General features: G+C 42.8%; 5 protein-coding genes, 1 long non-coding RNA gene and 3 pseudogenes across 8 annotated transcripts in view; 7 read left to right on the top strand and 2 right to left on the bottom strand.

Annotated features, from left to right (window-relative positions):
- Positions 1–12,898, top strand: part of ZNF614 (zinc finger protein 614) — a 13,149-nt gene extending 251 nt beyond the window's left edge. The window contains exons 2-5 of the mRNA XM_047077485.1: positions 2,463–2,675; positions 10,154–10,280; positions 10,556–10,654; positions 11,199–12,898. Coding sequence (XP_046933441.1) covers positions 2,661–2,675; positions 10,154–10,280; positions 10,556–10,654; positions 11,199–12,715 — 1,758 coding nt within the window. The 5' untranslated portion in view covers positions 2,463–2,660 and the 3' untranslated portion in view covers positions 12,716–12,898. The remainder of the gene's footprint in view (positions 1–2,462; positions 2,676–10,153; positions 10,281–10,555; positions 10,655–11,198) is intronic.
- A 6,331-nt stretch (positions 12,899–19,229) lies between these two features.
- ZNF615 (zinc finger protein 615) lies at positions 19,230–33,542 on the top strand. Its single transcript, XM_047077476.1, has 5 exons — positions 19,230–19,417; positions 24,640–24,847; positions 26,770–26,896; positions 27,393–27,485; positions 30,925–33,542. Exons 2-5 carry the CDS (start codon positions 24,833–24,835, stop codon positions 32,883–32,885), a joined length of 2,196 nt encoding a protein of 731 aa, XP_046933432.1. The 5' UTR covers positions 19,230–19,417; positions 24,640–24,832; the 3' UTR covers positions 32,886–33,542.
- A 5,967-nt stretch (positions 33,543–39,509) lies between these two features.
- Positions 39,510–53,717, top strand: LOC124510828 (zinc finger protein 350-like). 2 transcript variants are annotated; one of them, XM_047077495.1, is made up of 5 exons: positions 39,510–39,575; positions 45,695–45,852; positions 46,231–46,357; positions 47,664–47,759; positions 51,309–53,717. In XM_047077495.1, the coding sequence occupies exons 2-5, from the start codon at positions 45,838–45,840 to the stop codon at positions 52,667–52,669; spliced, it is 1,599 nt and encodes a 532-aa protein (XP_046933451.1). In that variant the 5' UTR covers positions 39,510–39,575; positions 45,695–45,837; the 3' UTR covers positions 52,670–53,717. The 2 variants fall into 2 exon arrangements, with proteins under 2 accessions (XP_046933451.1, XP_046933452.1); XM_047077496.1 differs by lacking the exons at positions 39,510–39,575; positions 45,695–45,852; positions 46,231–46,357 and adding an exon at positions 46,373–46,492.
- Positions 53,718–57,246: 3,529 nt separating this feature from the next.
- On the top strand, positions 57,247–65,967 carry LOC124511690 (zinc finger protein 350-like; annotated as a pseudogene).
- A 502-nt stretch (positions 65,968–66,469) lies between these two features.
- Positions 66,470–75,960, top strand: LOC124510851 (uncharacterized). 2 transcript variants are annotated; one of them, XR_006961769.1, is made up of 3 exons: positions 66,470–66,840; positions 72,137–72,228; positions 75,842–75,960. It is a non-coding gene; the product is annotated as an uncharacterized LOC124510851 (long non-coding RNA). The 2 variants fall into 2 exon arrangements; XR_006961768.1 differs by lacking the exon at positions 66,470–66,840 and adding an exon at positions 69,305–69,910.
- Positions 75,961–83,275: 7,315 nt separating this feature from the next.
- On the bottom strand, positions 83,276–102,891 carry LOC124511689 (vomeronasal type-1 receptor 4-like; annotated as a pseudogene).
- A 6,490-nt stretch (positions 102,892–109,381) lies between these two features.
- Positions 109,382–110,404, top strand: LOC124511688 (vomeronasal type-1 receptor 4-like; annotated as a pseudogene).
- A 7,785-nt stretch (positions 110,405–118,189) lies between these two features.
- LOC124511687 (vomeronasal type-1 receptor 4-like) lies at positions 118,190–121,499 on the bottom strand. Its single transcript, XM_047079072.1, has 2 exons — positions 121,389–121,499; positions 118,190–119,290 (listed from the first exon to the last, which is right to left on the bottom strand). Exons 1-2 carry the CDS (start codon positions 121,497–121,499, stop codon positions 118,190–118,192), a joined length of 1,212 nt encoding a protein of 403 aa, XP_046935028.1.
- A 10,882-nt stretch (positions 121,500–132,381) lies between these two features.
- On the top strand, positions 132,382–133,407 carry LOC124510837 (vomeronasal type-1 receptor 4). Its single transcript, XM_047077516.1, has one exon. It carries the CDS (start codon positions 132,382–132,384, stop codon positions 133,405–133,407), a length of 1,026 nt encoding a protein of 341 aa, XP_046933472.1.
- Positions 133,408–143,227: the final 9,820 nt, after the last annotated feature.

Below are 143,227 nucleotides of genomic sequence, written 5' to 3'. Positions count from 1 at the left end.
CGTCCACCGAGAGGCCGACTGTGTTAGGGTTCGAGGTCCACGTGGATCACGCTGCTTACGGGACCCGGTGCGTGAGAAGTGGGGTGGAAGGTTTTTTTCCGTGAACGCGTGTCTCGTCCAGGTTCGCGAGTTAATGTGGGGCTCCGTGTTAGAGAAGCCTGGGTTGGTTCAGTATGGCGTTTAATAGACGACTCACTCTCAGAGACTCCCGGTGGGCGCTGTCAGTGTTTGAGGAGGACCAGGGTCCTCGGAGAATCGGAAGGTTCAGGCTCAAACCCTGAATGCCGTAAACAGACCTGAAACCTGCATTTCCCCAGTTAATCGAAACCCAGTTCACTCCTTCAAGGTCTTCACGGACCTAAGAAAAAACTTTGCCTCCCCACATCACCACTCTTCTCACTGTCTCCGCAAAATTCAGTGTGTTCGGGGTGAGCTAGTGATACATTTACTGCTAAAGATGTAGTTCTTGTTCTTGCCTTTAAGGGGGTGCCTGGGTGGCTCATTCCGTCAAGCGTAGGACTTCGGTTCAGGTCGTGATCTCATCGTTCGTGGGTTCGAGCCTTGCGTCGGGCTCTGTGTTGACAGCTTAGAGCCTGGAGCCTGCTTAGGATTCTGGGTCTCCCTCTCTCTCTGCCTCTCCCCTGCTTGCGCTTTCTCTCTGAAAAATAAACATTTAAGAAATTTAAGTTTACTATACTTTTGGAGATTTTAAGTTTCTTAAAGCTTTATTTATCTTTGAGGGAGGGAGCGCGCATGAGTGGGGGAGGGGCAGAGAGAAGGAGACACAGACCAGGCTCCGAGCGGTCAGCCCAGAGCCCGGCGCGGGGCTCGAACTCACGGACCGCGAAATCGTGACCTGAGCTGAAGCCGGACGCTTAACCGACTGAGCCACCCAGGCGCCCCGACCACAATCCCGTTTTAAAGCATTTTCATCACTCTGAAAAGTTTTCTTGGTCTTCTGTCCACTCCTTCACTCCTACCCCCAGCCATGCACAACCACTGATCATCTTCTTGGGTCTATTAGTTTGCAATTTCTAGACATTTCTTATAAACAGAATCATAAAGTATGTATAGTCTTCTGTTGCCACCTTTTTTGATTGGCATTAAATTTTGGTCTATATTATAATTCTCACCAGGTTTTTCCCCTTTTTCCCAAGTGATTTATTGAGGCAAAATTGACTTACAGTAAGCCACAGATATTTAAGTCATATTGATTGGGGGACACCTGAGTAGTCAGTCAGTTAAGCGACTGATTCTTGATTTTGGCTCAGGTCATGATCTCATGGTTTGTGCATTCGATCCCCACGTGGGGCTCCGTACTGAGAGTGGCTCTGGGATTCTCTCTCTTTCCCTCTCTCTCTGCTCCTTTCTGTCTGTCTCTCTCTCAAGATAAATAAACTTAAAAAATCATATTGATTGGTATTTTGACATATATACTCATGAAAGTATCACCACCATGAAGATCATAAACACACCCCTCAGCACCAAATTTTCTTTATGCTCCTTTTTAATCTACCCCTCTCATACTTCCCCATCTCTCCCCAAGCCACCACTCATCTAGTTTTCATTACTATAGGCTAGTTTATATATATATATTTTTTTTTAATTTTTTTTCAACGTTTATTTATTTTTGGGACAGAGAGAGACAGAGCATGAACGGGGGAGGGGCAGAGAGAGAGGGAGACACAGAATCGGAAACAGGCTCCAGGCTCTGAGCCATCAGCCCAGAGCCCGACGCGGGGCTCGAACTCACGGACCGCGAGATCGTGACCTGGCTGAGGTCGGACGCTTAACCGACTGCGCCACCCAGGCGCCCCTAGTTTATATATTTTTAAGTTTTATATAAATGGACTTATACAGGATGTGCTGGGGTTTTTTAAAATTATTTTTAATGCTTATTAAAAATTTATTTTTTTTATTTTTTTTTATTTTTGAGAGAGAGTGGGAGCAGGGGAGAGTCAGAGAGAGAAGGACACACACATTCTGAAGCAGGCTCCAGGCTCTGAGCTGTCAGTGCAGAGTCCCATGAGGGGCTTGAACCCACAAACTGTGAGATCATAACCTGAGCCAAAGTTGGATGCTTAACTGACTGAGCCACCCAGGCGCCCCGGCCACATTTGCTTTTTAAATGCACATTGTCCAGATCTTTGGAACCTTCCATATGTCCTGAATGGATGTGCCTGATAATCCACCTGCTTCTGAGGCATTGTGCTCTTCTGCTTTTGCTTTCCCAACTCCCCTTTAATAGCCATGCCACTTCCGCTCCACAGAGGAAAGGCATACCTTTCACACAGTTAGAACTCCCCTGCTTTATTGCCTTACGGTGTGAAAGCCTCGGGGGCACCAAATGAAGGAACAGTTGGAAATACTGGGGTCCTTTAAGGTAAGTGCATAGCAGCAGTAACAACACCCGGGCCCAGGGCGAATGTGTAGGCAAAGTCCGTTTGCTCTTTACCCCACAGGTCCTGGGTCTCCAGGAGCAAGAGAGGTCAAGTGAAGGAATGAGGGAAGAAAGAGGAAGTTCTTGGACTTGGCTATCATTGCTTCTGGGGAGAACTTCAAGGGGACACCAAGATTTCTGACTCTAAGAACTTCGTGGCAGATGCAGGAGACACCAAAGTCATAGAATCCACGTTACTGCTTCCTGAGCACAGAAGAAAATGATCAAGGCCCAGGTAATTTTCTTTTGCTACATCTTTCCTGTGTTTTCTGACATATTTGTGTGACCTGGAAAAAATCAATTCAACTAAAAGAAGTATCAATTGGGATACTTGGGTTCTAGGGAGAAATTAACTTAGACCCTAAATTCAAAAGCAGGGCAAAGTGAGATCAGGAATATATTACTCACAGGCGTCATCCTGAAGGATGACATCGGAACACTGTGGGTTACATTAGCTGTCACTTTGCCTCTCGTATCTCTAAGAGACATCACAACCAGACGGACATGAAAAGCTACGTGATGTCCACTGACTCTGTGGGGCAGGCAGACCAGTCTCGTGGGGGATTCAATAGTTTATGTCACTTAGGTCTTAGGAAATTTCGTCAGTGGATGTCTTGGGAGGGGATCATTGGGGTATATCCTCACCCACAGCCTTCTGTAAGTGGAAAAGCAGATTTTCTATAGCTGTCTCTTACTGAGGCACATTCCCTCCTCTGGGAATATGCCATATGCCAAGCAGAGCTCAGAGGATACAGTTCTTCAGAGCACCATAGTCTGGGGACCCAGGGACCCAACTTCATAGCAGTCTGGTTTTATTCAGGAATAAAACCACTGAAATGGCCTACGAAAGTGGAAAGGTTGCATGACTTTCAAATGGTCCTCCATAAATAGGTAATTGAAGTGGAGTTTGAGTAGAGATTTGGCAGTAGTAAGTGGAAAGTGTGTTTCCCTATTAAGGGTTTGGATTAGGGCACTTGGGTGGCTCAGTCAATTAAGCGTCCAGCTTCGGCTCAGGTCATGATCTCATGGTTCGTGGGTTCGAGCCCCGCCTTGGGCTCTGTGCTGACAGCTCAGAGCCTGGAGCCTGCTTTGGATTCTATGTCTTCCTCTCTCTCTGCCCCTCCCCTGCCCACACTCTGTTTCTCTCTCAAAAATAAATAAACACTAAAAATAAATAAATAAGGGACACCAGGGTGGCTCCATTGGTTAAGTGTCTGACTTTGACTTAGGTCATGATCTCGCAGTTTGTGGGTTTGAGCCCGTGTCGAGCTCTGCTAACAGCTCAGAGCCTGGAGCCTGCTTTGGATTCTGTGTCTCCCTCTCTCTCTGCCCCTTCCACACTTGTGCTCTGTCTCTCTCTCAAAAATAAATAAATTATAAAAATAAGTAAGTAAGTAAGTAGATAAATAAATAAACAAAATGAGTTAATCTAGGGGCTCAGTTGGTTACGCATCTGACTCTTTTTTTTTAAGTCTTTTTATTTTGAGAGATAGCTCTCATGCATGAGCCGGGGAGGGGGCAGAGAGAGAGAGAATCCCAAGCAGGCTCCGCACTGTCAGTGACAAACTGAACTGTGAAATCATGACCTGAGCCGAAATCAAGAGTCAGTTGCTTAACTGACTGAGCCACCCAGGCCCCCCAAGCATCTGACTCTTGGTTTAGGCTCAGGTCATCATCTCACAGTTGTGATATGGAGCCCCTCGTCAGGCTCATGCTGGGTGTGGAGCTTGCTCAGTATTCTCTTTCTCCCTCTCCCTTTGCCCCTCTCCCGTGAGCATGAGCACGAGCATGTGCTTGGTCTCTCTCAAAGATAGATAGATAGATAGATAGATAGATAGATAGATAGATAGATAGATGGGAAGGGAGGGAGGGAGGGAGGAAGGGTGAGTTAATCTAGACAAAGCATTTAGAACAGTGCCTGGTTGATAGAAAGTGGTATGTAATAGCATTCAGTGCCCCACAGCTTGCCAACACTTGTTGTTATGTTATCAAATTGTGTATTTTTCAGTTTGTATGATCTAATATTCTCTTGCCTTATTTCATTTTGCATTTTCCTCATCAGTTGTGAGGGTCAGATACATGTCTCTTTGTTGCTTTTTTGGATTATTTCTTCTTTGCTCATTTTAAAAATTAGGGGCGCCTGGGTCTCTCAGTTGGTTAAGCGTCAGACTTCAGCTCAGGTCATGATCTCACCATTTGTAGGTTCGAGCCCCACGTTGGGCTCTGTGTGGACAGCTCAGAGCCTAGAGCCTGCTTCAGATTCTGTGTCTCCCTCTCTCTCTGCCCCTGCCCCAGTCACACTCTGTGTCTCTCTCTCTCAAAAATAAGTAAACATTAAAAAAATTAAAAAAAATAAAAGTTAACTTTTTTATCTTACTGATTTATATTATTTGTCTTGTGGTATATTGATCCTTTTATATGTTGCAAATATTTTTCTAGAATTTTCCTTGTCTTTTAGCTTTTGTTCTTAATATTTTTCTCCATGCAAAAGTTTTATTTTTTTATTCAAATTAAAATGTGTTAGTCTTTTTCTTCATGGCTTCTTGTGCTATAAACATTCTGTATTTTCTTCTTTCATAAGTTCTTTCTTTGAAGTTTATCTCCCATATTCATTAAGTATTGATGCTCTGAAATAAGAACATATATATATGTAAATCTCTGCCCCTTATTAGAACCTTATTAGAGGTTATTATTAGACTCTTATTAGAGTCACCTTATTAGAACAAAAGATGGTCCTATCACCCAGAAGCTTGTGGGTTTGGGACTTTCCAGACCTTTCACTAGGTGCCTCTTCATCTCAGCTGTTCATTCATATCCTTTTTTTTTTTTTTTTTTTAATTTTTAAGTAAACTCTGTGCCACACGTGGGACTCAAACTCATGACCCCAAGGTCAAGAGTTGCGTGTTCTACCGACTGAGCCAGCCAGGCTCCCCTCATTTGTATCCTGTAAAATGTCGTTTACAATCTAGTAAACGTGTGGGGTCTATGCCGACTCCAGGTGGTTGGTGCCAGAATTTCTTGGTGTGGAAAACCCACACATCTGGTCACTGAGGTGTTCTGTGTGAGTGTGTAAAGAAAAACAGAAGTGAGTTTTTCTCAGCTGCCTGACAAATTACTCCAAAACTTAGCAACTTCAAACAACACCTTTTTTTAATCTCATACTTTCTGTGGTCAATCATTTTAACATGATTTAGCTAGACTGTGTTGTTTTTACTCATAACACCTTTGACACCGTATGAGGTTTTTTCCTCCTGACACCAGATATTGGATCTCTTCCAATGCCACTTCTCCAATTCTCTGACCCTGAGTACCTGCAGTTAGCAACTGGTTACATGGATTGAAGGCTGCAGACCAGCAAGAATGCCCCCACTTCAGATGCCAATCACAAGTCTTGGTCTCCTGCACTGACTGATGGGCTCTAAATTTTTTTTAAATGTGTATTTATTTTTTGAGAGAGAGAGAGACAGAGTGTGAGTGGAGGAGGGGCAGAGAGAGAGGGAGAAACAGAATCCAAAGGAGGCTTCAGGCTTTGAGCTGTCAGCCCAGAGTCTGATGTGGGGTTGGAACTCACGAACTGCGAGATCATGACCTGAGCGGAAGTTGGACGCTTAACTGACTGAGCCATCCAGGTGCCCCTGATGGGCTCTAAATTTATCACGGTTTCCATGGTCCCTTTCTCAGGACGGAGTGTGGGGGCCTGCAACCCTTCCAGGACCTCGATGTGCTAATGAGCTTGGAGGAAGCTTGCTGAGCCTGTAGTTTTGGGGGTTTTGTGAAGATTTCGTTATGTGGACATGATGGATTAAATCATTGGCCACGTAAACTCCATCTCCAGTCCTTCTCCCCTCTGTGGAGGTTGGGAGGTGTGGCCAGAAGCTCAGCCCTGTAATCATGGGTTTGTTCTTCTGGCATCCAGCCCCCATCCTGCGGTGGTGTGATAGCCTGGGCTACCGGTCATCTCATTAGCACACAAAAAACACTTAACACTGGAGATTCTAGGCATTTTTGGAGTTCTTTGTACTTGCAACCAGGGCCAAAAGCCAAATATTTTTTGTCATGTTGCTGCTGGGTACTCTGTTTCACACTCTTTCCTGAGCCTGTAATCAAGGTGTAAGCCAGGGTGGCGTCTGATCTGGAGGCTCAGGTGGGGAAGGATGCACTTCTAAGCTCACTGGGTTTTTGGCAGGATTCATTTCCAGAAGGGCTGATCAAATGAGATCCTCAGTTCCTACCTGTCTGCTCGTATAAGATTCTTACTTTTTAGTTCCTTGCCACATGGGCCTCCCCAACATGCCACTTGTTACATCAAAGTCATCAAAGGACAGGTTCTGTTAGCAAGATGGAATTCACACGCACAATTGTATGAGGTCACCTCTAAACCCGTGGAATTACCTGTGTGATTGGAGTATCTTTGTTATTCATCATGGGTCACGGGGACCACACTTTATAGTTTATGTCAATGAAGTGACTCATGTAGGCCCTAAATAATTTGTGCTAATGAGGTGACTCAAGACGGGACTGTCCATGCCAGAAGGACCAACCATGTGATTTGTGGCTTTGAACCAGGTGACCTCCAGGAAGGGGAAGGAACCTGGAGATTGAGTTCAGTGATGTAGTCTGTGTTTCAGTAAATCATGCGTAAATCATGAGGCCTCAGTGAAAACTCTGGACACTGAGGTTTAGGTGAGCTTCCTAGGTTGGCAACAGTCTTGAGTACAGTCACCGTGACTAGGAGTACACAATGCTGTCCACACTTCACAAGGAGAGCCCTGTGTTTCAATATCAAATGGCCTTCATGCCTGGCCATTTTGGCACAAAAAATCAGGACTTTGAAAAGAATATTGCATTCTTTTCTGAATTTGGTTGTTTCTGCTGTAGGTGATCTGGCTTTTGTCTCTGGACGCTTTTATAGTTTCCCTTTGCATTTGGTGTATCATAGTCTAATGCGTTGAGGTATAGACTTCCTGCTTGGAGTTTTTTGGGAGTTGTGAATCTGAGGTTTGGAGTATTTAATTAGTTGTGACTTTTTCAGCTTTTAGATCTTTGGATACTGCTTCTCCAGTATTCCCTTTTATTTTTGAGAAACTATAAGCTGGTATACATCAGATCTTTTGACACTGTATGCTTATTAATCTCTTTCTTACATTAACCTTCTTTTCTGTGGTCCATTTTTGGTAATTTCTTCAGTTATATTCCAGCTTACTACAGTGTATCTAATCTGCTGTTTTCTGTCCACTGATAGATGTATGTGTATGTATGTTTGTCTATTAGAAGTTTCTTTTTTCCCCCCCAAATATTCCTAATCAACTTTAGTGGTCTTTTTGCATTAGATATACCTTGTATGGTTTCTCTTATTCTTTTACATTTATTAAATATACTATCTTATAAACTGTGAATGTGGTCTGGTTGATGCTCATATTGGCTGTGAAGTTTTCTTGTAAAGTAAAAATATTTTATTTGTCCTGGTGTTATTTGCCTATTTTTAGTATTTGAAAATGGTGCTTATGTAGTCAACTAGTCTTTGACAAAGCAAGAAAAAATATCCAGCGTGGGGAAAAAAGCCTATTCAACAACTGGTGTTGGGAAAACTGGACAGCTACGTGCAGAAGAATGAAACTGGACCACTTTCTTATACCATACACAAAAATAAATTCAAAATGGATGAAAGATCTAGATGTGAGACAGGACACCATCAAAATCTTGGAAGAGAACACTGGCAGCAACTTCTTTGACCTTGGCCGTAGCAACTTCTTACTAGATACATCTCCAGAGGCAAGGGAAGTAAAAGCAAACATGAACTATTGGGACCTCATCCAGATAAAAATCTGCTGCACAGCAAAGGAAACAACCAGTGGAACTAAAAGGCAGTCTATGGAATGGGAGAAGATATTTGCAAGTGACATATCTGATAAAGGTTAGTATCCAAAGTCTATAAAGAACTTAGCAACTCAATACCCAAAAAACAAATAATCCAGTTAAGAAATGGGAAGAAGATATGAATAGACACTTCTTCAAAGAGGGCATCCAAATGACTAACGGACACATGAAAAGATACTCAACATCACTCATCATCAGGGAAATACAAATCAAAACCATGATGAGATACCACCTCACACCTGTCAGAATGAATGGCTAAAATTAACAACACAAGAAACAATAGGTGTTGGCAAAGATGCGGAGGAAGGGTAACCCTCTTACACTGTTGATGCAAATGCAAACTGGAGCAGCGACTCGAAAACAGTATGGAGATTCCTTAAAAAGTTAGAAATAGAACTACTCTATGACCCAGTAATTGCACTACTAGGTATTTACCCAAAGGATACAGAAATACAGATTCGAAGGGGCACATGCACCCCGATGTTTATGGGAGCATTATGAACAATAGCCAAAGTATGGAAAGAGCCCAAATGTCCATCAACTGATGAATGGATAGAGAAGTGGTGTATATATGCAATGGAATATTACTCAGCGATCAAAAAGAATGAAATCTTGCCATTTCCAACTATGTGGATAGAGCTAGAGTGTATTATACTAAGCGAAATAATCAGAGAAAGACAAATACCATATGATTTCACTCATGTGGAATTTAAGAAACAAAACAGATGAACATATGGTAACGGGGGGAAAAGAGAGCGAGAAGGAAACAAACCAAAAGAGACTCTTAATTTTTTTTTTAATGTTTATTTATTTTTGAGAGAGAGAGAGAGAGAGTGCGAGCAGGGCAGGGGCAGAGACAGGGAGACACAGAATCCGAAGCAGGTTCCAGGCTCTGAGCTATCAGCATACAGCCCAACATGTGTCTCAAATTCAAGGACTACACGATCATGACCTGATCCAAGGTCAGACACTCAACTGACTGAGCTATCCAGGTGGCCCAAACCATAAGAGACTTTTAAGGATAGAGAACAAACTGAGGGTTAATGGAGGGAGTGGGAAGGTGGTGGGCTAGTTGGGTGATGGAAAGTAAGGAGGGCACTTTTTATGATGAACACTGGGTGTTGTAGGTAAGTGATGAACCACTGAATTCTTTTTTTTTTTTTTTACATTTTTTTATTTTGATATACAGAGAGCAAGCAGGAGAAAGGCAGAGAGAGAGGAGAGAGAGATTCCAAGCAGGCTCTGGGCTATCGGCACAGAGCCCAACACAGGGCTCAAACTCTTGAACTATGAGATCATGACCTGAGCCGAAATCAAGAGTTGGACACTCAACCGACTGAGCCACCCAGGTGCCCTGTGATGAACCACTGAATTCTATTTTTGAGACCAATATCGCACTGTATGTTAACTATTTAAATAAAAAGTTGAAGGAAAAATAAATAAGTGAAAAAGAAAATGGTGCTAAAATATATAGAAAGATAGGATTTTGCTTCCACTAAAATGCATTTAAGAAAAGTATATAGGGGCACCTGGGCGGCTCAGTTAAGCCTCTGCCTTCGGCCCAGGTCATGAGCTAGCAGTTTGTGAGTTCAAGTCCCACATCAGGTGAGCTTGAGCCATGCATTGGGCTCTGGGTGAACTTGAGTCCTGCATTGGGCTTTGGGTAAACATGAGCTCTGCTTCAGGTGAGCCTGACAGCTCAGAGCCTGGAGTCTGTTTCAGATTCTGTGTCTCCCTCTCTTTCTGACCCACCCCCGTTCATGCTGTCTGTCTCTGTCTCAAAAATAAATAAGCGTTAAAAGTAATTCACATTAAACAGGACTGTTGTCGTTACAGGAATTACTGACGCTGGAGGACGTGGCTGTGGACTTCTCCCGGGAGGAATGGCAGCTCCTGGCCCCCGCCCAGAAGGACCTGTACCGGGACGTGATGCTGGAGAACTTCAGGAACCTGGTGTCAGTGGGTGAGGAGAACTCCCCTGTGTCACTTAGAGGTGCCTGGGCACTGGCCTTTCCTCTATCACTCAATGAAAGCTTTGCCATCGCTGTGGTCTTGAGAAGAGTCCAATGTTTGGTCCCCTTTCTTGACCCCAGACAAAGCAGTGTAATCTTTTCTATCCTGAAAGAGAATCTTTGCATGTGAGAGATTGGTCGTCTCTAAAATGTAGTATTTTCCCATCTTGACCTACTGTACCCAAGTCACTAAGCATCTAAGTCTTCTGTCATTTCTCATGAACAGGGTGTCAAGCTACCAAACGAGATGCACTCTCTGTGTTGGAACACAGAGACGAAGCATGGATGAAAGCAGAGGATGAAATCCAGGATAGAACCCATGCAGGTGAGTGAGTGAGAACCAGCAAGGGGAATGGTGGAGGAAGTTACATTCTAGTCATGAAGACAAGGTGTCAGGGTATCTGAAGATACCTAAACAGCCCCTCCTCATACTCCTTTCCCCAGATGAGAACTGTTTTTCTTTGTGGCTGTTTAGCTTTAAATATGCTCCTTTTCTCTCCTTGGATCTTCCATTTATTTCATCTTACATCTTTATAATTTTCTTTTAAATTGGGATCATGTAGGGGGCGCCTGGGGGGCTCAGTTGGTTAAATGATCTCATGGTTCATGGGTTCGAGCCCCACATCAGGCTCTGTGCTGACAGCTCAGAGCCTGGAGCCTTCTTTGGATTCTGTGTCTCCCTCTCTGTTCCTCCCCTGCTCACACTCTGTCTCTTTCTGTCTCTCTAAATAAACGTTGAAAAAAAATTTTTTTCAATAAATTGGGATCATATGATCAACAATAAAGAGTCAGCCCCGCTATGTCATCTTTAAAACACTTTTATTTCATACCGTTCTCATGAGAGAATTTGTTACTGTCTTTTTGCCTAGGAATTGGGAAGGTTGACAGTCATCTGCAAGAGCACTCTCAAAACCACAGATTTCTGAAGAGCCTTCAACAATATGGAGAACAGAGCGCATTTAGAAATGCTGTTCACCTGAGCAGAATACATTTTGCCTTAACGCAAAATCATGTGTTTGACTTATGTAGAAAAGCTTTGAAATCAAGTTTAAGTTTAGTTAACCAGAAGAGAAGATATGAAATAGAGAAAGCCGATGACTTTAATGGAGACAAGAAATCTTTTCTACGTGGTAATCATGAATGTTTGTATACTGGAATTGAATTCCCTGAATGTGCGAAACACATCAGCACTAAATTCCAAGTCTTTAAGCATCAGAGGACTCCTAACACGGAGAACTCCCAAGCATGCATCGAAGGTGAGAAAACGTGCATCAGGAAGTCCCGGCTCCTTTACCGTGAGGGCGGTCACAGAGGAGAGAAGCCCCACGGGTACGATCCGTGTGGGAGATCCTTCTCCAGAAATGTCATGTTCACTAAGCATCAGAAAACTCCTGCACCAGACAGAGTCTGTATAGCCAACGACTGCAGAAGAGGCGCTAGTGCGAAGAGCAGCCTCGCTGTGCCTCAGCAAACGCATACGGCAGAGAAGTCCTACACGTGTGGTGAGTGTGGAAAAGGCTTCACCATGAAGCGCTATCTGATCGCACATCAGCGGACTCACAGTGGAGAGAAACCTTATGTCTGTGACGAATGTGGAAAAGGCTTCACCGTGAAGAGCAACCTCATTGTGCATCAGCGAACTCACACAGGGGAGAAACCCTACATATGCACCGAATGTGGGAAAGGCTTCACCATGAAGCGTTATCTTGTTGTACATCAGCGAACTCATACCGGAGAGAAACCCTATATATGCGGCGAATGTGGAAAAGGCTTCACTGTGAAGAGTAATCTCATTGTGCATCAGCGATCTCATACTGGGGAAAAATCTTACATGTGCTCTGAATGTGGAAAAGGCTTCACCACAAAGCGCACCCTCGTTATACATCAGCGAACTCACACAGGAGAGAAATCTTACCTATGTAACGAATGTGGAAAAGGCTTCACCACAAAGCGCACCCTCATTATACATCAGCGAACTCATACAGGTGAGAAACCCTATGAATGCAGGGAGTGTGGTAAAGCCTTTAGCCAGAAGATCTGCCTCATACAACATGAGAGATGTCATACAGGAAAGACTCCCTTTGTGTGTACTGAGTGTGGCAAATCCTATTCTCACAAATACGGTCTCATTACGCATCAGAGAATTCACACGGGGGAGAAACCCTATGAGTGCAGTGAATGTGGGAAAGCATTCACCACAAAGTCAGTACTCAACGTCCATCAAAGAACTCACACAGGAGAGCGACCCTATGGATGCAGCGATTGTGAGAAAGCCTTCTCCCACTTGTCAAACCTTGTTAAACATAAGAAAATGCACACGAGAGAAACGGGTAGATTCAGTCAGGTTGGAAATTCCTTTAACACAGAGTCGAGGCTCATTACTTAACGAGTGAACTCGTGCAAAACAAAAGCCCTTTGAATGTGATGCCTTCTGTGGCAACCAAGACTTCGTTAAACATCACTGTTTCCGGCAGATTGGAATGTCATTGTGTCCCTGCCTGTTGTCATATGTGTGCCCTGAGGAGATTAAAGAACTTGTCCAGGAGGTAAACCTGGTGAATACAGTGAATGTGGTGCCTTCTGTGATCCTTACCCTGTATTTTCTGTCAATGAAAACATGTTGGAAAAACTCATGCATTGAGCATGGAGGTGCCTTGAGCAAAACTTGCTAGCTTCATTATATTCTGAGAAGTGGATACTGAGCCTAATTCTGTTGACTACAGAGACTAGGAAGGCCTTCAGTGGGAAGGTAGATTATTATCAGGGATCGTCGTAGATCATCAGTGAGCTTATTGTTCATAGAAATACCATTTTAAAGAAATTCATGTTGACCATGACCATGGGAAAGCCTTTACCCAGAAAGAAGACCTCAGTGAGTGTCAAGAGTCCACACTGGAGAAAAACTTTAGGAGGACAGTATGACAGGATGTCAGTGATACATCCTGCCTTGTTTGGTCAGGTATCATACAGAAATTAAAACTCTATGAACATGCTAAATGTAGAGCACCTTTAGTCAGATATCAGAGAACTCGTGAAGGAATGAAGTCCTGTGAAAGTGGAAAATATTTGAATGCCTTTTTAAAAAAAGTTTTTTTAATGTTTATTTTGAGAGAGAGGGTACAAGTGGGGGAGGGACCGGGGGGTGGGGGGAGCGGGGACAGTGGATCCAAAGCCACCTTTATGTGGACAGCAGAGAGCCTAATGCGGGGCTCGAACTCGCAAACTGTGAGATCATGACCAACTAGGCCAAAGTTGGACGCTTAACCAACTGAGCCACCCAGGTGCCCCTGTTTGAGTGCTTTTAAGTATTCCAAGTCTGACCTCATGTGCATTTTCAGATGATACTTGGGAACCCTTTTCTAGTTGCCTTGTCACTAATTCCATAGTTTTAAAAGTTAGTCTGCTTTCTTCATCATTGACTAATATTTATTGTTCTATGGAGTGTTCTAGGACTACCCTGTAATATATGATTTGTAAATTTAGTATTTTGAAGTATTTTATTTTATTAAAAAAAAATTTTTTTTTAACGTTTATTTATTTTTGAGACAGAGAGAGACAGATCATGAATGGGGGAGGGTCAGAGAGAGAGGGACACAGAATCCGAAACAGGCCCCAGGCTCTGAGCTGTCAGCACAGAGCCCAACGCGGGGCTCGAACTCACGGACCGTGAGATCATGACCTGAGCCGAAGTTGGACGCTTAACCGACCAAGCCACCCAGGTGCCCCGAGTATTTTGAAGTATTTTAAAAGGAAACTTTTAAATTTATGATACCAGATATTTGTACTTGCTTAACTCAGTTTTTAATTATGACCAGATATTTTATAAAACCACCTTCCAAGTTTTTTTTTTAATTTTGTTTTTTAATGTTTATTTACTTTTGAGAGAGAGAGAGAGAGAGAGAGACAGAGCACAAGCGGGGGAGGGGCAGAGAGAGAGGAGACACTGAATCTGTAGTAGGCTCCAGGCTCTGAGCTGTCAGCACAGAGCCCAATGTGGGGCTCAAACTCACCAATCAGGAGATCGTGACCTGAGCCAAAGTTGGATGCTCAACCAACTGAGCCACCCAGGCACCCCCCAAGTTATTTTTGAAAATGTTTAATTTGAAATCATTTTAACTTAGAAGAAATTGCAAGATAGTCCAGAGACTTCCCTAGTATCCTTTACCTAATGTCTCCCAGTATGTAAACCACATTTTGTTGTTGAATCTAGGAAAATGACATTGGTAGTGTACTGTTAGCTAAACCCTTAACCTTATTTGGATTTCATTAGATTTTCATAGTTTTTGTTTTGTTTTGTTTTGTTTTTTTAGGTTGTAATTCTAAGCAGCTTTATAACATTATGGAGAGTCATGTAAACCACTACCACAACCAGGATGTAAAACTGTAATCAACACAGAGTCTCTCCCTTTTTATGTTCATACCCTTTATCCAGACCTACCTCCTGCAACCACTTACATTTTCCATCAGTATAACCGTGTAATTCTATGAATGCTATAAAAATCATTTTTATAACTGGATTTTATATATTTTGTAGATATATTGTATTTATATAATTTTATAATTTTGATAAAGGTTATTACAATATTACTGACTATGTACAAATTTATAATTTTTTATTAATAGGGAGCATGTAAACTTTTCATGTTTTTGTCATTCGCAAATTGCTCTGAAGACTTACTTGAGTTGCTGGATGGTTTTATTATTGTGAGTAGTACACATACAAATGTGTCATTACTGCCACGTTTTATTAGTAATACACATGACCAGTTTATTTATCCCTTTATTTTTTTTAATTTTTTAAATTAAAAAAAATTTTTTGAGAGAAAGAACGCACGTGAGCAGGGGGCAGAAAGGTAGAGAGATGGAGAGAGAAGCGGGGCTCACCTGCAGCGCAGCACGAGTTCACCCAAAGTGGGTCTCGGGCTCACCGATTATGGGGCTTGAACTCATGAACCGTGAGATCATGACCTGAGCTGAAACCTGAAGCTTAACTGACTAAGCCACCCAGGTGCCCCTTTCCCTTCACTCGAGATTTCCTGGTTTCAACTGTTGTAAAGATGGTATGAAATCTGCATACGGGGCTTTGTGTGAACATAAATTTTAATTCCTCTACAATAAATATTCAAGTGTATGATTGTTGGGATGTATGGTAAGTTGTGTTTAGCCTTTTAAGAAACTAGTCTCTTCCAATGTACCTGTGCTCTTTTACATTCTCACCAGCAGTGTATGAAATACTGTTCCACATCCTCTCCAGCACTGGGCATTCAGTATACTTGGCCTTGAATAATGCAGGGGTTAGGGGCACTGACCCCCACGCAGTTGAAAATCCACATATAACTTAACTGCTAATAGCCAACTGTTGACCGGGAGCCTTACCAATAACATAAATAGTTGCTTAACACATATTTTGTATATTATATGTATTATATACTGTATTCTTAAAGTAAGCTATAGAAAAGAATGTTAAAATCAGACTTTTGGGGAAGAAAGAAAAATACCATATGATTTCACTCATACATGGAATTAAAGAAACAAATGAATAAAGCAAAAAAAAAGACCAAAAAACCAGACTGTTAAATATAGAGAACAATCTGAGGGTTACTAGGAGGGGAGGTGGTTAGGGGAATGGGTAAAAAAATGGGGATTAAGAGTACATTTATGGTGAGCACTGAGTAATTTATAGAATTGTTGAATCACTGTATTGTACACCTAAAATTAGTATAACACTATATGTTAATTATACTGGAATGTTAAAAAATTTACAAAGCCTAAGAAAAACAAAAATAAGGAAGAGAAAGTACATTTACAGTGCTTTACTGTAAAAAAAAAAAAAAACCTGCATGTAAGTGAACCCATGCAGTTCAACCCCACGTTACTGAAGGGTCAGCTGTAGATTTTATTTTAGCCATTCCACTAGCAGCGTAGGAGAGACTCAGTCGCTTTCCATCCTCACCAGCACTTGGTATTGTCGTTATATTTTACATTAACCATTTTATTAGGTATATAGTAGTAACCGATCTGGAGCTTAACTTGGGTCTCCCTAATGGCTAACGATATTCCACACATCATTACTACTATTATTGCAGACTTACTTATAACTGGAAGTTTGTACCTTTTGATCACCTTCACCCATTTCATCCACATCCCACCCCCACCCCTGCCTGTCACAACCAAATTTTTTTCTGTATCTAGGAGTTTGGTGTTTTTTTTTTTTTAGATTCCATATATAAATAAGATCATACAGTATTTGTCTTTCTCTGATTTATTTCACTCAGCATAATACCCTTAGGATCTATTCATGAGTCATATATGACAGGATTTTCTTCTTCTTTTTTTTTAATTTATTTTGAGAGGGCACAATTGGGGGCAGGTCAGAGAGAGGGAGAAAGAGAGAATCCCAAGCAGGCTCCACGCTGTCAGTGCAGAGCCCAACACGGGGCTCAGCCTCACAAACCGTGAGATCGTGACCTAAGCTGAAGCCAAGAGCTGGATGCTTAACCAACTGAGCCACCCAGGTGCCCCAAGGTTTTCTTTTTTATGGCTGAATATTCAATTGTGTGTGTCTGTTCCTGTACCACATTTTTTAAATCCATTCGTTTGTATAGGACACTTAGGTTTTGATGCATGGCTATTGTAAACAATACTGCAGTGAACGTGGGGGTACGGCTGTGTTTCTGAAACAGTGACTTCATTCCATTTGAGTGGATACAGGAGAATTGGTGGATCATATTGTAGTTTTGTTTTTAGTTTTTTGAGGAACCTCCGTACTGTTTCATAGTGGCTGCACCAGTTTACAGTATATCTGTAGGTTGTTCACGAAGAGACATCTCTGATTTAACAAATCACCTACTGGTGCACATTCATACTGGTATTCGTTTCTTTTGACTGCGTTACAAAATTACTTTCCTAAAAGTTAATGTCTAAAGACAAACATTTACCAATTCTGTTGTGTGGGTCTAGGGTTGGATTGTCTAGTGTGGGCTGTCTGGACTGGGGCTGCACAAGCTAGATGGCTTTTTTTTTTTTTTTTACACGTCTAAGTGTCACTGGAATGGATGGGGTCATTCACAATCTCATGCTGCAAGAGGCTAGCCTGGGCTCTAGTATAATGTGTTAGAGGAGCTCCAAGAGAACCATATACCATACCTCACTGAGCAAGTCTGGTTCTGTCCTGTTTGTTACTGTCTTATTGGACACATTAGTCAGAGTCCCTAGGAGGGGATGCTATCCAAAAGTGTGAATATAGAGATGGAAGGATAAATTTATTTTTTTTAATTAAAAAATGTTTATTTTTGAGAGAGAGAACAAGCAAGCGAGAGGCAGAGAGAGAGGGAGAAAGAAAATCCCAAGCAAGCTCTGAACTGTCAGTGCAGAGCTGGATGTGGGACTTGAACTCATGAACTGTGAGATTGTGACCTGAGCCAAAATCGAGAGTTGGACATTTAACGGACTGAGCCACTCAGGCGCCCTGCAAGAGTAAATTTAAGAATCACAAGAGTGATTTCCTTACACTTGTCAAAATTGATACCATAAATATCCTTGTACATGTTTGTTCTCAAAGAGATTAATTTCTACTGAATCAATTCTTAATATTAATCCCTGGCTCAAGGAGAATGAAAAGCTTAAATTGGATAATTGCAGATTGTACTCTAAAAACATTTTACTAATTTACATACTCTGGTCTGAAGCCTGTCGTCCTAAACATACCAAATACCTAAACCTTATTAAATGTGGTGTGCATTTTTTAAACTTAGAACTGTGATAAGCATGATAATAACCTCAGTTCATTCAAAGCTGTACATGGTGGACAATCGTTACCTACTATGCAGATGAGAAAAAATAAAACTTAGGCTTAGCATAAGAGTGCCTTTATCCACATGGCCTCGCCACTGTGAATGTTGCTCATCGTGAATGTTTTTGTTTCATGTTTATTTTGCATTTATTTGAATATTAGATGCATTTTAAAACTTGTTATGAGTACTTACGACTTTTAAAAGTAAATGGCCTGTTTATTATTTAGTTATATAAAAAATTAGGTTGGCCTTTCTCTTACTCCTTTTGTAATAGGGTGTGGAAGAGTGGATCTCATGTATTGATCATAGGAATGGAAACTGGCACACTGACTCTGGAAAAGTTTGGCGGTTTCTCTTACACACACACTCAGGCCTTTCCTGTCCTTTCCCTCCATTCTTCCAATATATATGACAGGTTCAGTTGGATCCAAATTTAGGATTTATATTGCTATGACTGTTGATGTTTTTCGCAAATGACACATGTAGTATAACATTTTTTTTTTTTTTTTACACAACTTTTATTCTTGTGGAAGCTGTCACAGTTGCCTATTCCTGGCCACTGGTCCTCAGAGCCCTGCCTTCCTCTCTGGACCCAGGAAAAGCTCTGTGTGCAGCCTAGGCTCCGCCCTTCCCTGGGCATTGATCTTCTCTCACTTTCGCTGGCCTTAGTGGCCTTTCCACCCCATTACTCTTGCCCACGCCCAACTGGCGCGTTCCAGCGGTTTTCTTTCCTAGTCAGTGACCGTCATCCCTGTGCCCTCAGCGCTTCTGCGAACGTTGTTCTCCGTCCAAAAGTCGCTTCAAACCCATTTCTGCTGGAAACTCCCCCGAGGAGGCTTCTGTGAGTTCTGTGCTGTACAAATACCTCCACTTCCTGTTAACAGGATCACGCCAACCGAGCCGTGTCCTAATTTTAATTTTCCAGTCCGCTCGCTGAAAGGGATTTTCCCCGCACCGTTTTTTGCCTGGCGTAAGCTCCAGCTTTGCTCCTCCTACCTGTGCGTTTCTGCCCAGACTGACGGGCCCTTTCACTTTCTCAGCCGCCCCTGCCGGCGGGCGCGGAATCGGGCTCTTGGCGCCCCGTAGGGCCGAGATCCAAGATGGCTGCCCCCACGGGGCAAGGCCAGGGTGCGGCCATGTTGCCGCAGCGGCAAAGCCGGGGTCCAGTTGTCTTTTCTCTAGAAATGCTTCAGACCCTTGTTGGCCGCAGCCCCGCGGTGCTGAGGGACGCGGACGAAGTTCAGCGAAGTAATTTCAGGTGCCGGTGGGTCGCAGTGGTGTGTGGCGAGAATCAGGTGCGTTCGCGGACTGTGGCCGGGGACGGTTCGTCGGCGTCTGCCTGGGGTGGTGTGGGTGGAATTCTTGCGGGAGGAGACCGTGGGTGGGTGTTCTTCCGTGTTAGGGTGTGCGCTTGCGGTGCCCGTGGTCTCGGTCAGGAGGTGCTCTCGTAGTTCTTGGGTAAAGATTTCTCGGGACCAGCGACCGGGTGCAGAGGGCACATTTGGGGGCCGTTTACTCGCTGGGGCTCAGAGATGGCGAGCGGGAGGGTGGTGGCGGTCCGCTGCAAGTGGAGCGGGTTTTGTTCGGGGCTCAAAAACGAGCTGTTTCGGGGCTCACGGGTCGGGGTCCGTGGAGCTCACGCGGGGGCCGCCGGGTGCGTCGGGGGTACGGGTGGGAGCGTGGGCTGCGCCTGGATGCGGGGGGCTTGGCCGCGGCGTGCGGAGCTCGGGCCTGGGCTGCCGCCAACGACAGCGGGTGTGCGTCCCCGCCTCTGCCCTTTAGCCCCGGGTCCTTTTTTCAGCTCTGGTTTTTTGGCAGCCGGCGCCACTTCGTACCCTCGGACTCTCAGGAATGAAGGTTTTTGCCGAGATGAACGAGCCAGCCTATCTAATAGCAGTTTTATGTTGAAGTTGCCGCCTTTTCTCTTTTGTCCTCCGAGATTCCTTGCACATTCCTCTTGGATATTTCTTTTCAGATTCTGACACAAGTAAAATCTCTTATCACACTGTACGTTCCGTTCACAAGGGATAATCCTTGTCAAGATTTTAGTAGATTTCAATTTGAGGCTTTTAGATTATGTGCTTAATATTTATAATTCAGATAAGTTGTGTAAATGGTACTATGATTTTCTCCTTGGCCTTATTTCATATAATAAACACTTACAAATTATTTTTAATGTGTGAACCGGTGATATTGTGAGTGGATTCGTATTAAGCATTTGCTTATGTATAATCTATATAGAGATGAAATGTTTGAGATGTTTAGGTATCATTCGGGGGACAGTTTATGATTATGCATTTATACCCTTGGATTTGTTCCCCAGCCTTTCGTTTCCAATATAAACTCTTTATTTTTATTGCAGTTGTAAGCGTGTTATTACTTTCTGACTCCCTTTTCCTTACCATTTTCTATAATGCAAAAGATCAATTAACTGTAAATATTTATTTGCTACTTGGCCACCCTACTAAATTCTTATTACAGTATCTTTCTCTCCACCCAACATTTTAGTGTAGAAAATTTTCACACATACAGACATACTGAAAGAATTTTAAAGTAACCATTCATATACCTACCTAGATTTTACCATTAACCTCAGACTAGACTAGCTCTACCGGTTAGTTACCTGAGCTTCTATCCATCTTCTTTTCATGAATCAGTCTTCTAGTTGGTTTTGGTGCATTTTATTTATTTATTTTTAATGTTTATCTATTTTTGAGAGAGAGAGACAGAGCACTAGTGGGGGAGGGGCAGAGAGAGAGGGAGACACAGACTCGGAAGCAGGCTCCAGGCTCCGAGCTGTCAGCACAGAGCCCGAGTCGGGGCTCGAACTCACAGACCGTGAGATCATGACCTAGCCCAAGTCGGACGCTTAGCCGACTGAGCCACCCAGGTGCCCCGGTTTTGGTGCATTTTAAAGACAGTTGCAGATCACTGCCAGTACTCTAAATGCCTCTGCAATTACATGATTAATAGCGTTCCAATAGCTTTTTACTTGTTTCCTTTGTTTACTTAATGAACAGAGATTTTATTTACAAATAGTCTTGGCCTGTTGTGTAGTGGAATGAAAGTGAATTTTGGAACGAAATTAATCTGATTTTTCAATTCCATTGTGTGACGGGTGTGACCTGTGTCTCTTTCCCCTTGGCAAAAAGAGAAGTTAAACTCTCTCCCTCAGGGTTGTTTTGAAGATAAGTATAGTAAAATACCTAAAATTGTGGTCTGTGATGGCAGGAGCCTAGTGTATTTGAGTAAAAAGGCTGATAATTTCCCCATATTTATGGTTTTGTGCTGTGTAAAATTTGTATTTGTAACTCATTTTCTCTCTCCCTACCTCCTTCCTTACTTCTCTGTCTCTTTTTTAAAGTAAACTTGTGAACATACATTAATGATCTAGCAACAGCAATTTAAATGTAGAATGCCAATAATTTTCTGACTTAAAACATAAGTGCTCTTATGAAAAAATATAATGAGGAACTAAAAATGACCTCTCAAATATTACACTGTTGTCAGTATTTCTTTTCAGAAGTTCTTAGAAGTGGATTTTTCAGTTACTGGTGATACTTTTATTGCCTGTTTTAAGTGAATGTTAGGTATGGTTGGGTGGCTAAGTCGGTTGAGCAGCCGAATCTGACTCTGTGTTAAGCCCGAGTCAGGCTTGTGCTGCGTGTGGAGCCTGCTTAAGATTCTCTGTCTCCCTTTTCCCCTCTTCTCTGCTCGGGCTTTCTCTCTAAGAATAAATAAATAAATAGGTAACTAAATAAATTTTAAAAATGTTAAATTATCCCCATGAAATGTCCTGCTCTTTAATACTGACCTTGACCTGTGTATGCTTTAAAATGGTCTAGATTTTTTTTTTTTTTTAATTTTTAGAGAGAGTGTGAGTGGGGGAACAGGGCAGAGGGTGAAAGAGAGAGAGAGAGAGAGAGAGAGAGAGAGAGAGAGAGACATTGAGAGAGAGAATCCTAAGCAGGCTCCATGCTCAGCACAGAGCCTGACACAGGGCGTGATCCTAAGACGCTGGGATCATGACGTGGGCCGAAATCAAGAGTCAAGACGCCCAACCGACTGAGCCACTGAGGCGCCCCTAGAATTAAAAAAAAATTTTTTTTTAAGTTTACTTATTTATTTTGAGAGAGGAGAGCAAGCAAGTGGGGTAGGGGCAGAAAGAGTAGGCAAGAGAATTCCAAGCAGGCTCTGCACTGTCAGCACAGAGCCCTACTCCGGGCTTGAACTCACCAACCTCAAGATCATGACCTGAGCTGAGATTGAGGGTCAGTCGCTTAACCAACTGAGCCACCTAGGCGCCCCTAGAATTTTTCTATTTAAATGTTGTAGCCAGCCACCTGACTAAAGATGTACACAGACGTGTTAGGTGAATACTGATGATTTGCCTCTTTATATATTCAAAAGTCATCTTTGATTATTTTTTCAAAGTGTGTTGTACTGGGTAATGTTTTCAGATGTAAATTCTCAACTCTACCTTTGTAGATAGAGTGTGAAAGCCTGAGAGAATGGTCAACAAGTGGATCTGACTGTATTCCCATAAAACTATTTACAAAAACAGGTGGTCTAGGCCCTGTGTTACTGACCCTTGATTTAGATGATTATGTGGCTTTTGTGTTCTCATTTGGAGTTGGCCAAGTAGAGCCCATGAACTGAATCTGGGCCAGTGCCTGTTTTTGTTAATAAAGTCTTATGGGAACTCAGCCACACCTATTTTTTTTTTTTTTAATATGACTGCTTTTGAGCTATAGTGGTATAGTTAAGTAGTTGCTACAGAAGCCATGTGCATTATATTTTTTTCTCTTTTAACATGTAGTTATGTATGTTTAAAAATATATATATTAGTTTTATTCACACTAGAGATTGCAAAATAACATACAGTTTGTATTTGTCGAAGTATTATGGTAATTAGTACTTTTATATTCTTCTCTGTCTATACAGAGATTTTAGAACAGTTTTTCACTCACCACTTCTATGTTATATGCTGCCATGGAATACTTTATTTTTTACTTTATTTTATTATTAATATTTTTTAATGTTTATTTTTGAAAGAGAGAGAGAGAGAGATACAGAGTGTGAACGGGGGAGGGGCATACAGAGAGAGAGGGAGACACAGAATCCTAAGCACTCCAGGCTCTGAGCTGTCAGCACAGAACCCGACGTGGGGCCCGAACCCATGAAACTCGAGATCATGACCTTAGCCAAAGTCTGACACTTAACTGACTGAGCCACCCAGGTGCCCCTGTCATGGAATATCTTAACTCTTCATGTTTTTAAAACCTTCTGAGAGATGATCATTGTTATATTTCCAGTTGGTACTGATTTAGACTTCAACTCTTATTTACCAGTTTTATTTCTCTTGACTCCTTGCTCCTCTGCTTACATTGGAAGATCCTTTCCTTTGGCTTGAAGAACCTTCTTATTTGCTGTAACACAGGTCTTCTGATGAAGAATACTGTGTGCTTTCGCCTGAAAATTCAGTTCTATTTCTAAAGAATGTTTTTGCCAACTATCCTATACAGGTTTATACTTCTAATACTCTACAGAGTATGAAGAACTGGAATGCAATGAGAAACTATGAAGACAATGTGTTATTATTTGCTTATTAGCATGATGTTCTCAAAATCAAAGTGTATGTCCCCTAGGATGTAAAAAGACTTTTGCAGAGGTAGATGGACATGCATGATTTAAGAGAAAAAATGTGTATCTCTTACTGTCTGTGTGTCCTCTTTCCTAAAAATGATGTGCCAGAGGAGGCCCCTGCCACTTGGCCCAGAGCACTTAATAAAAAGACCGATTTTTTTTTTAATTTTTAAATTTTAGTTAACACACTGTGCAATATTGGTTTCAAGGAGTAGAATTCAGTGATTCATCACTTGCATACCACAGCCAGTGGGGGGCGCCTGTGTGGCTCAGCTGGTTAAACGTACAACACCCAGTGCTCATCCCAAGTGCCCTCCTTAGCACCCAGCACCCATCTAGCCCATCCCCTCCCTCCCTCCATCACTCCTCCCACCTCCCTCCATCACTCCTCAGTTTCTTCTCTATCATGAAGAGTCTCTTTGTTATGCCCAGAGTTCGTGATCCCCAAAGACCACCAGGGAGCCGAGTCCGATGCAAAAGCAAAAGAGCCTTTATTCGAGCTAGCTCGAGCTCAGTCCCCTACCTGCACCAACACAGCGGTGAGATACCGGGGAGAGAGCCAGTTTCAAAAGCACAAAGGTTTTATTGGGGTCTAGGGGCAGTTGGTGAGGTAATGGCTGTGGCCTCAGCCCATTGGCTGGGGAAGGGTCGTCGCCTTGGCCGATTGGCTAGGGAAGGGTCGGAGTCCTGTTACTCAAGGGGAGGAGGCGTGGTCGGCCAGCGTAGGTCCGCCCCTTCATCTTGTGGTTTTTTTCCCTCTCTTTTCAAAAAGACAGATCTTTGGGGGCCTTGGTTTAAGGTGAATGCATAGCGACAGTGACAATATTTGGGCCTAAAGAGATTGTGCCGCTCAGAGTAATTTGCTTTTCAGCCTGTAGGTGCTGGCTCCCCAGGGACAAGAGGAATCCAGGGAAAAAGGAGAAGATTCCAAGACTTAGGCATCAGCATTTCTGGGGAAACCTTTGACTGGAGACTGAGATTTTTGAACAGAAATTTAGAGCTGATTCAGAAGAGCTAAAGACAGAGCATCCCTGTTAGCACCCATTTCCCAAAATCAGAAGAAGATGATCCAGGCCCAGGTGACTTTTGGTTTCTTTTATTCTTTCCTCCCCCTCCCCCAATGGATTTGTAGAGGCCTGTAGAAGAAAAAAATCAGTGCAATTAAACAAAAAAGTCTGAATTGAGAATAGCAGGATGTGGAGAAATCTGGGCCAAGTAGGATCAGGAACATATTTTTCATAGGATTCATGCTTTGTGGCTCTTGTTGGAATATATGTGATTGTGCAAGACCCTGTAGGTCACGATACCTGTCAATGTTGCATATATCTCTGACAGCCATCATAAGAGAATCTTGGTAAGTTACATGGTAGGCATTAGTTACTGTGATCTGTTTCTACTGGCAACACTTCTGATACCAAACATGTGAATTTTTTCATACCAACGACCAGTTCCTCAACTCTTTAGACACCACTGTGTACAATTTGATTCAATCTTGACGCTAACTACCTGGAGTTACTATCGTACTCCACAGGTTTATAGGGCTCAGTCCCACAAGACTGACCTCATTACAGATGCCAAGCATTAGGTGCCCAGGGTACCCATACTTCTGACTTGGCTACAAATGGGCAGTTCCCACAATCCCTTCCTTGGGTTCGAGAATTCACTCCAGTGGCTCAGGTAACTCAGGAAAACACTTTACTTCACATTTACCAGTTTATTATAAAGGCTACAAGATGGGAACAACCAAATGGAAGAGAAGCATAGGGCAAAGTATGGGAGAAAGGGCGAGGACCTTCCATGCCTTGTCCAAGCAAGCCACCCTCCCAGCACCTTGATGGGTTAACCAACATGGAAGCACCCCAGCCCTGTAGTTTAGTGTTTTTTATGGAAGTTTCATTATGTAGAGGCGATTGATGAAATCACTGGCCATTTAGTGATTATCTCAATCTCCAGTTCCTCTCCCCTCCCTACCCTGGGGTAGGGCTGACACTTCAGCCCTCTAATCAATAGCTTGGTTCTCATAGCAACCAGCCACATCCTTAGGGTATCTAGGGGCCCACCAGAGTTACCTCGTTAATATAAATTCGGGTATGGTTGAAAGGGGCTTGTTACAAATAACACAAGGTGCCCCTCCCACCGCAAGCCCTTCTAAAGGCTTTAGGAGCTTTGTGCTAGGAACTGGAGATGAATACCAAATACATACCTCTTATTATATCACAGTATCACAGGCATCGACTGTGAGGAGAAAACAGACTAGTTCCTTGAGGGAGTGTTAATGTTTCATGACACATAGGTTTGAAGTTCACATAGGTCTTTGATCGTTCCTCATAGATCTGTTGTGGTGAGTAAAGGCCTTAACTGCCCTTACTTCTCATAAATGTAAAAACGTGGTTCCTGCAGCTGTTTCTTCATTGTTTCCATTGTAGTGTTAACTCTGCCTAATGATATGCACACATACATATATATTTGTCTATGTACATCTGTGTGTCTATAAGTATATTTGTAGTTTTTTTTATAAATTTGCTTGATCATTAATCTCTTTGCTTTATACGTGTAGTATACGGTTCCTTTTTTTTGTTTAGTATATTAACCACTGAAATTAGTATGGGTTTTCTGGTGATTCTAGCATATCTGCAGTCTTCATCACTGATTTTGGTATTGGTTCACATGCTCGTGGTGAACTTAGAAATCTGTGTTATTCATCTACGTACTTCCACATTGGCAAATAGATGCTCAAATTTATACAGATGTTCTTACACCAGCAAGAGGATTTAATGGTACATATTACGGAAACTTTCTCTGATTTTCAACTTTGTTTGATGAAGAGAAGACTGCACAGTGACATAATATTTTACAAGATTTCTTATTGTATCACCATGTATTAAAGAACAAAAACCACCAATTTCCTTTATGGTGAAATGAACAGAATAGTTTCCCTTATCCATTTTTTACATATCACTGAAAGAATATCATTTCATTAAATGTAACTGTGTTATAACAGGAATCCCTGACATTTGAGGACGTGGCCGTGGGCTTCTCCCGGGAGGAATGGCGGCTCCTGGCCCCCGCCCAGAAGCACCTGTACCGGGATGTGATGCTGGAGAACTACAGGAACTTGGTGTCCGTGGGTGAGGACGACTCCCCTGTGTCTCTCACAGGGTGCTCTGCCAGTGGTTTTTTTCTTTCTCAGCTACTTAACTCTTTAGTACTCTGACATGATAGATTCTCGCATCCTTTTCTTCTCTCAGACAAGAGGATATAATGTCCCCTCTCTTGAGAGAAAAGCCTTGATGTTTACAGATGTGAAACATTGTTTATTCCCTAAAATGTAACATTATGCCCTCCTGATATACCCCAGGCCACGGAGTGGTCTTCTTCTTCTTCTTTCCTTTTTTAAGGTTATTTATTTATTTTGAGAGAGAGAGAAAGCGTGAGTCAGGGAGGGGCAGAGAGAAGGGAGAGAGAGAGAGTCCCAAGCAGGCTCCGCACTGCCGGCGCAGAGCCCAACATGGAGCTTGACCCCGCGAACCACGAGATCGTGACCTGAGCCACAGTCGGACGCTGAACCAACTGAGCCACCCCGGTGCCCCAACCACTGAGTCCTCTATCATTTCTCACGAACAGGGTATCTCGCCAGCAAACCAGATGCACTCTCCAAGTTGGAAGGAGGAGAACTTTGGACAGCAGAAGATGAGATCGACAGTCGAATCTGCCCAGGTGAGTGAGAAGTTGGCAGGGTGGGGGGTGGCTGCAGAAGCAGTACCCTGGTCAGACAGAGAAGGCGTCACAGCTGTGACAGCCCCTCCCCACATCTGTTTTCCCCTATGGGAACTCTTCTTTGTTGAAATTTCGAGGAAAATGTATCCCTTTTTTTCTTTTGAGATCTGATCCCTGTTCCCTGTTTGCTTTACATACTTCTTGTTTTTGTTTGTTTTGCATAGCCATCTTCTTCCTCGGACTTTCTAATCTTCATCCACTGTGACAGTGTCTCTCCTGCTGTGAAATTCCACTTTCCAGGCCTTTCTGGAAAAAAACAACTTTGACTTCCCCACTTTTTTCTCACTACTATACCTGCTTACCAGGAAATAATGATTTCCTTCCATAACTTCTGACTATACCTTTGATACTTGGTCTCCATGGTAACCTGGCTTTTGCTGTGCATTTATGTCGTTCTTTGCCCCCACCCCCACCCCGGGAACCCCTGAAGTTCTCCATACTTTTGTTCTCGTTTTCTTCTCAGTTCTCCTCACTCTTAAGTTTCCTCCATTCCCGGGAGTCAACCTCTTTCTCTTTTCTTAAGATGTCAATTGACCTCTCTCAATATTGTCTAATGCATGCTTTCATCCTATATATTTTACCCTTCTTCATGGCAGCCAGCCGTAACTTCCCATTCTGTGTGTGAGCACAGGAATCCTCTTCTCTTCATCCTTTTTTTAAAATGCAGGTTCTTGAGGTGCCTGGGTGGCTCAGTCGGTTGAGCATCCAACTCTTGGTTTCGGCTCAGGTCATGATCTCGCGGCTTCGTGGGCTCAAACCCACAGAGCATCGGGCTCTGTGCTAGCAGCACGGAGCCTGCTTGGGATTCTCTGTCTCCCTCTGTCTCTGCCTCTCCCTTGCTTGTGCTGTCTCTTTCTCAAAAAATAAATAAATAAACTTAAAAAAAATGAAATTCAGGTTCTCTTTGAGTTCAACACAACTACACATTGTAAATTGTCCCCATCCTGGCATTACCTTGAATGTTCTCTGCTTGCTGAGCTCTCAAAGGTTATTTAATTAACAAGAAAATATCCTTTTTAACATGCCACATGATTGCCAGCCCAAACTGGGTCATGTTTGGCTGCTTCAAATGATTTCCTTTTTTTTATGTTATGTTTGCTTCAAATGATTTCCTTCGGGGTTTTGTTAATTCAGATTTTCCTTTAATTATTAGATGTTATCACTGCATTTATTTTCCTAAAGCTTTTGTTTTCACATGATTTTTTAAAAATTTTTATTATTTATTTTTGAGAGAGAGAGAGACAGAGCACGAGCAGGGGAGGGTTAGAGAGAAAGATGCAGAATCCGAAGCAGGCTCCAGGCTCTGAAGCACTCCCTGACATTATTATTATTATTATTATTATTGTTGTTGTTGTTATTATTATTGTAATTCAGTCACACCCTGATACTGGATGTACCAATGTATTATTACTTTTCAATTTGTAAAGTGATGGCAAAATGGGGCACCTGGGTGGTTCTGTAGATTGAGCGTCCAACTTCGGCTCGGGTCATGATCTCACAGTTCGTGAGTTGGAGCCCCACATCGGGCTCTGTGCTGACAGTTCGGAGCCTGGAGCCTGCTTTGGATTCTGTGCCTCCCTCTCTCTCTGCCCCTCCGCCACTCACTGTCTCTGTCTCTCTGTCTCTCTGTCTCTCTCTCAAAAATGAATAAAGTTAAAATAAATAAATAAATAATAAAAAATAAATTTAAAGTGATAGCAAATGGAATTTCTACTAATTTTTCAAGAACTTGAGTCTGATTTTTTTTTTTATTCAAGTATAATTAACATACAGTGTTATATTAGTTTCAGGTGTACAATTCAACAATCTAGGGGTGCCTGTGTGGCTCACTCGGTTAAGCATCCGGCTCTTGATCTTGGCTCAGGTCATGATCTCACGGTTCATGAGTTTGAGCCCTCCAGTAACACAAAGCCTGCTTGGGATTCTGTCTCTCCCTCTCTCTATCCCTTCCCTGCTCTCATGTGCTCACTCTCTCTCTCAAAATAAATCAACTTTTAAAAAAATCTCACATTTTAAGATGCGATTTCACATTTTAAGATGACATCTTCACATTTAGCATGCATGTTTCACAATGCATGCTAGATTTTCCCCTCATTCTGGACTTCAGTAATATTCCCTATTTTAGTGAGAGACATTTTGTCCAGCAGCCCAAGCCACACAATTCCTGAAGTGATCCTTGAGTCCTCGCTTTCATTAACCTCTTCCCACTTCTCCCATTGAGCCCATCAGTGAACCTTATCTTTTCTTTAAATATATCTTGATTTCCTCTACCTCTTACTTCTCCACTGCTTCCTTAACTGTGTTTCACAAACTGCAATTGCCTTCTTTAATCCTTTGCTTCAGTTGTCTATATCTAGAATAAAATCAGGATGTTTTACAGATTTAACTCAATTCTGATACTATCTACCTGGAAAGAATGTCAGATCCTATAAGCTGAAGGTTCAGTCCCACAAGTCTGTCCCTACTTCAGATGTCATTGTTACCTATGCTTCTGTCCATCTGGCTATAAATTGTAGATTCCCATGTCCCCCTCTTTGGGTTCAATTAATTTGCTAGAGTAGCTCACAGAACTCAGAGAAACACTTGTGTTTGCCAGCTTAATAAAGGATCTATAAAGGATACAGATGAACAGCCAGATGAAGAGGTACATAGGGCAAAGTATGAAGGATTTCTGAATGCAGGAGCTTCTGTCTCCATGGAACTGGGGTGCACCACCCTCCTGGCACACGGATGTGTTTACCAACCCAGAAGCTGATCAGATCTTATTTAAGAGTATCTATAGAGCTTTTTTTTAAAAAAATGTTTATTTATTTTGAAAGAAAAAGAATGAGCAGGGGAGGGGGAGAGAGAAAGAGAGAATCCCAAGCAGGCTCCGTGCTGTCAGCACAGAGCCTGACATGGAGTTCAATATCACAAACCGTGAGATCATGATTTGAGCCAAAGTCGAGTCAAGAGCTTAACTGACTGAGCCACCCAGGTGCCCCGAGAGTTTCTGTACAGCTGTAATCTCTAGTTCCTCCTGCCGTTCCCTTTCTTGGTGGGTGGGGCTGAAAGTTCCAACCTTATAATCGCTTGGTCTTTCTGGGTACCAGCCCCATTTCGTGGTTGTGTAGGAACCCTATGCTAAATCGCCTCATTAGCATAAACTCAGTTGTGATTGAAAGGGCTTGTTATGAATAACAAAAGAAACTCCCGTTCGGACATTTGGAAGCTCTGTACCAAGAACTGTGGATAGAGACCAAATGTATTTCTTATTATACCACCTGTAGGATTGTCACTTAAAATAACTACTTCACATGAAGGCCTTTTTAAAACGGTTTTATTCCAAACTAAGATTATGAGAGATGACAGAGTGATTCATTGTTCTCTTCTCTTCTAGAAATCAGGAAAGTTGATGATCCCCTGCAGTGTCGGTTACAAAATCGAAGCATTCAGAAGAGTGTGGAACAACGCTGTGAACATAATACATTTGCAAGCATTTTTAACCAGAGTGAAAGTGATTTTCTGTTGAAACAAAATTATGATATGTTTGATTCACATGAAAAACCTTTAAAATCAAATTCAAGTTTGGAAAGCCAGAGCATAAGCTGTAATTTGGAGAACTCTGCTGAGTTTCATGAAGATGGGAAATCCCTTCTTTATGGTAACCACGAACAATTTTATAGCGTAAATAAATTTCCTGTAGGTGTAAAACCCATTAATAATAATTCCCAGGTCATGAAGCAACAGAGAACTCAAAATACGCAGAAAGCCCATGTATGCAGTGAATGTGGGAAAGCCTTTGTCAAGGTGTCTCAGCTCACTGATCATCAGAGAGTTCATACTAGAGAGAAACCTCATGGATGCGGTATGTGTAGGAAAGCATTCTCCAGAAAATCCAGGCTAATTGAACATCAGAGAATTCATACAGGACTGAAACATTATGAATGCACTGAATGTGACAAAACATTTCCTAAGAAATCACAATTCAACATACACCAGAAAACTCATATGGGACAGAAGCCTTATACGTGTAATGAATGCGGGAAGGCGTTCATCAAGAAATGTCGGCTCGTTTATCATCAGCGAACTCATACAGGAGAGAAGCCCCATGAATGCAGTCTATGTGAGAAAGCCTTCTCTACAAAGTTTAGTCTCACTACGCATCAGAAAACTCATACAGGAGAGAAACCATATATATGCAATGAATGTGGAAAAGGCTTCATTGAGAAGAGGCGTCTTGTTGCACATCATCGAACTCATACTGGCGAGAAACCTTTTATATGCGATGAATGTGGGAAAGGTTTCACCCTGAAGAACAGTCTTCTCACACATCAGCAAACTCATACAGAAGAGAAATTGTATACATGCAGTGAATGTGGAAAAGGCTTTTCAATGAAGCACTGTCTCATCGTACATCAGCGAACTCATACAGGAGAGAAACCCTACACATGCAGTGAGTGTGGAAAAGGCTTCACCTTGAAGAGTCCGCTCATCAGACATCAGCGAACACATACGGGAGAGAAACCCTATGTGTGTAGTGTATGTGGAAAAGGCTTCACCATGAAGAGTGATCTCATTGTACATCAGCGAACTCATACTGCAGAGAAACCATATATATGCAGTGATTGCGGGAAGGGCTTCACCGTGAAGAGCCGCCTGATTGTACACCAGCGAACTCATACGGGAGAGAAACCCTACACATGCAGTGAGTGTGGGAAAGGCTTTCCAGCAAAGATACGGCTGGTCGGACATCAACGAACTCACACGGGAGAGAAGCCCTATATATGCAGTGAGTGTGGAAAAGGCTTCACAGAGAAGAGTCATCTCAATGTGCACAGGCGCACTCATACAGGAGAGAAACCCTACATATGCAATGAGTGTGGCAAAGGCTTAACTGGGAAAAGCATGCTCGTTGCACATTTGCGAACTCATACCGGGGAAAAACCGTATATATGCAGTGAGTGTGGAAAGGGCTTCACCATGAAGAGTACTCTAGGTATACATCAGCAGACTCATACCGGGGAGAAGCCATACAAATGCAACGAATGTGATAAAGCCTTCCGGAAGAAGACCTGCCTCGTACAACATCAGAGATTTCACACGGGAAAAACCTCCTTTGCGTGTACCGAATGTGGAAAATTTTCTTTGCGCAAAAATGATCTCATTACCCATCAGAGGATTCACACAGGAGAGAAACCATATGAATGCAGGGAATGTGGGAAAGCCTTCACGACCAAGTCAGGGCTCAATGTTCATCAAAGAAAACATACCGGAGAGAGGCCCTATGGATGCAGTGATTGTGGGAAAACTTTTGCCCACTTGTCAATCCTTGTTAAACACAAGAGAATTCACAGATAGTCACTTTGGGAAAACCTGTTGCCAGTTGTAGGCCCTCAAGATAATATTTTGCAATGAAGAATGAATGCAAAGAATGGTATTATCTTTAGTGATCAGTTGTGTCACATTTTACGTTGACAAAAAATTTACAAAACTGCTCGCGCAGCCAGCCTTGATGAAAATATCTTAGGACATTATACATCTAAAAAGTGTTGACTAAGATAGATTCTATGAATGTGACAGACTAGGAAAGCCTTCGGTGGGAAGAAGACCTATCACGTGATCATCACAGATCATGAACGACTAGGAAAGCCCTTGCCCAGAAGTTAAGACCTCAATAGATGTTAATTCACACTAGAGAAGTACTTTCCTATGGTAATAAATATAGTCCGGTCTTGAAGTAACGTATTTGCCAGGAAATCGACACAGAAATAACTTAGGAACACGTTCAATGTGGTGGACTTTAGCAAAATACCAGACAACTTAAGGAAAGAGGCCTTGGGGAAATGATGAATGCGAGCGTTCTGTCATATGTCTAAACATAACAGATAATACACCTCTCAGACATTGAGAACAGGATACCTTCAGCCATATGTCTGACTGCCTTGTCATTGACGTTATCAATTTTAAATCGTGGCAGTTACTCTAATCATGTATTAAATTTTAATATGTACAGTGCAGGAGTGTTCTATGAGTATTCTCTGCCTGTTTTATTATATAATTAACCCTTGAATTTCTTTGTTCCAAGTTTAATTGTTATTACCAAATACTTGAAGTACTTCAGAATGAAACGATATATTCATATGTGTAACTCAATATATTTGGGTGTGTTTAACCAAGTTTATAAGCAGCATCAAGTGGTTTATAAAATTAATGTAAATGCAACGTTTATATAACTTCTAATTTTTTTTAAGTTTATTTATTTTGAAATAGAGACCAAGATGGGAGAGGGCAGAGAGAGAGGGAGAGAGAGAGAGAATCCCAAGCAGGCTCTGTACCATCAGTGCAGAGCCCAGTGCGGGGTTTGAGCTCACGAACCGTGAGGTCATGACCGTCAGATGCTTAACCGACTGAGCTACCTCGGCGTCGTATGTGACTTTTAATTTTGAAATAAGTTTAGAATCACAAAAACGAGTATTTCTGAGATTTCCTAAATGCCCTTCAGCCAGCTGTTTCCAAAGGTAAAACCTTACATAACCGTAGTCCAATATCAAATAGAGGAAAGTGAAATTATTATACTACTTTCAACCACAGGATTTACTTGGATCTCACCAGTTTTCACATGCACTCATTTTTGTTTTTTATATATAGTTTTAAGAAACTTTATCACATATGTAGGTTTCTGTAACCAACACCACAGTAAAAATTCAGAATGTGTTGTCGACACAAACTCCCCATGCCACCCCTTCATAGTGACACTTTTCCCTGACCCTAAACCCTGGCATCAGAGATTCTATAAATTTGTCATTTATAGAACATTAATTAGAAAAGTAGAGTCATTTAGCACTTAATTTTTGAAGTTGGCTATTTGACCTTATGAGATAATAGGAAATATATAGGTCTCTGCCCCTTGTGGCCAGCTGCCCCTGGTTGCCGGCACACGCTCCTGAAACCCTTGTAAATTCCTAAGTGATAAGTGCATTAGGAGCAATTTTTATTCTAATGAGGTGACTCTGGGTGGCCTCCTGTAAGGCTTCTGGATGCGACTGGATGAGGACCAAGCCATAATTAAAAAGCTTGCAACATTCTGCCCAACACCCATCCTCCAGGGAGGGGAGAGGGAAATTGAGTCAATAATTGGTCCGTCCTGAAGAAGCCTCCATAAAATCCCCAACGATGGGTGAGCTTCCAGGTAGGTGAACACAGCCAGGTTGGGGGAGGGCAACATAACACAACTCCACCAGGACAGAAGCTTGTGCTTGGGACCCTTCCAGGTCTCCTTCCATGTGTCTCTTCATCTGGCCGTTCACCTAGATGCTTTAACCTAGCTTTTAATTGGTGTCCGTGTTTCTCTGAGTTCTGTGAGCTGCTCTAGCAAATCAATGGAACTGGAGGAAGGAGTTGTGGGGAACTCCCACTTGTAAGCAAGCCCGAAGTTGTAGGTAACCTGGGGACCTACTACTGGTCCCTGGGGTATGAAATGAGGAGGGGGGTTCATTCGTGGGGCCGAGCCCTTCACCTGTGGGACCTGACACTCCAGGTAGCTCGGGTCGGGATGGAGTTACACTGCAGGGCCCAGCTGGTGTCCTGGAGAATTGCGGGGGTGTGCGGAAATCCCCACACGCATTTGGTGACCGGAAGTGTCCCAAGGGTCGCGTGGCAGCCAGTGTGAGTAAAGGAGAAGCACGGGAGGAGGCCGAAACTGTAGGTTTGTCCGATACAGACCTCAGGAAAAGTCAACCCAAGATCCAGCCAGAAGCTCTGTGGGGTCTTCTCTGCACTTGGACGCCGGACTTCACGCAAACTGGCTGCACCCCAGGTGCTCCTGCCTAAGTGCTCAGCTTGCCCTTTTCCCCAAACTGATGATCAGAATGCGCCCCCACGTCACATGGGCTTCGGGTAGGTTCCCGCCCCTGAAGAGGCCTGTGACCGTCTCTTTCGAGGAGGGGAAGGCCCCGGGTGCCCCCATGACGGTTCCGATTCTTCCCGCCGGACAGAGGGCCGGCAGCAAAACGACTGCTCCGGTCAGAAGCGCTAGGAGCGCTCAGTGAGGAAACGAGGTCACCTCCCACCCGAGTGCCCTCAGGCCCGGAGCGAGCGAGCCGAGACGCACTTCCGGAAGCCCCGAGCCCGCCGCACACGCCCCTCGCCGCCCAGACCCCGGTGTGGGTCGGGAGCGAGGGGCCAGGCCCGGGAGGCGGGAATGCGCCTGGGGACGTCCTCAGTCCCCGAGGAAGGCGGGCGCGCGCTCAGGCGAAGTCTTTGGGGCCCGACGGCCGAGGGCGGCCGGTCGGGACCGGGGGCTTGTGTGTTAACTTCGCGGGGCGAGCTGCGGACCACGAACACCGCGCCTCGGCGACCTCAGCGATTTCACCTGGGGCTCCGAAGGGGCAGGTGCGTCCACGCGCGAGGAGAGCTCCCGCGGTAACCTTGACATCGAATCTGAGGTCGATGTGGTTTTGGGGAGTGCAGGATTTGAGAGCCTAGGAGTCTAGAAGTTTTGAGACTCATAACCCCAGGCCAGTGTGTGTGTGTGTGTGTGTGTGTGTGTGTGTGTGTCTTAATGTTCATTTTTGAGAGAGAGAGAGAGTACAAGTGAGAGAGAGGCAGAGAAAGGGGGAGACAGAGGATCCCAAGAGGGCTCTGTGCTGATAGCAGCGAGCTGATGCTAGGCTCGAACACAGGAACCATGAGGTCATGACCTGAGCGATGCTCAACGGACTGAGCCACCCAGGTGCCCCATGAGGCTCAACCTTCTGGATGGGGGAAGTATTTCCTTTCAGTCTTTTGAGTCCCTTCTCAAGATTCCTAACAAAAATTCGAATCAAAATTTGTCTCCTGCATCCCCTCTCCTCACTGTCCCTGCAAAAATCAGAGTAGTTCGCCATGATCAAGTGCTGTGTCCCTGAATAAAGATAGGCTTTTTATCTTTCTTTTTTTTTTTTTTTAAGTAGGCTTCACACTTAAAAGTAGACTTGAACTCATGACCCTGAGATCAAGACCTGACCTGAGATGCTTAACCAACTGAGCTACCCAGGTGCCCCAGGATTTTTATTTTATGGCAAAAGTCTCCTCAGGTATTTCCTTCCAGGTTTGACACAAGCAACCATTTTCGTAAATTCTCCTTCTCCATGAGAGCCCTTTCATTAAATTAAAAAAAATTTTTTTTAATGTTTATTTATTTTTGACACAGAGAGAGACAGAGACAGAGCACGAGTGGGGGATGGGCAGAGAGAGAGGGAGACACAGAATTTGAAGCAGGCTCCAGGCTCTTATGTCACTATCACCACTATCCAATTTTTTTGAATTTTCATGACCCCCAAAAGTAACTGGATGGTTGTTTTGGTATTGTTGAGTTTTGGCAATTCTTAATATATTCTGAATATAAGTCCTTTATCAGATGTACAATGTGGAGATATTTTCTCCCAATTCCTGGCTCCACTCTTCTTAAATGTTGTGCTTAGAAAGTACAAATGTTTAAAAGAAAAAAAAAAGTATAAATGTTTTTAATTTTAACCAAGTCCAATTTATCACCTTTTATGGCTCATCCATTACTGTCTTGTCTCACGAACTCTCTGGCTAACTTATTTGGTTTATGAACATTACCTCCCATTTGCCTCTCTCCCTTATATTTAGGTCTGGGATCTATCTTGAGTGAATTTTTGTATATGTTTAGTGTTAAAGGTCTTAATTTATTTTTCTGCAAACAGAAATACAATTATCCCAGCATCTTTTGTTGAAAAGACCAATCCCATTCAATCATCTTGGTACCTTGGGAAAAAAGCTATTGACCTTAATATTTTTGGACTCTCAATTCTGGTTGTAACTTTCTCATTGACTCCAGACCCTTGTTGGCCTCACTTTAGTGGCCTTTTCCTGAGGCCCCAATCTCAGTCCCAATTTAGGTTCCTCCCAGCTGCTCTTTCCTCTAGTTGGTGTTGGCCAGCCTCATGCTGATGAGGGACAGAAGCAGAAGAATGTTCACTTTTAGTCTGCAAGGCTGACCAATAGCCAGCATAGTTCTAATAAGGATTAAATATGTACTGGTTGCTACCTTCTTCTTTTTTATTTTATTTTTTAAAAATCTTTATTTATTTTTGAGAGAGAGACACAGGAGCAGAGAGAGAGGGAGACACAGAAGCCGAAGCAGGCTCCAGGCCCTGAGCTGTCAGCATAGAGCCTGACGCAAGGCCCGAACTCACAAGCCGTGAGATCATGACTGAGCCACTCAGGCGCCCCTACTTCTTCTTTTTTAAAGTTTATTTATCTTGCGAGAGACAGAAACAGTGCCAGTAGGAGAGGGGCAGAGAGAGAGAATCCCAAGCAGGTTCCTCATTGTCAGCACAGAGCCTGACACCGGGCTCGATCTCTTGAAACCTTGAGATCATGACCTGAGCTGACAGGAGTCTGACACTTACCCAAACTGAGCCACCCAGGCACCCCTAGGTTGCTACATTCTTAAAGGGTCTGATGACTGCCTGTAAATCTCACAGATAGTTACTATCAAACTGAATGAGGGGCGCCTGGGTGGCGCAGTCGGTTAAGCGTCCGTCTTCAGCCAGGTCATGATCTCGCGGTCCGTGAGTTCGAGCCCCGCGTCGGGCTCTGGGCTGATGGCTCAGAGCCTGGAGCCTGTTTCCGATTCTGTGTCTCCCTCTCTCTCTGCCCCTCCCCCATTCATGCTCTGTCTCTCTCTGTCCCAAAAATAAATAAACGTTAAAAAAAATTTTTTTTTCAAAAAAAACTGAATGATAAGCACCAGAGATATCTTGGGTAAGTAGTTTCATGAGTCGAAATTATAAGAGAACATTTATGATCCAATACTCCCTGCGTGTCCCCTTGCCGTTGAGTAGTAAGCATATAACCACCAGATTCATACAGCAAAAGTGCAGCTTTTTCTGCCCACAGGTCCTGTCCCAGTGCTGCTTAAATTAACTTAGTAAGTTGAGACAAAAGTCTCAAGAATTCTTTCTTCACCATTTAGCTCAACAATCTCACAATATTGTACCAGTTGCTCAAAATCTTTTTCTGTTCTTAAAAACCTCCTCCTGCAAGCAATTTTTCACCAGAAGCTTTCCGTGGGTGCCTGTTACCAGATGTATTTTCCTCTTTCCAGAAGTTTGTTCTCTGCTGCACCATCCACACTTGAACTTTTACTGTTTGGAAACTTTTTTTTTCTTCCAGAGAGAGAATCCCGGAGGCACAGAGACAGGGAGAGAGAAAGTGAGAGAGAAGCGGGGCTCCAGCTCATCTAATGGGGGCTGGAGCAAACGAACGGTGAGATCATGACCTGAGCCCAAGTCCGATGCTGAAGGACTGAGCCACCCTGGTACCCGGAAACCTTTTTTAAAAAATAAGGCGTGGAGGGGCGCCTGGGTGGCTCAGTCAGTTAAGCATTGGACTTTGGCTCAGGTCATGATCTATCCTTCCTGAGTTCCAGCTCCAGGTCAGGCTCTGCACTGACAGCTCAGAGTCTGGAGCCTGCTACGGATTCTGTGTCTCCCTCTCTGCCCCTCCCTCGCTTGTGCTCTGTATCTCAAAAATAAATAAAATAAAATAAAATAAAATAAAATAAAATAAAATAAAATAAAATAAAATAAAATAAAATACAGAATGTATACTATACACTTGGGCCTTGTCACTTCCTGCATAGCTCGAGAATGCAATTTAACTCACACCAAGTTTGCCTCCAAGAAATTGAGTCTGAAAATCTACCCGTCTCCCGCAAGACCCGACTTTAAGTAAATGAGATAATTTCGGCGGCTTCTGACTTCCGGGCCATCACTGGCTCGCAGCCGCAAACCGGCCGCCTTGCCTCGTGTACGTCACTTGTCCCACACTCGTTCCAGCATGGCCGCCCCCAAAGCCACAGCCAGCGGGCGCGGACATACTGCTCCCGGAAATACCGGCCGACTGTTCGCCTTTCTTCGAAGTCTTAGGGTCCTCCTCGGCCGCCATAGGCTGTCGAAAACTTGGAGCGACGGTTCCAGGAATAGCAGCAGTTCGCGGAAGTGTTACCTTTAGGTCTCCTTGTTTCCTGGAGAAAACCAGGTCGGTGTGTGCTTTTGTCCCTTGAAGGTTTTCGGTTTGTCCCATAGGAGGTTTGTTTCTCATGGGATGACGTGGTGTCCACATCGTGGAAGTGGAGTAGGGTGGACCTGTGGAATTACTGGCTCAAAAGTGGAGGTATTTGAGGGGAGCCACGTGGGAGTCTGTGACGCCTGTGTCTGTGGTTGGGGTACTTTTGGGGCCATTAAGACCGTTAAGGGTCTGTAGAGATCACGACCGTGTCCGCGCTGTAGAGCGTATGCAGTCCTGCAGCAGGCGGGGCAGATCATTTACGATGATCGAAGTGTCTGGTTCCGGGCGGGCGGGGGGGCGATTTAATTTGGGGCTCAGTGATGTTGGGGCTCCGGTGGGTGCTCATGACATCGGGGTGTCTCGCCCGGTTTTCGGATTAATAAGGGCGTGTGTGATCGGTGTCTGGTACAGAGATATTTGTCAGGGCTGCAGCTTTGGACGCCAAGGACCGGGGGCTGGAGTTTGGGGTGAAGTTCTTAGCTGGGCTGCTGGGACAGAAGACTGCAGAGCGCCGGAGGGTAGTTCCAAACCCTCTGTGGTTTTGTTTGTTTTGTTTTGTTGTAAAGCCTTTTGTGCAGGGGTTGACTTATTGCAGACGGAGGGGCTAAATCGCCACCGCCGTCTGTTAGTCGTCGTCTATGGCTGTTTTCCCGGGGCAGAGGAAGAATTGAGTCCTTGCGACAGAGATCTTAAGTGGAAAATGTGTAATATGTATCCGTTTGCAGAAAAATGTTTGCCAGCGCCCGCACTCACCTCTTAATACATAGGAGCGGGGAACACTGTTGCTTACTGCATCCTGCCCTGCGTCCACACTTTGTTCTTTGCCAACAGAATGCCCGTTTTGCTTAGTATCCACCCCTCTTGCAGGGTGATCCACATGTCGGTTTATTACTAAGTAGCGGTTGGTGTTAGTCAGCCGTGGTGGTCCCAGTTCCGATTGCTAATGACTGAATTTCTGTGAAATGAGCTTAGTATGTGGTGCGGTTCCAGCCAGCTATCTGTGAAAATCTGCTTACTGGTTTCTGGGGGAGCATTTTCTCTTTTATGTTAGTAATTCTTTGAATCTCTTTTTCTATGTCCATGATGATGTTGTCTGAGTATAATCTTAATTTTCATTCCGGTTTCCAATGTTTATAATTTATTATAATTTATATTATTTTGAGCAAGGCCTCAAAAATAAAGGAAATATAAATGAAAATGCAATTTATTTATTTAAAAATGTTTAAAAATGTTTATTTTTGAGAGAGACAGAGACAGAGAGCAGGGAAGGGACAGAGAGAGAGGGAGACACAGAATCCAAAGCAGGCTCTAGGTTCTGAGCTGTCAGCACAGAGCCCTCCGCAGGACTCCACAGTTTGAACTCACCAGCCCTGAGATCATGAGGTGATCCGACGTGGGTCGCTTAATTGACTGAGCCACCCAGGCACCCCAGGTCCATTTTTGTTGTATACGTTTCAAGGCTGTGTTGTTACGTGCATAGAAATTCAAATTTTTATAATGTGGTGGATTGAACCTCTTAACCAGTGAGTGTTGTTTCTCTTTTTCTTTAGTAATTTTTGGGCTTTCTGGTCCATTTTGTCTGAGAATATAGTTAAACCAGATTATGCTTACTCTTTTCGTGGTATACTTTTTTCCTAATCTTTTATCCTGGAGCTTTCCATGTCATTGTTTCAGACATGTAACCTATACTAGCATGTATTAGGTTTTAAATTTTAATCCAGTGGGACAATTTTGAGGCATTTGTGTTTAATGTAATTAACTGGAATCCTGGTTATCCTTAATATAATTCTTAGTATGTTTGGTTTAAAAACAGTCATCCAAGTGCATTGTAGTTACCCCACTGATTCTCAGTTTCTTACTCTTTTTTGCCTTGTTTTGGATGAGTTTCATGCCATTATATTTTCCCATTCTGTCAGCATGAAAATTATGAACATCAAGACAATTAGTGGTTTTGGTCAGGACACTGGACATTATCTGTACGGCATGGAACCTTCCTTTGTCAAATTCTCGTGTTAATTAGTTCTTTTACACTCTTCTCCAGCGATGCAGGAATCTTAGAACACTTCGACTTCGTTTGCCACTTTTCAATTTATTTTTATTTTTAATTTTTAATTTTTTTAGAGAGAATGAACTGGGAAGGCCAGAGGAAGAGGGAACGAGAGAATCCCAAGCAGGCTCCACACCCAGCCCAGACCCCAAGTCTGAGCCACTCAAGTGCCCCACCACTTTCCAATTGATTTACAATGTTCTGTACTTTTGTTTCTTATGTATTTAAAACCTCCTAAGATATTACCATTATTGCTTATAAAACCATGCTTCTGATTTTCCCAGTACTTTGGTTTTCAAACTGAAGTGCCTGTACTCACAGGCTGTACAGAAAGCTCTGAAGATATACTTGAGCACATGTGGTTTAAAGGACAACAGTGCCCTGATCCTCTTCTGTGTGGTCTGTTGCGTGCAACTGATCTGCCTGATTCCCCTTCTCCTGAGGCATGTGTTGGGCGGATCTCATTTTCCTCGTCTCATGTCAGACTCCCCCGCTTACACATCACACGATGAAGGAAAACCTTCGCCACGTTCAGAACCTCAGGCTTTACTGAAGAATAAATCTTCTGGGGTATTAAATAAAGGGACACCGAGTAGAGGTGCCTGGGTGGCTCAGTTGATTAAGCGTCCAACTCTTGATCTCGGTTCAGGTCATGATCTCACGGTTTGTGAGTTCTAGCCCTGCATTGGGCTTCTGTGCTGTGTGGAGCATGCTGGGGATTCGATCTCTCCCTCTCTCTGCCTCTCCCCTGCTTGTGCTTTCCTTCTCTCTCAAAGTAAATAAACTTAAAAAAAAAGGACACTTAGCAATACTACAGGTATTTGTTAAGGTGAGTGCCCAGGAGTAGTGACAGCATCTGGGCCCAGAGGAAGTGCACCACTCAGACTACGTCATCTCCTCGACCCACAAGTCCTGATGCCCCAGGAGTAAAAGGATCACGTGAAGGAGAAAGAAGTTACGGATATGGTGTCAGTTTTTATGGGATACACCTGACTGAAGATTGAGATTTTTTTTTTTTTTTTTTATAATTCATTTTCAAGATAGTTAACATACAGTGTAGTCTTGGATTCAGGAGTCGAATTTAGTGAGTCATCTCTTACATATAACACCCAGTGCTCATCCTGAAAAGTGCCCTCTTAATGCCCATCACCCATTTACCCCATCCCCTCACCTACCTCCTCTCCAGCAATCCTCATTTTGTTCTCTGTATTTAGAGTCGCTCTCTCTCTCTCTCTTTTTTTTTTTCTAAATCACACTTCTCTTACTAATGCTTCAAAGTAGAATTTTGTCTTCTTTTCTTTCTTTCTTTTCCCTTCCGTTCTGTCCCATCCCCTCCCCTCCCCTTCCCTCCCATCCCTTCCCATCTCCTCCCCTCCCCTTCCCTTCTTTCCACCCAAGCTAATTAGCATATAGTGCATTAATGATTTCAGGAGTAGAATCCTGTGATTCATCCCCTATATATAACACCCAGTGCTCATCCCAACAAGTGTCTTCCTTAATGCCCCTTTGCCCATTTAGCCCATCCCCCACCACAACCCCTCCGGCAATCCTCAGTTTGTTCTCTATATTTAGGAGTCTCATATGTTTTGTCCCTTTCCCTGTTTTTTTTAGCTTTAATTTTTTTCACCCCCTCCCTGTTTTTATATTATTTTTGCTTCCCTTCCCTTATGTTCATCTGTTTTATACCTTAAAGTCCACATATGAGTGAAGTCATATGATATGTCTTTCTCTGACTGACTTACTTTGCTTAGCATAATACACTGTAGTTCCATCCACATTGTTGCAAATGGCAAGATTTCATTCTTTTTGATTGTCGATTAATACTCCATTGCGTATATATATACATATATATACACATATATATACACATATATATGTATATATACATCTTAATCTATTCATCAGTTGATGGGACATTTGGGGTCTTTCCATATTGGGCTATTGTCGATAGCACGGCTATAAACATTGGGGTGCATGTGACCCTATGAATCAGTAATCCTGTATCCTTTTTATAATTACCTAATAGTGCAATTGCTGGGTTGTAGGGTAGTTCTATTTTCAATTTTTGGAGGAATTTCTATACTGTTTTCCAGAGTGGCTGCACAAGTTTGCATTACCACCTAGCATTGCAAGAAGGTTCCTCTTTTTCCACAGCCTCACCAAGATCTGTGGTTGCCTGAGTTGTTAATTTTAGCAAGTCATACTGGTGTGAGGTGGTATCTCATTGTAGTTTTGATTTGTGTTTCCCTGATGATGAGTGATGAGCATTTTTTTATGTGTCTTTTTTGGAGAAGTGTCTATTCATGTCTTTTGCCCATTTCTTCACTGGATTATTTGTTTTTTGGGTGTTGAATTTGATAAGCTCTTTATAGATTTTGGATACCCTTTATCTGATATGTCATTTGCAAATATCTTCTCTCATTCCATTGGCTGCCTTTTAATTTTGCTGATTGTTTCCTTTTCCATGCAGAAGCTTTTTCATCTTGGTGAGATCCCAATGGTTTATTTTTGCTTTTGTTTCCCTTGCCTCCAGAGACATGTTGAGTAAGGAGTTGCTGTGGCCGAAGTCAAAGAGTTTTTGCCTGCTTTCTCCTCTAGAATTTTGATGGTTTCCCGTCTTATATTTAAGTCCTCTATCCATTTTGAGTTTATTTTTGTGTATGGTAAGAAAGTGGTCCAGGTTCATTCTTCTGCATGTTGCTGTCCAGTTTTCCCAACACCATTTGCTGAAGAGACTATTCCATTGGATATTCTTTCCTGCTTAGTCAAAGATTTGTTAGCCATACATTTGTGGGTCTATTTCTGGGTTCTCTATTCTATTCCATTGATCTAAGTGCCTGTTTTGTGCCAGTACCATACTGTCTTGATGATTACAGCTGTGTAATACAGGTTGAAATCCCTAATTGTGATGCCTCCAGCCTTGGTTTTCTTTTTTAGTATTGCTTTGGCTATTTGGGGTCATTTCTGGTTCCATACAAATTTTAGGATTGTTGGTTCTACCTCTGTGAAGAATACTGGTGTTATTTCGGTAGGGATTGCATTGAATATGTAGATTGCTTTGAGTAGTATTGACATTTTAACAATATTTGTTCTTCCAATTCATGAGCATGGAATGGTTTTGTGTGTGTGTGTGTGTGTGTGTGTGTGTGTGTGTGTCTTTTTCAATTTCTTTCATAAGCTTTCTATGGTTTTCAGTGTATAGATTTTTCAACTCTTTGGTTAGGTTCATTCCTAGATATTTTATGGGTTTTGGTGCAATTGTAAGTGGGATCGATTCCTTGATTTCTCTTTCTGTTGCTTCGTTATTGGTGTATAGAAATGCATCCGATTTCTGTGCATTGATTCTATATCCTGCGACTTTCCTGAATTCATGGATCAGTTCTAGCAGTTTTTTGGTGGAATCTTTTGGGTTTTCCATATAGAGTATCATACTGTCTGCGAAGAGTGAGAGTTTGACTTCCTCCTTGCCTATTTGGATGCCTTTTATTTCTTTGTGTTGTCTGGTTGCTGAGGTTAGGACTTCCAATACTATGTTGAACATGGTAAGAGTGGACATCCCTGTCATGTTCTGTTTAAGAGTCTCTTATGGTTTGCCCCTTCTCTTCTGTTTTTATCATGATTTTCCTTCCCTTCCCCCATGTTCATCTGTTGAGTTTCTCAGATTCCACATATGAGTGAAATCATGTGATACCTGTTTTTCTCTGATGACGTATTTCACTTAGGATAATACTCTCTAGTTCCATCCACGTTGTTGCAAATGGCAAGATTTAATTCTTTTTGATTGCCAAGTAATGTTCCATTGTATATATATACCACATCTTCTTTATCCATTCGTTAGTGGGACATTTGGGCTCTTTCCATACTTTGGCTATTGTTGATAGCACTACTATGAACACTGGGGTGCATGTGCCCCCTCGAGTCAGCGTTTTTGTGTCCTTTGGGTAAATACCTAGTAGTAGGACAAGCCCCATTTTAACAACATGTTCATGTTTTCATTCTGCTTTTTTTTTTTAATCAAAATATATTTATTTATTTTTTTCAGGAATAAAATTTAGTGATTCATCATTTACATATAACACCCAGTGCTCATCCAGGACTGAGATTTCTGAAGAGAAGTTAAGAGTAGATCCAGAAGACACAAAGCAGAGCTTCCCCATTGCCAGCTATTTTCAGAGAGCAGAAAAAATGATCCAGGCACAGGTGACTTGGTTTATTTTATTCTTTCCTTTGTTCCCTAATGGTGTTGTAGAGACCTATAAAAAAATCAGTTCCATTAATCTGAAAAGTATACATACATATATCTTTTGTCTGTCATCTCCACATGGATGGTGTTTCTAGGTTAACAAGATTGAACTTCTACATGTTATAGAAACTTCTCATTGGAAGAATGGATGGATGACTGAGTGCACAATTACAGAATATTTAATTAGATATTTGCTTCGTCCACATTGTACCAAAATAAAAGCACCACCACATGTCTAGATAAAACCTATATAGTGGAAATAGGCAGAAAAATTTTAACATTTCTTCCATACCATCAAAAGGACATCACTTCATTAGAGAGCACTGTTATTACAGGAATCCCTGACGTTTGATGATGTGGCTGTGAACTTCACATGGGAGGAGTGGCAGCTCCTGGCCCCTGCTCAGAAGAACCTGTACCAGGATGTGATGTTGGAGAACTATAGGAACCTGGTGTCATTGGGTGAGGACAGCTCCCCTGTGTCACTCAGAGGGTCCCCATCAGTGGCCTTTCCTTTCTCGGCTTCTTAAAGCTCTGGAGTATGTGTGCTGCTCTGAAATTAGATTCTCAGTCCCCTCCCTGGCTCCAGAGACATGGGTATGTTCTCCCTTCACCTAAGTGCACAACCTTTACTTTGTACAAATGTATGATATTGTGATATATATATATTTATGTATATACATGTATGCTTTTGTATACATATATACATATGTACATGTATATTTTATACATATATACATATATATGCATATGTATGTATATGTACATATATGTATATCTTTTTGGCCTTCATCTCCAATTTTGGCACAGAGCTCCTGCAACAGTTGTGATTTCCAAGGTTATAAGAAGATAAATGTAAAATGGGTGTCTTTTGTTATTTATATAACAAGACCCTTTCAGCCATATTTGGATTTATGTTGATGAGGTGATTTTGGAAAGCCACTATATGACCTAAGGATGGAGTCTGGTTGCCAGGGGAACCAACCACGATTAGAGGGTGGCAACTTTCAGTTCCACCTCACCTCTGGAGAGGAGAGAACAGCTGGAGTTTGAATCAGTCACCAAAGGCTAATGATTTAATTTACTTAATCATGCCTACTTAATGAAGCCTCCATAAAAACCCACAAGAACAGGTTTAGAGACCTCTTGAAATAGTGAACAAACGGAGGTGCGGGGAATGTGGGATGCCGAGACACAGCATGGAAGCTCCACACCCCTTCCCACATACCTTGTACTGTGTATCTCTTTCACTGGGCTATGTCTGAGTTATATCTGTTTATAATAAACCAGTAACGTAATAAGTAAATTGTTCTACTAAGTTCCGTGGGTTGCCCCAGCAAATTAATTGAACCTGAAAAAGGGGATCATGGGAACCTCCAGTCCATATTTAGTCTATCAGAAGCTCAAGAAACAACTTGGACTTCTGATTGGCGTCTGAAGTGGAGGAGGTGTGCAGTCTTGTGGTAGTGAACCCCTAATCTGTGGGATCGGAAGCCGTCACCAGGTGGAGATTGTCAGAACTGATCTAAGTTGTCGGACACCCAGTCGGTGTCCTTTGGTGTCACAGAATTCCTTGATGTGTGAAAACCCCATGGATCAGGTGTCAGAAGTCAAGTACTTAGTAGAGTATCAACGGGAGAGGAGACAAGCAGGGCAGTATGTTTTTCCTTTGTAATGTGAAAATTGTTTTGTCGTCAACTATAACATTTCTGTGGTCTTCAGAGACCCCAAGCCCAATGCTTAGTCTTCTGTCATTTCCCATGAACAGGTTTTTACCCTAGGAAACCAGATGTGCTCACCAAGTTGGATCAAGGAAAACCAACAGGGACAGTGGAAGATGACATCCCCTTTCGAACCTGTTCAGGTGAGTCAGAGAACCAGGAGGGGGCTGGGCTGTGGAAATCATATTCTAGTTGGCCAGATAAGAGTCACAGCTGTGAGAGGGTTTGAGGATAGGTAGGCAGTGCCTCCATGCATCTCTCTCCCAACGTGAGACCTCTTTTTTTTTGTAGGAGTTTAGAGAAAAATATACTCTTTGCCTCTTCTGGGATCTATTCCATTTTTATCTACATGTTAATATTTTGCCTATTTGCATAGTTTTCTTCTTCCTAAGATTCTCTGATCTTTCCCTTCCTCTTCATTCCCTTTGACCTCCCTTGCTATAAAATTCCATTGTCCAAAGGCCTCTCTCCAAAGAGAACACTTCGAATTCCTGTCTTCCGACTACTGCACCCCTCTGTCCCATTGGTAGTGTTGATTTTCCTTCCTAACCTCCACCCCAGCCAGGATGCTGGGTCTCCAAAGTCTTCACTGTGCCCTTGTCCTCACTCTGAAGTTCTCCCAAGGTTCTGTTTTCCATCTTCTCATCTGGTCTCCTAGCCCTTCACACTTTTCTGCATTCTAATAAGCTAAGTTTCTTCTGTTCACTTAAGAAAATTCCCAAACTGACATCTCAATGTGATCCACCAGACTTTAGGTCTGTATAATTCACTCATCCCGTGGCAACTGTCCTGAGTTCCCAATTACTGCAAGGAACTCACCTCCTCTTTCCTCCCAGGAAGCCCCTGTAAGTTTAGGTTCTTCTTTACTCCCGTGCATCTCACATCCTGGCCGTCCAGGCATGACCTCAGATATTCCCTACCTGCAGAGTGCTCTTCTTTAAAGGAGTCAGTTGTTCATGAATTTTAACTAAAAAGATATTTTAACATCCTTCACTCTCTGCAGATCTTACCTCATGCCTACTTTAATTCCTTTGTGTATTTACTAATTTTGAACTTTCTTCTTGTTCATTATAGATGTGACACCGCTTTGTTCATTTCCCTAAAACTTGTATTTTTTCCATTGGATTTGATGATATTGAATCCCAGTTAACTACATTACCTGTCATGTGACATGAAATTCCTCTTTCTGTGATATCTATGATGTACCATCTCACTTACACAAAGGCAGAGTTTCATCATCTCTCCTACACTCTCCCCAGTGTGTTCCATATATGTGACTGCTTCCTTCATTCATTCCTTTAAAAATTAGTTTCTGGTAGCTTAGCAGTGTATACTTGAGGGTAAGAGCAGTAAGAAAAACACAAGAGCTTTCGTTCTAAGAGAAGGAATAAAGAAAATAATCAAAATAAACAAATAAATATGTCTAGGGAAGTGAAAAGTACTGTGATAAAAATTTAGTTACCAGGGCACCTGGGTGGCTCAGTTGGTTAAGCGTCTGATTTTGGCTCAGGTCACGATGTCATGGTTTGTGAATTTGAGCCCCACATCAGGCTCCACTCCTGTCAGGGCAGAGCCTGCTTCAGATCCTCTGTTCCCCTCCTCTTTGTCCCCCACCTCAAATATAAGTAAGTAAACATTTAAAAATATGTAAACATTTAAATAGAAAAACTTAGTCACCATAATGGAACAGTAGGGTCTTGGTCTCCTTTTTAGGAATGGAGCGCCCCTCTGATAAGGTGCCTTAGAGCCAAGAGGTGAGGGAAGTTAACAGGTTGCTGGGTTGGGAGTGTTCCAAGTAGAGACCATAGCAAGTTCATTTTTTTTTAAAGTTTATTTATTTGTTTTGAGAGAGAGAGAGAGAGAGAGAGAGAGAGGTCAAGCTGGGGAGGGGCAGAGAGGGAGAGGGAAAGAGAATCCCAAGTAGGCTCCACGCTGTCAACACAGAGCTCACAAATGGTGAGGTCATGACGTGAGCCAAAATCAAGTCAAACGCTTAACTGGCTGAGCCACCCAGGCGCCCGAGAGCATAGCAAGTGACATGTAATAATTATGTTTTCAAAGAATCCCTCTGCTGTGTATATAGTAGACAGTAGCAGGCAAGGGTGTAAGCAGGAAAGCTATATAGGAGGCTGCTGTACAACATGACAGGTTGGTTGTCCTCAGAATGGGTGGAAGGGACGTGTTGGTCATGATCTGGATACGGTCATTACAGAGGGCAGATGAGATCTGACATTTAAGTAAATATGGGCTATAAGAGGAAGGAATGAATGGAGGTTGAAGGTAAGACTCTGGGGGTGGAAATGGCTATAAGGAACGTTAAAACGGCATAATTGAAGAATGAGTGCTTGGTCTTGGCTGTGATTTGAGGAATAGGAAATCCTTAAGGTACATTTGAGCAAGTAGATGAGGGATGTGAGCAGCTCCCTGGGTAAGGAATGTTCCAAAGTAAACCTGGACAGTTCAAAGGCCCGAGGCAGGAGTGTGATCTGAAGAATTTAGGAAGAGTGGACAGAGCAAGACTGGAGAGAAGGTCACTGGGGTAGTGACAGGGGGTTGGGGTAGCAGGTCACATAAGGCCTTTTAAGGACATGTTAAGACCTTGACTTTATTCCTCATGAGATGAGAAAATGTTAGGGAGTTTCAAGTAGAGGAGGCTTGACATGATGTAATTTATGTTTGAAAGGATCACTTTGGCTATTGTACAGGAGACAGGACTCGGCAGGGGAGGAATAGGAAAGCCAAGTAGGAGGCTGCTGCTGTAAAATGAGAAAGAAATTGGCTTCCACGAGGGTGGAGGGCATTGGTGTTGGTTCAGTTCTGGTTATGATTATAAGGAGGGCAGGTGGGATTGATCAATGAGGTAGGTACTGTGTGTGAGCAAGACAGACAGATGACAGGAGGCGCTGAGGAGTTCTGTCCTGGTTAAAGGGAAGACTGGAGTTGTCATTCACTGTGATGGAGGTGCTGTGTGGATGAGGAGATTTGGGATGGGAAATCAGGAGTTCCCTTTTGGAATTTGTAGGTTACATGTGCTTGGAACCCAGTGTGTATCATTATTATTGCTCCCCAAGGCCAACCACGACAATGAATCCTATCGGGAGGCCCGTTTTCCAAGTGTAACCTGATTTCCTGCACCTCTCTCCATCTCCAATGTTCCTTCCCACCCGTTTCACAACCTGCAGCTGTTTTCCTTGTGTCCTTCTTTGCCCTTTAAGTGGTTTTACCGAATGGCAATGTAGGCTCCCTGAACATGATGACTCTGTGTGTGTGTGTGTGTCCCCAACATGAGCACATGCCCCGTGCACTGTAGTCATCAGTAAGGATTTGTGAAGTGAAGGAGTCTCTTACCAGTTTGGATGAGGCGACCCTCCAACCTGTGGTCTGCTGCTCACAGTAAATTGTGTGTATTTCACAGTCTCTGCATGTTTTGTGAGGCCTCCTTTAGAAAGGAGGCAAATCTGTATTTATTCATTGCAAATGATCTAACCTTGTTTTTACGCTAACTACTTTTATCCTTTGGGTTATTTATATTATCGTTTTATCCAATGTGCGAGGAACATTAAAATGTATTTTTATTGATCCTAATTTCATAGGGTCATCACTAAATAGACACCTTACATCAAGATAGTTTTTCGGTGATCTTTCTTCCAAATCAAGATGATGAATGAATTCATTGTTCTTTTCTTTCCTAGAAATCTGGAAACTTGATGACTATTTACCGGAGCACTTAAAAAATGAAATAATGGAGAATAGCCTAGAACAATGGCATAAACATAACGCATTTGAAAATACTGTTCATCAGAGCACAGCTCATTCCGTGTTAAGACAAAATCATGATATATGTGACTTACATGGAAAAACTATGAAACCAAAGTTAACTTTACATAACCAGAACAGAAGCAATGAAATAAAGAACCCTGCAGATCCTAGTGGAGATGGAAAATCCTTTCTCCACACTAATAATGAACACTTTCATACTAAAATTAAATCCCCTGAAAGCAAGAAACTCATCATTACTAAGTCCCAATTCAGCAAGCATCAGAAAACACAAAAAACAGAGAAGCCTCATGTATGCAGTGAATGTGGGAAAGCCTTCAAGAGGAAGTCCTGCCTCACTGATCATCAGATCATTCATACAGGAGAGAAACCCCACAGATGTTGTCTCTGTGGGAAAGCGTTCAACAGAAAGTTCATGCTCACTGAACACCAGAAAATGCATACAGGAGAAAAACCTTATGAATGCAATGAATGTGGCAAAGCCTTCCTCAAGAAATCACGGCTCAAAATACATCAGAGAACACATACTGGAGAGAAACCATACATTTGCAGTGAATGTGGAAAAGGCTTTATCCAGAAGGGAAATCTCATTGTACATCAGCGCATCCATACAGGAGAGAAACCTTATATATGCAATGAATGTGGGAAAGGCTTCATCCAGAAGACCTGTCTCATAGCACATCAAAGACATCACACCGGAAAGAGTCCCTTTGTGTGCAGTGAATGTGGAAAATCCTGTTCCCAGAAGTCAGGTCTCATTAAACACCAAAAGATTCACACGGGAGAGAAACCTTTTGAATGCAGTGAGTGTGGGAAAGCCTTTACCACAAAGGAAAAGCTCATTGTCCATCAGAGAACTCACACAGGTGAGAGACCCTACGTCTGCAATGAGTGTGGAAAGGCTTTTGCCTACATGTCTTGCCTTGTTAAACATAAGAGAATACACACAAGAGAGATCTGTGGAGATTCAGTCAAAGTGGAAAATCCTCCCTCAGAGAGTCACAGCTTATCACAGACTAGTGGTGCTGTGCAGGAGAAAGGCCTTGTTAATACAGTGACTATGCAAGTGCCTTCTGTGGCTTGTCAGACGCCATTAAACATCAGTGGACTCTTAGCAAATAGCAATGTGGTCATAGTGGGACAGCCTGCAGCCAGATGTGCACCCTTAGGAGCTAACAGAGGGTTTGCACAGGACAGAAACCTTATGAATACAGTGAATGTGTTCGTGCCTTCTGTGGTCAATTATGTCTTATTTTATGTCACAGAAAACCAGTAGGAGGAAGCTTGGAGACATTCTACGTGGAGAAGGATTGAGCAAAAATTTCTAGATTGTATTATGGCTGAGAAGTATATACTGAGAGGAATTGTATAAAGGCTGAGGCTGGGAAAGCCTGATTTCCTCATCCTATTAAAAATATGCATTGATACAGAGGCATAATCTGATGTTAACCCAAACACATACACATCAGTTGCTCTATTGTATCTATCTGTTAAAGGAATGGAGGAAGTCTGAGTTCAACTAAGTGGAGGAAATGAGTAGGTGAATTTTAAAAACATACAAGATAATTTGTATCTGGAATGCTGCTATGAATGAAAAATCAGGAAAGGGCTAATATTGGGTGGGGGGGATATGGGACATGTGTATATCAATTCAGTTTCCCCAGGCCAAGATGATTCATTGGAAACTGGGATGTCTGCTGTAAGCTCTTAAAGTTTATTTTATGCAGAGGCACTCATGAAACAGTAGCCTTAGACTGAGTCAGTTCATTACTTTATGGAGTATTTGTCAAATACTCCTTTTGTACTGGGTCCTGTTCCAGAAGCTGAGGATACAGTAGTGACCAAAAGTAGAAAAAGCCCCTAGTTTCCTGGAGAGAGCACTGAGGTTACTAGATTATCCTTAAGTGGTATGTTTACACACCAGCTAATCTAATAAGAGGATGTAAATATCCACACTAGGTGAAATAGTCTTGGTTGTTTGCTGTAAGAGGATACTGTAGACTGGATGGCTTATAAAAAAAAATTATTAAAAAAGTTCAAGGTTTCTACATAACGAATGTTTCAAAACTTTCTAAGTATGAGAAGTCTTGAATAAAAAATGAAGAAAAAATTATTTCTGTTGTGGAAGCTGCAAAGTCGAAGATGAAGGCACTGGCAGATTTGCTGCCTAAAGGTCTGCTTCCTGGCTCACAGAAGGCAGTCATCTCACTGTCCTCACATAGGGGAAGGGGAAGGGCGTTCGTGGGAGGTCTTACAGGGGCACCGATCTGATTCATGAGTGTTACATCCTTATGACCTAATCACCTCAAGGGCCCACTTCTTTATTTTTTTTAATGTTTATTCATTTTTGAGAAAGAGAGACAGAGTTATGAGCAGGGGAGGGGCAGAGAGAGAGGGTGTCACAGAACTCGAAGCAGGCTCCAGGCTCTGAGCTGTCAGCACCGAGCCTGACGCGGGGCCCAAACTCACGAACCGTGAGATCATGACCTGAGTTGAAGTCGAACACTTAACCAACTGAGCCACCCAGGCATCCCATCAAGTGGCCACTTCTTAAAACCATCATATTTGGGATTAGGCTTCAATGTATGAATTTTGGCGGGGGGGGGGGGGAACACAAGTAGTCCATAGAAGATAGAGAGTATGGTGGTCCCCTCTTATATGCTGAGGATACATTCTAAGACCCCCAGTGGATGCCTGAAGCTAGAATAGTACTCAACCCTATACATAGTATGTTGTTGTTTTTTTTTTAAATTTATTTTAATTTTTTTAAATGTTTATTTTTGGGAGAGAGAGGCACACAGAGCGTGAGTGGAGAGGGGCAGAGAGAGAGGGAGACAGAATCAGAAGCAGGCTCCAGGCTCTGGACTGTCAGCACACATTCTGACGCAGGGCTCGAACTCACAAACCGCGAGATCATGACCTGACCTGAAGTCGGACAATTAACTGACTGAGCCACCCAGGAGCCCCAATTTATTTTTTATTTTTTAAAAAATGTTTATTTTTGAGAGAGCGAGTGCAAGCTGGGGAGGGGTAGAGAAATGAGGATAGAGGATCTGAAGCAGGCTCTGCACTGACTGCAGGGAGTCCAGTGTGGGGCTTGAATTTATGAACCACAAGATCATGACCTGAGCCAAAGTCAGGTGCTCAACCAACTGGGCCACCCGGGTGCCCCCATAGTATGTTTTTTCTTATATGCAGACACCTGTGATAGTCTAATTTATGAATTACACACAGAAATTAACATCAGTAAGTGATCATAGGACACTTATAACAACATACTGTATAAAAGTTATGTGAATGTGTTCTCTCAAAACATTTTATTGTCTTGTCTTCACCCTTCTTCCTGTGATGATGTGAGATGATAAAATGCCTACGAGATATAAAGTGACGTGTAGGAGTTGTGATGGTTTTAGCGTTAGGCTACTGTGGATGTTAGGAGGAGGATCATCTGCTTCTAGACCACATTTGACCTCAGGTGAACGCCTTGAAAGCCAAACCATGGATAAGGGATGATCACTATAATTGGCTCAAGGGGTTATGAGAATTTCTTGTCCAAAGGGTATATTGCTTCAAGGGAGGGCAAGGACTCTTAATGGACTTTAAAGCAGTTTAGGATGTAAGTAAGTTATTTTTTTCATGTCCATGTCTTATCTCCCAAACAGGTTAAAAATTCCTTGGTAATTTTTTTTGCTGTTTAAATTTTAAAGTTTTATTTTTTATTTTTTTTTTTTTTAATTTTTTTTTCAACGTTTATTTATTTTTGGGACAGAGAGAGACAGAGCATGAACGGGGGAGGGGCAGAGAGAGAGGGAGACACAGAGTCGGAAACAGGCTCCAGGCTCTAAGCCATCAGCCCAGAGCCCGACGCGGGGCTCGAACTCACGGACCGCGAGATCATGACCTGGCTGAAGTCGGACGCTTAACCGACTGCGCCACCCAGGCGCCCCTAAATTTTAAAGTTTTAAAAACAAAAAAATCAGTTCCTCAATTGCACTAAACCAAATTTCAAGTACTCAGCAGCAGTATGTAACTAGTGGCTACCTCACTGGACAGCTACCTATATGGCTAACTATATATAGCTAACTATATGGCTAAAAAGCACAGACTGAGAGAAATCTATTATAATTCCCAGAAAGTTATCTTGGGGAGTACTGGTTTACATGGTTTTATATTCCCAGCACAGAAAAATTAAGACAAATATGTTGATTTGGAAAGTGAGTGAATTAGCCAATGGACTAGTCGGAATGTTCTGTCATCAAAAGAAGGAATGAGTCCTTCAGAGGCAATTCTAAATAATACAGATGTCTCCTTCCAAACTGAGTGTGATTAGCAACTCAATAACTGAATATAAACCAGGCAGCGCAGAAAAGAAAATGGATCCTCAGAATACATATCATAAACAGGAGGACAAGAACCTCAGTCTGTAAGAATAGAGAATATAGGAGATGGGAGGTGAGATCCCTAGGGGATGTCATGGAGAAGAACCTTTGTTATTTACCTACAGAACTATCACCCTTGAGAGTTGCCACCATATCAAAGATTCCAGCTCCACTGTTCACTGCTGAACTGAGACATGTGTTTTCTCTTCATTATTTACTCTCCGTCTTCTGGGATTGGCCTCTCCTTATCAAGTAACTATCATATAGTTATTCACCTATCCAAGTTATAAACAGTGAGTTCTCTCTGGAAGGAGAGATTTCCCATCCCGTGTCTGTCTCAGAATTCAATATGAAATACTAGGATATTGGTATTCATTCCTTCAGGTATATTTTAAAGCACCAACACAACGCAGGGCACTGTTCTGTACAATGAGGATACATGAGTGAATAAAATAGGCAAAGGAACTGCCTTTATGGAGGCAGAGTAAGTGTGTTATGTAATGTAAGAAAGCGTTAAGTCCTATGAAGAAAAATAAAGCCTAGTAATACTGATTTATATTAATGAATAGGTAGTTATAGGCAAGGCTCTATTCCCTCCTCCTTACCCCTCCATGGGCTTTTCTGGGTATAATTTGAGCTAAGACAAATCTACTGAGGGGAGTCACCCATCAGTATTTGTAACCACATAACATTTAATAATGGTTTCTATGGATTGTCTCTGACAAGCCTCCCGCGTCTGATATCTGAGAAACAACGCAAACTCTTGAGTCACATCCCAACACCTCCCAAACCCAGAGCCTCTGGGGGCTGGAGTCCAGGACTCCGCATTTTTAACACCGGCCTGACATACACCTAATTTTGGCGCTCTTCGTCCTAAATCCTGGGTTACTAACCACCCCCACCCTCACATGATTGGGTGGATTCAGGCTGTGCCTTTCTCATCGGCATCGGACCTTTGTTGGCCCGCTTTTGGTGGCCTTTCTCCCAGACCCCAATCGCAATCCCAATTTAGGTTCGTCCATCCGCTCTTTCCCTCTGGTGGGTGATGACCAGCCTCACGCTGTACCAGTTTCTGGAAATCTTGTGTTCTTAAAAACCACTTTCTGCAAGCAATCTTCCGCCATAAGTTTTGCGTGGGTGTCCGTTTACCGGACGTATTACTTTTTCTTACCAGGTGTTAGTTCACTCTCTGCTGCGGTATCGACACCTAAACTCCTACTAGTTCGTTTGGAAACTTTTTTTTTTTTTTAACACAAAGTGGATAATATACGCCCGGTCATGTAAGTTCCTGACAAGCCCGTCGAACACAATGTAGCCCGCACCACGTCTGCCTCGCGAAGTTCCAGACTTTATCAATCTTCCGCGAAAGTCGACGTTGAGGATAAGAGATAACTTCAGAAGCTTCTCATCTCGGCCACTCCCGCTTCTGGCCGCAAAGCCACCCTTTTGCTTTGAGTACGTCGGACGCCCCAATATGGCCGCCCGCTCGGCCACGGAGAGCGGACGCGGACACAATGCCTCATGGGAAATACCGGAAATGCGTCGTTCGCGGATCTCTGAGGGCCTCCAGTGCTCGTCGGCCGCCGTACTCTGAGGGGTTGCCGGAAGATCCGCGTTCAGGTTCTCCCCACGGATCTGACGGCAACTAGGTCAGTGTGTGGTTTTGTCCTCGGAACGTTGTTTTATTATTGTTGTTGTTGTTGCTGTTGTTGTTGTTGTTGTTGTTGTTGTTGTTGTTGTTATTCACGGTGGGCGTTTTGCTTCTCACAGGGTGACGTGTGGACCTGCTGTAGCATGGATCCGTGAAATCACTGCCGGGGACGGTCGGGGAGGGTAGAAAGCGCCGAGGTGGAGGTATTTAAGGAGAACCAGGTGGGCCTCTGATTTGAGGTATTTGAGGGGAACCAGGCAGGTGTGTCTGTGGTTGGGGTACTTTTGGGGCCATTAAGACCGTTAAGGGTCTGTAGAGATCACGACCGTGTCCGCGCTGTAGAGCGTATGCAGTCCTGCAGCAGGCGGGGCAGATCATTTACGATGATCGAAGTGTCTGGTTCCGGGCGGGCGGGGGGGGCGATTTAATTTGGGGCTCAGTGATGTTGGGGCTCCGGTGGGTGCTCATGACATCGGGGTGTCTCGCCCGGTTTTCGGATTAATAAGGGCGTGTGTGATCGGTGTCTGGTACAGAGATATTTGTCAGGGCTGCAGCTTTGGACGCCAAGGACCGGGGGCTGGAGTTTGGGGTGAAGCTCTTAGCTGGGCTGCTGGGACAGAAGACTGCAGAGCGCCGGAGGGTAGTTCCAAACCCTCTGTGGTTTTGTTTGTTTTGTTTTGTTGTAAAGCCTTTTGTGCAGGGGTTGACTTATTGCAGACGGAGGGGCTAAATCGCCACCGCCGTCTGTTAGTCGTCGTCTATGGCTGTTTTCCCGGGGCAGAGGAAGAATTGAGTCCTTGCGACAGAGATCTTAAGTGGAAAATGTGTAATATGTATCCGTTTGCAGAAAAATGTTTGCCAGCGCCCGCACTCACCTCTTAATACATAGCAGCGGGGAACACTGTTGCTTACTTGCCTGCCCTGCGTCCACACTTTGTTCTTTGCCAACAGAATGCCCGTTTTGCTTAGTATCCACCCCTCTTGCAGGGTGATCCACATGTCGGTTTATTACTAAGTAGCGGTTGGTGTTAGTCAGCCGTGGTGGTCCCAGTTCCGATTGCTAATGACTGAATTTCTGTGAAATGAGCTTAGTATGTGGTGCGGTTCCAGCCAGCTATCTGTGAAAATCTGCTTACTGGTTTCTGGGGGAGCATTTTCTCTTTTATGTTAGTAATTCTTTGAATCTCTTTTTTTATGTCCATGATGATGGTGTCTGAATATAACTTTTTTTTTTTAATGTTTACGTATTTTTGAGAGAGAAAATGCGAGCGGGGGAAGGGCAGAGAGAGAGGGGTCAAAGGATCCAAAGGGGGCTCTGTGCTGACAGCAGAGAGCCCCCATGCGGGGCTTGAACTCACCAACTGTGAGATCATGACCTGAGCTGAAGTCCATGAAATCTATGCTTAACTGACTGAGCCACCCAGGCGCCCAGATTGTCTGAGTATAACCTTAATTTTTCACTCCAGTTTCTAATGTTTATAATTTATTCTTAATGCTTTGGTTCTCCTCTGCAATATAGAGTTCAAAAGTGGGTTGGTAGTGGACATCTTTGTCTTATTGCCTATCATTAAAATTCACCTGCTATATTGTCTGGAGTTAACATGTTTTAGGAACATTAATCCAGGACTTTAAATTTAGCGGCATAAAAATATTCATAGTATTGTTTCAGACAAAAAAAAAAAGCCCTTTATCTTATTTGAGTCATACCTCTCACTAATTCCTTATTTTCTTTGTTTACACTTTCTCCTTTGACTGGATAGGTATTTGTAGTGAGGCAAATACGTATTATTGGCCTTTTAACATAACAGTCTTCTAGTATATTTCAGCTCTTCCCTTTCTTTGTTAATTTAAAATATCTACAAGTTAATCAGTATAAAAGAAATATACATATATAAACAGTCACTACCCAGGTTAAGAAACAACATTGCCAGCACCCCAGTGCTGTTTGTGAACCTCTTCCCAATTATATCCCGTCCTCACACCCAAAGGTAATTACCATCTTGCTAGTGTAGCAAACACTTTCATGCTTTTCTTTATAATTTTATGATATAATTAACTATTCCTAAACATTACCACTGTGTATGAACATAATTATACATCATGGATTTTTGAAAAGTTTATTTAAGAGAGAGAGTGTGAGTGGGTTAGGAGCAGAGAGAGAGAATCCCAAGTAGGCCCTGCACTGTCAGTGCAGACCCCAACGCAGGGCTCCATCTCATAACTGTGAGATCATGACCTGAGCCAAAATCAAGAGCTGGTCACTTAATCCACTGAACCACCTACATCATGCATTTTCTTAATTTTTTTTTAATGTTTTATTTATTTTTGAGAGAGAGAGAGAGGGAGGGAGAGAGGAGAGAGAGTGCAAGCAGGGAAGGGGCAGAGAGAGAGGGAGACACAGAATTGGAAGCAGGCTCCAGGCTCCCAGCTGTCAGCACAGAGCCCAATGCGGGCTTGAACCCACGAACCATGAGATCATGACCTGAGCTGAAGTCAAGTGCATGGAGGGGAGAGGGGCAGAGGGAGAGAATTCCAAGCAGGCACCAGGCTCAGCATGGAGTCCTCACGGAGCTCGATCCAATGACCCTGCAATCATGACCTGAGCCAAAATCGAAAGTTGGACACTCAACTGACTTAGCCACCCAGGCACTCCTCAGCTGTTCACAAAGTTTAACTAAAAAGATATTTTAATATCCTCCATTCTCCATTCAGGCCTAAGCCAGATCATGCCTCATGCCTACTTTATCTTAACTCCTTTGTGTATTACTAATTCCAATCTTCCTTTTGGTTATTGTCAATGTTACCATTGCATTCGCTTCCTGAAAGCTTCCATTTTCTTCCCATTATATCCTGATGACGTTAAGTCCCAGTTAACCATACTACTTGTCAGACATGAAATTCTTCTCTGTGTCTTTGTGATAATAGTTATTTCTTGCTCACGCAGAGATTTCTATTTTTTTCCCTAAACTCCCCAGTGTTTTCCACACACGATTGCTTACTTGATTCATTTTTTTTAATGAATTTTTTCTTGATAGCCTAGTGTAACAGCAGTGAGAAAAAGCATAAAAACAGAGAAAGAGCTTTCATTCTAAGATGACAAAACATAAACCTGATCCAATAAGAAGATATATTGTATGTCTAGAGGATGAAAAGTGCTGCCATGAAATGGTATTTGGAATATGATGATGGTAGTAATGGAAGAGGAGGTGCTGGGACTGGGGCTTCTCTTTTAGGAAAGGGGACATCTCTCTGAGGTGTAGGTTACATGTGCTTGGAGCTCTCTGCTGTGTCATACTGTTGCTCCCCAAGGGCAACCACGACAATGACAATGAATCCTCCAGGGAGGCCCGTCTTCCAAGTGTAACCTGATTTCCTGCACTTCTCTCCATCTCCAGTGATCCTTCCCACTCATTCTCACAACCTGCAGCTGTTCTCCTTGTGTCTTTCTTTGCCCTTTAAGTGGTTTTACCAAACTGTAGTGTAGGCTTCCTGAACACGAGGACTCATGTGTGTCCCCAACATGAGCACCCTGCCCAGTTCACAGTAGTCATCAGTAAGGATTTGTGAAGTGAAGGAGTCTCTTACCAGTTTGGATGAGGCAACCCTCCAACCTGTAGCCTGCTGCTCACGGTAAATTGTGTGTATTGCACAGGCTGCATGTTCTGCAATATTTGGAAAGTTGCCAAATTTGTGTTTAGTCATTATTACTGTTTTTTTCTAATATATAAGGAACATTAAACACAGAGTTTTATTTATACTCATATAATAGGTTCATCATGAAGTCACCTCAAATGAAGCTATTTAAAAAAATACTTTTATTCTAGGGGTGCCTGGGTGGCTCCGTCAGTTAAGCATCTGACTTCAGCTCAGGCCATGATATTACGGTTTGTGGGTTTGAGCCCCACGTCAGGCTCTGTGCTGAAAGTTCAGAGCCTGGGGCCTGCTTTAGATTCTGTGTCTCCCTTACTCTCTGTCCTTTCCCTGCTCACACTCTTTCTCTCTCTCAAAAATAAAAATAAACATTTAAAAAATACTTTTATTTTAGTCAATATGGTGGAAGAATTAATTTTTTTTATTTTCTAGAAATCTGGAAACTTGATGGTCATCTGCCAGAGCACTTACAAAATGAATTCATGGAAAATAGCCTAGAACAATGACACAAACGTAACACATTTGAAAATTCTCTTCTTCGGAGCAAAACTCATTTGGTGTTAAGGCAAAAACATGATATGTTTGACTTACATGGAAAAAGTATGAAATCAAATTTAACTACTTAACCAGAGCAGAACCACTGCAGAGCATACTGTAGATGGGAAATCCTTTCTTCACGTTAATCATGAACAATTTCAGAATGAAATTAAATCCCCTGAAAGCAAAACACTCATCAGCACTAAGTGCCAAATCATCAAGCATCAGAAAATTAAAAAAACAAAGAAACCTCATGTATGAAGTAAATATGGGAAACGCTTCATTCAGAAGTCCTGGTTCACTGGTCACCAGAATCTTCATGCAGGAGGGTAACCCCACAAATGCAGTCTTTGCAGGAAAACATTCTCCAGAAAGTTCATGCTCACTGAACACCAGAGAACGCATAAACAGGAGAAAAACCTTATGAATGCACTGTATGTGGCAAAGCCTTCCTCAAGAAATCATGGGTCAGTGTACATCAGAAAACACACGAGAGAGACTTTTTATGTGCAGTGAATGTGGAAAAGGCTTCATCGAGAAGGGAAATCTCATGGTACAGCTGCGGATTCATACAGGAGAAAAACCTCATATATGCAATGGGTGTGGGAAAGGCTTCAGCCAAAAGACGTGCCTGGAGCCTGCTTTGGATTCTAGCACATCAGAGATTTCGCACAGGAAAGACTCCCTTTGTGGACAGTGAATGTGGAAAATCCTGTTCCCAGAAGACAGGTCTCGTTAAACGTCAAAGAACTCACACAGGAGAGAAACCCTTTAAACGTAGTGAATGTGGGAAAGCCTTACCCAGCTCATTATACATCAGAGAACTCATACAGGAGAGAAACCATATAGTTGCATTGAATGTGGGAGATCTTTTTGAGGGAAGTCAGTCCTCACTAAACATCAGAAAATTGATTTAGTCAAGGTAGAAAATCCTCCCTCAATCCCAGGTCCTCACAGACCAGTGTTGTCCTGCAAGAGAAAAACCTTTTTAACGTGGTGACTGTGCAGGTGCCTTCTGTGGCTCGTCAGACGCCATTAAACATCAGTAGACTTCTAGCAACTAGGAATGTGGTCATAGTGGGACAGCCTGCAGCCAGGCAGGTATTTGTTAAATACTTCATTTGTACTGGGTCCTGTTCTGGGAGCTGAATATACAGTGGTGACCAAAACAGAAAAAGCCCCTGGTCTCCTGGAGAGAGCACTGAGGTAACCTGGATCATCTTTAACTTAACTTTTTTCAAGTAATTTCTCTGTTCACCATAGGGCTGGGGAACTCACATCCCAGAGATTAAGAATCACATGTTCTGGGGCGCCTGGGTGGCTCAGTCGGTTAAGCATCCGACTTTGGCTCAGGTCATGATCTCACGGTCTGTGAGTTCGAGCCCCGTGTCAGGCTCTGTGCTGACAGCAGGCTCTGTGGAGCCTGCTTCGGATTCTGTGTCTCCCTCTCTCTCTGCCCCTCCCTTGCTCATGCTCTGCCTCTCTCTGTCTCAAAAATAAATAAAAACATTAAAAAAAATTTAAAAAAAAATCACATGTTCTACAGGCTGAGCCAGCCAGGTGCCCCATGGATTATCTTTATGTGGTACCTTTACACACCAGCTAATCTAGTGAAAGGACATAAATATCTATATTAAGTGAAATAGACATGGACTAATTGGTTCAAGGAGCATATTTTGGAAGATGGAGGAAAGACTAATGATTAAGATTATAGTACACAAGTTACTTAAAAATATTTTTTTTAATGTTTATTTATTTTTGAGAGAGAGAGTGTGTGTGAGTGAGGGAGGGGCAGAGTCAGAGGGAGACACAGAATCCAAAGCAGGCTCCAGGCTCTGAGCTATCAGCACAGAGCCCAATGCGGGGCTGGAACTCACAAACTATGAGATCATGACCTGAGCCAAAGTTGGACGCTTAACCAATTGAGCCACCCAGGTGCCCCCATAAATAAATTTATTAATAAAATTAATAATAATTTTATTTTTTAAATGTGTATTTCTTTTTTTGAAAAAATGCTTATTTCTTATTTCCTTAAGGAGATTATAAATTCCCTAATTTTAGTGGCTTTACTTAAATTTTAATGTTTAAAAAATTCTGAACCAGGAAGATGAAAAATCATTGCCTCAGTAACACTGACCGCATTTGAAGTGGTCAACAGTCAGATGTGAATAGTGGCTAGAGAACTGGACAGCACTGGCACTGAGCAAAAACATGAGACAATGAGAGAATCTGTCATCATTTCCATCACACCAGAAGATTATACTGGAGTGTTGGTTTCCATGATTTTATATTTCTAGCACAAAGAAAAAAACCCTAATTATATATAGATTTGGAAAGTGAGTGAACATATTAATGGGCCAAAGTATATTTTGTCACTGAAGGGAAATATGGTTCTAAAGAACAGACTTGTTACCCCAGAGTGTTTTCATTGTGATGTGAGAGACTTAATAACTGTTTATAAAGGGACAAAGCAGAAAAAGTGGTAATAATAAAAGTATCCTTATTCCTTCTGAAGAAGGACTCCTCCTTCCCCTCATTTTTTGGTTTCTTCATCCTTCATCATCTGCAATTATCATTTCTTCAGTGTGGCTTTCCCTCAGTTGGCCAGGTTCCCCAGTTTCTCTGTTTAAGCCCTTTATAGACTTGCAGTTTCATGTATTTTTTGGTGGTGACTGTGAAGATAATACATAGGTTATGTTTTGGGTTGATCCCTGATGTTGTCATATCAACCTCCAGTGATCTACAATCCAGGTAACTCTCACACTTCCATTCTTGATTTATTGCATAATAGTGATGCTGGATGAGAAAGAGAATAAGAGAAGGTCAGTCTGGAGGGGAAAAGGACTTCCATTTTAGAGCTCCCTAGTTTGAGGGGCTGTGGCCATGCATGAGGCAGTATATTTGATACTGTTAATAAATTTCTTGATTAGAATTAGTGGATACATACTCAGTGAAGAGTCTCTTGATCTCAAGTCCAAACCCTTAATATACTCAGAATTATGTTTTACTTAATCCATTCAAAGTTTTGAAATGCCTATGTTTATGAATTTTTGCCATAAGAAGATCATATAAATACTGTGTGGAGATCACTATGCCATGCTTTCAAGAAGTCATTAAAAAAATACTGATAGTTTTATAATTGCCTTTTTTTTTTAAGTTTATTTTTGAGAGAGACTCAGAGTGAGCAGGGGAGGGGCAGAGAGAGAGAGGGAGGGAGAGTGTCAAGCAGGCTCTGCACTGTCAACACGGAGCCTGATGTGGGGCTCGAACTCACAGACCATGAGATCATGACCTGAGCTGAAGCCAAGAGTCAGACGCTTAACCGACTGACCCACCAAGACATCCCTGTAATTGGCTTTTGTAACGGCTATAGACCTGACTTCTGGTGAAGGGATGTGTTTAATTCACCAAACTGCCTGCTGATGTACAGTCAGGTCATGCCTCCTTTTTTTTTTTAAGAGAGATGGGGGGAGAGTGGCAGAAGATGGGGAGGGAGGCTCCCTCCTACTTACTAGAAGCAGCCTCCAGTCCAGCCCCCTAGACAGGCCCCCGAGGGCATCCATTTTCGCAGCTCCCTCCCTCCAGTAGGTCTCTGACCTGCCTAATCCAGACCCGTGTTACTGATTCTCACCCGCGCTGGGCCCCGTTGTCAAGTTTTGGCAGAACTCGGAGCCTGAGCCTCTGTTATTTGGTCCGCGGTCTGGCCTCCGCCTTTCCTACGTCTTGGCTTCTGCAAAGCTCGAGGCCATGGGAAGGCCTCTAGCCCGCAGCTGCCGGGGGTCTTCCCCGCCAGCTGCACTTCCTGACTGTGGGAGTGCTCCTGCGTTGTCCTCACGGGCACCGCCATCTTCCCGAAAGGCTCGGTAGAAAACCACAGGGCCAGTGCCGGCCTCTGAGGCATTCATCACAGCGCTGGTAGCCAACAAGATGGCAGGAAAAGGCAAGGTGACACCCCTAAAGCGATTTCAATTTCTTTTGGCAGCCCTCCTGCTGGCCGCTTGGACCCAGATCGCCCAGGTGGGGGTGGCCACTTCTGTGTTGAGCATCTGGGGGCGGAACTCGACTTCCAGGAACGTCGTGAAGGTTCCAGCTCCACCTGAAGCGTCCCTAACCACCATGGAGGTGGGGAGCTTGAGAATGGGGGTCATTTCGGAAGGCGGTCCAGCCTGTGGTAGATGCGGTGGAGTGTAGGAAGTTCAGCGTCAAGTGGGTAGGGCTCTGCACGTGTCTCTGGAGTGAAGTGCCTGTGAGGCCAGTAAAGGGCCCTTCTGGGGATTTCTTTTGCTTCGCTGGAGAATCTGGCCTTTAGTAATAGACCCAGAATGTATTACGCTAAGTGAAATAAGTGAATCAGAGAAAGACAAATACCATATGATTTCACTCATATATGGAATGTAAGAAATAAAACATGATCATATGGGAAGGGGGGGGAGAGAAGAGAGGGAAACAAACCACAAGACTCTTAAAATTTTTTTTTTAATGTTTATTTATTTTTGAGAGAGAGAAAGAGACAGAGGGTGAACAGTGGAGAGGCAGAGAGAGAGAGAGGTAGACACAGAATCAGAAGCAGGCTCCAGGCTGTCAGCACAGAGCCCAATGCAGGTCTCAAACTCACAAACTGTGAGATCATGACCTGAGCTGAAGTGCGACGCTCAACCGACTGAGCCACCCAAGCACCCCCACAAGACTCTTAATGATAGAGAACAAACTGAGGGTTGATTGAAGGAGGTGGGTGGGAGATGGGCTAGATGGGTGATGGGTGTTAAGGAGGGCACTTTTGATGAGCTCTAGGTGTTGTATGTAAGTGATGAATTGCTGAATTCTACTCATGAAACCAATATTGCACTGTATGATAACTAAAATAAATTTAAAAAAAAAGATGAAACTAAAAAAAAAAAAATAATGGCAGAGGGTCTGTTAGTGTTGGTTGTCAGTGTGAGTGATTCTGTTTGTGGGGCTTAGCGACCAAGAACTGGAGTGGTAGAGTGGTAGGTATGTATCAGTGAATGTGCTTTCTTGTCCAGGATCACACTCCACTGTGGGGCTCAGACACAGGGAGGCCTGGGGTGAAGGGTGTTAGTGAACGGGTGTTTCTGGTTTGGATTTCGGACTTAACTTGGAGTCAATTTTTGTTTTTGTTTTGGGAGGAAGCCATTTTATGTCTGGAGACATATGTACAGAAGAGGCAAGAGGCTGGAGCCTTGGAGACCCTGCATCCCTGGAGAGTAGGTAGGTTAAGGTTGAGGCTTAAATGTTGACTACTAGGAATAGACTTGATGATACATTCCTCCAGCTGATCCAAATCCATTTCACTCCTTCAAGCCCATATATTGCTCAAGGTACTCATGAAAGTCTTTTGTCTTGCAGCATTAACAATCTTGTCCTTATCTTCCTAACAAACAGTAATGAGGTAAGATCTAGTGAGGTGTTATAAGAGATGTGTTTTGTCCTTCTTGTCTCTGAGTTTACCCTACATTTTTTTCTCGAGGTTTCCTTTCAGGTTTGTTCTCTACAAGTAAAAACATCTCTGTTAATTAGCCTGAGCTCTGATGTCCACTGAAAACCACAGCATGTTTAATCTCTGTGCTACCTTCACATGTGGAATGATCTGTATAACATAGATACCACTTAATTTCTAATTATAAACATATTTCCATAGTATAAAAAGGTTATATAATAGTGTCACATCAGGTGGGTGAACCAATGGCAAGTTTACTAGAGTCATATTAAATGTATACATTACTAGGGGCGCCTGGGTGGCGCAGTCGGTTAAGCGTCCGTCTTCAGCCAGGTCACGATCTCGCGGTCCGTGGGTTCGAGCCCCGCGTCGGGCTCTGGGCTGATGGCTCAGAGCCTGGAGCCTGTTTCCGATGCTGTGTCTCCCTCTCTCTCTGCCCCTCCCCCGTTCATGCTCTGTCTCTCTCTGTCCCAAAAATAAATAAACGTTGAAAAAAAAATTAAAAAAAAAAAAATAAATGTATACATTACTTTAAATAGGCTTGACATATATTTATACTTTTTTTATAATATGATTCTTTGCTTATCCAGATTCTCCTACCCACCACCTCTACAACGTGTTGTGTCTTTTTTCATGTGTGTCTCAGAAATTTTGGGTTATTCTTTTTCCTAGGTAGTTTATGCTTCGTTGCAGTTGCTAAGTAGTACCTTAAAAAAATTCCCTGCTTCTTGGGACGCCTGGGTGACTTAGTCGGTTAAGCATCCGACTTCAGCTCAGGTCATGATCTCACAGTTCGTGAGTTTGAGCCCCACGTTGGGCTCTGTGCTGACAGCTCAGGGCCTGGAGCCTGCTTCGGAGTTTGTGTCTCCCTCTCTGTCTCTCTGCCCCTCTCCTGCTCATACTCTGTCTCTTTCAAAGCAAATAAACATTAAAAGTTAAAAAACAATATTCCCTGCTTCTCAGTGTTGCACTGTAAAAGAGCAATTGACTTGCTCTTGGTATTATTGAAAGTGAAAGTGTCAGTGAATTCCTTTACATTATTTATTTATTTTTTATTTGAGAGTGAAAGAGGGCAAGCCAGGGAGAGTTGCAGAGAGAGAGAGAGAGAGAGAATGAGAATCTTAAGCAGACTCCACGGGCATGGAGCCTGACGTGGGGCTTGAGCCCACTACCCTTGGATCATGACCTGAGCTGAAATCAAGAGTTGGACACTCACCTGACTAAGCTACCCAGGCTCCCCACATTTACATTTTTTAAGTTGAGCAGTCTTATTATCTGCAAATAATTTTGGCTCAAGAATAAAGGGTGTGAACAAACCTGTTTTTTTAATAGTGCTTTTCCCCTTATCCATGTGCCTTGAATAAATCTTTCCAAGGGATGTGAAATTAAGTGAACTAATGTACATAAAAGTAGGTAATATATACCAGGATATAAATTTCTCCATGTATTGCCTTAGCTGCTTCTCACTAGCTTTGATATTTAAAATTTCTATGTCATTCAGTGTATTAGTGTTCCATTGCTGTGTACCACAAACTTAGTGGTTTAAAACAATGCACATTGTCTCAGGGTTTCTAAATTTTTTTTTAATGTTTATTTTATTTTTGAGAGACAGAGAGACAGAGTGCAAGCCAGAAATGCTGACAGCTCAGAGCCTGGAGCCTGCTTTGGATTCTGTATCTCCCTCTCTCTCTGCCCTTCCCCTGCTGGTGCTTGATCTCACTTTCTCTCAAAAAAGAAAAAGATTTTTTTTTTTCAACATTTATTTATTTTTGGGACAGAGAGAGACAGAGCATGAACGGGGGAGGGGCAGAGAGAGAGGGAGACACAGAATCGGAAACAGGCTCCAGGCTCTGAGCCATCAGCCCAGAGCCCGACGCGGGGCTTGAACTCACGGACCGCGAGATCGTGACCTGGCTGAAGTCGGACGCTTAACTGACTGCACCACCCAGGCGCCCCAAAGATTTTGTTTTTAAGTAATCTCTGCACCCAACGTGGGGTTGCACTTACAATCCTGAGATCAAACATTTGATGCTCTACCCACTGTGCCAGCCAGGCGCCCCTAAAGTATTGAGATTTTATGTTAGGGGACACCTATATGAGTTTTCTATTGGTTCTGTAATAAATTAACATAACCTTAGTGGCTTAAACAACGCAAGTTTATTACCCTACAGTTCTATGGATTATAAGTTCAACATGGATTTTCCTCTGCTAAAGTTAAGGATTTTCCTGTAAGTAGGAGTACCTCTCTGTAGGCTCTAAGGGAGAATCTGTTTCGTTGCCTTTTCCAGCTTCCAGAGGCCATCCCTGCTCCTTGCCTCCTGTCTCCCTTTCCCCTCATCTTCACAGCCAGCAATGGTGTGTGGATTTCTTGTCACATCACATCTCTCTGGATTCTTCTGCTTTTCACTTATGGAGACCCTTGTGATGACATTTGGCCCACCTGATAATCCAGGGAATCTCCCTATTTTTGGGTTATCTGATTAGCAACTGTAATTTCATCAGCATCCTGAATCCCCCTTTGCCATGTGATGTAGCATGTTCACAGGTTCCAGAGATTAGAAAGTGGATATCTTCTGGTGGGCACGATTCTGCCTACCACAGCACCTGTGGTACCACTGACAAGGTGTGTGGCTCAGGGGGATATACTGCTTAAAGTGAATTTGCTTTTGAGTCCTTAGAATCAAGTGAAGTCAGGAGCAGGGAGCATTATTTCTGGGGATGTCATTAACATGACCTGTGAAATCTGTGACCAGAATCCGAGTGACAATCTAGAAGAATAAAAGGACAAAGATCTCAGTTCTGGCCATTTTCTAAGAGCAGAAGGAAAGGACCAAGGTCCAAGTGAGTTTTACAGATTTCTTTATCCCTTCTTTCTTTCCTGTTGCATTTGTGGAGGCTTACACAAATTGATTTGATTAGTGGGAAAAATACACATTGATAAAGGCCTGAATTTGTAGAAAACTAAATATTGACTATAATGTCAAAATCAAGGCAAACTTGGAATGGTGGAAGTGTAGGTCATAGAATCTGCTCAGAATTTTAAAAGTCAGAATATTAATTAAAAAAACAAACTAAGACTCTGAATTATTTATGTTAAGCTACCCAGATTATCTCCAATATTTTTGGCAGCCATTTCCAGCAAGAGAAGCACTAAATGTTATGTGATTTGCAGTTTTGTACAGAGAAAGTAGATCCTTTACTCAGAGACATAAATATTTCCTGGCATTGAAATTTCAATAAATTTCTCGATGGCCCTACAGGGGGTAGTGGCTTCAATAGCAGCTTTCTGGTGTATGCATGAAGAGGCTTTCTGTGGTTGTTTTTCTATTGCCTGTGTGTGTGTGTGTCCATGCACGTGCACACACACACACATATGCACGTTTATGCTTTCTTATTGGGGTATAGCATACACATAATAAAGTGAATTTTTATACATTTGTACACCTGGCCAGCATAAAGCATTTATTGAACCGGTGGTTGTTCCTTCTAGAGTTCCTTTAATCCTGTTATCCCATCCTTTTCAAGGTATAAAACCTAGATTTATCGAGATGAATTAAGGTTTAAATGGCCTCTCAAACCATTTAGCTGAATTGGATTTTGAGTATAGAACTACCAGTAGAGTTTGTTTTTTTCTTTCTTTTTTTTAATTTTTTTTTTAAATGTTTTTATTTTTTTTTGAGACAGAGAGAGAGCATGAGCAGGGGAGGGGCAGAGAGAGAGGGAGACACAGAATCCAAAGCAGGCTCCAGGCTCTGAGCTGTCAGCACAGAGCCCGACACGGGGCTTGAAACCACAGACTGTGAGATCATGACCTGAGCCGAAGTCGGACGCTTAAGCGACTGAGCCACCCAGGCGCACCTTTTCTTTCTTTTTTAAAAAGCGTATTTATTTATTTATTTATTTATTTATTTATTTATTTATTTATTTATTTAGAGAGAGTGAGCAAGTGTGGAGGGGAGGTATAGAGAGAGGGACAGAGAGAGAATCTCAAGCAGGCTCCACACTGTCAGCACAGAGCCCAATGTGGGGCTCAAACCCATGAACTGTGAGATCACGACCCGGGCCGAAGCCAAGGCTTGGACACTTAACCGACTGAGCCACCTAGGTGCCCCTTTAATTTAGAAAACCTTCTGAATTATTGAGTAAATGGATGACTGAATTATAGTAGCAGGATGTCTATATAAGACTTCCCTCTCTTCCACAATATATAATGTAAATGCACATGTATAGATACAGCCTATACATTAGAAATGATTAGATTTCCACAGATCTCTTTCAAACTGCCAAATAATCACCTCAGATGAAAGAAGAACTTACTGCGAGGCACCTGGGTGACTCAGTCAGTTGAGTGTCTGAGTCGTGATTTCAGCTCAGGTCATGATCCCAGGGTCGTAGGATCGAGCCTTGCATTGGGCTCCATGGTGAGTGTTGAGGCAGCTTAAGATTCTCTCCTCTGCCCCTCTCCCCTGCTCATGTGTGCTCTTTCTCAAATAACATAACAAAACATACCATCTAAAAAAAAAAGGAATTTACTGCTGTAGGATCATTGTTATTTGAAGATGTAGCTGTGCAATTCACCTGGGAGGAGTGGGCAGCTCCTAGCAATGTGGCGGAAAGGACTGGTTCCCTGTGTCACTCAAGGTGTCCAATTGACACCTCGTCTTTCTCAATTGTGGACTGATTTTGGGGGGTATCTGAAGTGCTGAATAATGTAAGAGAGGTTGCGAAAGTTTTTCTGGAGGGCCAGGTAGTAAATACTGTAGGCCCTATGGGCTACTAACTGTCCTCTGTATCATATTCTCCTTTTTTCTTTATAACATTTAAAATGTAGAAGCTCTTCTTAGTTACAGTCATGGGCCTTAGTCTGCTGACCCCTACATAAGACTTGAACTTTGTAAGCGGTAGATTCTCAGTCTCCTAGATGGATGGGGGAGTGTTCTCCCCACTCTTCAGGATAAGCCCTAGTCCAAGGTGTACTTGCACAGTCTGTAAAAGGTGTTATGTAACAATGTCTGCATATCGTGCCCAAATATATTTTTCCAAGTATTCTGTAATTTTTCCTAATAGGGTACCAAAATACCAGACCATGGAAATCTTCAAATTGAAGCTAGGAGATAAACCGTAAATGGAAAAGGAAAACCATGCTTGGAGCTTTCCAGGTAAGTGAATGAGAAGCATCCAGGTAGAAGAGAAATGGAAGGAAATTCGTTGGTTCGTGAAGGCCTCACACCTTTGAAATACTGTGGAGGTGACTCATCTTCTAGTTTCTAAACTTTTGATGGTCTCTAAGGATATCTAAATGGAGTCTCTGGTTATTGCTTTCCTATGTTATTCATCGCTTATGCATTTAGAGGAAAATACTTCTGTGTTCCCACCTCTGGATTTGGTCCTGATTTAGTTCATCTAGGGTCTTGATTTGTTTTGGTTAGATTTTTTTTCATACTGAGGATTCTCAAATCTTTCCCTTTTTCGTTGCCAACCATAGGGCCATTGTATGTTCCTTCCTCTTCTCTTGCATTGGAAATCCAGTCTTCCATGCCTCTCTGCAAAGAGAATACTTCAGATTCATCGCTGTCTTCTGACTAGTGAACTTTCCTCCTTCATTGGATAATACTGATTTCCCTTCCTGACCTTCAACCCACTTTGAGTGCTGTGTTTCCATAACAACTTGGTCTTTTGATGTTTATGTATTTAGTTCCTCATTCTGGATGGGCGAATATGAGATAGAGCAAGTGTAGCAAAATGTTAACTGTAGAATCAGGGAGGTAGGCATATGGCTGTTCAGAGTATAATTCTTTCAACTTGTGTGTATGTTTGAAAATTTTTATAATGAAATGGTAAGGGAGGAGCTATAAATATTGTAATTTTCAGGATGAATTATAGCTCCCAAATGTACTGAAATAATGGAATTCACTTAAACCAAAAACAAAACAAAACAAAGAAATTCACAATCTTAGGTTTCACCTGAAATCAAACCATAAAACTCATGGATACTTTGCTGATTTCCACATATATTTACGGGATCAGGTCTTTCTCTGGATTCGTCTTCGTTGTTACTCTTGGTTTAGTTTCCCTAGTCTAAAAAATCCTAGTTATAACCCTGTTACCAACTATATGATATTTAAATCCCTCTGTGATCCAGAGACTCCAAGATACAATATTTTGCTTATTTTTAGTTTTCTCAGGGTGCCTGGGTGGCTCAGTCAGCTGAGCGTCTGACTTCCGGTCAGGTTGTGATCTCACAGGTCTTGAGTTCGAGCCCCGCATTGGGCTGTGTGCTGACAGCTCAGAGCCTGGAGCCTGCTTCAGATTCTGTGTCTCCCTCTCTCTATGCCCCTCCCCCACTCGTGCCATGTCTCTCTCTGTCTCTCAAAAATAAATAAACATTTAAAAAAAAAAATCAGTTTTCTCTCTATTCCTTGAATTCCAAGTTACCTTCCTTTAAACCAGTCTCTACAAGTCGAAGATTAAGTGCCCCAGTTTCTTGATCTAGAATGAGGACCCCTTAATTGATGAATTCCAGATCTGTAACAACTAAGGTATAAATACAGAATTCAGGAAGAATCAGGAGTGTCATTGGCAAGAAGAGGGCTTGGGGAATGTAACAGGAGAAAGCCAGCTATTATAGTCGGTAGTTCCATTATTTAAGGGACTTGAAAGGAAAAAGTGACAGTTCAGCAGTGTTGTGCTAATGGATGCTTAGATGGTTTAGATGGTTCTCTGGCCTAATTTTATTTTTTACTTATGTATGTATGTATTTAATATTTATTTGGAGAGAGAGAGAGAGAGCACAAGTGGGAAGGGGGAGAGAGAGAGGGAGACAGAATCCCAAGCAGGCTCCGCACTGCCAGCACAGAGGCCAAAGTGGGCCTCAAACCCATGACGGTGAGATCATGACTTGAGAAATCAAGAGTCTGAAGAGTTGGACGCCCCACCAACTTTTTGGTTTTAAAATTCACAGGATTTAAAAATTTTAAAAGACACATGGATGATCCTCTTCTCGTCCTTATAGGAGAATAACCTCAGACAGAAAGTTAGAGCGTTGACTACAGGAGTCTTCCCCACATTGTAAGAGAAGGGCACTTTAGGGAAATTAACTTGGTAGCAGTATTACTGAATTAATAAGAGAGACAAGATTCGGGAGCAGGATGTCCACTGAAAGAAATTTGGCTTTCTGACCTGCCTCTTCCAGAATTTGTTCTAAGTAAATACCTATACCTGCTTATTTCCCTGGTCATGAGTCACTTCTCTTTTGCTTCTGGAAGGGCCTCCCTCATTCTCTGGGCATTTCCTCTTTACAAAACCCTAAAAGTCAGAATGCGTAAAGGCCTGAGTCATCATTTTCCTGGTTTTTAACTCTCCCAGAGAGACCTCACCTAGTCGTTTCTCTTTAGGTAATATTTCTATATAGATAACACCCAAATTTGTCTTCCAGCCAAAATCTTCCTCCATATTCCTATCTCCAATTGAGTCTGCACTTAGATATCCAATAACCATCTCAAAATGTTTGTGCCTCAAAATATAGACCTGGTTTTCCCCACATTCAAAACCTATCTTCCTGATGCTCCTCAACAGTACAGCCAGTACTTAGGCATTTAAGCCAAATGCCTAGGAAAACACTGCGATTCCTCCCTTTTACTCACAGCCCGCATTGAATTCAACATTGAATGTTGTCTTTTCTTTCTCCTAAATGTATCCTGAGTTCATCCACTTGACATCTCCACTGTTGTTGCTCTTGACCCAGCCACCATTATCTCTTGGCTGCCTTACTACATTAACTTCCTGTTTCCTCTCTCTCCCACACTCCGCCTTCTCCCATCAGTATCTGTGTAACAGTCAGGAATCCTTTGGAAATGTAAATCGGAACATGATGCCACCTGCTCAAGACTCCCAGTGGCTTGTCACTGGTAATAGCGTCAGATTCTGATTCCTCCTGTCAGATCTACATGATCTAACTCCCATCTACCTTTTGAACATTAACTCTTCTTTCTCCCTGTATTGGGATTGTACTCAGGACCTACTGGCTACCTTTCTGTGTCTTGATTTGGCCCAAACCTCTGTCTCCAGGCCTTTGCACTGCCATTGTACTTGAACAAAACCTTCTGTAATTCTTTACATTCCTTATTCCTGGTTTCTTGGCTCAACTTTTATTTTCTCATTGCTGATTATCTATGTAAAGTTGATCAACTTCTATTCTTTTTCATATCCTTTGAACCACTTTTTGGTCTCTAGTTGTCTTATTTCTTTCCTTCCATTTTGTTCTCTTTTTGCCCACTGGAATGCAGAGAACGTTTCTCTTTAGTCTGTACCCCAGTGCTGTTTACAACACATGATACATAGTATACATTCAATAAATATTGGTAGAATGAATGGCTACGTCCCCTCATCATGTTAGATCAGATGTCTCTCCAGCTTACCTGATCTTGTGTTAATGAGATACATTTCTGCTTCATCCTCTGTGCCCATTTTGCAAGGATCTATTCGAAGAGCACCAAAAAGTTTTACTAATTGGAAATTTTCTACCATTGATTCTGTATCAACTGTTTTTGGTTTGGTTTGGGTTGGGTTTGTTTGTTTGTTTGTTTGTTTGTTTTTTTGGTACGTTATGATTTTACTTCATTGTGTTTCTCCTCTTGTCCAAGAAAGAAATTTACGCTTAATGATTTCTTTCATGTGACACTAGAATTGTCAGAGAGCTAGCCCAAACCATGGTATTTTAGAAGCAGTTATGTTCTGTAACATTATTGTGAAAGAATTCATTTTTTTCCCTAGAAGTTTGAGAAGTTGGTGATCATATGCAGTGGCCTTTGGAAATCCAAAACAAGCTAAAGAACATGGAAAGGTGTACCCCAATGTTTATAGAAGCACTTTCAACAATAGCCAAATTATGGAAAGAGCCTAAATGTCCATCAACTGATGAATGGATAAAGAATTTGTGGTTTATGTACACAATGGAATACTACTTGGCAATGAGAAAGAATGAAATATGGCCTTTTGAGCAATGTGGATGGAACTGGAGAGTGTTATGCTAAGTGAAATAAGTCATACAGAGAAGGACAGATTCCATATGTTTTCACTCCTATGTGGATCCTGAGAAACTTAACAGAAGACCATGGGGGAGGGGAAGGAAAAAAAAGTTAGAGAGGGAGGTAGCCAAAGCATAAGAGACTCTTAAAAACTAAGAATAAACTGAGGGTTGATGGGGGGGGGGGGGGAGGGTGGGTGATGGGCATTGAGGAGGTCACCTGTTGGGAGGAGCACTGGGTATTGTATGGAAACCAATTTGACAATAAATTTCATATTAAAAAAAAACATGGAAAGAGGTTATGAACACAGTTCATCTGGAAATATGTTTAATCTGTAAAGAAATCTTGTTACTTTAAGGCAAAGTCATGGTAGTTTTGACATACTGAACTCTAATTCAAAGTTAGTTAGTTAACCAGAATAAAAGCTGTGCAGTGAAGAATACCGATAAGTTTAATAGATAAATCATTTCCTCGTATTAAGTATGAAAAATGTTACACTGGAATTAAGTGCAGTCAATACAGAAACACCATCAGCACCAATTGACAATTCATTACACATCAAACTGGAAAAGGAAAAGAAAGAAACATTATGAATGTATTGAATGTGGTAAAACCTTTACGAGAAGGTCTCTGCTCACTGGACATCAGAGAACTCATACAGAACAAAAGCCCCATGGATGCAGTGTATGTGGGAAAAATTTCTCCGGAAGTTTTAGCTCACTGCACATCAGAGAACTCATGCAGGAGAAACCGTGTAAAGACCTTAAATGTGGTGAAGTATTCTGTAGGATACATCAGCGAACTGAAAGAAGAATGAAGCCCCATGGTTGCAGTGAGTGTGGGAAAGCTGTCTCCAGGAAGTCTCGCTCGGTACACATCAGGGATTTGACACCGGAAATTCTCCCTATGTAGGCAGTGGCGCTGGAAAGTCCTGCTTTCAGAAGTCAAGTCTCGTGAGACGTCAAAGAACTCACACAGGAGAGAAACCTTATAAATGTAGTGAATGTGGGAAAGGCTATTACACAAAGTCAGTACTCAGTAGACATCAGGGAATCCATGCAGAGAGACACAATATGGATGCAGCGATTGTAGGAAAGCCTCTCACAAGTCATGCCTCATCAAACACAAGGCAAGTCACAGGAGAGAGACACATGTAGATTTAGTCAAGGTGAAAAATTGTTACTGTGGAAATCCCAGCTCATTGTGTATCACAGACTCCATACAAGAGGAAAACTGTTAAACAGTGACTGGAAGGCCTTCTGTGGTATTCCAGACATTAAACACGAGTGGGGATAGGAATATAGTTCTTGTAGGACAACCTGTTGTTAGATGTGCACTTTTAGGAGACAACAGAGAATCTGCACAGGAGAGAAACCTTATGGATACTGTCAATGTGGTAGTGCCTTCAGTTACCAATTATGTTTTATTTTAGGTCACAGTAAACTCATAAGGAAAATTTGATACACTCATTATGGAAAAGCCTTTTAAAAGGTGAACGATTTATACGATCTGAAGAGAAACCAGAGTATTGGAAAAGCCTTTTAATAAAAGTTTTAGCTTTTTATGCAGTTGAAAACTTTCACTGAGAGTACCCTAATGAAGCACTGATAATGGAAAGATAAACGTCATTAAATATCAGTGGCTCTTAGAAGGTTGAATTATAGTGAGCTTGACTTCCAAATCATCAATAAGTTCTCATAGGAAAAAAATTATAGGAAGACAGTTATATCAGGTCCTTAAGGTCACTTTCCCATTGGATTATTCTCAAAAAGGACTGATAAAGCTCTTAAGAACTGCTATGCTTATGGTTATAGTTATTATAGTGAAAAGTTACAGATTGAATTAGCCAATGTAAAATGCATAGGGCAGAATCCAGGAGAAACCAGGTATATATTTCCAGTTGCCTTTTCTCAGTGGAATTGTATGGACAGTGCTTAATTCTTCCGCCACAGTGTGACACCTCATATGGAATATTGCCAACCAGGGAAACTCACCTTTGTCTCAGTGCCCAAGGTGTTTACTTGTGCTTATGTAGGAATGGAGTAACCATATGTCTGACCTGAACTCACACTCCACACTCCTCAAGGTCAACAGGTGAACAAAAACAGGTGTTTACCAAAAACATTGCTAGCATAAACTACACCATGTGGCCCAAACCCCAAATATACAAAGACGCTCTTCTCAGGCAGTATACTCCAGGGGCTGAGAGGTTCTCTCCAAGGTGCTAGTCAAAGGTCAGTCCATTTGGGGGTGCCTGGGTGACTCAGTCGGTTAAGTGTCCGACTCTTGATTTCGACTCAGATCATAATCTTACAGTTTGTGGGATTGAGTCCCACGTCGGGCTCTGTGCTGACAGCATGGAGTCTGCTTGGGATTCTCTCTGTCTCTGTCTCTGCCCCTCCCCTGCTCACGTGCTCATGCACTCTCTCTCCTAAACAATAAACTTGGGAAAAAGCTCAGTCCTTTGGAATGTGCTGGGTTTGAACACCCCAAACCTGCCAAGTTACAGGGGTGAATAGGACAAGGTTTTCGGTTATATTCTGTGGCCTTGTGTCAGAAACGAGAAATGTCTGCGGATACGTTAAGTGTGTGGAATCTTTAGCTAAATGGCAGAGATCTCACAAAGGAGATAAACCTATGGTTGCAATGGATATTTGGAGGCTTGTCATAAGTCCACCCTCATTTTTCATCAGATAAATCTCCTAAATGTGTATTTTGAGATAGAATGCCTTGAGCTCTTCCTCATCGCTATGTGAATGACTCATAACTCATTTGAAGATGGTTTATAGACAGTATCACATTGTGCATATGACATCTAAATCCACTGTCTCTGCTATCATCTTGTCTCACAAGCAAGTTGCTAGGCCAACACATGCTGAGGGCGGGGAGAGTTTTACAGAAGAGTATGAATACCAAAAGTTGGGAATCATTGAGGGCTTTCTTGGAGTCAGCCTGCCAGAAAAAATGATTTTCAGGAAAGGAAAAAAAAAAAAAAGATTCTTTGCCAAGAGCTGCCGTGGTTTCCTGCTTCAACAGTGCTTGGACAGTACCTGTGGCTTGCCTCCTCGCCTTTCTCAATAATATCCCTCTGAAAGCGGATGGTATTGGTTCTATGCTAGTGTTTCCCAAATTGACAAGTATTGCCACATTTGGCCTCTACTCCCATATTTGCTTGCCTCCAGAACACCTCCCCTCCCCTGTGATGTTCTTCCTTCATCATAAAGATCAGAAATAGAAGTTATCTCCTCTCCCCCCAAATTCCTTATGTCTTTTAAAAAATTTATTCATTTTGAGACAGAGGGCGTGAGTGCACATGTGGGGGAGGGGCAGAGAGAAAGGGAGTCCCAAACAGGCTCCACACTGTCAGCACAGAGCTCAATGCGGGGATTGAACTCACGAATCATGAGATCATGACCTGAGTGAGATCAAGAGTCAGACGCTTAACCTACTGAGCTGCCCAGGCGCCCCTCCTTCCTCTCTTATACTAGCTACTCTTGTACTGTTACACATACATATATATACATATATTTAACGTTTATTTATTTTTGAGAGAGAGAGAGAGACAGCACAAATGGGAGGGATATATAAAGAGAGAGACACAGAATCTGAAGCAGGCTACAGGCTCTGAGCTGTCAGCACAGAGCCTGAAGTGGGGCTCCAACCCATGAACCGTGAGGTCATGACTGAGCCGAAGTCGGATGCTTAACCAACTGAACTTAACCAACTGCCCCACTCTTGTACTATTTATCCGGTAGCCTGGCTATGTTAACTTTTTTCTCCCCTAAACTATGTTTTTTAGACCAATTTTAGATTTACAGGAAAAAAAATTGCATAGATAGAGTTCCCATATATCCCACATCCAGTTTCTCTGTTACTAACATCTAACATTAATGTGGTACATTTGTTACAATGAATGAATCAATACTGTTACATCATTGTTAACTAAAGTCCATACTATGTTTTTTACCTAATGTCCCTTTCTGTTCTAGGATTCCATCTGGGATACCATATTACGTTTGGTTGTAATACCTCTTAGTCCCTTCTTGGCTATGACAGTCTCTCAGATGTTCCTTGCTTTTAATGACCATGACAGTTTTGAGAAGTGCTGGGCAGGTATTTTGTAAAATGTCCCTCTATTGGGATTGGCCTAATATTTTTTATTATTAGACAGGTGTTCTATGTTTTGGGGGAAGACCACAGAAGTAAAATATCATATCATGCCAAGGGGACATACTGTCAACATCCTTGAACCTAAGAGATGTATTTGTCAGGTTTCTCCATTATAAGGTCATTCTTCCCTACTTCCCCCCGTCCCTGACCCTTTGTGTACTATGGTTTTTGGAAAGCAATCACTGTGCATGATAACCTGCAATTCCAGAGTAGAGAGTTAATGCTTTATCTCCTTGAAGGTGAGGTAGCTACATAAATTATTTGGCTGCATAGGAGATTTATCTGTTCTACCTTATTTGTTTAATCATTTATATCAGTATGGATCCCTGGACATTTATTTTATACCTGGGGTTATAATCCAGTACTAATTTATTTTGTTCCTCAGATTTTTTCCAATTTTGGCCATTGAGATTGTTTTCAGTTGATTCCTGTGCCCCTTTAAAATACCCCCATCATTGTGGATTTGTTGTTGTTGTCACTGAACACTCTCTATTTATCTATCTATTTATTTATTTTTGAACTACAAGGTGCTCCAGACTCAACTTATATATATCCTCAGTCCTCCAGTCAGTCATTTCTCCAAGGAACCCGGGTTCATTTTATTGGAGAATGGTATTAGAAACCAAGATCTGGGTCCCAGGTGCCATGCAGTTATTTTGAATTTTCTGTAAATAAGAAACCCTCCCTCTTCAAAGCCAGATACATAGCATCTTCAAATCTTTTTGACTCTGATTTCTGCTTCCATTTTCACATCTCCTACTCTGACTCTGACCTTCCTGCCTTCCTCTTATAGAGTCCCTGTGATTATATTGGGCCCACCACATAGTCCAGGATTATTTCACCATCTTCAGATCCTCAACTTAATCACATCTGCAAAGTCCCTTTTGTCATATAAGGTAACATGTTCACAGGTTCTGGTGGGTAGGGCATGGGCATCTTTGGGGGCCATTATTCCTCTGCCATAGCTTTTTAATTCTTTAAATTTTATTTATTTTGAGAGAGTGAGTGTGGGAGTGGGGTGGAGCAAAGAGAGGGGGGGACAGAGGATCCGAAGCGGGCTTTGCACTGACAGCAGCAAGCCTGATGTGGGGCTCAAACTCAGGAACCAAGAGATCATGACCCGAGCCAAAGTCAGATGCTCAACCATCTGAGCTACCCAGGTGCCCCTCTTACGAAATTTAAATAACTTGATGTTTGCAAAGCCTTTAGAACTGTGCCTGGAGCATTGTGCAAGTGGTAGATTGAATTATCATTACCATCTTTTGTCCTAAGATGGTTTATGGTGGTCCAAAGCAACTGTTTTGGACTCTGTTCTTTGGAGACCACAGGTAGTTCATGACAATTAGCAAAATCAATTTGGTGGCTTAGAAAAGTGTCCATTCATTTCCTCTCCAAAATTGTTGAACAGATATTAAAAGAGGATGCGTAGACTGAGTACTATCCCAATATTTGATGGTCAAATATTTTCCTACACCCTCCCCCAAATGCAGCCATTTTGTGAGTAGAAAGAGGGGTCCACAGAAAAAGACCAGTTACTGGTGTTTTTTAAATTTCATTTTCTAAAATGACAAGTCATTTTAGGCCCCCAGCTATTTTCTGTAATCTGTGCCCTACTTGCCTTAGCACAATTCTTGCAGAACTTCCTAGGAGGTGTCTAGATTACAAAGAAATGCAAGAACCTTAGTAGTTAAGAATTTTTAGGGAACAAAGGTAGTGTAAAAACTAAGTCTGTAGCCTAACCATTTAAGAGAAAGTCAGTGGTAAAAACAAAAACAAAAACAAAACTCTTAAGTGCTGTTTCAAAAGTAAGCTAGGCCCTGAACCCTTTGCCCAAGATGATGAGGCCAAGAATCCAGTTTATGCTGGCTCTTGGAGCATGCACATAGCCCCTTCTCCATGTCTGACATTTATTTCTGCTTCATTATAATGTTAAAATCTCGGGGCGCCTGGGTGGCTCAGTTGGATAAGCAACTGACTTGATTTTGGGTCAGGTCATGATCCCAAGGGCCATGGGATCCAGCCCTGCAACGGGCTCTGCCCTGAGTTGGAGCCTGCTTAAGATTCTCTCTCCCTCTGTCTCTCCCTCTGTCCCACTCCCTTGTTTGAGCTCTATCTAAAATACAAAAATATGTATTAAAAAAAATCTCTGCCTGAGGAAGAGCACAAACCTCATTAACATAACATACAATGTATGTATAGGCCAATTGCCTTAAGATGCAGGCATGACCTTATTTCCACCTCTACAAAGGATGACAAAACTCCCCTTTCTGAATATTCATCCTAACCCTAAATAAAAGAAACTCACTCCTTGGAAATTCAGGGCTTTGGGAGTTAATCCCTGTAATCTCCGTATTTGCTGAAAATAAAACTTCGTTTGTGACAATTCCACTTGGAATTGCCTTTTTTTCTTTTTTTTTAAGTGTATTTATTTTGAGCATGATAGGGGAGGGGCAGAGAGACGGAAAGAGAGAATCCCAAGCAGGCTCTGCGCCATCAGTGCAAAGCCCTGTGAGGGACTCCAACTCACAAATCACGAGATCAAAACCTGAGCGGAAGTCAGAGGCATAACCCACCGATCCACCCAAGCTCCCCTTGTGTAGTTTGTTATCTGTAACTCACCAAGGAGCAAATGCGCTAGTTCCGTAATAACTGGAGGTTTGGGGAATCAGTGCTTGTGGAATATCTGGGGGGAGATCATTGATGATGGGGCTTTATGTGAGAGGACATTCATGGAGAGGTCTGTGAAGGGATGGCTTGCTTTCCTCACACGTGCCACAAATACGAACCACCTCCGTGTGCCAGGCGGAGTGTGCCGCTCAGCTGGGTAAGTGGTGGTGCTCCGCTGATAACAAGCAAGACCTAGTGACGGGTGGCTAGTTACAATCGCTTCCGCCCAAGCGGGACAGCTCTGGACTCCGGGCAAGGAAAAAGTGGTTTTACCAAAGCTGGCACGCTTCCTAAAGCGGCTGCCGCCAAGGGCAAGTAGGGGTCAGGGCGCGGCCATGTTGCCTCACAGGTGGAGGTGGGAAATCCGGGAACCAGACGTCCCCACGGGCTCTTCCACCCGCTGCTGCGCCTGCGCGTCAGGGGTACGGGGAGCCGAGCGGAAGTGCGGTGGGTGGGCGGGTAGCCGAAGGTGCACGAGGAGCTTCCGTCCTTGACCTTTGGTCTGGTGGCCCCGCAGAACCCCCGGAAGCCCTGTGGTGAGGCCCGAGGTCTGAGCTCGGGATTGGGTGCTGAGGAGGAGGCTGGGTGGGCACAGTGACCCTGGGCTCGAAGGTCCCTGGGTGGTTTGATTCAGCGTCTGAGGTGGATGAGAGATAGTGCCCCGGATGGGAGCGTGGTTTGTTGGAAGTTTTTGTGGGGGCGGGGTGTCTCATTGAGCCTGGGGGACAAGACATGTGATGATAAAGGCAGAATACCTTTTTCTAATCAATTCGTTTATTTTGAGAGGGAGAGAGAGAGAGAGAACACCAGTCGGGAAGGGGCAGAGAGAGAGAGAAAAGAGAGCGAGAGAAAGAGAGAATCCCAAGCTGGCTCTGCCGTGTTAGCACGGAGCCCGATTTAGGGTTCGAACTCACAAACCGCCCCATAAAGGGAGAATTTCTGGCAGGGGGATGAAGGAGCTGTTTGACAGATGCTCGACCTGTACATTGCACAGTAAAGTTTGCTTTATGTATATAAAACTACATCCTAAAAAGTTTTTCAAAAGGAATAAAGTAGGGGGCGCTTGGGTGGCTCAGTCACTTAAGTATCGGATTCGTGATTTCAGATCAGGTCATGATCTCACTGGTTGGTGAAGAGAGCCCATTTGGGGCCCTGTGCACGCACGCGCGCGTGATGGCTCACACTCTCAAAATAAATAAACTTAAAAAAAAAAAAAAGGAATAAAGTTCTGATACAAGGCACAGGCCAGATGCACCTTGAAAACATTGTGCAAGTAAAGGTCATTTCCTACAGATGATAGATTTCTTTTATAGAAAATGTCCCGAGTGAGCAGATGTATGGAAACAGAGTAAGTTCATGTTGCCCAGAGATGGGAGGGATAAGGCTACTTAAGGTGATGGCTGAGGGCTACAAGGTTTTTTGTTTTTGTTTTTCTTGTGGTGATTGAAATATTTAAAAAATGGTTGTGTTAATATGTGCACAGCTGTATGATAAAAAAACCACTGAAACCAGTGTGCACTGTGGGGTGCAGAGTGAGGTGTCTGGGTGGCTCAGTTGGTTAAGCATCCAACTTCGGCTCAGGTCATGATCTCGCAGTTTGTGAGTTTGAGAGCCCCATGTTGGGCTCTGTGCTCACAGCTCAGAGCCTGGAGCCTGCTTCGGATTCTGTGTCTTCCTCTCTCTCTGCTCTTTTCCCGCTTGCACTCTGTCTCTCTCTCAAAAATAAATAAACGTTAAAAAAATTAAAATCTTACAAAGTAGTGGTTCCTGGGTGGCTCAGTTGGTTAAGCATTTGACTCTTGATCTCAGCTCAGACCTTGACCTCATCAGGGTCATAAGTTCAAGTCCCACCTTGGGCTTCACGTTGGGTATGGAGCCTACTTAAAAAAAGAAAAAAAATCTTACAAAATTCTGGAACATAAAACAAATCTAAACCAAGGAAAGAAATTACACAGTCTTTGACTGTAATGGGATGAAGCTAGAAGTCAGTAACAAAAAGATACTAGGAAATTCTAAATAATCTGAACTCAGAAAACACTTCTGAATAAACATGAGTCAAAGTGGAAGTCTTTAATCAGGTACCATCTTGAACTGATTTAATAAAAGTGGTACATGTCCAACTTTGTGGGATGCAGCTAAAGCAGTGTTTACAGGGAAACGAAGCTTGAAATGCTTCTATGGATTTTGTATAACTTTGCCAAACAACTTTATTAATTTTAGGAGCTCTTATTATTTATTTATTTTTCAAAGGAACCATCTATTTTCCATCAATTGTATTTCAGTTTTGTTCCACAGATTGTACAGGAACAGCTTAAGACCACTCAGTGGTCATTACTACCCATTCGGTGGCCTGAACAGGGGGAGCCGCACCCCAGTCTTCAGTGGGGTGCCAAGCACTCCAGTCTTTGGTGGGGAATTGCTGAAAAGGCACAGAGGCACTTGCCTGCCTGCAGAGCAGTCCATTCACCCTGAAATTCTTCCTTGGTCAGTAGTTAAAACTATTTAAAAGTAAAAAAAAAAAATTTTTTTAATAACAATATTATTTATTTTTACATAAATATAAATTTTATATAATAAAACTAAAAAAATTTATTTTTAAATTCCATCTAGTTTTCTATGTAGATGACCTTGTCATTTGTGAGGGAAGTGAGCTTTACTTCTTTTCCAGAGGAGAGACCTTTTATTTCTTTTTCTTCCCTGACTAGTGCAACCAGACCAAGGTAGACTAGAAGTGGAGAGAAATCCTAATTTTAATCCTGATGTTAGAGCAGAGCACTCAGTATTTCATTGTTAAATATAACCTTAGCTGTAGGAGTGCCTGGGTGGCTCAGTCGATTAAGCATCCGACTCTTGGTTTTGGCTCAGGTCATGATCTCATAGTTTTGTGAGTTTGAGCCCTGCATCAGGTTCTATGCTGGCAATGAGGAGCCTCCTTGGAATTCTCTCTTCCTCTCTCTCTGCCCCTCCCCCACTCACACTATCTCTCTCAAAATAAATAAATAAACTTAAATATACAATGTTAGCTATATGTTTTCATTGATTTTCTTTGTGAGGTTGAGGTTGAGGAAGTTCCCTTCTGTTACCAGTTTGCTGGGAGGTTTTTTTTTTTTTTTTTTTTTCCAGAAATGGATTCTGGCATTTGTCTAAAGCTTTTTGTATGTCTATTGAGATGATCATGGGACTCTTCATTTTAGTTTCTTAATGTGGTCAATTACATACATGGCTTGAGTTTTGAATGTTCTTCTAATCTTGAATTCCTACTATCAAGTACAGTAAAACCTTGGATTGTGAGTAACTTGCTCTGTGAGTGTTCTACAAGATGAGCAAATATTTCTTTTTTTTTTTAATTTTTTTTTCAACGTTTATTTATTTTTGGGACAGAGAGAGACAGAGCATGAACAGGGGAGGGTCAGAGAGACGGAGACACGGAATCTGAAACAGGCTCCAGGCTCTGAGCTGTCAGCACAGAGCCTGACGCGGGGCTCGAACTCACGGACCGCGAGATCATGACCTGAGCCGAAGTCGGATGCTTAACCGACCAAGCCACCCAGGCGCCCCGATGAGCAAATATTTCTAATAAACTTTAACTTGATAAACGAACAATGTCTTGCAGTACTACTAGTACTTGATGCCAAGTGTCACATGATCACAACTCGTTCTTCTCTCTCTCTCTCCCTGCGGGATTGTGGGTGATTGTCAATGCAGTGTCACATTTCCGTGAAACCCTCAAGAGGAGGCAAAAGGAAGTGTCATTGGATAGGTTCCTGGTTAAAGTTGAACGAAAAGAAAAAGATTCCATTGAGCCAATAGATGGCAGTGATTCCGTTAGTGATGGTGAGAGTCATTCTACACAATAACCGTTCTCTCGTCTCCCTCACACCGGCCGTGAAAGTTTTCAAAGGTAAGTGCGTGCTAATTTGTTTATATTTCTTTGTATTCTGTATATTCTTTACTGTTTTGTATTATATTACAGTATTGTAATCACGTTTATATGGATATTTTTGGGTTGTGGAACGAATCATCTGAGTTTCCATTATTTCTTAAGGGGAAATTCACTTTGATATCCAAGTGCTTTGGATTACAAGCATGTTTCTGGAACGAATTATGCTCGCAAACCAAGGTTTTACTGTACCCTGCATCAAAGATGTCTTGTCTTTTAAAACACATTGTGGCATTTTATTTGCTAATGTTTGGTTAATGAGAGATGCTAATCTATAGACTTCTTGTAATGGTTTTGGTGTCAGAGGAGTGCTAGATTCATAGAGTAAGTTGGGATATATCCCTTCCTCTTTAAATTTGGTTAGCGTTTGCTAGAATTGGTTTGAATCTCATTATTCCTCTCCCCACCTGGTCATGCAGTGGCATCTACATGCCCTGGGTCAGCCAGGATGTTCTCCCAGACCAGGCGAACATGATCTGAGGCCTCAGAGTCCCTGGTGGGACCACCCACACATACCAAGTGACCCTTCCCTGACCTCTGTAGACTGGGGCTGGTTCTGAGATCTCAAAGGTTGCTGCAAGAGCAGAAGCCAGCCCAGCCCCCACCTGACTTCACTAGGACACCCTGCAGAAACGTGACCAGAGAGTCCGATTGAAAGGAAGTGGAAGATCATAATTTCTGCATGTGGGGCCCCAGCGTCTGTTTTAGGAGATCCATAGGTGATTGGTCTGTACATTAAAGTTGGAGAAGCCATGCTTGGCAAAGTGGTTCTCAGCGCTGACGTCCTGTTGTGATCCCTGGGTAGTGTTGGGAACTACCATCACCTGTGTGCCTCCTCTAGCGATTCTGTCATTTGGTCTTGGCAGGGCCCAGAATCAGCACTGGTTTAATAAAGTAGTCCAGGTGCAGGGTTCAATAAAGTAGCCCAGGTAATCCTACTGTGAAGCTCCCAAGGAGGTAGGTTTCTGAGTAGTGAGTCCATATTGTAGTCTATGGGAGGTAAGGGGGCTCCCTGCTCTCCATGGGCTTTTTTAAAAAGTGTTTTCTAGTTGTTATTTTTATTTTTGTTTTACAATCATAGGATAACACTTTGTGTATTATTTCGCAACTTGCTCATTTCACTTCAGAATCTGTCATGTGATGTTTTCATACCAAATGGTTAATGGCTGTAATGCTTAGTCAGTCACTCTCCTCTGGTAGGCTCCAGGTTTCAGAGTGTTACAGAGAAAAACTCACACTAAAGTTAAACCTTAACTAGGCTGTAAGAAGCTACAGTTAGCATAAAAATACAGCACAAAAGTAACTTTAACATTTCCAGCCACACGATAGCTAAGACCCAAACTGGGATTAGATACCCCACTATGCTTAGCCCTAAACATAGATAGTCTAACTAAACAAAACTATCCGCCAGAGAACTACTAGCAACAGCTTAAAACTCAAAGGACTTGGCGATGCTTTATATCCCTCTAGAGGAGCCTGTTCTATAATCGATAAACCCCGATACACCTCACCATCTCTTGCTAATTCAGCCTATATACCACCATCTTCAGCAAACCCTAAAAAGGAAGAAAAGTAAGCACAAGTATCTTAACACAAAAAAGTTAGGTCAAGGTGTAGCCCATGAGATGGGAAGCAATGGGCTACATTTTCTATAACTAGAACACCCACGAAAATCCTTATGAAACTAAGGACTAAAGGAGGATTTAGTAGTAAATTTGAGAATAGAGAGCTCAACTGAATCGGGCCATGAAGTACGCACACACCGCCCGTCACCCTCCTCAAGTGACAAAACCCTTAAAGAAACCTATTCAAATCACTAAACCCACAAGAGGAGATAAGTCGTAACAAGGTAAGCATACTGGAAAGTGTGCTTGGATAAACAAGATGTAGCTTAAACAAAGCATCTGGCTTACACCCAGAAGATTTCATAGTAAACTCACCATCTTGAGCCAAAGCTAGCTCAAACACCCATAAATTCCATTAACACTAGACAATAAAATAAAACATTTAGTTACCCTTAAAAGTATAGGAGATAGAAATTTAACTTGGCGCTATAGAGAAAGTACCGCAAGGGAAAGATGAAAGAAAAATTAAAAGCACTACACAGCAAAGATTACCCCTTGTACCTTTTGCATAATGAATTAGCTAGAACAACCTAATAGAGAGAACTTTAGCTAGGCCCCCTGAAACCAGACGAGTTACCCATGAACAATCTTTACAGGATGAACTCGTCTATGTTGCAAAATAGTGAGAAGATTTGTGGGTAGAGATGAAAAGCCTAATGAGCCTGGTGATAGCTGGTTACCCAGAAGAGAATTTTAGTTCAACTTTAAACTTACCCCAAAAACTTCCTAAAATTCTAATGTAAGTTTAAAATATAATCTAAAAAGGTACAGCTTTTTAGAACTAGGATACAGCCTTTTTTAGAGAGTAAGCACAAACATAAACCATAGTTGGCTTAAAAGCAGCTATCAATTAAGAAAGCATTCAAGCTCAACAGTCAAAACACCTTAATGTCAAAAAACGCAGCTAACTCCTAATTTAATACTGGGTCAATCTATTCAACAATAGAAGCAATAATGCTAATATGAGTAACAAGAAATACTTCTCCTTGCATAAGCTTATATCAGAGCGGATAACCACTGATAGTTAACAAGATAAATATAGCCTAACCATAAACCGAATATCAAACCAATTGTTAACCCAACACAGGCATGCAAATAAGGAAAGATTAAAAGAAGTAAAAGGAACTCAGCAAACACAAGCCCTGACTGTTTACCAAAAACATCACCTCTAGCATTTCTAGTATTAGAGGCACTGTCTGCCTGGTGACATTAGTTAAACGGCTGCGGTATCCTGACCGTGCAAAGGTAGCATAATCACTTGTTCCCTAAATAGGGACTTGTATGAATGGCCACACGAGGGCTTTACTGTCTCTTACTTCCAATCCGTGAAATTGACCTTCCTGTGAAGAGGCAGGAATATTACAACAAGACGAGAAGACCCTATGGAGCTTTAATTAACTGACTCAAAGAGACCTTATCAATCAACCGACAGGGACAACAGACCTCTACATGAGTCAACAATTTAGGTTGGGGTGACCTCGGAGAATAAAACAACCTCCGAGTGATTTACATCTAGACTAACCAGTGGAAGGCATCGCATCACTTATTGATCCAAAAACTTGATCAACGGAACAAGTTACCCTAGGGATAACAGCACAATCCTATTTCAGAGTCCATATCAACAGTTGGGTTTACGACCTCGATGTTGGATCAGGACATCCTGATGGTGCAGCAGCTATCAAAGGTTCGTTTGTTCAGCGATTAAAGTCCTACGTGATCTGAGTTCAGATCGGAGTAATCCAGGTCGGTTTCTATCTATTAAATAATTTCTCCCAGTACGAAAGGACAAGAGAAATAAGGCCCACTTTACCAAAGCGCCTTTAACCAAATAGATGATATAATCTTAATCTAGACAGTTTATTCAACAACATCACCCATAGAGCTCGGGTTTGTTAGGGTGGCAGAGCCTGGTAATTGCATAAAACTTAAACTTTTACTATCAGAGGTTCAATTCCTCTTCCTAACAATATGTTCATAATCAACATCCTCTCACTAATTATCCCCATTCTCCTTGCCGTAGCCTTCCTAACCCTAGTTGGACGCAAAGTACTAAGATATATACAACTCCGCAAAGGACCAAACATTGTAGGACCATACAGCCTGCTCCAACCTATTGCAGACGCCGTAAAACTCTTCACTAAAGAACCTCTCCGACCCCTTACATCTTCCATATTCATATTCATCATAGCACCCATCCTAGCCCTCACGCTAGACCTCACCATGTGAATCCCCTTACCCATACCATATCCACTTATTAACATAAGTCTAGGAGTACTATTTATGCTAGCTATATCAAGCCTCGCCGTCTACTCTATCCTATGATCAGGATGAGCTTCAAATTCCAAATACGCCCTAATTGGAGCCCTACGAGCTGTAGCCCAATCTCATACGAAGTCACACTCGCCATTGTTCTCCTATCAGTACTGCTAATAAATGGATCCTTTACACTAGTCACACTAATTACCACCCAAGAGTACATCTGACTATTCCTGCATGACCTCTAGCCATAATATCGTTCATCTCAACACTAGCAGAAACCAACCGAGCTCCATTCGACCTAACAGAAGGGGAATCAGAACTGTTTTCAGGGGAATCTCAGTTTTCCCCTACAATAAGCAATAAACAGCCTTATGCACCTGCCCTTATGTGGAGAGGTGCTTTGGGTATAATGCACTGGAACCCAGATGTGGGATTGTTATGGTCTGTGTCTTTCCCAAATTGGGGGTAAAAATACATGTATCATAACATTGACCCTTTGAGCCACTTTAAGGGTGCAATGCTGTGGCATGTAGTCTATTCATAACACTGGGCCACCATCACCATTATCTTGGTCCATGACATTTCCATCACTGCAAAAGGACCTCCCATACTCATTAATCAGTTCACTCCTATTCCCTCCTTCCCCAACCATGGGAACTACTAATATGCTTTCTATCTCTATGAATGTGACTGTTATGTATATTTCCTATAAATGGAGTCACATAAAATGTGGCCTTTTATTTCTGGCTTCTTTCCCTTCGCATACAGTTTTCCAGATTCATCCACGTTGTACTGTTTATAAGTCTTTTATTCCTTTTTATAGCTGAAAAAGTTTCTCATTGTATGTTTATGCGATGTTTTCTTTCCACCTTTGGATATTATAAATAATGCTGCTGTGAACTTTCTTGTAAACTTTTTGTTTCAACATCTTTTTCAGCTCTTTTTTTCATGGAGGTATAATTGACATATACTGTTATATTAGTTTCAAGTGTATAACATAATGATTTGATATTTGTATATATTGCAAAATGATCACCACAGTAAGTCTAGTTAACATCTGTCATCATATTGTTTACAAATTTTGTTGTGTGTGATGAGAACTTCTAAGATCTACTCTTAGGCACTTTTAAATGTGCAGTATATTATTATTAACCATAATTACCATGCTGTACATTACATCTCTATGTCTTAATTATTTTATACCTGGACGTTTGTATCTTTGATGTCCTTCACCTCTTTCTTTCTTTCTTTCTTTCTTTCTTTCTTTCTTTCTTTCTTTCATTTTAGAGAGAGAGAGCAAGCAGGGAAGAGGGGCAGAGGGAGAGAGAGAGAGAGAGAGAGAGAGAGAGAGAGAGAGAGAGAGAGAATCTTAAGTAGGTTCCATGCTCAGTGGAGTGGGACCCAATGTGGGGCTTAATCCCATGACCCTGGAATCATGACCTGAGCCGAAATCAAGAGTCGGATGCTCAAAGGATTGAGCCACCCAGGCAACCCTCACCCCTTTATTTCTTTAGAGTACATATCTAGGGGTGGAATTGTTTGGTCACATTTAACTTACAGAATAACCCCAGTGGCTGCCCCATTTTCCATCCCCACCACTAATGTATGAGGGTTCCAATTTCTTCACATCCTCACCAAAATGTCTTATTTTTAAGGTTTCTTTTTTTTTTTATTTTTTAAAGTTTTTCATTTATTTAAGGAATTTCTATACCAAACATGGGGCTCGAACTTATGACCCTAAGATCAGGAGTCGCATATTCCTCTGACTGAGCCAGCCAGGGACCCTTAAGGTTTTGTTTTATAGAATACCCATTGTGGTGGGTTTAAGTGGTATTCACTGTGGATTGTTAGTGCCTTTTTTTTAAATTATGGTAAAATATACATAACTTAAAATTTACCACTTTGATACTTTTTATAAAGTAAGCTCTATGCCCAACATATGACTGTAAGTCCTAAACCTCAGATCAAGAGTTGCACACTCTACCTACTGAGCCAGCCAGACCCTCACCATTTTTATCATTTACAAGTATACAGTGACAATAAGTATATTCCCATTATTTAATGTGCAGCTGTCATCACTATCCATTTTTGGGCCTTTTCCCATATCTCAGCCCTAAAACTCTATACCCATCAAACAATAACTTCCCATTTTCCCTCCCCCTAGTTCCTGACAACGATGATTTTACTTTGTATGAACTTGACCTCTCCAGGTACTTCATTTAAGTGGAATCATCCAGTATTTGTGCTTTGTGTCTGACTTCTTTGATGTAGCATAATGTCCTCTGAGTTCATCCAGGTTGTGGCCTATATCAGAATTTTGTTCTTTTATAAAGCTGAATAATACTCCAGTGTGTGTGTGTGTGTGTGTGTGTGTGTGTACACACCATGTTTTGTTCATTCATCGATAGACATTTGGTTTGTTTCCATGTTTTGGCTATTGTGAATAATGCTGCTTTGAGCATTGGTGTAAAATATGCTTGAATTCCTGCTTTCCATTCTTTTGGGTATATACCCAGAAATGAAATTGCTGGATCACGTGGTAATTTTATGCTTAATTTAGTGAGGAGCTGCCGTGCTATTTTCTATAGCAGCTGCACCATTTTACATTTCCACAAACAGTGCTCATGTGTTCAAATTTCCCTATGTTCTCACCAGAACTTTTTTTTTTTTTGCTTTTGTAAGTAGCAGTTCTAATGGGTATAGCTCATTGTCGTTTTAATTTGCATTTCCTTGGTGACTAATGGCATTGAGTGTCATTTCATGTGCTTGTTGGCCATCTGTGTACTGTTTTAGAGAAATAGCTGTTTAATCCTGTAGCCATTGAAAAAAATCTTCTAATGTTTATTTATTTTTGAAAGAGAGAGAGAGAGAGAGTATCAGAGGGGCAGAGAGAGAGGGAGACACAGAATCTGAGGCAGGCTCCAGGCTCTGAGCTGTCAGCACAGAGCCCGACCCAGGGCTCATATCCATGGACCACGAGATCATGACTTGAACCAAAGTCAGACACTTAACCGACTGAGCCACCCAGGCACCCCTAGCCATTTATAAATTGTGTTTCTGTTTTGTTGTTCAGTTATAAGAGTTCTTTATATTTTGGATACTACCCTCTGATCAGATATATGATTGGCAAGTGTTTTCTTCCTTCCTGTTGGGTGTCTTTTCACTCTCTTGATAGTATTTTTGATGTACAAAGGTTTTTAATCATGATGGAGTACAGTTTATATAGGTTTTCTTCTGTGTCTTGTGCTTTTACTGTCATGTCTATGAAACCACGATCAAATCTGAAATCATCACGATGGACCTTTATATTTTCTTTTGACGTTCATAGATTTAGCTCTTATATTTTACCATGTTTGCCCATCACCTCTCCATTGCCATTATTCCCTTTGTTACCATTACACCCTATATACCTTTTCCACCCAGATCCTAATAACTAACTCTCTTACTCTTAACTTCCCTGCACACTTAATCCTCTCATAATCTTAAACCTGGCCTTGCACTTTAACTCCTGAGCAGCATTGAACACCCTTTTGCCTTTTATCCTCTTCCTGCGTGTTGTCTGTACCCCACACCTCCAGGTCCTCACATCACCCTGCTATCCTGTTCTCCCACTTCCTGTGTGCCTCCTTCTTATCCTACTATATCACATACCCACATGCTGTCACTTTCCAAACTCTACAGTTGTAAACATTAGCCACTGATTGTTTCCAATGAATGCCCACAGGTAGGAGTGTTCGCAGAGATCAGATCAAAGATCTGAGATCAGAGATCTGTGTCAGATCAAAGAGAGACAAACCATGAGATGTATATTTCCAGCAAGCTAACAGATAAGTTAAATAGTGAAAATTTTCTGGGATTGGGCTTTTGAGGAGTTCCAGAGACATTCTTGCCCCCTCCAGTGGCTGCTAGTTTGCTGATTTTCAGTGTTACTCTAGTTGCTAGGTGGTGGTTTTTCAAGACTACCATGGAGCTGAAGAGATGAGGTTAGGGTTTGGACAAGTTACCGTGCCAGAAACCTCAGTGTGGTTTGATGGTGGATTTAATCAGCTGGTCAGCAAGGGGGAGATGATTAGCTTCTAACCAGGGCCTCCCAACTGGGAGGCTCAAGACAGCACACAAAAAATTATATCAGTGTCCCCACGGTTCAGCATAGCTGATTTGAACCTTGGGGAGCCAACTTGATCTCTCTGCTCATCTCTGGACATCCATTTATTTCACTTCTTTTCTCCCATCATGAAAACATTGTGCTTGGGGTAACTCTGTCTATTCTACACATGACCCAGATATCAGCAGGGGTCTAACTTTATCCTTTGGAGATCTCAAGTTTTACCTGACCAGTTCTATAACCTTAAAAGGCTAAAGGTTTCCCAGGAATTTGTGCTTATTTCCAGGAGTTTACATTATCAGGATCTTCTGTGTTCTCACCTCAACCTTACCCATAAATGTAGACAGTGCTGTGTATAAGGACAGGCATCAAAGTGAAGACTCCAGTGAACATTCCCAAAAGAATCCACTTACACAGAAAAACATCTGTGACCTGTGTGGATTTTAAAAAGACATTGTAAAAATGAGAGAAAGGTACTATGGTACACTATGGCAAATAATTGATACCTTTTAACTGAAAAAAATGTTAATGTTTATTCATTTTTGAGAGACAGAGACACAGCGTGAGTGGGAGAGGGGCAGTGAGGGAGGGAGACACAGAATCAGAGGCCGTCAGCATAGAGCCTGACACAGGGCTCGAACCCATGAACTGCAAGATCATGACCTGAGGTGAAGTTGGGCGCTTGACCAGCTGAGCCACCCAGGTGCTCAGTATCATCTTTTAGTAGTTGTTTTTCTTCCATGGTCCTTCCGGGCTGCTCTGCCTAGGAGGTGTCTTGGTCTTTGCCCTCTTCCTATGCAGTGCTGGTCCTGCTCTTCTCTCTGCCATGTCATCAGCCTGCCCAAACAACCTACATTCTTCTACATTTGGATAGGGATCAGTTGGCTCTTTCAAGTCTCTGTCCTGACCTGAACACCTAAATTTATTGTGATTTAGAGAGTAGGTAAGCTTTTGCTTCAGTATAATCCAACTTTTAAAGAGTTCTATCTATTTATCTTCTATCATCTATGTGTTTCTCTCTGGATCTATCTTTTGTTTGTTTTGGGTGACAGCTATGGTTATTTCAGGAATAGTGAGTGTTTGAGATTAGCCTGCAACTCATTTTTATTCCATTCCATTCCATTCCATTCCATTCCATTCCATTCCATTCCATTCCATTTTGTATATATAGAGGGACTGTGAGCAGGGGAGAGGGTACAGAGAGAGGGAAAGAGAATCTTAAACAGGTTCCAAGCTCAGCACAGAGCCTGACATGGGCCTCGATCCTATGACGCTGTGATCATCACCCGAGCCGAAATCAAGTGTTGGACACTCAACTGACTGAGCCACCCAGGCACCCCTGGCCTGTAACTCTTATAGCTACTGGCAAAAAATGTGAGATTTACAGATGAAAACAAAACACTTTATTGCTCAAGGCACAGCAGGCAGCATGAACATCCTGATAGCAAGTTTCTCTTGGCTCCCTTCCTTGTCCTGACCTTATTCCAATCATGGTGATGCTGAGGGGCCCAGATGAGTGCTACACATATAGTGTGTTTGCATCACAACCGTGGAGGCCTGAGTACAGCAAAATGAGATCTTTTAAAGAGAACTGCTAACACACCTGTTGTACTCTTTTCCATGAGGAAGACATTATCTTTGTTCCCTGTACAGCAAATAAGTCAGCCTAATGTTCCAGAGAGTGACACGGTCCCTGTCTTCCAAGGACCTTTTCTAAACACACATAAAGAAACGGTCTAGAGGAAAAGCTGTCCATACTTCTGTTCATAAGACATGAACATAATGAGAAACCCATGGTAGACCTGTCTTCCAACAATATCCAGCAGTCATTTCTGGACTGTATTAGCTCCTGGCAGAATTTCCCATGAATTTATCACTCGTTCAAGTGCTCTGATTAATCAGGACAAGGCTGTTGCCATTGAGGCTGGAGCTCTCTGTTGTCCAGCAAGAGAGTGGATGCAGAATTGAATACGAGAGAGGCTAATGTCAGGGAAGAGACAACAGCCCTGAGTAAGGGTCTTTGCTCCGTATTTATTAGGATCAAAGGACTTATAAACGTGATGGACATGCAGAAAGAGACAATAAAACAGTGATCATTAACTCATGTGTGTGAGAGAAAGGGGGTTTTGAAGGTATTTGGTGTTAGGAGTTAGGGTCAAGACAAATCAAAGTCCTGGCATTGAGTAGACGGGCCGTTGATTGCAGGCACCAGGCACCTTGTCTGTTTATCTTATATTTTCTAGGGGCTAAGATAGGGCATGCTACCTCAGGGTGAACAAGGTATTTTTCTCACTAATTAGCTCTGCTGCAGTGGCTTTCTGCATATTCCTGGTCTCAGATGCTTTTGTCCTGTGACAGCGGCTTCCTCTCTCTGCTTTGTTCTATGCTGGGGGCACTTTTGCCCTCTGGTGGCTTTCCATCCTAAGCCTTGTTAACCCATTGGTGCAAGCTCAGAGAATTCTTAAACTTATTCGCCACATGAAGCTACCCTGATTCATTCACCTTGACTATGCTTATGTAGTGTCCACATTCAGGCATCTGAGGATCCCAAATACTTACAGGCTCCACCTTAGAAAGATATGTGTCTTCTCTTTAGGATTCTGTATTGCCTTTTTGTGTCTGATGAGAATAAACAATTGAGTTTTATGCAAAACATAGCATTTACATTTTTCTGGTAAGAGTAGGGGATTTTGGGGGCGCCTGGGTGGCGCAGTTGGTTGAGCGTCCAACTTCAGCCAGGTCGCGATCTCGCGGTCCGTGAGTTCGAGCCCCGCGTCAGGCTCTGGGCTGATGGCTCGGAGCCTGGAGCCTGTTTCCGATTCTGTGTCTCCCCTTCTCTCTGCCCCTCCCCGTTCATGCTCTGTCTCTCTCTGTCCCAAAATAAATAAAAAACGTTGAAAAAAAAATTAAAAAAAAAGAGTAGGGGATTTTGTGTTTCTTACCCTCACAAAGCAGATGCCAGTTATAGTAGGAACTCGTCTCATAAGCAGAAAGGGGCTGACAGTTGGAGAACATATAGAAGTTAGGGCAGAGGTGTTTACTAACCACCATGTAGGATTATAACTAAAAGCAATATAAACATGAGAGATAGAGGATATGATGTAAAAAGACACAAAGGTGCTCACCAGGATGTGGGTGCTCTGGGTGGCTCTGGACTTAGCAGAGGATCTGGGGGAGACATTAGTGGTTCGAATGTGCTGGACCCGCTGCTTATGTCTGTGCAGGAAGAAAATCATGGAGTCACTGGCCCAGATTGTGAGCCCACACAAGGAAGTTTCAGGAAACACTATCAACACTGCATATACGGAAACTGTGATTGTCTCATGATTGAATGTAGAACGGTATCCAAAATCCCTTTTCTTTGTGATGTTCTGCTCCTCCGTTTCCCAGACACATACAACGCATACAGAAGAATGATAAAATTTGCTATCAGGCACATGATCCAACAGAGGGAAATGGAGAAGCCAATGTACTCTGGGGCTTTGACTTTAAGCTCCTTCAAACAGGAGTTCATGGGGCTGATCATGATGGTCTGGAAGACACTCAAGAGGCAGGTGCTGCTAATGAACACCCTCCCGCCCACTTTCTGAACTTATGAAAGAAGTTTACATCCCAAATAATCGAAGAAATATTTCAATCCCAGAGCTGTCAGTGCATGGGCAGCTCCTTTAGAGAGAATGCCCAAGGAGTTGGATACAATCAGGTGCTTCAGAACCAATTCTGTGGGTCTCAACCTGCCTTCAGTGTGGTATTAGATAATGGTGAAGAAGAGAGACATTGCCCAGGATTCCAACTATTGTCTGTGATAAGAATAGTATTACTATTGCCAAATCCCTAGAAGCTATTTTGCCATTCAACACATTTTCCTTTATATTAGAGCAACAGTCATTCCTGTGAACAAAAAGACTCATTGAAAATGTTGACATCAAGAGCAACTTTGGTGGTTTGCTCCTGTGGGATTGCCAGAGACTTAAACAGGCAGGAGGAGATGGAGAGAAGTACCAGGATATTCCATGGAAAAGTCAGCTTAGTATATGCTTAATACAACATTTTCAGAAAACTGAAATTTGCTATCTACATTGGAAAAAGCACAATGTGAATCATTAGATACATCATGGGATAAATCAATTCTGAATCTATTACTGATTTAAATATTAAAGAGAAAATGTGAAGCCTGTCATTACTTGAGCTGATCAGAATGGCTGGAGATGCTTAGGAGGCCAGTGGTGCCATTGGAAACACTCTGTCAACATTGCGTGGATAGAAAACAAAGTTACATTCTGAAGCATTGAGGAAGTGTTTCGCTGTTTTTATCTTCGAATACCTTTAAGGAGAATGGTCAGAAAGTGGGTGCCAACAGGTACTTGCAGATCAGAACCGTGGACCTGAATCTGTAATGAAGGTGGAAAAGGAAAAGATGGCAGTAAGGAAGAGGGAAAGTGCCCGGAATCCCTGTATGGTCTGTGCTAAGTGGACCATTCCTATTGGCAAATGCTTTGATGCCAATCAGTCAGTTCCCAGTGACTGATCATTATCTTGAGAGCTTGAAGAGCCTGCCTGAGCACTCATCGTGTGGACAATATTAATCATATCAAATAAAGTCCAAGATTTTCATTGAGAAATAATTAAGTTTTTGTGGTTATTGTTAAGGAGATTCCAAGAGTTCAAGTTAAAATATTTATACAGCATTACTTTGCATGAATCGTCCTATCATGCTGTACCTCTGGTATTTTGGTAGGTCTTAATACCTGAATGAGGTACGCATTGGCATTGCATAATTTTCATTGTACAGAAAATGAGAATTTTGGTACACAGAGGTTGAGCAATCGAGCGATCTGTCTAAATTCACCCCAGAGTGGGGGCCAGAAGTTGACAGTGAAGTTTTCATAGACTGTGCTCTGACCACTGTGCTCCACTAACCAACTATGTCAGCTGTGCCTTGACATAATTCACCTCTCTCTTTAGGTTTAGACCTTGATATTGTAGTTTACATTGTTGGGAGTTTTGTTTGTAACAGGTTTCCATTTCTATTTAATTACTTGTTGTATAATTCAATGTGACATATGAATGAAGTTTTGAGGATTCTACTAAAACACAGATCCATTAACCACAGCATCATCCTAAAGTAACCTGCCCTTGCACAAGTTGGATTTTATCAACACAAGATTGTGTCACTCTTAACTTTGGCAGCAGAAAGCCTTGTTTGCTGTCCTGCTGGAGCACAGATACAATGGACATTAGGGAACAATGTCACTTTGTTCCTAAATCACGATGCATGAAACACTAATATGTGATAAAACATGGCAGGCCGGACACCAAATAATTACTTATTTCAGATCACATACTCCTTAGTTTTTAATGCACAAGTTAGTGTAACTATTAGCTATGGGGCAGGATTTGTGCAGTGCGGTAAACTACAAGAGACATACATAACACGGAATGTGACATTTTATGCACAGTAGAAGTTGATCATAGTGAAGTGAGTAGTGAGCTTGGGATTGAGGTTAGAATATAGTTAAATCAGAGAGAATAATATACATGCATTAGGTCCTCCCAAGTGTTTTCTGAAACCATAATGAGTGAATTCACTTTTCCCCAAATGCTGCTTCCCTAACTTGAAGCAGGAAAGCAGTCTCATGGTAACCTTTAGAGCACCGAAAGTGCACATGTTTTCAGTAGAGACACAATAACTGTTTCAAGTGTCTCACAAACCCAGAACTAGAGTTTTACAACACACTTTCTTTATTCCAGAAATAAATTCAGATACATGGTTTCTGCACAAAGTGAGGTTATTCTGATAGTTCTGTTGTACTCTTTATTATAAGCATGAAGGTATTATAAGTACATCTCTCATAATACAGTGAATGTAGCCCATGGTTTTTGTAAGGGAATGTGAACAGCACATCAGTTTCTTAACCACAGTGTTTGAGCAGCTATGAAAACCCATTTTATTATCACTAGTATCATTCACCAACGATCATTCTTGGTAAGAATTTCATTACATTATATTAGGAGGGATCAGGAATGGGTGTAGGGACTAGGACACCCATGTCTTCACTTTCTCAGTTCCTTACTGAGGAATTATTCCTCCCCCTCCTCTAGATCAGCCATTGGATCTGTTTCTACCCCAGAAGAATCCTTTTGGTCACACAAGTACTTATTCAGATTTCATTTCCTAAGAACTCTGCCTCTTAGACTGAAATACAAATATTCACTGGAATCTTTCCTGTTGTCAGGACAGTTGGTTCTGTGTGGAGGTCACGACAGCCAGTTCATGTCTGCAAGAGGCAGCCAGACTCAGACAAAGGTTTGTGAATTTGTGACCTCACCTCCCCTGAAAGTGCAATGACCATTTCTCCTATAGACACAGTTACAGTTCAGGCTTGAGCTGAGAATCTTCATGAAAAAACATTTTCCCAGTTGGTACTTATCAGGACCAATTAAAGTTCCTTTTGAATATCTTCAAATCGGCCCTTTTATTTTTTCATGATCTCTAAAGGCTGACAGGTTCTCCTAGGAAAGAGAGGGGAAATCCTGAGGTCTGACTCACGGGAGACAGCAAAACAGGTGTATCTCACTGGATTCACTTCTTCCTTCAGAAGTTCTCTACCCCAAATCAAATTGAGTGGTAATCTTCAACCCCTGAGCTGCATCATTTTTGAGTATTCAAGATAAGTGATCTCAGAGAAAGTAACTAAAAACAGTGTCCAGTGACAGAAGAGTAAAAGTGAAAACTTGACAGGAGTCATTTATCTTAGAAATGATTGGACTCATTAGTAGAGCTAAATACAAGTTGACTTGGAAATGATGATAGAGAAATTTTATAGAAAAATAGTGTCTCAATCCCAACTGTGTGAGGAAGTCCAAACAAACCAACAATCCATCGAGACAGATGTCCATGAAATGTCTGTCACAAGTGAAAGCACCAGTTTAACAGGCAGATTGTACCATTCTTTGAATGATCAGAGAAGCCAGTGCTACTTCCTTAGTTCAGCTGCAGTGAATGGTTAGCAGAGTTCTCTAGACATACGCTGAAATTTCGTTAGGGAGCATTCACTGAGTATGTAATGAGTGAAGAAACCTAAAGTTAAGAGCCAAAATAGATTCTTGAGGCTTTCCAATAGAGAAGTCACCATTTGGCCTATGTCTACCACCCCTTCCCCCTGAGCATTTCATTCCAGCTGAGAAGTTAGAGGGACCACGGTCCACACAAGACCACACTCACAGCTGACACCAGCAGCAGGTTTGGAGGTTCCCCAAACCTCACTCAGTTTCCGTAGGTCTCTAGAGGGACTCACAGAACTCATTGAGAACTGTTCTCCTCCCTGTTGTGGTTTATTACAGGGAGAGTGAACAGATGAACATAGGATGGGGAAGAGATGCATGGGGCAGAGTCCAGGAAATGTACCCAGTGTGGATCCTCTCATTGTCCTTTCTCTGTGGAGTCATGGAGTGTTACTTTCTCGGGTTGAGTTGGGTTAACATGGACTACTGCCAAACATGGAGTATTGCCAACAATGGAGGCTCACCCAAGCCTTGGTGCCCAGAGGTTTTAGTACAGCTGTTCCATTTACCTTCTGTATGGCTGACCTTAGTCCCCATTATGTCCCCAAGGTGAGCTGATACCTTTCGTCTCCAGCCCTTCCAGAGCTGACATGATACTTTTGGCCTAAAGGCCCATTGTAAATCCCATTGTTAGGCAGTCTGGTGGAGAAGCCTCTAAGCCAAGACACTTCCGTGGGGCAGGACATTAAACACTCAAGAGGTCTCTCCCTGCAGCAGAGGCAAAGGCCACACCTCCCTTTGGGTGTGGTTAATTCTTCTGTACTCACACTGTAGTTGACACATCAGGGAAGAGAGCCATTTGTCTGACAACCCATCTCCAGACACACAAATGCACACACAGTGTTTACTCAGATTGTGTGCAAACGTATACATGCACACTTACAGATTCAAACACTGAAATATGTACTGAAATAAGTCCTTCTCTCACTCCCTCACACGCACACTCACCCCATGCAGATGTCCATGTTTCTGACGCATTCACGATGCACACACCCACCAAGATGACATGTCCCACTCGCCCACAGTCACTCACATGGTCACCAGGTGGATATGTATCCCAGTAACATTTTCAGAGACGAAAGTTTCATGCATATCTCCGGTCCTGTGAGGCAAGACAAAAGGATCCTAATTGCCCTTTGGACTCCTCACCATAGGCCACAATGGCAACATTTAATGTGTTCGGCATTGAAAAAGTACTCTGAGCTTTGCCACTGGAAGTGGGGAGTGTGGTGGGAAACTTTGAGTGTGTGGGATGTGACTGTTTTGGGTAAGAAGTAGAACATTGGGAAAAGGGGGCTCAGGAGAAGGAGGTGCCAGGAGGGGAGGGTGGGAGTGAGAGTCAGGGGTTAGAAATGTTCGGGAGGAGATGAAGCATTTGGTGTGGTCCCAGGGCACTGAGGGTCCCTGATGGAACAAGGGGACAAGCTGTGCCTCGAAATTGAGAGTATAGCACCCGCTGGTCTCTGTGGGGATGAGGGGAGATAATGGGGAGGGAAGAATGGTCACAAGTGAGTGGGGAGCAGGCCTGGGTAAGAAGCACAGGAGAGTTCATGTCCATAGTATGTTCAGGAGCACAGCAGGAAAGGGGGTATGAATTTATAAGATTGAAACATTCCTTTTTTCCTATTCATTCATTCATTCATTCATTCATTCATTCATTCAATAAGAAAAGGCCAAACATTTGGATGTATCTGCAGTCTCAGAACCTTGACCCCCTACTTTCTCCTACAAATTGGTTGAGAGTTTGTCTGAAGGTGTATGAAAGCGGTATCATTATGCCAATAGAAATAGATCCTGAATTCCCGAAACATTGCTGTTTATTCAATGGAAATGATTAATGACTCATGTTATCAGAACCCTCCTTGTTTCACATTTAAAGCGTTGAATGAAAAAAAATATTGATAGTGATTATCTGGGTAGGGTTCTAAGAGCTTTAAGTTTCTCTGTATTTGGGGGGAATAATGTACAATATTCCTATATTCTTGGGAAAACATAGTGATATTTCCTAATAAAAAAAAAGAGTTAAATGTTGGTTCTTCCACACATGGTGGGGAGTGGATAATTGGTCACGTTGCTTTGTGCACATGAGGATGGTCTCAGTGGTTCTTGAGATGGGATGACTTCACCATTTTTGCACATTCTCACATTCTCTGCATACTTGCGAACTTGACCTTCCAAATGGCTGTAACATGCAAGATTCCACCATCCGGATACCCTCTACCTTTTATTAAATGGTCACTGTTCATTTTGAACTGTTGAACTGAAAATGTAAAGTAGAAAATGTAAATCTACATCATACTCTGACCCATGGGGAGGTAAAAGGGGTTACTGTGCCTGAGTTTTGTTGGAGGATCTTGGTACAGTCTGGTCCCCAGTGCTGTAGCAGGATTTGAGATGTTTCTAGGAGGGCAGTGTCTCTGAAGACAGGAGAGGAGAAACCCATGGTTTGACCTTCAGATCAGAGCTGTTTGTGTTTGAATCCCCCCTGTGGCAAAGGACATGGAAAGGTGGCCTTTTCTTTTTCTTTTTTTTTTTTTTAATTTTTTTTTCCAACGTTTTTTATTTATTTTTGGGACAGAGAGAGACAGAGCATGAAGGGGCGAGGGGCAGAGAGAGAGGGAGACACAGAATCGGAAACAGGCTCCAGGCTCGGAGCCATCAGCCCAGAGCCCGACGCGGTGCTCGAACCCACGGACCGCGAGATCGTGACCTGGCTGAAGTCAGACGCTCAACCGACTGCGCCACCCAGGCGCCCCCTTTTTTTTTTTTTTTACCTTTTTAACGTTTATTTTTGAGAGGCAGAGAGTGAGTGGAGGAGGGGCAGAGAGAGAGGGAGACACAGAATCCGAAGCAGGCTCCAGGCTCCGAGCCGTCAGCCCAGAGCCTGATGCGGGGCTCGAACTCCTGGACCGCGAGATCGTGACCTGGCAGAAGTCGGACGCTCAACCAACTGCGCCACCCAGGCGCCCCTTATTTTCTTTTTATTAAAAATTTTTTAATGTTTATTTATATTTTTGAGAGAGAGAGAGTGCAAGCGGGGGAGGGGCAGAGAGAGAGGGAGACACAGAATCGGAAACAGGCTCCAGGCTCCGAGCCATCAGCCCAGAGCCCGACGCGGTGCTCGAACCCACGGACCGCGAGATCGTGACCTGGCTGAAGTCGGACGCTCAACCGACTGCGCCACCCAGGCGCCCCTTATTTTCTTTTTATTAAAAAAATTTTTTTTTTCAACGTTTATTTATTTTTTGGGACAGAGAGAGACAGAGCATGAACGGGGGAGGGGCAGAGAGAGAGAGAGACACAGGATCGGAAACAGGCTCCAGGCTCTGAGCCATCAGCCCAGAGCCTGACGCGGGGCTCGAACCCACAGACCGCAAGATCGTGACCTGGCTGAAGTCGGGCGCTTAACCGGCTGTGCCACCCAGGCGCCCCTATTAAAAATTTTTTAATGTTTATTTATATTTTTGAGAGAGAGAGAGAGAGAGAGAGAGAGAGAGTGCAAGCGGGGGAGGGGCAGAGAGAGAGGGAGACACAGAATCCGAAGCAGGCCCCAGGCTCTGAGCCGTCAGCACAGAGCCTGACGCGGGGCTCGAACTCCTGGACCGCGAGATCGTGACCCGGCTGAAGTCGGACGCTCAACCGACTGCGCCACCCAGGCGCCCCAAAGGTGGCCTTTTCTGCGTTCACGTCCGTTGCCTGTGGGGAGGCAGGTGGAAGGGAAGGTGTGACAGTTGCTGTGGTTGTCATAACAAGGACCTTATATGGAGTAGCTGAAACAGCAGAAGTGTGTTGTCTGGTCATTCTAGAGGCTAAACGTCCAAGATCAAAGTGTCCTCAGGCCCGTGCACCCTGTGAAGGTCCTGGGGGGTCTGCTCCAGGCCACTTTCCCAGCTTCTGCTTCCTTGACTTGTGGAATCATAACTTCGTGTGGTGTTCACCCTGTGTGCACGTCTGCCTCTAAATTTCCCCTTTTTGTTTTTTTAAAATGTTTATTAATTTATTTTGAGAGAGGGAGAGGGAGAAGGAGGGAGAGAGAGCGAGAGAGCGAGCGAGCACACAGGGAAGGAGCAGAGAGAGGGAGAGAGAGCATCCCAAGCAGGCTCCACGCCGTCAGCACAGAACCTGTCTTGGGGCTCCATCTCATGAACCATGAGGTCACAACCCGAGCCGAAATCAAGGTAACTGATGAGTCACCCTGGAGCCCCTAAATTTTCCCTTGTTTGTGGATGCCAGTCATGTTGGATTAGGTGTACCCTTCTCCAGTGTGATCTCATCTTAACTCATACCATCTGCAGTGATTCCATTTCTAAAGAAGGTCGTATTCTTTAGATATTCTGAGCTACCAGGGGATAAGACTTCAGTACATTCATTTTAATTTTTTGTTTGTTTTGTTTTTGCTTTTGTTTTTAAACATTTATTTATTTTGAGAGACAGGGTGCAAGTAGGTGAGGGGCAAAGAGAGAGAGACGCACACAGAATCTGTGAAGCCAACTCCAGGTTCTGAGCTGTCGGCACAGAGCCTGACACGGGGCTCGAACCCACGAACCGTGAGATCATGACCTGAACTGAAGTTGGACACTCAACCTACTGAGCCACCCAGGCTAGCCCCTAGCACATTTCATTTTGATGGGACACAATGCAATCCATAAAGGTATGGGTATTTTAATGGCATAAAATAGGCCTCTTTGCAAAGTATGGTTTTTCCAGATAATAACAAAGAGGCCTACAGATTTGAAGATCAAAGGGAAAAAGTCTGGGGCACCTGGGTGGTTTAGTGGGCTAAGCATCCAACTCTTGATTTTGGCTCAGGTCACGATCTTGGGGTTTGAGAGACTGAGCCCCGCTTCAGGCTCTGCACTGTCAGCCTAGTGCCTGCTTGGGATTCTCTCTCTCTCTCTCTCTCTCTCTCTCTCTCTCTCTCTCTGTCTCTCTCTGGTCCTCCCCCACTTGCTCGCTCTCTCCCTCTCTAAAAATAAATAAACTTAATGGGGCGCCTGGGTGGCTCAGTCGGTTAAGCGTCCGACTTCAGCTCAGGTCACAATCTCGCGGTCCGTGAGTTCGAGCCCCACGTCGGGCTCTGGGCTGATGGCTCAGAGCCTGGAGCCTGCTTCCGATTCTGTGTCTCCCTCTCTTTCTGCCCCTCCCCTGTTCATGCTCTGTCTCTCTCTGTCTCAAAAATAAATAAAAAAAAAAGTTAAAAAAAATTAAAAAAAAAATAAACTTAAAAAAAAAGTCTTTCTCAGACTAATACTGATTACCAGGTCAGATGCCGTGTCCTTTCTTCCCCCTGAGAGGCCATGTGTTTATAACTTGAAAACCTTTACTTCTCTCTCTTAACCCTGTCACCCCAGCCCTTGACCTGGACTCCGTGTCTCACTCATGCCCGCTCTCCTGTCCAGCGCTCTCTGTTCTGGGCCCATGGTGCCCTCCTGCCCAGGCTTTTTGTTTCTTTCAGGCTTTGCGTCCTTTCCCACACACCAGTGGTTTCTAGAGGTGCTAGCTAGAAACTTGTAGTTGTTCTTGGTAACTGGCCAGTGGGGAGAAAGTTTGCAAAAATATTCTCAGGTCCCAAGTCTGTCACTGTCAGTGCCGCTTCAGGTGAAATGCTAATTGCCATTGTGAGTGGAGGGGGCGGTCACACAGTCATAAACACATCTCAGGGCCCAGCTGCCCATCTTGCACACGCACTCACTTCTCTGACCATCACCACGGAGCCCATCATGCAGGCAGCAGGAAGAAGTAGGTGGGTTTTCTCTGTGTTCATCTGAGAGGTAGACTCTGTAAGGGAAGGAACTGTGTCAGGAGTCCAGGTAAGTGACCAGATTGAACAAAGGGGGTTTTCTGCGTTTGAATCTGGCTCAGTGCCAAAGCCACGGGAAGCTGGATTATCTCCTGAGCCAGGAGCTGAGTTCGTATAGAGAGATGGGGTCCTAGACCTACACCCAACCCTGATGGCTCCTAAGGCGTGTAGTGTAATCCTCACCGACAGTGATTATGTGGTTTCACCCAAGTGGTCATGAAATCTGATTTTTAATGTACTAAATAGTTGGATGCATGTATAGTAATCATCTGGTTGTGTGCAGAAAAAGTGTATCTGATCACAGTTGCTAGAGTCGAAATGTTTTCTCTAAGTCTACATCTGTGATGCCTTAAAAGATTAAAGAATTGTATCTCAATTGATTATGGACAGCCTTTTCCCAGTGATGTCAGGGAAACAACTTTTAAGTAAAATATAACTTAGGTTTCAGGGCAAGATTTTTAGGCTCAAATGCATCTTGTGATACTTCTGCTGCCTCAAAATATTATAATCCTGGGGCAGCTGGGTAGCTCAGTTGGTTGAGTGTCCGACTCCTGGTTTCAGTTCAGGTCATGATCCTAGGGTCATGGATGGTGCCACGCATTGAGTTTGGCACTGAGCATGGGGCGTGTTTAAGGTTCTCTCTGTGTCTCTCACTCTTTGCCCTCTTTCCCACACATATGCTCTCTTTCTCTCTCTAAAATAAAAAATGAATTTTACATATTATTATAGTACCAACATAATATAATACCAATCCAGATTCCAGATTATTTCACTTATACAATATACAAAGTTCTTGCCTTAACATCTTTTTCCATGTGTCTTGTATTTCAGTATCTTTCACAAAGCTTGCTATATTGCTACTAATTTTATTTAACTCAGGCATTAATTGTGCGTGTGTGTGTGTGTATACATTGAAGACAGTACTAATTTTGTTTCTAATGCACACAATTTAATCAGACAGTACTTACAGAGCCCCTATGTCTTGTGGTATTGCACTTTTGTTTTTGGAATGAAAGCAAATGATTCTTTCTGTTGCGTTTCCAATATTGAGCCCTCTCACATTCATTAATTCCAGGTTGTCACGGAGCAGGAACCTGCAGCCTTGTAGTTCTACAGTCTGTGCATCTACAGTTTACTGAGATCTCTAGGATGGGATTTACAGTTAATGCTTACCTATTGAAAAATACTTCATAAATAAGTGGAAACTTGTCAAAAATTTAAAATAAAATAACACCATTATAAATTGAAATGACCATGTGCAGACATAAAACTAATTTAGATCTGGTTTATTTGAAGAACCCAGCTAAGTAGTATTTTTGTATATTATGGATTAAATACACTAACTGTCACCGGCCCCCCAGGTTCCAATTCCTACTCTGCCCCTCAATTGTGAATAAATTCAGAGAGAGCACTTAACGTCTCTGCTCTTGTGGTCCTCTTCTTCCTAAGGATTGCAGTGATGCCTGCCTCATGTATTTGTGAGAAATCAGAAGCGACCATCTGGGTGGTCGTTATAACAGTGATTCACACATACTATGTGTTCTGTAATGGTTGTTCATGCATCTCTTGGAAGACCTCAAATGACTGAAGAACTTTAAGTAATTATTTGAAAGTAGGAAGTGTTGGTGAGTGGAGAATATTGGATTTCAGCTGACATGATTCATGTGGCCCCTGCCTCTTATTCCCACACAGGATCCTCTAGCCCAGAAGACAATATCAGTCACTGAGGACACACAGCATGGCCACCAGGGATCTGGCAGTAGGAGTATCTTCTTAGTGCAGACTGTGCTTGGAATCCTGGGGAATTTCTCTCTTCTTTACCACTGTGACCTCCTTTCTTTCACTGGGTGTAGGCCAAGGCCCACAGATTTGGTTTTCAAGAAGCTGATTGTAGCCAACATTTTGGTCCTGTTCTCTCTTGGAATACACCATACAGTGTCATCTTTTGGGTGGTATAACATGTTCAGTGATTTTGGACGTAAATTTTCCCCTTATGTTCAGGGCATAGCCAGGGGTGTGTCCACTGGTGGGACCTGCCTCTCAAGTGTCTTTCAGGCCATCACGATCAGCGCCTGGAACTCCAGATGGGCAGCGCTTAAGGGAAAGCTCTCAAGTGCCTTGTCCCTTCACTTGTCCTGTGCTGAGTCTTGCAAATACTGGTAAACACGCTGTATCCCATATTTTTGAGTAGTATTCCATACTTTGAGCAACAAAAACATCACAAACAGGAAAATGTTTGGATACTGTTCAGCTGTTTGTTGTGACAAAGCTGGGGACTCATTGTATGCAGCGTTGTTATCATTCCCCGATGTGTTATATTTGGGGCTTGTGCTCTGGGCCAGCGGCTGCATGGTTTTCATCATGGCACAAGCAGGAGGTCCAACAGATTCATCAGACCAATGTCTCTGCCACGTCATCCCCTGTGTCCACAGGCACCAAAACCATTTTTCTCCTGATGAGCCCCTTTGTCTGCTTAAACACCCTTTCTTCTATCTTTAATATTATTTTGGGTCTTTTTGAAAATCCCAGCTGGGTTCTCTGGATCACTGCTTCAGGATTCACTCTGTTTCCCATCTATCAGCCCCTTTCTGCTCATGAGTCGTGACCCCAGGGTATCCACAGTTTGCTTCTCCTGGACAAAGAATATAAAGTCTCCTCATTCTATGAGTAAGATGTAAATTGTAAGTGTTTCGGTGATACTCATCTGGTAGTTCATTCCTCACTCTCAGAGTCCCCAGTACAATGATGAGAGGCTAACCCGAGAATGGTAAACATTACATATTGAGCATCTTCTTCAATTAAGCAATAAGTTGCAATAGTATTTGTAATGAAACATAGTTATCTTTAAGTATTCATGTGATTGAAGTTGTGCTAAACGCTTGCAGTGAAAGAGTTCAGAAATTATGCAGTGTAATATCTGGGTCCTGAAACAATCCGGATATCATTGAGAAGGCTTTGAGCGTGTCCATTAAATTTGTCACAGTAAATTTCCCAGAAGTGAAGTAGGCATGGAATTATAAGGACAGGAGCATGAATGGGTGCCTGGCTGGCTCAGTCAGTGGAGTGTGTGACTCTTGATCTCAGGGTTGTAAGTTTGAGCCCCATGTTGTTTGTAGAGTTACTTAAAAAAATTTTTAATCTTAAAAATAAAACCAGAAAGAGCATGAAAATGGACCAGGTCATCAGTGACACTGCAGAGAATAGTGCTGGAGGGAAAATAAAGTCAGCAAGTAAAGCTTTGGGGAGCCAGGTATAATTGTGTACATGTCATACCAGAGGGGCGGGAGTCAGTCATGTGAAGTATGATGTTTGGGAGCATGGGAGGTGAGCTTGTGGAAACATTTTCAGGGAGAAATGTACAGGTTGGACTGGAAAGGGTAGTGGACAGCATAGAATTACATTTTAGCTGATTCTTTTTTTTTTTTAACGTTTATTTATTTTTGAGACAGAGAGAAACAGAGCATGAACGGGGGAGGGGCAGAGAGAGAGGGAGACACAGAATCTGAAGCAGGCTCCAGGCTCCGAGCCATCAGCCCAGAGCCTGACGCGGGGCTCGAACTCCCGGACCGCGAGATCGTGACCTGGCTGAAGTCGGACGCTTAACCGACTGCGCCACCCAGGCGCCCCATAGCATACATTTAAAAGCTAAGCACAATGTCATTGCATTATGTAGTGTGCAACACTGCCTTTCCAGTGGAAGAACAACACTGTTCTATTTAGCATATCCCGTCTTTTTTGAATGGTGAGATTCATTTGAAAAATACAAAGGCCTGGGGTGCCTGGGGTGTCTGGGTGGCTCAGTTGGTAGAGTTTCCGACTCTTGATTTTGGCTCAGGTCCTGATCCCAGGGTTATGGGATCAAGTCCCCCATTGAGCTCCACACTGAATGGGGATCCTTCTTGGGATTCTCTGTCTCTCTCTCTCTCTCTCTCTGCCTCTGGCCCTCTCCCTGGCTTGTGAGTTCCATCTATCTGTCTGTCTGTCTGTCTCTCTCTTTCTCTGTTTCTCTAAAAAATTACAAAAAAATCTTTTAAAAAATATAAAGGCACAATCACTGGTAATAAGTATGTAGCTCAAGGAAAGTTCACAAAGCGATCACAGTTGTGTACTCGGAATTTTGTTCAATAAATAGACTATTGTCAAGCCCCAGATGCCCCTGCTCTTTTTCTTATGTCCTCCCCAGATTTTAGGCATATGTTATTATATTTATATCAATTTGTTTGTGAGTTCTTTGATTGACTTTTTACAGAAATATTCATTTTTACTGCTTGTGTGCTCCCTACGTTTATACTGTCACTTAGGATCTCTCCATTGCTCTCAGTGTTCCCCTTTTATATTTTTTGCAGGATACTGGTTTAATGATCACAAATTCCTTTAGTTTGTGTTTGTCTGGGAAACTCTGTCTCTCCTTTTATTCTGAATGATAGCCTTTTTAATAGAATATTTTTGGCTGTGGACTTTGCAAATCAGCACTTTAAATGCCTCAGGCCACTCCCTTCTGGGTTGCCAAGTTTCTGTTGAAAAATCTCCTGCTGCCTTATGGGTTACCTCTCATAAGTTAATGACTTCTTTTGTCTTGTGGCCCTTTAGATAAGATTTCTTTCTTTATCAGTATATTTTGCAAATTTAATTACAACAGGTCTTGGGGTGGATCTGCTTTTATTGACTTTTTGAAAAGTTTCTTCATTTATATTGAGAGAGTGACCAAGAGAGTGCAAGTGAGGTGCAGAGAAAGGGAGAAACAGAATCCCAAGAAGGCTCCATGCCCTCAGCAAGAAGCTCGATGTGGGGCTCGACCCCATGAACTGTGATATCATGAACTGCACCAAGGTCAAGAGTCAGACGCTTAACCAACTGAGCCACCCACTTCCCCCTGATTTTATTCATTTTGATGAGAGTTCCCTGTGCGTCCTGGACCTGGATGTCTCTCTCCTTCCTCAGATTAGGGAAATGTTCAGTAATTATTTCTTCAAATAAATTTTCTGCTCCCTTTTCTGTCTTCTGGGAGTCCTGTAATACAAATATTATTATGTTTGAAGGAGTCACTGAGTTCCTAAGTCTGCTCTTGTTTTGTATAAATCTTTTTGTCTCTTTTGTTCAGCTTTACTTTTCATTACTCTGTCTTCTAGGTCACTAATTCTAGGTCACTAGGTCACTACGTCTTCAATCCTGCTATTCCTTCCACCAGATGTGTTTCTCATGTGTTTATTTTTATTTAAAAAACATTTTTTTTAATGTTTATTTATTTTTGAGACAGAGAGAGACAGAGCATGAACAGGGGAGGGTCAGAGAGAGAGGGAAACATAGAATCTGAAGCAGGCTCCAGGCTCTGAGCTGTCAGCACAGAGCCTGATGCGGGGCTCGAACTCATCAACTGATGAGATCATGACCTGAGCCGAAGTCAGATGCTCAACCGACTGAGCCACCCAGGTGCCCCCCTCATGTGTTTATTGAGCCCTTTGTCCCTGCTGTGTTGTTCTTTCAATACGTATTAAGGGTCTCACTCGTGTCTTCCGGTCTTTCTCAAGTCTGGTGAGTATTCTTATGACCATTGATTTCAATTCTCTATCAGGTATGTTACTTGTATCTGTTTTGCTTAGATCTCTGGCGGTGGCCTGTCCTGTTATATTGTTTGCGATAGTTATCTCTGTCTCATCATTTTACTGCCTCTCTGTGTCTGTTTCTGTGTGTTAGGAAAGTCAACTGTGTCTTCTGCTCTTGAAAGTAGTGACGTATGAAGAAGAGATTCTGGAGTTTGCCCATGGTGCAGTGTCCTCTCCTAACCAGAACCTGGCACTTTGGGAGAGTATCTTATGCGTATTGCTGACCCCCTGCTGTTGTGTCTGGTTCACTTTTCCTTTCCGTGTGGTTGTGGGCACTGACTCTCTGCCTGTTGTGGACTGTACTTGCTCTCTGTGGTGTTAGTGGGGCCCTGGAGGCCAGTTGTGAGGGGAAGTGCCTGCCAGGGAATTTGGGAGCCAGGCACCGGTGGTAGCAAATTTGCCCTGGGCCTCCAGTCCTATGTCAGGTCCCACTGAGCACCGTGACGGCTGGAGGCTGTGTACCAGCACTGTCGGGCACAGGGGGGTGGTTCCAGTGTGGGACAGTGACTGAGGGTGTGTGACTGGGTGCTGCCTCTGTGTGGGTCTGTGGGCAACTTTAACAAAATTTGCCCTGAGCCCTTGGCTGAGGTTACAAGTGTCTGTGCAGCCCTGCTTCCTGCGGGTGGCTCTGTGTTTAACTGGTGGGTGGGAGAGGAAAATGACAGCTGCCAGCTACCTCATGTTTAAAGAAGTCCCCCGACCTGCTCTGAAATCTCTGTGAACAGATCTGCCTGCCTTTTCCCCTGGCATTGGGTAAACTGCCATGTTCGTGTGCCTCTCTGTGCAGGCTGCTATCTGTTTAATGGCTGGGACTCAGCCATTACTCACCCCCCAGCTCACCCAGGGCTGAGTGAGCTGACTGTGTAAGCTGCAGCCTTCAAGTCCCACTGGGTTTTACAAACTCCCAGAATTCAGCCCCTCTGGTTTTTAAAGCCAAACGTTATGGGGGTTAGTCCGACCGATGTGAACACGCCAGTGTGAGGGCCTGTTTCTCTGTCCTCCCTGTGAGCGGAGCTCACTCTGTTCTGTCGGCAGCCTCCTTCTGCCTTTGTGACCTTCCTAGGCTTTCAAATGTACCTTCTTTATATTTACTTGTGGAGATTGCTCTGCCAGTCTTCGGATCGCTCTCTGATATATTGACCTGGATGTGCATGTTGTCTAGTTGTAAATGTGGGATGTGGTGATCTCCTCCTACGCTGTCATGAGTTCCCAAGCTCCTCCGTCCCTGACATTTTGATCTCTGCAAGAGGACAGCCGCCACCCATTAGCCATTCACGCACATTCCGACCTCCCACATTGTGGGAACTACTGATGTGTTGTCCATCTGTTTGAATTTGACTCTTTTGCATATTTCCTATAAATGGAATCACGTAACATGTGGCCTTTAGCTTCTGGTGTCTTTCCCTTAGCATAGTGTTTTCAGGGTTGATGCATGTTGTACTATATGTCAGTATTTCAGTCCTTCTAATGGCTGAACAATATTCTCATTGTATGTTTACACATTTTGTTTCCTCCTTTGGCTTTTCTGAATAGTGCAGCTGTGAACATGTTTGTATATCTCTTTTGGAACTTTTATTTCAATTCTCTTTTATACTGAATAATAATTGACATATACCATTATAATAGTTTCAGATTTTATTTGTGTGTGTGTGTGTGTATGTGAGTGTGTGTGAGTGTGTGTGTGTGATGAGAACTTCTAAGATCTAGTCTCTTAGCCACTTTAATATTTTTCTTAATGTTTTATTTATTTTAGAGAGAGAGAGAGGGTTAGTGGGGGAGGGAGGAGAGAGAGGGGACAGAGGATCCGAAGTGGGCTCGTTGGTGATAGCAGAGAGCCTGATGCTGGGCTTGAACCCAAGAACTGTAAGATCATGACCTGAGCCAAAGTGGGGTGCTCCACAGAGTGAGCCACCCAGGTGCTCCTTAACCACTTTAAAATAAGCCATATGGTGTTGTTAACCATAGTCACCATGTGATACATTACATTTCAATGTCTTATTTATTTTATACCTGGAAGTTTGTACCTTTGACCCCCTTGACCCCTTCATTTCTTTAGACTTACATACATAGAAGTGGAATTTCTGGGTCACCTGGTAAGTCCTTGTTTAACTTACAGAGTAACTGCCACTGCATTTTCCATAGTGACTGCACCATTTTCCATCCTTCTGGTAACATATGAGGGTTCCATTTTCTCTACATCCTCACCAACATGTGCTATCTTTAAGTTGTTTTTTTAAAGAATTTTTTTTTAACGTTTATTTATTTTTGAGACAGAGAGAGACAGAGCATGAATGGGGGAGGGTCAGAGAGAGAGGGAGACACAGAATCCGAAACAGACTCCAGGCTCTGAGCAGTCAGCACAGAGCCCGACGTGGGGCTCGAACTCATGGACTGCGAGATCATGACCTGAGCCGAAGTTAGACGCTTAACCGACTGAGCCACCCAGGCGCCCCAAGTTGTTTTTTTTTTTTAATTTTTTTTTTCAACGTTTATTTATTTTTGGGACAGAGAGAGACAGAGCATGAACGGGGGAGGGGCAGAGAGAGAGGGAGACACAGAATTGGAAACAGGCTCCAGGCTCTGAGCCATCAGCCCAGAGCCTGACGTGGGGCTCGAACTCCCGGACCGCGAGATCGTGACCTGGCTGAAGTCGGACGCTTAACCGACTGCGCCACCCAGGCGCCCCCCAAGTTGTTTTTTTAAATAATACTCATTGTAGTAGGTATAATGGGGTATCTCATTGTGGTTTTGTGCCTTTTTTATTATGGTAAAATATACATAACATAAAATATATGTAACACTTTTACCATATTTAATTGTATACTTCAGTGGTATTCCTGTATTGTGCCATCATCATCAGTATCCATTTCCAGCATTTTAAAATCATCTCAATCTAAAACTCCATATCCTTTAAGCAATAATTTCCCATCTTCCCTCCCCCAGTTGCCAACAAGCATGATTTTACTGTGTGTTTATAAATTTGGTATCTCTAGGTACTTTGTTTAAGTGGAATCATACCTTATTTATCCTTTTGTGTCTGACTTACTGGATATAGCATGTCTTTCAGGCTCATCCAGGTTGTAGCCTCTACCATAATTTCGTTGTTATAGAAGGCTATTTATATTCCATTCTCTGTGTGTATATGTGTGTATCATATGGTAGACTCCACCAAAAAATTACTAGAAGTGATAAATGAATTTGGTAATGTTGCAGGTTACAAAATCAATGTGTAGAAATCTGTTGCCTTTTTATATAGATGAATAATGAAACAGTGGAAAGAGAACTTAAGCAAACAATTTCCCTCGTGTCTAGCTATGACCCTGCAATTGCACCACTAGGTGTTTACTCAAAGAACAACAACAAAAAAATATATATATAAAAATATTAATTCAAAGGATTCCATGCACCTCAATGTTTATAACAGCATTGTCAACAATTACCAAATTATGGAAACAGCCAAAATGTCCATCATCGGATGCCTGCATAAAAAAGGTATGTATATTATTTAGCCATAAAAAAGAATGAAATCTTGCCATTTGCCGCAACATGGATGCCTCTAGAGAGTATTTCTAAATGAAATAAGGTATTTAGAGAAAGACAAATACCATATTATTTCACTTTGATGTGGAATTTTAATAGTTTTTTTAAAGTTTATTAATTTATTTTGAGAGAGGGACAGAGTGTGTAAGTAGGGAAGGGTCAGAGAGAGAGAGTATTCTAGCAGCTCTATCAGCACAGAACCTGACATGGGCCTTGAATTCACGAACTGTGAGATCATGTCCTGAGTCAATACCAAGAGCCTGAGGCTCAGTCAGCTGAGCCACCCAACTGCCTCTTGTATGTGGAATTGAAGAAACAAAATAAGTGAGCAAAAGGGGGAAAAAGAGAGAGAGGAGTACACCAAGAAACAGACTCTTAATTATTGAGAAAAACTGATGGTTACCAGGGGGAAGTGGGAGGGGGATGGGTTAAATAGGTGATGGGGAGCAAGGTATGCAATTTTGTGATCAGTACCGGGTGTTGTATGGAAGTGTTGAATCAGTATATTGTACACCTGAAACTAATATTGCACTGTATGTTAACTAACTGGAAGTTAAATACAAACTTTAAAGTTTCATTTATTTATTTTGAGAGAGAGAGAGAGCAAGCGTACACATGTGACCAAACACAAGTGGGGAAGGGGCAGAGAGGGAGAGCATGAGAGAGAGAATCCCAAGCAGTTTTCCTTGTGACAGCACAAAGCCTGATGTGGGGTTCGATCAAATGAACCACGAGATCATGACCCGAGCCAAAATCAAGAGTCAGAGGCTTAACTGATTGAGCCACCCATGTGTCCCATTAAATACAAACTTTAAAAATGAAAACATTCCCATTTACAATTGTACCCAAACTAATAAGACACCTACAAATAAACCTAACCAGAGGCAAAAGTCTTTCACTCTGAAAACTGTAAAACATTGATGAAAGAAATAGAAGATGGCACAAAGAAAAGGAAAGACATTCTACACTCATTGATTGGAAGAACAAATAATGTTAACGTGTTCCTACATAGGGTCCACCATAGAAACACATGCAGCTATGCTATAAGATGCTGTATTGACTTTTTGGGGTGCCTGGGTGACTCAGTCTGTTGAGCATCTTGATTTCACCTCAAGTCATGATCTCATGGTTTGTGAGTTTGAGCCCTGGATCAGGCTCTGTGCTGACAGTGCAGAGCCTGCTTCTGGCTTGGGATTCTCTCTCTCCCTCTCTCCTTGCCCCTCCCTCACTTGTACTGGCGCTCTCTCTCTCTCTCTCTCTGTCTCAAAAGCAAATGGAGAAACTAGAAAATGATTTTTAGAGCAATGCTATATTGACTTTTCAAGTCTTAGGAAAATAAAAAACTGAATTCTGTGCAAAAACACACACTTTACATTTTTTGGTAAGGTTAGGAGATTTTGTGTTTCTTATGTGAGGAAAGCAGAGCCTGGGTACTGTGGAGTCTCGTGTCATGATCAGAAAGGGACTGAAAGTTGGAAAACACATAGAAGTTAGGGCAGAGGTGTTTACTAACCACCGAGTGGGATTATAAATAAGAGCAATACCAACGTGAAAGATGGAGGAGAGGAAGTAGAAAGACACAAAGGTGCTCACCAGGACAAGGGTGCTCTGGATGGCTCTGGACTCAGCAGAGGATCTGGGGGAAACAGTGCTGTGAATGTGTTGGATGCGCTGCTTGTGTTTGTTCAGGATGAAGACCATGGAGCCGCTGGCCCAGATCATCAGCCCAGAAAGTGAAACTTCAGGGAATATTATCAGTACTACAAAAAGTGGCCCTGTGATTGTCTCAGGATCAGAAATAGAACAGTATCCATAATCCCTTTTCTTTGTTATGTTTTTGCTGCTCTGTTTCTCAGACACATACAACCCATAAACAGGAATGATAAAATTTACCATGATGTGTGTGATCCAGCAGAGGGTAATGGAGAAACCAACATACTTTGGAGCTTTGACTTTAAGATCCTTCCACCAGGAGTTCATGGGGCTGATCATGATGGTCTGGAAGACACTCAAGAGGCAGATGCTGCTAATGGACACCCCCCTGCCCACTCTCTGAACATACAAAAGAAGTCTGCATCCCAATTTATGGAAGAAATATTCCAGCCCAAAAGCATTCAGTGTATGGGGGACTCCTTTTGAGAGCATTGATAGGGAGTTGGCTATAGTCAGTTGCTTGAGAATCAAATCTGTGGGTCTCAACCTCCCTTCAGTGTGGTAATGGAAGAGATAATGGAAAAGAAGAGAGCAGTTTCCCAGGATTCCAACTATCGTCTGTGATGAGAAGATGATTGCTATTGCCAAATCCATGGAAGCTATTGTATCATTCAGTACATTTTCCCTTAAATTATAGCAACAATCATTCCTGTGAACAAAAGGTTCGTTGAAGGTTTTGACATCAACAGCCAGTTTGTTGGTTTGCTTCTGTGGGAGTGCCAGAGACTTGACGAAGCAGGAGCAGATAGAAGTACCAGCATCACAAACCCAGAGCTAGACTTTTTACACATGCTTGGTTTATTCTAGAAATAAAGTCACTTAGATGGTTTCTGCACAATGTGAAGTTATTCTTAAAGTTTCATCTGACTCTTCATTATTTGCATAAAGGCATTATGAGCACATCACTCATAGTACAGTGAATGTCGGCTGTGGTTCATGTAAGGACGTGGGCAAAACATCAGTTTCTTAACTAAAGTCTTTCGGTGGCTAAGAAAACCCATTTTATTATCACTGGTATTCCTCACCAACAGTCATCCTCAGTGAGGATATCATTACATTATTTTAAGAGTCATCGGGAATCTGTCTTCACTTGCTCAGCTCACAACTGAGGAAGTTTTCCTCCCCTTTCTCTAGCTTTGCCATTGGATCTATTTCTACCACAAGAGAATCCTTCTGGACACACAGGTACTTACTCAGACTACATTTCCTTGTAAACTGTGCCTCTCAGACTGAAGTAGAAGTACTCACTGGACTCTTCCCTGTTGTCAGGACTGTTGGCTCTGTGTGAATCACAACAGCCAGGACATGTGGACCGGAGGCAGCCAGACTCAGATAAAGGTCTGTGAATCTGTGACCTCACCTCCCCTGGAAGTGTAATTATCATTTCTCCTGTACACACAATGACAGTTCAGCCGTATGCAGCTGAGGACACTCATGAATAAGTTGTTTCCCGGTTGCCAATTATAAAGACCAATTAAAAGTTCCTTCTGAGTATCTTCAAATAGACCACTGGAGTGTTTGAGAGAGCCTCTTCATTTTTGATGATCCCTATGGCAGGCAGGGTCTCCTAGGAAAGGAGCAGGAATTACTGAAGTTTGACTCATGGGGGACTGGCAGCCAAGCAGGTATATCTCATTGGATTCACTGCTTCCTTGAGAAGCGCTACACCAAATATATGCCATTCTTAATTTTCAATCCCTAAGTTGCACCATTATTGAAGTATTCAGGATAAGTGATATCAGACAAGGTAATTGAAAAGTTTTCTAATGAGAAAAGAGTAAAAGCAAAAACTTGAAAAGCTTTCTAATGAGAAAAGAGTAAAAGCAAAAACTTGATATCATTCATTTACTTCAGAAATTATTGGACACATTAATAGAGCTAAATGCTAATGGATTTGGAAATGATCTAGAAATTTCTGGGAAAATATACTTTAACAATATCAATTCTAGCTGTGCTAGTAAGTCTAAACAAACAAACAAAATCCATAGAAATAAATGTTGAAGAAATGTCCACCACAAGTAAAAGCACCAGGATCAGATGGTTTCACAGGCAGATTGTATCCATCTCTGAAGTGTCATTGAAGCCAAAGCTACTTTCTTCATTCAACTATAGTGAATGCTTAGCAGAGTTCTCTAGACTTCCTTATGCTGAAATTTCCTAAGGGCACTCACTGATCATGTAATTAATTTCTTTTTTTTTTTTAACATTTATTTATTTTTGAGACAGAGAGCATGAACAGGGGAGGGTCAGAGAAAGAGGGAGACACAGAATCTGAAACAGGCTCCAAGCTCTGAGCTGTCAGCACAGAGCCTGACGCGGGGCTCGAACCCACAGACCGCGAGATAATGACCTGAGCCGAAGTCGGACGCTCAACCGACTGAGCCACCCAGGCGCCCCTCATGTAATTAATTTCTAATTAAAGAAGAAACATAAAGTATAAGAGTCAAAATCATTCTTCAAATTTTGCAACAGAGAAATCTAACATTTTGTGTACGTCTACCCTGCCTTCCCCCTGAGAGTTTTATCTCAACAGAGGAGTTAAAGGGACTGCTGTGCACACAAGACCACACTCAGTGCTGACACCAAGAGTAAGTTTGGATCTTCTGAAAACCGTGCTCAGTTTCCATACTTCTCTAGAAGGACTCATAGAATTCACTGAGAGCAGTTCTACTGACTGTTGTGGTTTATTACAGGGAAAGTGAACAGGTGAACATTAGACAGGGAAGAGACACATGGGGCAGAGTCCAGGAAATGTACCCAGTGTGGATCCCCTTGTTGTCCAATGTCTGGAGTCATGGAGTGTTACCTTCTGGGGTCCATATGGGATAACACTCATGGGGTATTGCCAGCGAGGGTGGCTCTCACAAGCCTTGATGCCCAGCAGTATTACTACAACTCTATCATTTACCTTCTGCATGGCTGACCTCAGTGTCCATTCTGTCCCCAAGGTGAACTGATACCTTTAGCCTCTAGCCCTTCCAGAGACTGACATGGTACTTTGGGCCCAAAGGGTCATCCTAAACCTCATTGTTAGATAGCCTGGTGGTCAAACCCTCAAGAAAACAAAGACACCCCTATCAGGCATGAGATTCAAACGATTAGAGATCAACTCCAGTAGCAGAGGGCAAACGCCAGAACTCCCTTAGGTTAGGCTAATTCTTCTCTACACAAATCACTTCCTGGATTCTGCCCAGGACTCTCTCACAACAAAACACACATGTTTGTCTGGGCATCTACCTAATGGAAAGTACATGATCATCTGCAACAGTATAACTGGGAAGAAGCCCACCACTGGAAGAAGCAGGGTGAGGTGGGATGGTTTCAAAGAAACAGCTAATCTGTCCTCAAAAGTCAATACATATATTTTCATAATTTTGTACTAAATTGCTTATTTTCCTTTTGATCCATTGACCTCCCTTGGTAAGAGACGAATTTTTCTTTACTCACACCCTACTTGCCACATCAGGGAAAACAGCCATATGGCTCACAACCCATTCATCAACCACAGAAATGCACACACTGTGGAGGCTCAGACATATGTACAAATGCACGTATGCACACTCACTGACTGAAACATGCTGAAACATGTACTGAAATAAGTCCTTCTCATACACACGCACTGATTTCATGCACATGTCTACGTTCTGACACACAGTGCACCTACCCACACAGATGTCACTGTCCCCCTCACTTGCCCACAGTTACTAAGTCACCAGGTGGATATGTATTCCAGTAACATGTTTGTAGAGAAAAGTTTCATGCATATCTCCAGACCTGTGAGGCAAAACAAGAGGATCCTGGTTGCCTTTGAGACTCCCTGTCACCAAGCCCACAATGGCAACATTTAATGTCTTCAACATTTAAACAGTGCTCAGAGCTTTGCCACTTGAGGTGTGGAGTGTGGTGAGAAACTTTCACTGTGTGGGGTCTGTGAGCTGTGTTAGAAATAGAGCACTGGGAAAGGGGGTACAGGAGAATGGGGTGCAGAGAGCATGGAATGTGGTTGTGGGAGATCAGGGGATAAATATGCACAGGGATAAAATATATGGCATGTTTTAAGGACATCGCTGGGCCATATGGTACAATGGGACAAGGTGTGCAAAACGATTAGCTTGTAGCACCTATTGGAGTCTGTGAGGAAAGGGTGTACAGATCTCATGAAAACAAAAGATAACTGGGAGGAAAAGTGCACACAAGTGAATGAGGAGTATCACTGGGTAAGAGGCACAGAGTTCCTGTCCACAGTAGGTGAAGGAGTGTAGCAAAGGAAGGGGAATATATTTATAAGAATGGAAGATTCTTTTCTTTTATTCTGTTTTATTTAACTGATTTTATTTACTTTATTAATGGTTTATTTCATTTCATTTCCTAAGAAATGCAGACTGCCCATGCCGCACCTCATTTGGATGTATCTGGAATCTATGAACCTTGACGCCCCGTACGTTCTGTTACTAATGGATCTTGAGGGTTTGTGTTGAGGGTCCAGCAAAGAGTGCAGCTACTTGCATCCTCTTGACCAAAGTGAGGTGCTTCTTTATCAGGGAAGGTCATCCTCCTCCACCCATTACACAGCTTTGGGAGGGATGCACATGCAGTGGCAAGGGAGGAACGGGTCACCCGCGTAGCCAGCCAGATGAGTGGAATCAACTCTGGCGATCACTGGGGTGCAGATGTAGCAGCCCCATTGCCTTCAAATCTGAAATATTCTTTTGATATTTGGACACAACACAGTGACACTCAGATGAAAGGCAGCTTGACTCCAGAAGACAGGGAGGCCACACATGTGTTCCCCTGGAGGTCGAGGGGCAGCTTATGTATGGTAAAGAGAGTGGGGCTAGTTGGGTTTCTGGACTCTCTGATCATTGGCACATTGAATTCCTTAAGTTCTGGGGCATAAGATTGTTCCTCATTTGCTGGTGGTTGGTCCCAGACTGATTGGAGGTGATTCATGGTGGCCAGAAGTAGAGCTCCACGAAAGTGGTGGTGGTTATGTGGACTTGACCAGTTGCTCAGGAAGGAGAGACTACTGTTCTCCAGGCTGGGACTCCAAACTGGGCCAAGGTAGCAAAAAACAGGAAACTGAAAACTCTATTACAATGTATTTGGGGATATGAATTTCCTGGGGATAGTTAGTGTCGAGATAGTCTTGAAGGGGAGCAGGAGCCTTAGAGCGGGGATAATGGGCTCCTGCAGACAAGATCATTGTGGGTCATGAAATCAATGGGGGGAGTAGTGTGTTTGGGTACACGAAGGGGCCCAAAGGAGAATAGCATATGTAGGGTTGTGAATCAGGGAATACAGGGAGGTAATGACACTCAGTATTTGAAGGCTGGGATTTTGAGGGAAGGGTAAGAATGATAGGGAGTTGGGCTGAGGTCACTGGAGGAGAGGAAATACAGGTCCAGAGGAAGGCAGAGGCAGTGGAAGTCAGGAGTGTTTGGCTGAAGTCACAGCAATGGCATGGGGCAGAAGGAAGCTATTCTAGTGGGTGAGGGTTGGAGGTGGGGTATGGAGGTAGAAGGGTCTGGTGGAGGTGGAGGGAAAATGCAAATTAAGGAAGTAGAGGGTGATAGGGTATGATCTTAACTATGGACAAGACGAGAGGAGTTATCGGATGAAGTTCTCAAGGGCAATAGAGATACAGAGGGGATCGGTATGGAGATTCAGGGGATGGTTTGTGGCACCTTGGGGGTCACTGATTCATTTCCCCACTGGTTAATACTCTCATTTCCATGGAGTCACACATTACTCATTGATGGTTTTTCCTTTGATCCCATGAAGCAAAACTTGTGCTTGTACGAGATGCCCCTACACAATTTTTAACATACTGTAAGGCCACAGGTAGGCTGTTGAGAAATCAGCACTCATCCCTATTTCACTCCTTTGTGGGAATTTCAGGTGGGGTGTGTCTGGGGCGCATCCAGCAGGAGAGCCTCTTCACTGGTACCAGGCACTCATTGTTGGCAGCGGGTGGCAGGCCTGACCCTTCCCGATACTGAGCTCTTCAAGAACATTCATTGTCCACAACTGATTCGATGAAGTTGTTCTTTAGTGGAATATATCTGAAATGTAATGCATGCTATATAGAAGAAATAAAACATAAAACAGAATTGAAAAAGTGTAAGTAACGTTTCTTTCTTGTGTGAAACCATCTGAAAGTAATCCCTGGTAACAGGCTTATGGATGTAATTATAATTAAGAATATTTTTATTTTTCTCCTAAGGAAGTAGCACATTTCTGGTGTTATCCCTTCGTTTAATTGCCTTACATGGTAAAAGGGATTTTGCAGATGTAATTAAGAGACTCATCATCTGACTTAAAATAGGGAGATTATCCTGGATTGTCTGGGTGGACCAAATTATCATATGCCCCTGAAATCAGAAGAGGTCTTGTAGATGTAACAAGAGGAAGAGATTTGAAACAGGAAGGGGATTCATATGCCTGTTACTGGCTGTCAGGGTGGAGGGGGCCTCAAGGTGATTGTCCACAGAAAGGACCTCTGGCAAGAATGTGAATCAGTGTGGAGGTGAATCTTCTTCACAGGCTCCAGGTAAGAGCCCAGGAGAGCCAGCATCTACATTTGGGCTTCCTCACCTACTGACCTGTGAGAAAATCAATGAGCGGTGCTTGAAGCTGCTGATTTCATGGGAATTTGTTACAGCAACAGAAAGCTACCACGGTCACACCTCATTTTGTTGCACTTTGCTTTATGGCTGCAGAATCTGTGGTTTTTGCAAACGGAAGGTTTGTGGCACCCTACCTCGAGCAAGTCTATCAGCACCAGTTTTTCACACTATTGCTCCCTTTGTGTCTCTGTGTCACATTTTGGTAATAGTCACAATAGTTCAGACTTTCCCTCTGTCATTTTTTTCTCCTAGTTATCTATGTTTAGTGATCTTTGATGTCACTATTGGAATTATTTTGGGGTGCCATGAACCATGCCCATATAAGACAGCAAATGTAATGAATGAATGTGGGCTGCCGATGTGGTGGAGGAAGCAAGAGATCTGAATTAGATGTTGAGTCTGTCAGTGGGGCTGAGTTTCTGCAATCTCATGATCAAACTTGAGCGCATGAGGAGTTGCTCCTTCTGGAGGACTGAGATGGAATCGACTCCTGGCGGAGATGCTGTGAGGATTGTAGAAATGACACCAAAGGATGTGGAAGGGTACATAGTCCTAGTTGGTAAAGCAGCAGCAGGGTTGGAGAGGATTGACTCCAGTTCTGAAAGCAGTTCTGTGGCTAAAATGCAACGAGACAGCATCACACGATACAGAGAAATTGGTGTGAAAGGAAGCCTCAATCAAGGCAGCAAACGTTATTGTTGTCTTTTTGAAAGATATTGCCACCTCCACCCCAACCTCGGTAATGCCCACCCTGACCAGTCAGCAGCCTTCAACACGGCGACAAGACCCTCCACCAGGAAAAAGTTTCTGACTCCCTAAAAGCTCAGATGATGGTCAGCATTTTCCTGAAACTAAGTATGGTTGAAACATGATGCATGTTGTTTTTTAAACATAATGCTAGTGCACACTCAATAGACTGCAGTACAGGGAGGACATGACTTATGTGCATGGGGAGGTGAAAAATTCCTTGGAATTCTTTTTGAGATATATGCTTTTTCGATGTGCTCTGGAACCGAATGTGCAGACCTCCAAGGTGTGCCTTTAAATATGGAAACATATGTAACGATAAACAATAACATGAGGTGTTGATACTCAAAACTCATGCAATTTCCATCTCCAAATGTAATGATTTTCTTCATATTTAGATTTATTTTGTTTCTCAACGTAGCATTGGAGTATATCTGATGTTATCTCAGAAATGACATAAAAATAAATACACGCTTTTGAAGTTACTCTGTTTTGATTCAGTGTGTACATAACTATTGTTATACTGGCCATACTTTACAATCAAATAGTTTTTAGTGGTCATTAGTCTGTAAAGGAGATATCTTTATGCAATAGAAATAGCTCTCCAATATTCCCCGAAAAACTTCAGTTTATTCCCTGATGATTATTAATGAGTCATTTTATCTAAACACAGGCAAAAGTTTTTATGCGTATAAGAGTTAAATGAAAAAAATTCTTGATAGTGAATATCTGGGTAAGATGAAAAGACCTTTAATTTTCTCTGACTCTTTTTTTGTTAATTAAAAAAATTTTAATGTTTGTTTATTTTTTTATATATATATGAAATTTATTGACAAATTGGTTTCCATACAACACCCAGTGCTCATCCCAAAAGGTGCCCTCCTCAATACCCATCACCCACCCTCCCCTCCCTCCCACCCCCCATCAACCCTCAGTTTGTTCTCAGTTTTTAACAGTCTCTTATGCTTTGGCTCTCTCCCACTCTAACCTTTTTTTTTTCCTCCCCCTCCCCCATGGGTTCCTGTTAAGTTTCTCAGGATCCACATAAGAGTGAAACCATATGGTATCTGTCTTTCTCTGTATGGCTTATTTCACTTAGCATTACACTCTCCAGTTCCATCCACGTTGCCAGATGGCCAACAGGCACATGAAAAGATGTTCAGTGTCGCTCCTTATCAGGGAAATACAAATCAAAACCACACTCAGGTATCACCTCACGCCAGTCAGAGTGGCCAAAATGAACAAATCAGGAGACTATAGATGCTGGAGAGGATGTGGAGAAACGGGAACCCTCTTGCACTGTTGGTGGGAATGCAAATTGGTGCAGCCGCTCTGGAAAGCAGTGTGGAGGTTCCTCAGAAAATTAAAAATAGACCTACCCTATGACCCAGCAATAGCACTGCTAAGTATTTATCCAAGGGATACAGGAGTACTGATGCATAGGGGCACTTGTACCCCAATGTTCATAGCAGCACTCTCAACAATAGCCAAATTATGTAATGTTTGTTTATTTTTGAGAAATAGGACACAAGCCCGGAAGGGGCATATTGAGAGGGAGACATAGAATCTGAAGCAGGCTCCAGGCTCTGAGCTGTCAGCACAGAGGCTGACAGTGGGCTTGAACCCACAAACTGTTAGATCATGTCCTGAGCCAAAGTTGAATGCTTAACCGACAGAACCACTGAGGTGCTTCTCACTGACTCTTTAAGTATAGAGAACACGCTGATGGTTACAAGAGGGGAGCTGGATGCGGGGTATGTTTTAAAGACCCAGTGGGGAGTAAGGAGTGCACTTGTTGTTACGTGCACCATGTATTTGATGAAAGTGTTGAATCACTATATTGTCTACCTGAAATTAATATAGCAGTATATGTTGACTAATTGGAATTAGAAGAAAAATCAAAAAACAACTTTCTCTATTTTTTTTAAATAATATCCAATATTCCTATAGTATTAGGAAGAAATAATGATATTTTGTAATTTTTAAAAAAGGGTTAAATGTTGGCTATCCCACACATCATGGGGTATCAGTAGTTGGTCCAGTTGCTTTGTGCACATGAGGATAGTCTCAGTGGTTCTTGAGATGGGATGATCCCTCCACCATTTTTTCATGTTCTCACAGTGCATGCATACTTGCGAAATTGCCCTTGCAATGACTGTAAAATACAATATCCCAGGATCTGTGTACCCTCATGCCATAACTTTTCATTTAACGTTTACTTATCATGTTGAACAATTTAACAGAAAATGTAAAGGAGAAAATGTAATCTGAGAGCAAATGTAAACCTAGAGCAGACTCTTTTTTTTTTAATTTTTTAACGTTTATTTATTTTTGAGAGAGAGTGTGCATGAGAGAGTGCAAGTGGGGGAGGGGCAGAGAGTGAGGGAGACACAGGATCTGAAGCAGGTTCCAGGCTCTGAGCTGTCTGAGCCCGACGTGGGGCTTGAACTCACAAACTGCGAGATCATGACCTGAGCAGAAGTCGGATGCTTAACTGACTGAGTCACCCAGGTGCCCCTAGAGCAGACTCTTTATCTAAACTCACCAACCATTACTGTTTTGTCAGTGTCACACTCAGGATCAGCAGGGGGTTTTAGAAACACCATTACTTGTGCTTCACACCTCCCCCACCTGCATTCTGTGAGTTGTTGTGTCTCCAGGACTCATTTCTGAGAGTGGAGCCCAAGCTCTGGCCCATGGGGAGGTGACAGGGGTCTGCTGTGCCTGGTTTTGTAGGAGGATCTTGGTGCAGTCCTGTCCCCAGTGCTGTAGCAGGATTTGAGATGTTTCTAGGAGGGCAGTGTCTCTAAGACGGGGGAGGGGAAACTCATAGTATGATAACCTTCAGATCAGAGCTGTTTGTGTTGGTCATGAATCCCTCTTGTGGAAAAGGACATAGAAGGGGGGACTTTTCTGCATTCGAAGGTGCTTCTGCCCGTGAGGAGGCAGGTGAAAAGGAAGGTGTGACAGTTGCAGGGGTTGCCATAACAAGGACCCTACAAGGATTGGCTGAAACAACAGACATTTATGTCTGGTGGTTCTGGAAGCTAAAAGTTGAAGATTAAGTTGTCCTCAGGGGTGTGCTTCCTTTGAAGGCCCTCGGGGAATCCTTTCAGGCCACTATCCAACTTCTGCTTCCTTGAATTGTGGCAGCAAAGTTCATGTGGTGTTCACCCCGTGTGCATTTTTTTCCCAAACTTACGCCCCCCTTTTTTGTAAGGACACCAGTCATGTTAGATTAGGAGACTCCCTACTCTAATATGACTTCATCTTAAGTAATTCCATGTGCAATGACCCTGTTTCCAAATAAAGAGACATTCTGAGGTCCTGGAGCTTAAGACTTCAGCGTATTCGGTTTGATGGGACACAGTACAAACCATAAAAGAAGAGGTATGTTGATGCCATAAAAAATGTGTATTTACAAAATATGTTTTTCCAGAGAGTGAGAACATGGGTGGAAAATTGAAGAACAAAGGGGAAAACGTCTTTCTCAGACTCATACTGATATCCAGGTCAAATGCTGCGTCCTTTCTTCCCCCTGAGAGGCCATTTGTTTATAACTTGAAAACCTTTACTTCTCTCTCTCAACCCTGTCACCCCAGCCCTTGACCTGGGCTCCGTGTCTCACAAATACCCATTCTCCCCTCCAGCGTTTTCTGTCCCGGGCCCACGGTGCCCTCCTGCCCAGGCTTCTTTCCCTCAGGCTTTGCGTCCTTTCCCACATGCCAGCGGTCCCTAGAGGTGCTAGCTAGAAACTTGTAGTTGTTCTTGGTAATTGGCCAGTGGGGAGAAAGTTGGCAAAAATATTCTCAGGTCCCACACCTGTCACTGCCAGTGCTGCTTCAGGTGAAATGCTGATTGCTGTTGTGAGGTGGGGGGGGGGGGGCGGTCACACAGTCATAAACACATCTCAGGGCCCGGTTGCCCATCTTGCACACGCACTCACTTCTCTGACCATCAACACGGAGCCCATTATGCAGGCAGTAGGAAGAAGTTCATGGGTTTTCTCTGTGTTCATCTGAGAGGTAGACTCTGTAAGGGAAGGAACTGTGTCAGGAGTCCAGGTAAGTGACCAGATTGAACAAAGGGGGTTTTCTGCGTTTGAATCTGGCTCAGTGCCAAAGCCACGGGAAGCTGGATTATCTCCTGAGCCAGGAGCTGAGTTCGTACAGAGAGATGGGGTCCTAGACCTACACCCAACCCTGATGGCTCCTAAGGCGTGTAGTGTAATCCTCACCGACAGTGATTATGTGGTTTCACCCAAGTGGTCATGAAATCTGTGTTTTTTAAGTTTTTATTTTAATTCTAGTTGGTTAATGTAGAGCTAATATAGTTATATTAGTTTAGGTGTACAATGTAGTAATTCAATTTCTCCAAAGGAATGTGATTTTTTTTTTAATTTTTTTTTCCAACGTTTATTCATTTTTAAGACAGGGAGAGACAGAGCATGAACGGGGGAGGGGCAGAGAGAGAGGGAGACACAGAATCGGAAACAGGCTCCAGGCTCTGAGCCATCAGCCCAGAGCCCGACGCGGGGCTCGAACTCCCGGACCGCGAGATCGTGACCTGGCTGAAGTCGGACGCTCAACCGACTGAGCCACCCAGGCGCCCCGGAACGTGATTTTTAATGTACTTAAGTACTGTAGTTCTGGAGACAGTCTGCTCTTGATTCTGTGTTACAGGGACCACAGACATTACTGTGAGGTTTCTAAGGTGCCCTGAGAACCTTGATTCGAAATAAAGAGTTTGATGAATCTCTAGAATCATATCATCGTGTGTAGGAACAGTGTGTCTAAGGGGTACTTGGGTAGCTTAGTTGGAAGCTCATGGGACTCTTGATCTTGGGGTCATGAGTTTAAGCCCCATGTGGGATGTAGAAATTGTTCAAATAAGTAAAACTTAAAAAAAATCTATAAACATTCTGTCTGATCACAGGTGCTGGTTTAGAATTGTTTTCTCTAACTCCAGGTATTTGAAGTGTTTTAATAGATATAAGAAGTGTCTGTGAATTAAACATGGAGAGGCTTTTCCCAGTTAACAGGGAAGCAGCACGTAAGAAAAATAGAACTTAGTAAGTTTCTTGCAAGATTCTTAGCCTCCAATGTATCTTATGATATTTCTGCTCTATTAAATATTATAAAACCAATCCAAGATTATTTCACTTACAAGTCACACAAGGTATTTGCCTGACATTCCATTATGCATGTGTCCTGTCTTTCTTTTCTTTTTCTTTTTCCTTAAATAGGCTTCATGCCCAGCACAGACCTCAACACAAGCTTGAACTCAGGACCAGAGATCAAGACCTGAGTTGAGATCAAGTTTTGGACCCTTAACTTACTGACCCAGGCGCCCCTTGTATTTCAGTATCTTTCACAAATCATGATTAACTTTTACTAATTTTATTTAACTGAGGTTTATAACAAATTGATACCTATAGATTGTGAAAATAGTAGTAATTTTGTTCCCAGTATACATTGTTTAAGCAGGAACTAATGTTTTCTGTCTTGAGTTCCAAGGTCTTAGGAATAGTACTTTTGTTTCTGGAAAAAAACAATGATTCCTTCTGTTGCCTTCCTAATATGGAGCCCTTCTTGCATTCATTAAAACCAGGTTTCGGGGCGCCTGGGTGGCGCAGTCGGTTAAGCGTCCGACTTCAGCCAGGTCACGATCACGCGGTCCATGAGTTCGAGCCCCGCGTCGGGCTCTGGGCTGATGGCTCAGAGCCTGGAGCCTGTTTCCGGTTCTGTGTCTCCCTCTCTCTCTGCCCCTCCCCCGTTCATGCTCTGTCTCTCTCTGTCCCAAAAATAAATAAACGTTGAAAAAAAAAAATTTAAAACCAGGTTTCCATGAGGCAGGAACCTGCAGCTTTGTTGGACAGCAATCAGTGCATCTACAGTTTTCTGAGATCTCTAGGGTGGTATTCACGGTTTATAGTTGCTTATAGAAAGGGTGTTCATAAATAATGGAACATTTTCATTAGCAAAAATTGCATGTAAATACCGCCATCCATCTTGAAATGGCAAAGTGTAAACATAAAGCTAAATATAGATCTGGTTTATTTACAGAACACAGCTAAGCAGTGTTTTTGTATATCATTAATTGAATGCACTAACTTTCTGCACAGCACAGCCAGGTTCTCATCACCTGTCTGCCTCTAATTAATGAGTGAATGTAGACAAGCACTTAACCTCTCTGTTCTTCTGTGGTCCTTATGTTTCTAAGGAAGGCAGCAGTGCCTGCCTCATGTATTTAATGAGAAATAAGTTATTTCATGGGTGGTAGTTATACTGTTGTTTCACACATAGCAAGTGTTGTGTAATGGTTGTTCATGCAACTCTTGGAAGGCCTCAAATGACTGAAGAACTTTAAGTAATTATTTGAAAGTAAGAAGTGTTGGTGAGTGGAGAATATCAGATTTCAGTTGACATGATTTGTCTGGCCTCTGCCTCCTATTCCCACGCAGGATCCTCTAGCCCAGAAGACAAGTATCAGTCACTGAGGACAGACAGGATGGCCACCAGGGATCTGGCAATAAGAGTGATCTTCTTAATCCAGACTGTGGTTGGAATCCTGGGGAACTTGTCTCTTCTTTACCATTATGTCCTTTTTTCTTTCACTAGGTGTAGGCCAAGGCCCACAGATTTGATTGTCAAGAACCTGATTGTAGCCAACATTTTGGTCCTGGTCTCTTTTGGAATACACCACACCCTGTCAACTTTTGGGTGGTATAACATGTTCAGTGATTTTGGGTGTAAATTCTTCCCCTATGTTCGCGGCGTGAGCAGGGGCGTGTCCATTGGCATGACCTGCCTCTTGAGTGTCTTCCAGGCCATCACGATCAGCCCCCAGAACTCCAGATGGACAGCGCTTAAAGAGAAAGCTCTCAAGTGCCTTGTCCCTTCACTTGTCCTATGCTGGGTCTTGCAGATATTGATAAATATCGTGTATCCTGTGGTTATGGGTAGCACTTTGAACAAGAATAACATCACAAACAGAAAAAGTTTCGGGTACTGTTCAGCTGTTCGTTACGAGAAAACCAGAAATTCATTGAATACAATGTTGTTAACATTACCTGATGTGTTGTATGTGGGGCTCATGCTCTGGGCCAGCGTTTCTGTGGTTTTCCTTCTGTACCAGCACAAGCAGAGGGTCCAACACATTCATCGGACCAGCGGCTCCTCCACATCATCCCCTGAGTCCACAGCCACCAAAACCATTTTCCTCCTGGTGTGTACCTTTGTCTACTTTAATACCCTTTCGTCGGTCTTTCAAATTGTTTTGTCTGTTTTTGACTGTCCCACCTGGTACCTCGTGAACACCAGTTCAGTGCTCACTCTGTGTTTCCCAGCTGTCAGTCCCTTTCTGCTCATGAGCCGAGACCCCAGGGTATCCATGGTCTGCTTTCCCTGTATAAGGAATATAAAATGCCCTCATTTTACGAGAATTGTGTAAATTGTAGGAATTTCCATAATGTTACTCATGTCAGTTATTCCTTCTTCACCTCTGAGTCCTGTATAATTGTGAGAGGCTAACTTAATAATGGTAAGCAGAACATGTTTAACATCTCCTTTAAAGTGAAAAATAGGGGCGCCTGGGTGGCGCAGTCGGTTAAGCGTCCGACTTCAGCCAGGTCACGATCTCGCGGTCCGTGAGTTCGAGCCCCGCATCGGGCTCTGGGCTGATGGCTCGGAGCCTGGAGCCTGTTTCCGATTCTGTGTCTCCCTCTCTCTCTGCCCCTCCCCCGTTCATGCTCTGTCTCTCTCTGTCCCAAAAATAAATAAACGTTAAAAAAACTTAAAAAAAAAAATAAAGTGAAAAATAAGTTACAATAGTAATCATAATGCAATATGATATCATTATCTTATAAATCCTTATTGAAGTTTTGCTAATGATTTTAGTGGAGGAGTTCATAAATTATGCAATTTCAATCATCAGATCCTGAAACAATCTGGATATTATGCAGAACTCTTTGGGAGTGTCATGTAAATTTGTTACAGCAAATATCCCTGAAGTGATGTAGGCATGGAATTAAAGCAAAAGGAGCCTGGAAATGGGTCAGCCTGTGGCTGCTCAACACTGACACTGAAGAGAATGGTATCAGAGGAAAAATTCAGTAAATGAATAAAGCCTTGGACACCCAGTTATGATTGTGGCACATTTCATCCTTAGGAAGGTGGTAGTTAGGTGAAGTATGATGTTATGGGAACATGGGAGGTGAGCATGAGTAAACATTTTCAGATAGAAATGGTCAGATTGGACTGGAGCGGATAGTGGAGAGCATAGATTAAAATTTTAGCTGATTTAAAAAAAAATTATTTTAGAGAGAGAGTGTGAGAATAGAGGGTCAGAAGGAGAGAGAGAATCGAGCTGCATGATAAATGTGGAGCCTGCTTGAGATTCTCTCTCTCTCCCTCTGCCCCCCTCCCAGCCTTGTGCCCTGTCTCTCTTTCTAAAAGAAAAAAATATATAAAAGTATGTTTTTAAAATATATAAAGGCACATTCTCCTGTCATAAGTGTGTCGCTCAAGGAAAGTTCACAAAGTGATCACACTCTGTACCAGGTATTTAGTTCAATGGATAAAATATTGTCAGACTCAGAAGCCCCTTGTGCTCCTTACCAGTCAGTCCTCATCACGGTCATACATGCCGTGACATGGAACAGCATAGGTCACTTTAGGCTCTTTAGTACTGATATAAAGGAAGTAATAGAGCACGAACTCTTTGTATTTGGCTTTTGTCATTTTTTCTGTTGTTTGTGAACTTACTGCTGCATGTTGTTACTGATCATTCATTGGCATTGCTGCAGAGAGGGTTCTCCTGCATAAATTTGAAACTATTAACTCAGTCACTCCACTTTTAATTAGGATAGTGGTGGTTTTCAGTTTGGGTCTATTAGGAATAATGCTGTACGTAAATTTCTACCATGCTTTGTTAGCACGCATAAAACTTTCTGCTGGCCATAGAAGTAACAACGGAGTTGAATGGTGACAGGTTTACATCTCTGCACCTTTAGGAAACAGTGCCCAAGGAGTTTGAAAAATTGTACAAACGTTCACACCCACCAGCAGTGTAGGAGATTTTTGGTTTGTGGACATGCTTGTCAACAGTGTTGATTTTTTTTCCTTTTTCTTTTTGACTTCTGGTTGGTGTGCACTGGTATGAAGTAGTGAACTTTTTTTTTTAATTTGTCTTAAAAATGTTTATTTTTGAGAGAGAGACAGAGTGTGAACAGGGGAAGAGCAGAGAGATAGGGAGACAGAATCAGAAGCAGGCTCCAGGCTCCGAGCTGTCAGCACAGAGCCCGACACAGGGCTCGAACTCACAAACCAGGAGATCATGACCTGAGCCAAAGTCAGACGCTTAACGGACCGAGCCACTCAGGTACCTCATCAAGTAGTGATTTTCTTATACTCTCCTTGATTACTATGGAAGTTGTGCATTGTTTCACATATTCTTTAGACATTGGGAAATATCTTTTTCAAGTATACCTTAGTTTTATTTTGTCCAGTTTTTTCTATCATGTTGTCCTTTTCTTAAAAAAAATTTTTTTTTTACATTTATTTTTGAGAGACAGAGAGAGAGAGAGAGCATGAGCAGGAGAGGGGCAGAGAGAGAGGGAGACACAGAATCCAAAGCAGGCTCCAGGCTCTGAGCTGTCAGCACAGAGCCCAACGTGGGGCCGAACTCACAAACCACGAGATCATGACGCGAGCCAAAGTCGGATGCCCACCTGACTGAGCCACCCAGGAGCCCCTCGTGTTGTCCTTTTCTCAATGTTTTGTAGTAGGTCTGTATATTTGTTAGGCGTGTTTCCTTTCTTGGTCTCTTTTTTCTCATGCTCTCTCTGTGTCTTTGTATGTTCATTTTTTTTCTTGAAATTTATTTATTTTGAGCGAGAGAAAGTGAGAGACAGCATGTGCACGAGTTGGGGGACACTCAGAGAGAGAGAGGGAGAGAGAATCCCAAGCAGGCTTGATGCTGTCAGCACAGAACCTGATGATGGGCTCAAACTCTCGAACTGTGAGGTCTTGACCTGACCTGAACTCAAGAGTGGGATGCTGAACTGACTGAGTTACCCACATGCTGCCTGTCGTTGTATGTGCTGATGAGAAGAAAGTCTTTAAATTCTTTTTATTTTCTAATGTTTATTTGTGAGAGAGAGACACAGAGTATGAGTGGGGGAGGGGCAGAGAGAGAGAGAGAGAGAGAGAGAGAGAGAGAGACAGAATCTGAAGCAGGCTCTAGGCTCTGAGCTGTCAGCACAGCTGACACAAACTCACAAACGGTGAGACCACGACCTGAGCCAAAGTCAGATACTTAACCAACTGAGCCACCCAGGTGCCCCGAGAAGAAAGAAGAAAGTTTTAATGTTAATATAACTCTTTCCTCCTTTATACATAATGCTTATTTCTGTTCAAGAATACTTCCCTTTTTTAAGTTATTTTTACTTTTATTGTAGAGAGAGAGAGCATGAAGGGGGAGAGGGGCAGATGGAAAGAGCGAGAGAAAGAGAGAGGGAGAGAATCTTTAGCAGGCTCCACTCTCAGGTGGAACCCAAGATGGGGCTTGATCTCCCCCTACTTAGCAGAAATCGAGAGTCAGCAGCTCAAATGACTGATCAACCCAGGTGCCCCCAAAATCTTTATATCACGTTAATCTTTAGATTGGCAGTCCTTCCAGAACTGAATTGCTGTATGTGTGGATAGTGAATTCTATTTTTTTCTGATAAGCTAACAAATTTCAATTCTTTCAGAATACACGATGTTATATGTGGAAACAAGGGGAACAGATGTGACCACGAATCTCTTGCTGCCTATTGTGTTTGAATAATACTGCCTTTTGTCTTGGTCCCTGGAGTCTCGTGTCTTCTTGCAGCATCCATGCAGCCGGCAGGCTCACTTACTGGTTTGCAAATGGGGTAAAATCTTATACCCTTTACATTTCTTGAAGTCTTGGCAATGAGGATGGGATAACAATTGAGCAGTACAAGGACTAACCTTTGTGTGTTGCCATAGTAACAGTGGGAAGTTGAGTTGATGTGGTAATTGAGTGCTTTCTGAGTCTGTGTGGACTGCTACAAGAAAATTCACAAGTGTATAGTGTAGAAACGAGTTCACATCTCCCAGGTATGGAGTTTGAAAATCTGAGATCAGGGTGCCAGTGTGGTTGCTGAGGGCCTTTCTCTGGGTTGCAGCCTTCTGCTATTGTCATAAGACAGAATAGGGGAGGGAGTTCTCAGGTCTCTTTGTAAAGGGCACCCATCACTTTCATGAGGGCAGAGCCTTCAGGTCACTTCCCAAAGGCCCCACCTCCAAATGCCATCACCTTGTGGGTTAGGTTTCAATATATGTATTTTTAGGAAACACAAACAGACCATTGCAGGACGCTTTGGAACAAGTTCGACAACCAGTTTGTTTCTATGTCACAATGTAATAGGAATTGTTGTGTTATAGGCTTTGCTTCCCCATTCCAGAAGTTCCAGATGGGATTGTCCCAATCAGGGTGAGGTGCAGGTAGAGAAGTGTTACTGGGACACACAGCCTTTCATTTGCCATCATTGGGGGGTTTCCGTCCACCTCTGATGTACCAAGTTTTCATAACGTATGTGGTATTCTGTCTGTTGGCCTGTTAGAGGCCTCAGTCTTAATCGCTCTGTCTAATGTGCCATCACCTCTGCCAGTAGGGGTGGCTGATATAACCCAAGCAATTCAGAACCCAATAAAGTTCACTAGTAAAGTGCTCAGTCCCTCCAGCAGTGAAGGAAAAATCCTCTTGTTTCCTTCCTATCACCTAGAAGGAAGTCAAGTCTTACTGAACCCCTCGGGTGTGGGAGACAGCACAGGTCTCTGTGAGTGCTGTGTCTGTCATTTGGAGCCTCTGGCAAAGGGAGGAAGCCTCGACCCAGAAGCACCCCATGGTATGTGATTTGGGGGCTCGTGCAACACAGTTAACTGGTGCACTGTTTTGAAACAGCAGTTTTAAAACTAAATACATAAATTTTTAACAATACACTGATTAACTTGCTAGTGTGCTCTCCTCAAAACTGACCCTTAGTAGTGCTTTCACTGTGTGGCTTCATATTCCACTTTTGGAATGAGTCAACATGGACTCACCGGGAAGAGAGTAAGGAAGGGCCTCACGTTTCTCGTGTCGTGAAGGCACACTCTTTCCAGCAACATGCCATGTTGACAAGAAAAAGTCCTACCCATCCCTTCCAAAGAAATTTTTAGCTCCACGGCGTAGCCAAAGCCACTGGCACTAGGAACCCTCAATATCCTGAGGGTCCCCTAAATGCATGGCTCCCTTTGCTGATGGTTTAGGTAGGCTGAACTCTGGTGGTGTCCCCTGGGCCACTGGGTCTGGTTAGTCTCGGTGCTGGCTATGCAAATCCGAAATCAGAGGCAGTCCTTCCTTCACTGGTCGTATGTCAGATTCCTGGGCTGCTGCCAGGGGTCTAGCTGTTGAGTGTGCGACTTGGAAAACAGTGGATGGCAGATGAATGACTTCCCTCACTCCCCCCCACCCACCGCAAACCTTAACGGGCTGTGAACAGTGGAAGCACATTTCACTGCTATAATAATTGTGTGGGTCCCTCATTCAGTGCCCTTGTGAGGCCTGTTCTCACAGAGACTGATCAGAATGAAGCTGCTGATTGAGCCTGTTTCTGATCAGAGGTATCCGTGCATAGCACACTTGTGACTCCCTTGCACGGTTTTATTGAGGTATATGGGACGAATAAAATTGTATGATATCTAATGTGCAGCCTCAGCTAACAAGACCCAGAGCTGTTGGGGTGGAGCGAGATCCCAGAACATGGAGAGCAAGCAATGAAAAATGCAATGCCTCAACATCTCTTTTTATTGGGAGTCTTGCCCTTCTGTTGACACAATGAAGGGGGAGAGAGCATCCCAGGCCTTCCCTTCCCTATCGGCAAACTCACTGTAACAGTCTTCCTAAGATGTTGGTGGAGGTTGTTTTGAGTGAAACTTGGAACAGAGATTAGACCCAACATTTCCCGACAATGTCAGAGGAGACAGACTCCAGGACATACTCACGATGCCAGGCCAGGGATGGAAATTCTGGGTCAGGGAGACAGACACGTGGTGGTGGAGTGTGGCTCTGGGGTTCAGGGCCAAGCCTGCAGAGGTGCAGGGAAGGGGAGACATCTATGCAACGATCTGAGAATTGAATGGGAACTGCTCTCTAAGGTATGGAATGGTTTGGACAAAGGCCTGTTTGGTGTGAGAAAGCGTGACGTGCTGAGGGGGGTCCGATTTTCCACAACTGCTAACCTCCACCAGTGGAAGTGACATGGGGCGTGATAGTCCCTGCGGTGCACCCTGGGGACTTGGAGCTCCAGACTGTGTCCTGAGCAGGATGCCTGGGCAGGCACAGTGTCTCTGGCCTCAAGAGACTCATGCCCTAGGTGGTCTCTGATTCAGAGTCTGAGGTGGATGAAAGATAGATAATGCCCTCGTGTTAGAGTGTGTTAGAAGTTTATTTGGGTGTCTCACTGAGTCTCAGGAACAGGGAGTATGATGACAAAGGGAGAATTTCTGGCAGGTTGATGAAAGAAGTGTATGACAAATGATAGAACTGTACATTGGACAGTAAAATTTGCTGTATGTACATTAGACATACATATTAAAAAGTTTTTTAAAAGGAGGCAGATCATGGGTGGCTTGGTTTGTTGAGCATGTGACTCCTAATTGCGACTCAGGTCATGATCCCAACATGATGGGATTGAGCCCCATGTCAGGCTCCATGCTGAACGGGGAGATTGCTTAAGATTCTCTCTCTCCCTCCATCCTTCTGCTACTCACACTTTCCCTCCCTCCCTCACTCCTCCCCCCTCTCTCTGTCTCTCAAGAAAAAAAAAAAGAGGAAATTCCTGACACATGCTACAGTGTGGTTGCATCTTGAAAATATTATGTTATTTAAAAGAAGTCAATTCCAAAAGATGATAGATTCCATTTGTAGGAAATGTCCCTACTGGACAAATGGATGGAAACAGAAAATAAGCTTATGGTGCCCAGAGTTTGGAGGGATGAGGCTACTTAGGGTGATGGTTGAAGGCTACAAGTTTTTTGTGTGTGTGGTGATAAAAATATTAGGAATTGATTGTGTTAATATGTGCACAGGTGTATGTTAAAAAAAAACACATTGAAACCACTGTGCACTGTAGGTGGTGAATTGCATGTGAATTGTACCACAGTGCTGTCCCAGAGATGGTACGGGAAGATAAGAAAGCTGCAGAGCCTAGTTTATGATTTTACAAAGGAGACTTCAGGAAAAGTTGTAGGTAGCAGGAGGGATCTAACACTTTGAGAGAAGGATAAAGTTACCAGGAAGTTGTAACAATCCTGAAAGTCTGAGTACCTACCATCAGAACTTTAAAATTTGTGAGGGAGCAAAAAGAGAAATAGAGAATCTCACAATTATGTTTCACAATATTTACAGGCTGTGTATGAAGGTCACAGGAGATCAGTAAGGATATGGAAAACTTGAGCAGTGTGTCGATCATGGTGATCTAAATGGGGCACCTACTCCACAATGGCAGATACACATTCTTTACAAGGTCATGAGAACTATTCAACACGATAAGCCAAATTCTGGGACAAAACCAGTCTAAACAAAGGAATTACAAGACATAATCTGTGATCATAATGGAATGAAGTTAGTAGCTGGTAGGAAAAAGATATTAGAAAATTATCCTAGATAATCTGAACTCAGAAAACACACTTCTAAATAAAGATGAGTCGAAGTGGAAGGCTCCAATCAGGTGCCATCTTGAACTGATTTAATAAGAATAGTGCACGTCCAACTTTGTGGGATAGAGCTAACATACTGCCTACTGGGAAACAAAGCATGAAATGTTTTCATGGATTTTGTTTTCTGCCACTTGATTAAATTCCCTATTTAATTGTAGTAGATTTGTTATTTATTTTATTTTTTTTTTAATTTTTTTTTTCAACGTTTATTTATTTTTGGGACAGAGAGAGACAGAGCATGAACGGGGGAGGGGCAGAGAGAGAGGGAGACACAGAATCGGAAACAGGCTCCAGGCTCCGAGCCATCAGCCCAGAGCCTGACGCGGGGCTCGAACTCACGGACCGCGAGATCGTGACCTGGCTGAAGTCGGACGCTTAACCGACTGCGCCACCCAGGCGCCCCGATTTGTTATTTATTTTTAAAGAACTGCTTATTTTCTGTCAATCTGATTTCAATTTTGTTTTTTAAATTTTGTTCAAGTATGGGCCAGAAAAGCCTGTGTTTTATTTTGAGCATTTTATTTCCCCATTTGGTTAGTGAGGATGCTAATCTATAAATTTCTTGTAATGGTTTTGGCATCAGAAGAATGCTAGATTCATAGAGTAAGTTGGAATATCTCACTTCCTCTTTAAATTTGATTGGAGTTTGATAGAATTGGTTTGAATCTCATTATCCCTCCCCCACTGACTGGATGCTAGGTTATTGATTTTAACTGTTACTGTAGTTGCAAGGTTATTGGTTTGCAAGGCTTCCATGGAGTTGAAGAGATTGGATGAGGATTGGAACAAGTTACAGTGCCACAAGGCTCACTGTGATTTGATGTGTGGACTTAATCAGCTGCTCAGCAGGGCAGAAATTATTCACCTCTAACCAGGGCCTCACAAATGGGTCAGAACAGCACACAAAAAATTACATCAACATTTCAATATTCACCTAATCGATTCTAAGCTTGGAAGGGCAACCTGATCTCTCTGCTCTTCTCCTGACATCCATTTATTTCATATTCTTTCTCTCATCATGTAAATATATTCCTTGGGGTCTCTGTCTATTCTACACTTGACCTAGATATTAGCTGGGTCTAGCTTTAACCCTCTGAAATCTTGTCTTTCAGTCTACCAGTTCCACAGTCTTGAAAGGCTAATGTTTTCCCAGGAGTTTGTGCTAATTCCCACAAGCTGACACTATCAGGATCTCCTGTGTTGTGAAAATAGCTTTCCCCATAAAATTAGACATGCTGTCTATAAGGACAGACATCAAACTGAAGCCCTCAGTGAACATTCCCAAAAGAATCCTCTTACACAGAAAAACATCTGGAATCTAAGTGGATGTTGAAAGATGTGGTCAGAATGACAGAAGATTCCAGGGCAGTCTAGGGCAAAGAGTTGGTATCCTCTTAAAATAGTTGTTTTTCTTCCATTGGCCCTCTGAACTGCACTGTTTATGAGGCTTCTTGGATCTTTGCCCTCTTCCTATGCAGTGCCTTCCCCTGCAATTCCTCCCCTCCTGTCTGCCAAGTTGCTGATCTGCCCAAATAAGTTACCTTCTTCTCCATTTGGATAAGGATCGGTAGGCTCTCTCAAGTCTCCGTGCTACCCGAATACCTGAGTATATTGTGATTTAAAGAGTAGTTGAGCTTTGCTTCAGTATAATCCATATTTTAAAGAGTTTCTCCTATTTATCTATCTTCTATCACCTATATTTCAATCTCTGGCTCTGCCTGTTTGTTTTGCATCACAACTATGGTTATTTCAGAAACCGTGAGAGTTTGAGATTAGCCTGCAAGTCTTAATAGCTACCAGCAGAACACAAGAGATTCCTAGATTGAATACAAAGCACTTTATTACTCATGGTCCAGCAGGCAGCATGAACATCCTGATTCCAACAGTTTTCCAAGGCCCTCTTCCTTGTCCTGACCTTATTCCAATCATGGTTCCTTGGAGGGGTCCCAATGAATGCTACACATGGAGTGTTTACATCATACCTGAGGAACCCTGAGTATACAAAATCCAAGACTTATAAGGGTATTCTAGCACACCTGCTGTACTCTTTGACCCTGGGGAAGACTTTAGCTTTGTTTCCCTGTACAGCAAATAAGTCAGCATGGTGTTCCAGTGGGTGACACTGTCCTTGTCTCCCAAGGTATTTTTCTAATCACACATAAGGTAATCCAGTATAGAAGAAAAGCTGTCCATGCTTCTGTAGGAGGCATGTACGTATGTGAGAAACCCACGGTAGAACTGTCTTCCAACAATGTCTAGCAGTCATTTCTGGACTGTATTGGCTCCTGTCACAATTTCCCATGAATTCATCCCTTGTTCAAATGCTCTGATTAGTCTCACAAATGGCTAGGATCAGATTCATTCAATTTTCATCAAATAACATTTGATTGAGACCACTATCAACAGGATACTATGTATCAGGATGAGGTGAACCTGCACACAGGTCCCAGTGACAGATCATCATCTTGAGAGCCTGAGGAGCCCGCCTGAGCACATGTGGT

The sequence above is a fragment of the Lynx rufus genome, unplaced genomic scaffold (assembly GCF_022079265.1).
Source record: "Lynx rufus isolate CCGP_SWC_20201006 ecotype Redwood Valley unplaced genomic scaffold, mLynRuf1.p SCAF_16, whole genome shotgun sequence".
Classification (NCBI taxonomy): Eukaryota; Metazoa; Chordata; class Mammalia; order Carnivora; family Felidae; genus Lynx; species Lynx rufus.
This window is presented reverse-complemented; position numbering and strand designations above follow the sequence as displayed.

Excerpts from the sequence above, each read along its gene's own strand:
- ZNF615 (XM_047077476.1), top strand. Across the intron at positions 26,897-27,392 it reads CAGGAACTTGGTGTCCGTGG|GGTATCTCGCCAGCAAACCA; the intron begins GTGAGGACGACT and ends TCTCACGAACAG. Across the intron at positions 27,486-30,924 it reads CGACAGTCGAATCTGCCCAG|AAATCAGGAAAGTTGATGAT; the intron begins GTGAGTGAGAAG and ends CTTCTCTTCTAG.
- LOC124510828 (XM_047077495.1), top strand. Across the intron at positions 46,358-47,663 it reads TAGGAACCTGGTGTCATTGG|GTTTTTACCCTAGGAAACCA; the intron begins GTGAGGACAGCT and ends TCCCATGAACAG. Across the intron at positions 47,760-51,308 it reads CCCCTTTCGAACCTGTTCAG|AAATCTGGAAACTTGATGAC; the intron begins GTGAGTCAGAGA and ends TTTCTTTCCTAG.
- LOC124511687 (XM_047079072.1), bottom strand. The coding sequence starts at position 121,499 with ATGCAGAAGGTAAATGATAGAGTTGTAGTAATACTGCTGGGCATCAAG. Across the intron at positions 119,291-121,388 it reads TCCCATATGGACCCCAGAAG|AAGCAAACCAACAAACTGGC; the intron begins GTAACACTCCAT and ends GCACTCCCACAG.
- LOC124510837 (XM_047077516.1), top strand. The coding sequence starts at position 132,382 with ATGATTTGTCTGGCCTCTGCCTCCTATTCCCACGCAGGATCCTCTAGC.